Below are 144,179 nucleotides of genomic sequence, written 5' to 3'. Positions count from 1 at the left end.
CCTGGGGGCTGTGGGGAAAGGCAGAGCTCCGGCCCCTGGTGCTCGTGGCAGGAAGACAGTCCTCGCAGGGACTTGTTAGGACACTGCGAGGATGAGACCCGTTTCTTAGATCTGAGCAGAGGCCTTCCTCGCCCGCACAGCGCCTGGCACCCGTGGGCCTCCGCCGAGCCACGCCGAGGCCAAGTGAGAGAAGACGGCGGGCGCTGCCATGTGGGGCACGATCCGGGCCGAGACCCGCCGACCTCACAGCCCCGCCTGGAGGGAGCCCTTGGGGGAGTGACTTGGAGCTCCCGCTTTCCTGCCACGAGCTGGGGGACATGGGAGTGTCTTGCAAGCAAGAGGGGTGGAAACTCGGGTTTTGTCCGTGTGGTTTCTGTGACATGTCTGGAGACATCCGATGATCTCCTGCGTGTCAGGCCACTCGGCGGTACCCGCCACCAACCTCACCATCGATTTGGCATCATTTTTGATAGAAGCACATCTCTGGGGGGCGCGCAGGGGGCGGGACTCGGTGAGCAGAGCCCGGGAAGTGGTCAGGAAGCGACTCTGCCGGAGCCAACGGATGCTCTGCTTGGCTTTGCCTCCCGTCGGCGCCTTTACAGGTTATGACAGAGGAAGGAGCGGAGCAGTTCTGCAGTGAGTGTCATTACAGCAAGGCCACCAAGTCTAACCATCACCGAACGGGAGCGCACAGGTCTCCAGAGCAACGCGAGGGCGCTCACAGACGGACCCTAACTAACAAGTTGCTCTGTCCGCGCGGGAAAGGACGCCGTGAAGCTGAGTGCTTGGGGTAGGGCTCCCCAGATGGAGGCCTCTCGCCCGCCAGTGTCCCGAGCAACTCGGTAAGTATTCCAGACTGTTCTTTTGTGAAATCCCTCCATGGGAGGAATAAATGATGTATGAAATAAAGATGCCCCGGCTCCGCAGGGAGCACGGAGAGGACGCCTCAAGCTCTAATGTGTGCTTTCTGATGGGTTTTGGCTGTGACCCCTGGGCACGATTTCTATTCAGCTGTGTGGAGCCAAGCAGCCTCCCGCGACGCTGAGCACCAGAATCCGCACACCCTCCCCTTCTCCTGCCAGAGAAACACTCTCTCACCCAAGTTTGCTTGCAAATTTCTTTCATCACAGACACTTCACCACCTCAGCACCCCAGCAGCCGGCTCTCGTGGTGACGCCTCGTAATTAGAGTTCTCCAGCAAGAAGTATTGCAAAATCTGGTGATAAATCACTTGAATTCTGTGAAATTACTGTCACCAGTATAGCCAAAGCTCCTGCGTGGGAGAGAGCTGCAGGTGTGCAGGCCCGGTAGGGCATTCAAACACTATTTTTTTTTTTTTATTGTGACTCCTGTAATCCAGGTGGGACTGCAATTCTATGATAGGAAATTTGTGTCCATTCAAGCAGCATGGAAGTCAGGATAGGAAGGTTAGCGTGGTGAGCAGCAAAACGTGACCATCTCAGTGGTGGATTATTGTGAAAAATTATGAGTTCCTTTTTTTTTTTTTTTTTTTTATTTATGATAGTCACAGAGAGAGAGAGAGAGGCAGAGACACAGGCAGAGGGAGAAGCAGGCTCCATGCACCGGGAGCCCGACGTGGGAGTCGATCCAGGGTCTCCAGGATCACGCCCCGGGCCAAAGGCGGGCACCAAACCACTGCACCACCCGGGGATCCCTGAAAAATTGTGAGTTCTAAGAAGCTCTACGCCATTAGTTACCAAGCATGCTTCTGGAACGTCTCTCCCTAAAGGCACTTGATATATGTTAAGACATTAAGAATCTTAATAACAGTTTAAGTAATGAAATAATAATTTAAACGGTAACGCTTTAAGACGAAACACACAAACGCCTAGAAATACGTGGGCAACACAGTTCAAATCCATGTTACCTTTGGAATGTTCGCTTTTGGTGATCTTAAACCGTCATTGTTGCTTCTACCCACCGGTGAAAATAATTAAGCAATTAGTGCCGTGGATCTGCTGAGATAATCTAAGGACGGACACATCTGTGTGCTCGTATCTCACCTGCTACGGTCTGAATGTTTGTATCCCCCCCCCCCAGGTCACATCAAAACCTCATCCCCAACGCGATGGTACCAAGAAGTGGGGCATTTGGGAAGCAGTCGGGTCATGAGGGTGGAGCCTCCAGACTGGAATTCGTGCCCTTATGAAAAAGGCCCGAGAAGGTCCCTTCCCCTCTGCCTGGTGAGGTCATGGTGGGAAGATCCCCATCCGTGAGGAGGCAGGCTCCCACCGGACGTGGAACCTGCCGACACCATGAACTTGGACTTGCAGCCGCCAGAACCGAGGGACGTCTGTGTTTGTTGTTTGCGAGCCACCCGCTCTGTAGCATTTTCGTCCTGGCCATCTGACCAGGTTAAGAGCCGCCCCACCATTATGTCTTCCCTCGGCCACCACCGTTTCTTCCTTGGGGAGCTCCCCTCGCTAACGTTCCCGAAGGAACTCGGTTGAGCCAGGCTGATCCTGTCGTGGTCTCCAGTCCTCTCGACCGCTGCGTCCCTCCCTAGCTCCTACTGGGTCGCTCAGAGTCTTGCCCTGGATTCTTTAACTTGGAACTATCGACCATATGAATCCGATTCCACTGATGGCAAACTTTGCGGGATTAAGCTCTGAAGCTCTGAAGTTTCCTGCCATGTGGAGGAAGCAGACTGCGAGGAGGGAAGATAGCAGCGACGTGCAGCGAAAGGCAGAGGTACAAGACAGACTACCCTCTCTTTCTTGCCCTGCTCTAGATCAGGGTTGCCAAACTGAGCAAATGAAAATACAGGATACAGCTCGGTGACATTCGAGGATCAGAGAAACAGCTAGTCCTTTTTTAGTATAAGCGCATTTCTTGTTCTATTTATTATTTTCTTTCACCACAAACACTGTCTACCTCACTACCTTGACAGCGGGCTGTGATGGTGACAGATCTAATTATACCTCAAGGTTCAAACCCAGCTGGCATCCTGTGTTTCATCTGGCCGCCCAACCTCAGACGTACTGCCTCCCCGCTGTCCGTCGACACTGTTCCACTCTCCTACGTTAGAGACTGCGCCCGAGATCTTCCCTCTGCCCAGGTTAGTCTCCTCCTTAGATACCGCCCGGCCAACTCTTTAGTCCTCTTCAAGCACTTGCTCAAGTTTCGATGTTTTCTTCGTGGTGAGGGGCATACTGTCCTAAATTTCACAGTGAACAATGCCCCATCACCCTTACCCTGTTCTAAGTTTTCTTTTCCCAGGATCCCTGAAACATGCTCTCTCCTCAGTTATTATTTATCTCCCTCTGCTAGAATGAAAGCTCCATGGTGGCGGGGGTGTGGTATATCCCAAATTCCAAAAGTGCCTGACACTGAATACGTATTACCTAGATAACTGTTAAATGAATGGCAGAAAATTCACTCTCTTTCCGAGACCTAATTATATTATTTAAATTATTTGAGCCCATGACCTCCATTTTGCCTCAGCTTCCAGATTTTTGTCCCACCAAAAGACCACTGGCTTCTGTAGTGTTGAGGAGAGGCAGCGCCTCCCCCCTTAGTCTCCTCACTCATCCTCTCACTCATTCGTCAGTTCAGCTAAGCAGGCATCAAGGGTCCCTGCATTCTCAGCACTGTGCTAGGCATTGGGGACGGATAGAAGAATTAGACCCAGACTTGCTCGAAGACATCGACAATATACAAGAGGACCTTGCGCAAATGGCATATGATCTATGGGCTTCGGTTTTCCCATCCATAAACCAGAGGTAGGAATGGCGCTCATTTCCATGGCTTTGTTACACAGAAATAATGAGATGACAGAGGAGTGAGTAGTGACTGACCTATATTCCATAAAAAGCAGCTACTATTATTAATACTGGTGGTACAGGCAGAGCTGTCACACTGACGACTCTTGTATCTATGACTTGAGTGGTGTTTTCTGGAGTTGGAGAGGAAAACACTTGCAGGGCCATATGTGGCAAGCTGAGGTAGAAAAGGGACTTGTCAATCAATAACCTAAGATATACTGTGTTAGATACAATAACAAAAATATGCACAAAACGCAAAGGGAGCGCGAACGAGGAAGTGATTGACTCCCGGGAACACAAAAGGACAAATGGCTTTCCAATTAGAAGAACAACAGATGTCAAAGGCAGTAGAATGACAAGTAAGCTGTTCGATCCTGCCAGAGCAACAACTGACGGTAGAGAGAGATAACAGCCAAGGCTTGGGCAGGGAGGCAGCTCATAGGGGATATTTCATGTTACACAAAGCGTCTGGGACTTTGGAAACAGAGAGAGATGCCATCAGATTTGTGCTTTCAGAGAGTGCAGAGGCAGAGGCTTGGGAAGCGAGCGGTGAGGAGGCCATCAGGAAGGCACCTCATGAGGGCCTCATCCCGTTTCATGAGCTGAGAGCTCCCTGACGCTACCTGTTCTCTTCCGATTTGCTTCAGTTTCTCAACAAGACTCTCAAAGCATTTGTGTTGGGCCTCATCCATTGTCTCCTCTGATAAAGATGGATCAGGCTGGCCGCCCTGGGACACCTCCTTAGCTGCACAGCGACAGCACTTGGTAGTTCACCCCCCGCTGAATAGGGCTGTGAGTGCATCTAGGGCCACCTCTTGGCACAGACCAATTGAAAGCAGGGGATCTTCTACGGAGAGCAAACCCCCCACCCCTGCCCACTCCCACTCATATGGTTGACCAGCTCACTTTCGGGTTATGATTCCGGGGACTCAATAAAGCCCTGTGCATATAATTCTCTACTTTTCTTCTCTCCTTTTTGGGACCATTTTTGGACATTATGAATGGAAGTTTCCTTCAGGGCAAGAGCTGTCCCTACCAGAGATCAGCTACAGTATAACCGTGTCAAAGATAAGACTTAAGGGTAAAGTCAAAGAATGTTTAATTTGGCTTGACTTTTCCCAGAACGAAGGCAGGTACAAGACCATGAGTTTGTCTTGCTTTTGAACAAGAATTTTAAACTAATTCCCCCCCCACACCCCCACGCACAATGCGAGTCCCTCAAAATGGCTAGAAAACAATAGTTTACGAATGTTAACATGGAAAGAGAGGAGGATTACACGGAATAAAGAAGAGCAAGAAAATATCTACACTGTACTCAAGAGCTAGACAACTATAATTATTTTGTTAATCTTTGCTTTTGTAGATAACTGGGGAATTACTTTTCTAGCTCTCTTATGATTAACAATAAATAAGACAAAAAAATTAACAGAAGGACAAAACCAAAAAACTCCTTGTCAGATTTGCACTCCTCAGATTTAGGCTAATAACTGCTCTCTTTCTAAGCAACCAGGTCTTGCATCAGGTTTATAGCGGTCTTCAGTAACTTGAGACTGAAACTTTTATGTACACACGTAACAGAAGGAAACGTTTGGGGCCTTTGCTTACTCATCAAGACCATCTTCTATAGAAGAATTTAGAGCTAGAGCACGAATGCAATTGCTTGCAGTTCCGTCAAGAGACTTGGAGAATGATTTTGGTGAGCTGGGAAATCATCTTTAACGATGTACCAGGAAAGGCTGCCTTTCCTAATTTTCAGAATATTGGAAGAAAGAAACATTTGAAACTGGATATAAAAGTTTTCAGATAAGGAAATGAGCAGTCATTCATTTAAGAAATATTTAATGTGCCGGATACTTTCCCATGCTCTTCAGAAATAGAGATAAATTATAAAGGTGCCTGACCCCAAAGTGCTTAAACTTTAGTGAGCATTTAGCATGAATGCAAATTAGAATTTAAGAGGAAAAAAGAAAGAAAGCTAATACATCTCAGTGACTACATGATTTAAGCAATATATTACTTCCTTTTAGTTATGTCCTCTGTTCAGTTCTCACAAGTGTCCACAGTATAGAGGTGTAAGGGGGCATATTTTTAAAGATGAAGATGTTTATTCAGGTGACATAGGGTTTATTCACAAAGGAATATTATCAACTTGCATTTAGAAAGTGAAATTGGAGGGGGGGTAATATCATTTTTTAAGAACAGACCAAAGGTTGCACCTTCTAGGGAAATGCTTTCCCAACTCTTTCAAATATGCCACACATGGAAAATTATAGTATTTGTGTCGCATTTAGAATGAAATGAAGAGTCTTCTCTCATCCTGAAGGAATAAACCTCAACAACTTCTCTTTGCCTAACGGGCTGAGGGGATCGAAATCTTAGGAAGCCTATATTCTATGTGGAGGCGGTATATACTAGTTCAATTTGCCTAACGAGCACTCGAACAGTTAGCAGAGTTTAACTATGACTAAATAGATAAAGTAAATTCAAGAAGGGGGATTTGCAATGACCAGAAAGATGATCAGGACTGTGGGAAATAGGAGAATAAAACTATTGTTTCCAAATTCTAACGTATAAAAATGAATGAGAAGAAAGTACTGTGTCTTCCATTCCTTGTCTATGTTCTTTTCTTACATATATTTTAAAACAAAAATAAAAATATAGACAAATTTTAATATGCATTTTTTAAGAGCAAAATCTGCATCTAGAGTAGAACAAAGAAATGTTTTGCATTGTGCTGAGTTCTCACCAGCGTGGTGTCAGGGTTGTTCTTTATTGTGACTTTTCATGTTCTTCCTCCAGCATCCTCCTTCCTATTGACTGCACAGCATGAATTTAATATGATAAATTTTGCCTCCCGGAGCCATCATATTGCTTCTTCCATTTCAAAATAGGATTTCACCTTACATTTATACAACGCTATGTGTCAATTATATCTCAATAAACCTGGAGGGGAAAAAAAGGAAGTAAGAAACATAGTTTGTGAGTGTTTTAGTAAAATATTAAAAAATGAGATGCTTAAAATGACATTAAGGAAAATCTCAATATGAGGAATATTACATTTTCTGATGATTTTAATACAAAAATGGTGGTTAAAAAAAATGACCATCAATTTTCATTAAAATCCCTCCCCCAAAAGATTTCCTTCAAGATGAGCAAAGTTATGTGGACTCATTTATATGCTTGCCAATGTTGCCACGTGGTATGATAGAAAGGCCTGGATTCAGGCTGACTCCTGACCCTGCCTCTTGAGTTACTTAACTACCTTTGGCCTCCGATGTCTTGACTGTAAAGTGGAAAGCTACTTTAGAGAGTATATAATGTAGTAGTTAGTACACGGTAGATATTCAATAGATGGATGTTACTGCTCTCCAATCGGCGGTTTCAATTTCCTGGGCTCCTGAGCAGAGGAAACTAGCGCACGCCCGCAGGTGCTGACAGAGATGCCCAGGTCAATTTGCCTCAGGCAAATCCCTGTATCATCCCTTCTATCAGCAATTGGAAAACATGCTCCATCAACTCATTATTTCAGGCAACCAATTCTATATCACTCTGAGTCCCTAATTTGTCTTCTTAACATTCTGTAGTTTGGGTCCCAGTTGAGAGTTTTCCAACACATGCTTACAGTGCATTTTGTAATTTGGCAGGATCTGTGAAATATACTCTTCCCAATTCATGATAATTTCCTCTATCAAAGATGTGGCTTGAGGAGGTTAGACCTCCTGACCACCAGATAACTAACAAATGAGACATCTGGGAGAGGAACTTATACAGATTGGAATTTTTACTCAACTCAGTAGTAAAATAGCTCAATAAAAATGGATAAACGAAAACCATTCTGTAGACTTGGTTGACCAACAAATAACACAGAGTCACTAAATTCAGAAACATATTGGCAGTTGGATAATACAGAGCTAGTTTTGAGGCTAGAGAGAACGTTTTGGTAAAAATCTTACCTAATTAGAGTGAATTCCTGCTTAGAGAGCTATGGAGAATCTGCAACTTTGAAATTTGTCTTTGTTTCATTTCTAATTTGAGAGTATGGGTCTCTCTAAGATATTTGACTGTTACTCCTTAGTTTAGTCAGTATTAGCAAAACCATGCTGTGGTAATAAACAGCCCCATCATAGAAGCTCAAAAAACAGTTTATCACTCGTGCTACATGGTTGACACTGGTCCACTGGAGCGCTGCTTCACAGTCACTCAGGGAGCCTGGTGGACAGAGGCCACACTATTTTGTTGCAGGGGCCTCCTCAGTTGTGACAGGGGAAGAAAGATAAACTAAAGAAATGACCAGTGGCTCTTTACTGCCTTAGACTGGAAGTGGTAATACATCGCTTCTGTTTACATTCTATTGGGCAAAACTGGTCAAATAGCTCAGCCTAATTGTTAGAAGACTGAGAAAAGTAGAGAATTCGAATATTAAATATTGCTACATTATTTTTCTTGCACTGGCAATTTTTAAGTTAGTTCACTAAGATTCAGCATTTGTTTCCAGGGAAGCAACCTGTTTTTTCCCTCAGTCCATCAGCATTTATAATTAAACAATTAAATTTACTCTTTCCTAAAAGATACGAGGCTTTCTCATTGGCTCTGTTCTATAATACAATCCAACATTTTCTGAACTTTCCATTTGATAAGGGCTTCTTTGAATTGTATATGTTTTAAAGATTCATTCATTTATTTGACTGAAAGAGAGAGAGAGAGAGAAAGAGCACAAGCACGGGGAGCAGCAGATGGAGAGGGAGAAGCAGGCTCCCCACTGAGCAGGGAGCCCAGGACCTCAGGATCACGACCTGAGCTGAAGGCAGATGCTGAACCGGCTGAGCCACCCAGGCGGTTCAATGTATATTGAACACCAACTTACCCACTTGGTAGGATTTGCTTCTCTGAAAAAATTCAGCTTTAATTTACATAGTGACAAGTTCTTTGGCAGCCTGATTATATGGTTCACTAGGTCTGTGAAAGGGCTGTCACAAATCCCCAGATCCCAAAGCAAGGGTCTAATAATTTTGTTTCTATCCAGTACCCTCAGCAGCAGAGGGAAATGAAGAGAAACACTTTTCCTTCTGCATCCCAAAGGAATTCACAGATAATATATATTTTATATGTGTTTCCAGTTAATGGTTCACCTGAAGGAGTGGTCCAGTACTAAGAAAGTTGCCCTTATGTAAATCATCTATGAAATAAGAGTGACCAAGTTCCGGATATATACCTATAGCGTCAACATAACAGATTTTAGTTGTGGGCTTGCAAGGATATGAATGTTAAGTGTGTGTGTGTGTGTGTGTGTGTGTGTTAGAGAGCAACGAGAATCGATCTCCAGGGACCTCTATGCATCCATGTCAGGTTACTTGAAGTACTGAAATTCCCAAATCTAGTCGATTGTCAAATTTAACTACTATTCCCTTCTTTGCCTTATTCTTTCTAGCCTTCTTTCTTTTTTCTTTTTTAAGATTTTATTTATTTATTCATGAGAGACCCAGAGAGAGAGGCAGAGACACAGACAGAGAGAGAAGCAGGCTCCCCACAGGACTTGACCCCAGGACCCCGAGATCATGATCTGAGCCGAAGGCAGACCCTCAACCACGGAGCCACCCAGACACCCTCTAGCCCTCTTTCTTTTGTCCTTTTCTCTCTCTTCTCTTTTCCTCGGACATTTTATTTGCTTCCTGCCAAAGTAAATTCCACTGGAGGGATGACAGTGAGTTTGTGTGACCCAGGACCGGTATCTCCAGGTTGCATATTAGACATCTAGATAAAACAGGAAAGAGCCAGTGGCCTCTTCCGCCGCCCACTTCTAGCTTTGGCTAGAAGCAGCTTTGGCATTATTCTTGGTCAAGCCTGTATGACAGATACTGTAAATTGGCTCCTAGTGTACAAACTCCCTTTCTTCTATGACGATAGAACAGACAAATTTTGACTGGAACATGCCCAACAATCTCCCTTGCAGTTAGATTAAGGCGTGACTTTTGGCCTACGGAATATAAGAAGTGTCATGTGCGACCTTTGAGAAGTGCACTGAAGGAAATATGGATTATCTATGTTTCTTCCTCCTTTTGCTGGTTGGAATGCAGAGATGAGGGCTGGAGCTTGAGTTTTGGTTTCGGACTGGTAGGTAGATGTCACAGGTGGAAGATGGAATGATGGGACAGCATGAAAGCAGTTACTTGGCTGGTTTCCTTATGACTCCCTGATGCCATCGTGTCACCTGTGCCCTCCCACCTTCAGGCCGGGTGTATATACATCATAGAAATGTGTTTCTACCTTACTTCAGCCGTTTATATTTTACTTTTCTGTCACAGTGAACTCGGTCCCATATAGCACGTAGCAGCATTGATGGTCTTAACAGACACGAATCTTCTTTTGTCTTCACCTGTGTCCATGCTTAAACCCTGAGGTTCTTAAGCACACGGGGAAGCAGGTTGACTCTGGTGTTTGATGGCTCCTGCTCTTCTACTCATCGTGTTTCGAGTGACCGATGGCTGTTTCCAGGACTCCGTGCGCTGGGTCCCTCTTTACTCTTAAAACTCTACTCAGCTCGCCTGCCAGCTGCTCATCCTGGGGAAGAGAGCCAACCTCCTCCCCGCTCAGGCAGCTCTGTGCCGACTCACTCCAAATGCAGGTGGGAGACATCCCAGGAGAGGGGCAGCTGCCTAGAAAAGGTGGGGGAGGGCCAGGTGGCTCTACAGCTCTGACCGCTCATAGGTCTCCTCTGTGCCACTCTCAGCCGGGCCCTACCACATTACTTCTCCATAAAGCCAGCCTCCCACCCTCTGGCCCGGACTCCTGGTGGCTTGTAGATTAATCCAAGGTGAACGCAGAGTAAGCATGAGATTAGTTTCTTATTGACCGATTGGTTGGGGTTTATCTGACAGCTGCCACCCCACTGCACTGCTCAAGCCTTACTCTGGTCTGTAAACCGGCCCTTCCTCTGTTCCTAGACCGGGCTGTGCCTCAACTGCTCTTTCTGTCCTACACCTCTGGACTGTCGAGGGTTTAGAAAGCATGTTCACGTACCTCTCCTCACGTATCCACACAGCAAAGGGAATGAATTAGTTGGAGGCACAAAACTAAAACCCAGCTTTTTCAAGTCCAACAGTGCTCCACAGGCTGACGTTTGACAGGAAGTACCCTAATCCTCACAACCCCCACACAGTGTTGTTGAACAGGGGCTTCGAGTGCTCGTTCTTTGGCCTGACAACGTCGCTGAGGGAAATCCTCTGGAATCCTGGAAGAGGTTAGGCCTTGGAGCGGATAGATGCTGATTGGATTCCATCAGGATTATCTCCGTGACTTTGGCTCTGTTTTTTAACCTCTCTGAACCTCGGTTTTTGTTTTTTTGTGAAACAGGACTATCGAGACATCTATTCTGAGGCGCGTCATGACGATTAGGACTGACGTAGGGCGCGTGGAGTGACGCGCACATGTTAGGAATTCAATGTGTATTAGATGTTTACTGTGATTCGGTTGACATCTATTGATTCCCTGCTACGTTCAAGGGCCTGTGCTGGGTGCTGCCCAGCCGCTGAGTTGGCAAGCCCCAGGCATGGTGTCCTACCTACCGTCACCAGCCTCTTCGCTCCCCCTCGTCCTCCATCACTCCACTTGACTCAATGCATCAGTGGGTGCCTGGCACGGGAGTCTTCAGAGTGGAGCGGGGTCAGGTCAGGGCACTCAAATCTTTTTCACGTGTTTCTGCAGTGGGCATAGTTTCCAGAGTGAATATCTGGACACATTCTATAAAGTGGTCTCCAGGAAAAAAAAAAAAAAAAAAAAAAACACCACAAATACTTGCAGCTTTGCTCTGGGTTTTTCATTGAAACAGATGAATCCATGGTGCATGAAAAGGCTGTCAGGCAGGCTGAGGGAGGCTGAATGCTGGTGTAAAGCTGGGCATCTGTTGCTCCGTGCCCCAATGTGAGGTCCGCGCTCCTGGGGGAAGCAAGGCTTGGCCAGACAAGCAGTACCATTGTGAAGTCCTGACAATAGACAAGCAAGAGGACTTGGCTGTGATGAAGAAATCCCGCCCCCTTTGAGTTTTAAAGGCAGGGAAGCTGGGGTCCAAAGCCTGCCTTATTAGAGAGAGACAAATCACCCAAACCAATCTTTGTTATGAATGCCGAGCTATTGAATTTCCTGGGCTCTGTAAAGCCTATTGATTTTGTGACAGTCAAAGATAAGTTATGCGCATGAAAGCTTTTTTTTTCTCCTCCCTTTCCTTCACAACATATTTTTTCAGACATATTGGCATTGGGGATTGTAAGTAAAACTGTTATTGGTTTCTTTCGATTCAAGCGTAGGTCAGTGCTCAAGCGAGGCTGAGGACCGTTTTTACAGGGGTTTCCAGTGCAAAATAAATGAAGCAGGAGTCTCCAGAGCTGGGGTCACTCTGTCATGTTATTTCGGTCTCCAGCAGGAATGCTCCAGGCATCCCAGGCATTTCTGGAATTCTGACATTAGCAATGATCCGCTTATTCACTTTTGTCCTCTCTCTACCACACCACTCTCCTCTTATTGACCCCTATTCCCTTCTCACCAAGCCATACCATAAGGTCAGTGGACCAAGCACGTTAAACGCTGTGGTATGTACATGCATGAGTGTGTTCTGCGTACACGAAAGGTCTCTTCAACTGTAGGTGCTTCTTTTGAAATGTGCAAATATCATTCCCACATTTTACAAAGATAGTAGTTCCTCTCTTGGCAATTTAGTCAGAGTTCTATCATATTACCAAAATATTTTGGTGATGTGCATACAAATGTGTAGAGGAGAGGCGTGATGACTCCTACGTCTGGTGGCGTTTAAAGAAAATTGTCACAAACATACTGGATGACAGCAGCATCCATGAGAGTTCGGAGACCATTTTACACCACAAAATCAAGCTTGTAAGATATAAATATCCAATATTTCTGAATGTTCAAATGCTGAATACACACAAATGAAGAATCCCTTAACATATTTAGTGAACTCTAAGGCCTGACTCACACTCATCAATACATTCACTCACTCCCTTACTCCCTTACTCCCTCACTCATGCATTCATTCAACAAGCAGATGTTGAGCACCAACTATGTGCCAAGCACACAATAAGAATATTGTGGATCACTCTGTCTCTATTCTTAATTACAGTGAATCGTTTTTTGCAATTTGCTGGCTCAAAAACTTATATTCAGGTTAAGCAGAGAAAGATGAAGGCTGACAAGGTCATCACACTCTCTTTTCTACGTTTCTCCTGAAACCCTCTATTTCAGTGGAGTAGAGGGTCAAGGAAGATATTTTAGAAGGACTTACAAATGTAATCCTCTCTGTTTTTGTTCCTCATAGTCAATGTGCACAGATCAGGAAACTTTTTTTTCCAAATAAGAAGTATTTCATAGGAAAAAGGTCAAGAGGCATCCCAGCTAGCAACTACGTATCTATTTCCAAGCAGACATCAGGACCACTTGACAATAGACTGTGAATGAGAAAGAAGGGGGGCTTTTGCCCCCTTCATACAAATGGAATCACTCTCCATGCATATAGATTAATTGAAGTGTCTGTGCCTGACTGAGAAGTTATCAGAAAGTTCCACGACTGGAATATACTTCCTTTAGCAGTAGGTCCCGAGGTCAGAGGGCCAAATTAGAACTATGAAACCTATCATCTAAGGGTCAGGCATTACTCTCTCAGGGATCATCTTTCATAATATATACCTTCTGATTGGAACACCAATGGCCTGGAGGTTTGAGGTGGCACAGGAAAGAGGAACATTCTCCAACTTGAACATTTGTTGGGAAGCCTGGCACAAGGGAGAGGCTGCAACAAGTTGCTAACAGTAGCCAGCTTCTGGATCAGAGAGTAGGAGCCTCTAATAAAATGAGAAATGAATGAGAAGGACAGAGGTGCATGGAGAAGAAGCTTTCTCTGTAGTTTTGTTTAAGGCTGACTCTCATCACTACCTCATTCTACCCATCCTTCCAAATCGTGTCATTATAAGACTTTATAAACCCATTATAAAGAAGGTTTCTAAGACTTTTCGATATTTACACTCATTATACTAAATTAGGTTTGTATTTTAATTCTATATAGAAATTATTCCCACAGTTTCTGCTTCATGCACACATTTCCCTTTGGTAGTCTTAGGTTCTTTTAAATCTTAGACTTGTAGTCTTACTAGACAAAAGTACAATAAAAAGAACATGGATTTGAGATTCAGATAGATTGAGTTTAAACTCTTGATCCAATACTTGCCAGTCTTGGGCAAATTACTTAACTCCTCAAAGTCTCAGATTCCTTATTTATAAAGTCAGATATACTTTCTGTCTCTTAACCTTATTTTAGCAAGAGAAATTAAAAAAAAAAATAACAAAAAAACTTGACACAGGACTGAGGACTTGGGCAAGACTGTACTATTGCCTCCAACAATATTCTACCCCTGATAAGAATAATACTTCCCAACTCAACGCCGCCTGATTGTTCATGCGAAGTATAGCACCCTCACTCCATTGACGTATGGCTTGGCTGGGGCACAGACATGCTCTGGATGGTAGAGTGTATATGGCGGTTTCCAGTAGAAACTTTTTATGATATCGTAGGATTCTGCTCACTCCTCTTGAGAGTTTCCCCCCAATACCATAAAAGTCATATCCCAGTGAGGCTCCCCAAATAACAAGGCATATGGAGTCTCCCCAAGCCTCACTGAGCCCAGCAGAGCCTAACAGTCAGGGTGAACCTGTAGACTTGAGAGCAAGAAATAGATGGTTCATTGTTAAAAACAGCTGGGATCTCAGGATCATTTATTACTACAGCAAAAGCTGACTACCACCGTGTTCAAGAAGTGTTTGTACCCTACCTCCTTTCTCTTTATAGAGTTTTTGTCCAAGTTAGATGAGAAAATGTAATGAATCTGCATCCCAGTAGCTGGCACACAGTTGGTTGCCTTTCCTTACTCCTTATCCTTTGCTTAGTGTTCTTGGTTTCACAATTTCTCTGGTATTTATTTGGGATCCAGATATTAACTAGACAGAGCTGTTACTTAGATTTCCAGCCATTGTTATGGTTCCTCTAATTATCTGAGCTCATAATTGGATCACTTTCCCTCCCTCAGCTTCATCCTGCTAAATGCCCTGGTGCTGGGTTAGAAGTTCCAACACTAGATTAGTGGTTAAATGCTACCCAAATTCTGGTCCAGATGCAACAGATAGGAGCCTGGGCTTGCCAGCCCCCAAATATTTAGTTGTGCTCCATAGAAACTAGTAAGAAAGAGACAAAAATAAAGGCCTGGGCCCCAAAGGAGGGGCATTATTCACTGAGTACGTTGGCTGAATGCACTTCATCCTCAGCTGGTCTGTTGCCGCTGTTTTTACCTCCATCAAGCCCAATGGCTGGCTACAAAGAAAATCTGTCATTATACAGATCGCAGTATCAGGCATCTTGTTGAATCCATGATCGGGAAGCAAGCTTTGTGAGAATATCCAGGAGGAATGAGTGAAAGGGATCGACAATATGATTCTGAGACATATCTATAGGGGGTTAAAGATCTAAAGCTTAGAATTGGGGGAATGCCAAGTTGGGAACTGGAAAGATCTAACTGGGTAGAAATCAGAGTAAAGGCTCAGACTTGGGAGGCTCAGATAAATTCTCCAGGGTGACCGGCCTTTGAGCTGTTCTTATTGTTTTTAAGGAACTCCCTGTCTGTTAGGAGACTCTAACTCAAGATACCCTGAAAGGGATATTAAGCCTCCAACATGGGCACCAGGAGTGGTGATCCCATAGGATCAGAGGGTCAGTTTGTCCTTCTAGAATTCAATAGAAAAGTGGGATGTGAGAAAGGCAAAATACAAAGGTCTCACTACAAGCCTACCCTTTCATAGGTAAGGATTTCTTGTGCACTTGATGTTAATTAATCAGTACTGCCCATTTAATACAAAATCGAACTGGTTTCAAGAATTACTAGAAATGTGAAAGAATTCAGGAAGTGCATAGTTTTTACTTTTCTCTAACTTTTTTGGGGGAGAAAAAATGCTTAGGTTGAGTTGAGAGAAGAATACAGATCAGCCTTTCTCAAATAAAGGTGTCCATAACATGAATAAACTCCTTTGGGGAATGAAAGTTTAATTAGAGAGACTGGTAAAGTCTCTTGTGGGATAGAAGAAGATTCAGGAGGTGAGAACTTTAAGAGACAGCATGCTTTATGAATAATGCAATAGCCAGACTTCACCATCTCTTTCTGCAGATTTACATTTCTGAAAACAAAAGGTCAAAGTACATGGGAAAAGCATCTGAAGCCCTAGAAACCTCTAAGCAGCAGAACCAGCCTCCACAATTTTTGCAGCCTGCCTTCGCAGCTTAATTCCTCTTACCCAAGCTCTGGGCTACAAACTGGGCACGCGAGGTGTCCTGCAAACACCCGTGGAGCATTCTCCACCCCGCCCGCTGCACCTCCTCTTGATAGCATCCCCAGGCCGAGGACCACGCAGATGCCTCCTCCAGTGAGCCTCCTCTAGCTACAAGTGGTGTCTTCCCTGCTAACATTTTGTTCATCTCTTATGACCCTTGAGATTTTCTTTTTATGCTACTATGTGCTACAGTAAAGCATTTCCACTAGGCCACAAAACCCTGAAGGCAAGGATTGTACCCAATATCTCTGAGTACCCAAAACATAAAGAAGGTGCTCAAGACAATTACTTACTAAATAGAAGTTATGGAGGGCACCTGGGTGGCTCAGTCAGTTAGGCAACGGCTCTTGATTTCAGCTCAGGTCACCATCTCCGTGTTCTAAGACCAAGCCTGGAGCTGGGCTCTGTGCTGGGCACGCAGCCTACTTAGTATTCTCTTTCTCCCTTTCCCTCTGCCCACCCCCTCCCTGCATGCACGCAAATGTGCACACACTGTCTCTCTGTAAAAAAATAAAGAAAGAAAGAATGAGAAAAAAATTAAAAGCCAACATGGCATCAGCTTTTTTCTTTTCTTTCTTTTTTTTTTTTGCTTTTTTCTTTTCATATTCACCACCCTCTTTTGTTCAATTTTTATGAATAGTCCCATAAAAAGTGTTGATGCACGTGGCTTAAAGGTTAAACATTTCTAGGGAGCTAGTTACAAAACAATGGTATCCTGCCCAAATATCCAGAGAAATTCACTTTCAATCATTTTTGTCCTATCTCAAGACCTGGAAGGTCTGAAAAATGTGTTTGTTCTACCCTCAGGCTTGACTGGTTGTCTGGCTTTGTATAGAATGCTGATTGTAAATGATTTTCACCCAGAATTTTGAAAGGGTTTTTCCATTATCTTCAAGCTCCTACTAGTTGTTGTGGAGCAGTTCAAAGCCATTTTAATTTCTGATCTTTTGTGTATGAATATTTCTTATCTCTCTGGAAATGTGTGTGATCTTTACTTTGTCCCCAGTGGTTAGACATTTCACAGTGATATATCGCGTTGCAGGTCTATTATTATGCATCATGCTGGGTGCTCAGTACAAAGTCTAATAATCAATATTTTAAATAATAGATTTTTCAGAAGTATTGTACATATATCTCAGATTATTTTTTAAGCCACTTAGAATTTATTATTATTACAGGCTTTGAAATCGAAACAGGTAAAATTAGTATTCACGTAATTTTGTTTTTTCAACAGGAAATACCATTGATCCCTCTGTGTTTTTAGAAACTGAAAGTAAATGGTAGAGATATGTGATCGTGAAGTAATTACCTATATGAACATTTGAACCCTGTTGAAATGCCAGGTGTTTAACATCAGAGCTGGATGCTATGACAGGAGCAGCTGAAGGGCTGTTGCGGGAAGGAGCTAAAACAGTCAAACAAAACCATCAAAGATCTAAAGATCTGAGGTTGTTTGTGTCCATTCTTGTAAGTTCATGGCTGGGCCTTGACAAGGAAGTGGTGGACTGCCCAGAACAAGCAAACATATAGGATACAATTAGTCTGCAAAAGAATGCTCTTAAGGTCATCCACTGGGTTGAGGGAAGGTGCTGGAGGGGGCTCTATAAATTTAACATTTATATCAAAACTTAATAAATGATTCCTCCAAAAAACTCAACATCATATGAAGGGTGGGGGAAAATGTTGCACTGCTTTGTAAGGACAAAAAAAAAAAAAAAAAAAACACTCTACAAATCAGAGAATATGGAATTATAATTACAGAATGTTCTGATTAACTCACCCATAAAATAAGATATATGGTAAAAGTCACCAAACTTTAACCAGTGGCATAATTCAGATGTCAAAACACCTCCAATTATTCCTCAGGGAAATAAGTTGGCTAGTTACAGAGTCAGTCTCACTAATTTTAGTGGGCCAGAGCAGGACTTGGGAACGGCCATTTGGGGTGTAAGAAGCCCTTATGGTGTGGGTGACCACTGTTGCACCCTTTCATCAGAAAGTCCTCCCCAACGGCTGCTACCAATCACTGATTTCCTTCTTTCTGTAGGTCCTCCCTTCCTGTCCTGGACAAAGTGAAATTCTTGGCTCTGATCTTGAGATATTTCCATCACTTCTGTTTTCCCATCTAGGTTTTCCTTCTTCATGGCTGGTTTAAACTAACTTTCCTGGAGGCAAAAAGCTTTTCTCCTGCACCCTTGGAAAAAAAATTCCAAAACCAAGGTTAACATGCTTTGAAATGATGCACAATAAAACGATATAAGAGAAAGATGGGTGAGGTTGAGATAGTGGACGAAGTGACATTGTAGGTCATTGTACATGTTAATTTTTAACTGAAATTATTTTAGTGCCCTGAGGAAAAGATGCCTCCCAGCTCATTCCTAGTACAGCTTCCCTGATCAGAGTGTGCTATCTTCCCATTCCACACGCATGTCTGATTAAACACATGCGTTCTGTGTCAGGCATGGATGGTATAAAGGACAACAAATATTACTCATTGTTGCTCACCACGTTTATTTATATCTTTTTCTAAAAAGATTTTATTTATTTATTCATGAGAGACACGCACAGAGAAAGAGACACACACACACACACAGAGGCAGAGACACAGGCAGAGGGAGAAGCAGGCTCCATGCAGGGAGCCCGATGTGGGACTCGATCCTGGGACCCTGGGATTATGCCCTGAGCCAAAGGCAGATGCCACCCAAGTGCCCTATTTATATCTTCAGAAAATGACATGTTTCATGATTTTAAAAAGCTGGGAAACGGAAAAATATATTAAAAAAGAAGATTAAAAAATCATGCCAAATTTTATCACTAAAGACGTCTTTGAACATTGTAGTAGATTTACTTCTAATCATAAAAGAGACCAGATATATGTGAGTGTGTGTATGAGCTTAATGAAACACCGGTGGAACCAGACTGCACGTACATGTCTGGATCCTAAATATCAAGTCAGATGTGTTTTTCTAACATTGAATATATAAAAACTGATCTTTACTGAATTTTACTGAAGTATGTCTCATCCTTTGGATACTTTCTAGATTCTTTAAACAACATACTGTTTTTTGGACATTAATGTATTTCTGAAATTCTATTTATAAGATGCTGTATTTTTGGCCTTCATTACATTACTCTTTATATTTTTCTCTGATTGTTTCCTTTGGATAAATTCCAAGGAATGGAAATGCTGAGGTCACGTTATGATTGCTTCTGGTATTCCTGTTATGTATATTACCAAATGGCACTTTAGAAAGATTATACCATTTCCCACTGTTGTAGATGAGTGTGAGAATGCTTTTTCACCAAAGATCCTATTCAACAATAATTTATATAATTCGTAATACTACTATTTGGAAATAAGTTTTTAATTTATAGGAAAATTAAACATACACGTACGATTCATTCTTGCTTTAATTTAAATTAAATTTATATTTAATTTAAATTTATTTGATTATGAATGAGTTTGAACTTCTAAAAATGTGTCTCCTAACAATGTGCATATTTCTCTTTTTTGTTTGTGAATTTCCAATTTATTTCATTTGCTGGTTTTTCTACTTGGTGTGTGTCTATATATGTATATATATAATTACATATAATAAAGGTATAATATTATATAACAATATTCCTGGATATTAAATTTAATATTATATATTAAGTTTAAATATTAAATAATATGTAACACTATCATATAATAATATATAATAAATAAATAATATATACATAATTTTGTTTGTGGTTTTTAAGAGTTCTTCAGAGATAAGGATATTAACCCTTTTTTAAAAATTTTTATTTATTTATGATAGTCACACAGAGAGAGAGAGAGAGAGGCAGAGACACAGGCAGAGGGAGAAGCAGGCTCCATGCACCGGGAGCCCGATGTGGGATTCGATCCCGGGTCTCCAGGATCACGCCCCGGGCCAAAGGCAGGCGCCAAACCACTGTGCCACCCAGGGATCCCTAACCCTTTTTTTATTTCTTAGTTATATTGAGAAATGATTGATATACAGTAAACTGCACTTATTGAAAGTATGCTTTTGACCTGTAAAAGTATCACCCTAATCAAGATAGTAAACATATCTATCAACCCCAGAAGTTTCCTTGTGTCCCTTGGTCATGGTCCCCTCCCTCACACCCCTCTTTGCCCTTGCTGTGTCCCAAGGCAGCTACTGATTTCATTTCTGTCACTACAGGTTACTTTTCATTAAAAAAAAGAGAAAGTATTACATAACATGCTTTTTTTTTTCTGTCTGACTACTTTCACTCATAACTATTTGGAGACTCACCTGTAATCTCTCATATATCAATAGTTCATTTCTTTTTAATGCTGTATTTGCATTGCACTCTATTGACATAAAAGCTTGGTAGAACCAAAAATGTGGGTTGTTTCCAGTTTCTGAGCTATTACAAAGACAGTTTTTACAAATCTTGCTGTAAACATTTTTATACAAACATATGCTTTCATTTCCCTTGGGTAAATGTCGGGATCACATGATATATGCATGTTCAACTTTTCTAGACTCTTTCAACCTGTCTTCCAAAGAGGTTGTACTACTAGATGGTCTCAACATCAGGTTTTAAGAGTTCCAGTTGCTTTACATTCTCACTAACTCTTGGGATAGTCGGCCTCTTTAATTTAATCTTAACCATTTCAGTAGGTGTGGGTGGCATTTTATCACACGTTTAATTTGCATTTGCCTAATGACTAACAGTGTTGAACACACTTTCCTGCTTATTTACCATGTATATATTGTATTTGGTGAAATGTTTACTCAAATCTTTTGCCCATTTTGAAATTGAATTCAGTACTCAATGTAAAGAACAATAAATCACAACAAGTAAAGTTCATCCAGGAGCACAGGGTTAGGTTGATATCATAGTCAATCAATGTAATTCACCATATGAACAGACTAAAAAAGAAAAATCATATGATCATATCTATAGACGTAGGGAGAGTGGTTGACAGAATTTAACATCCTTTCATAACAAAGATATTGTGATAATACTAGGAATAGAAGAGAACATTCTCAACCTGTCAGAGTACCTACAAAAACCTTACAACTTCCATGATACCTGATAGTACAAGCTTGATTTCTTTCTCCCTAAAGTTAGAATCAAGACAAAGATATGTGGTCTCACTACTTTTATTCAAAATTTTGCTGGACATTCTAGCCATTGTAGTAAGTCAAGAAAAGTATATAAAAGCCATCCAGGTTGGAAAGAAAGAACTAAAACCTCTAATTCACATTTGATATGATTGACGATATACAGCATCAGTTGGAATCTTAAAAGTTACTATAATTAATAAAAGAGTTTACCCAGGATATAAGATAAATTACATAAGTCAATTATAATTCAAATGCTAGCAATAAGCAATAGGAAATCGAAATTAAAATAGAATACAATTTAAAAGAGCATAAACATTGTGAAATGCTTTGGGATAAATCTGAAAAAAAAAAACAGGATAGGCATCTAAAATCTATGAATAACTGCTAAGAGAAATAAAATACATAAAGAAATTTAATGATATACCATTTTCAATGGCCAAATACTCTATTTTTAATATATCTATTCTTCTGTATGTGATTTACAGATTCATTGTAATCCCAATCAAAATCCCAGCAGGCATGTTGTAGAGATTGACAAGCTAATTCTAAAACTCGTAGGGGAATGCAAAGGCTCTAGAATAGCCAAAACAACTTTAAAAAGGAAATATAAAGTAGGAGAACTAACACTACCTGACTTATTGCATCACTAATCTAGACAGTGTAGCACTGGTGCAACATGATAGACAAGAGGTCAATGGACTGAAATAAAAAGTTCAAAAATATTTCCACATATTTACAGACAAATCATTTTTGACAAAGCAAGGTAATTTAGTGAAGGAATATCATTTCAATAAATGATTCTGGAACACTTAGATATGTTTATACCAAAAAAAAATAGCTTCAACATACATATCACACTATATATAAAATCTAACTCAAAATGGATCATAAACCCACATGTAAAATTAAAAACTAAAACTTCTGGAAGGAAACGCAGTAGGAAATCTTTATAGATTTTAATTAAGCAAAGATTTCTTAGATAATGCTAGAAACATTATCCATAAAAGAACAAACTGATAAATCAGACTTTGTAAAATTAAAAACTTATGCTCTTTAAACACATTACTGAGAATGAAAAGAGAAGCCAAAGATGGGGAGCAAACATTTACAAATCATATGTCTGATAAAAGATTTATATTTAGGATATATAAAAAAAAACCTCTAACACAAAAACACTAATTTAAAAGGACACATGCACCTCTATGTTTATTGTAGAATTATTTACAAAAGCCAAATTATGGAAGCAGCCCAGGTGTCCACCGACAGATGAATGCATAGAGGAAATGTGATATATATATATATTCCTCAGCCATAAAAAGAATGAAATCTCACCATTTGCAACAACATGGATGGAGCTAGAGGGTATATTGCTAAACGAAATAAGTCAGTCGGAGAAAGACAGATACCATATGATCTTGCTCATATGTGGCATTTAAGAAACAAAACAAATGAGCAAAGAAAAAAGAAAAAAAGAGTGAGAGAGAGAGAGACAAACCAAAAAACAGACTCTTAACTATAGAGAAAAGCTGATGGTGACCATTGGTGGGGGGGATGGGTGAAATAGTTGATGGGGATTAAGAGTAAACTTATCTTCGTTAAAAAAAAAGAAACGATAAAAAACAATAAAATAAAAATAAAAACCTCTCAAGACTCAGTGATCATGAATTAACATCTTTCCCCCCTGTGTTTGTGAGGGAATCTTCCAAGATGATCATGTATCTCCTATTTTCTTTTTTTTTTTCTCCTATTTCCTTAATGTCTTTCTTGAACACAGAGTATTTTGAGGTCTTTACATCTTTATATTTATCGGTTAAAATTCATTTTCATAATACGTGATAGTGATTTTTGGAACATGCAGGTGTTAATTTTGTTCAATGGTGGAAGAGGGCTAAGTCCCACTGGATACTGACTTTGTGTGTGGAAAGGGATATTTAGTGTCAGTCACATGCGGTGTCCACGTGTACAAGATGTTCAGCATTATAAATTGACTGCCAGGAAAAGCTGCCCACACCTTCGACCTTGGCTTTGTAACCCCAGCAAAGCCATGTGGTGACCTAACCGCGTTAGTGACAAGCAAAGAGGGCCAGAGAAATGCCCCAGGGACACTCGCAAGCACAAGTGGGAAATCAAAAGACCTTGTAGCCAGTGGGGCCTTCGAGATGAGCTGTAAGCCATCCTGGGGAGATGGAACACGAAGGTAGCTGAGCGAACCTGCACATTGCAAGGAAAAACTAGCTACTACAGGGGAGTAGAAATATGGAAAGAATATGCATCTAAGATGCCAAATTCCCCAGATGGCGAGCAATTCTTTTAAGGCCCAGTGATGCTGAACACAGCCATGGGCAGCAGTGGCGCCCCAACTTGCTATAAAGAATAGGACAACTGCCCAAATCATTCCTAAGCACTGGGGACAATCTACTGTCTCACTCCTTTCGTGGAATTGTTGGAAGTTTGGTAACTTTTGGAATGTGGTGCATTTGTCTCTTTCTCCCCCGCTCTCCGTCCCCCCCTCCCACAGGATAACTTTGAGATGTCAGAGTTGGGGCAGGAAGCCTCATGGCACAGTTCTGCGGGTTCCGAGGAGGCCTTTAGCCCTATCAAAATTTTGAAAGTAATTTGAGCAAGGTACAGGAAATTAATAAAATCAATAGCAGACGATCGATTCAGAGAAGAGAAACTAATTTCTGGCTGCAAATGCCATCCAAACCAGCTGTCTTCAGATTTTTGTTGAAGTATCTCTTAATAAGAGTTAGGAAAAAAAAAAAAAAGACATAAAAAACCATCACATATTCTAGGTAGACATGCAACTTTTAATCTAAATTTGAGTAGTGGCAAAAAAAATGAATTTCCCTCATATTGTAAACAAGGACATTTTATTTTATTTTTTTTATTTTAATTAATTAATTAATTTATTTATGATAGTCAGAGAGAGAGAGAGAGAGAGAGAGGCAGAGACACAGGCAGAGGGAGAAGCAGGCTCCATGCACCGGGAGCCTGACGTGGGATTCGATCCCGGGTCTCCAGGATCCCGCCCTGGGCCAAAGGCGGCGCTAAACCACTGCACCAGCCAGGGATCCCAACAAGGACATTTTAAAAGAAAAAATGTTAATTCCTCTGGATTTGCATCCACAGGATCAAAAGACCTCAGTGAATTGATACCCGTTCTCATCGGTTTAAAACTAAATGAATGCCCCTGGGGCGCCTGGGTGACTCAGTCAGTAGGTGACTGACTCTTGGTTTCCTCTCTGGTCCTGATCTCAGGGCTTCTGAGAGTAAGCCGCTGCCCCCACCTCGGGCTCAAGCTCAGCAGGGAGTCTGCATGAAGAGTCTCTCCCCCTGCCCCTCGCCCACCTATGCAGGTGCCCATGTGCGCACCTGCTCGTGCACTCAAACAAATAAATAAATAAATGCAAATAAATAAATAAATAAATAAATAAATACAACTTCAAGCCCCCACCCCCCACTGCCAAAAGCCCTATGCGAATGCTCCTGCTTTAACACTGTGAAATTATATGTGGTTTCATTTTCCCTTGACTTGATATGTTTACTTGTTCTCAACATCCTATTCTAATACATTCATGTTGGAAGGTTTTTATTCATGATTTTATGATATTTATATGTTGCAAGAACATTTCCATACGTGAAATTTTAGGGAACCACAGGTCATAGCTTTTTTCTAGATTGAGTTATTAACTTATTACTGAGCTATTATTATTATTATTAGTTCTCACACACTATTGATCAAACAAAGTGAATATATTAAAATATTGAAAAGATGATTAACAATCACAAAGAGAAAGTTTTTATTGTAAGATAGCCCTTACTAAAAAGTGTGGGTCTTATTTTTCACTGGGTTTCTGGATCCATGAATGAAAATTACATACACTGGAGTATGATAGTTTTCTGCCTTAATACTCCTCCTTTTTTGTTAAAATAAACATATACACTAAGAAACGGTATTCATGGAAATAAGTAGATAAAGAAGGAAGGAAATTTTTATTTATTTTTTTATAGAAAGAGTGCGCATGTGCAAGAGCAGGGGTGGAGGGGGCAGGGGCAGAAGGAGAGGGAGAGAGAATCCTAACTAGGCTTGATGGGCAGAGTGCAGCCCCACGTCTCATGACCCCGAAAGCATGACCTGAGCCCAAATCAAGAGTCAGACGCTTAACCGACTGAACCACCCAGATGCCCCGGAAGGAATTTTTTAATAGTAATTTCACTCAATTCCCTGAAACTTTTTCCTTTTGGAAAGAGTTATGCATTTTGTTTGTTTGTTTGTTTGTCAGTTTGCAAGGTAGGAGGAGAGCAATTGCAAAGGGAGAAGTGGGAAAGTAAAGCCACTGGTGAATTCTCAAACGGATCACTTTATTAATTAGGAAAAAATAAGACAGAAATTAAGCATCTAGAAATTTGATCCCATTAAACTACCCAGTCCCCTGGACCACCGGTAAAGTTTCTGTGTATCTTGAAATGTACACACATAACTGTCTGAATATTGTTCGTCTCCACCAGGGGACCTCAAATGTGGTCCCGCACCAGTATCAGAAGCATCACTTGAGAACTCGTTAGAAATACGAATTCTTAGACCCCACCTTAGAGTCAGGCATTGATGTCTACTCAGCCAATATAGGGAAGCTACTGTAATCAGATAAGCACTAGGTTCCCCTGCTCCGCACAGAGAAAAGGACACGAGGAATTTAACCTTTTCAAGAATGGCCATTCTCCTCGCTCTTTCAAATGAGGAGAGCCTCTTCCCTCGCTGTAGACATGCATTCCCACCGAATGCCTTGGACTGTAGGATTATTTGGGATCACGCTGACAAAGAGACAGAGGACCCAAAGTTAAGGGTAGGCCCAGAGGCCATTTTCTGATAAAATGCTTGTCTTCTGCACACAAGTTGTAGGACTCCGAAGGCAGGGGCAAAGTCTTTATGTATACAGCCAGGGTACAGAGATGCTTGCTCAACTAAATTTAAATGGGGGTATTTAGATGTAATAGCAGAAGTGATACGTTGGGCACCTAAACAGTTGTCCATGAATTTCTGCTCCTAGGCCAATTTTGCCAAGACCACGAGAGGGGACTCAATGCAATAACAAACCCACTACAATGAGGAGATAGAAACCGAGGCGAAATAGTCTGAGCAAATCACTCAGAACCACAGAGGCCACCAGTTTGGGACAAGATCTCAGCATTTTATGTCCGTGTGTTTCTTAATCCATGTACTATATGCCCAGCCCATTTGGTCGAATTTGCTCTGTGTGGTTTTTATTCTGTAAGCACATGTGATTTTTGTTTTTTTTAATATAAAATTATGGAAGTGGTTTTGATTACACCCTGTTGGAGTACACACTGCCCCTGCTGCCGCTTCAGCATATCTGATCTCAAGCTGACGACCTCAGTCTCCACATGATGCACAAAGGGTTTATGCCTCTTGCCCAAGATCACACGAGACATCCACTGAGCTGGACGTGGATCGAGTCTTCCCATTGAGTGCTTTGCTGACTATAGCACACTGCCGTCAGACTTTCTAGAAGAAATCCCTACGCTCGTCGTGGAAAACTCAACAGGCTGCAATATCGGGATTCTAGTAATGACATTACCACACGATATCTGACGTACTGGGTAGATCATTTTATGTCACTAAATCTTGCCCCAAACCCTATCTGACTCTCAGATTTTATGAAGTCTGTCAACTTCAGAACATTCTTTCCGATGAAATTGAAGCTTAGAAATTCATGATATTTATGATTCGTTTATTACTTCTATTATCTTCAGTGCCCTTCCCGACTCTGCTCCATCTGACTTAGCTAATAAACCTCTTATTGTTCTGTCCCTGGGGTTCATAGAGCCTTTTGAGGATGTTTTAAAGTTTAGGCCTTGAATAAACAAAGGAAAATAAATTCTAATAAGATAGCCTTTCCCTATTTTATATAAAGAGAAAAATGGAATTTGCATTTTATTATTGTACAAAAGTATTATGAAGAGCTGGAAACTGTTTAGCTATAAAAAGACTTTTCTTGGAGGTTATCTTTTCTTATGGAGAATGTACTCCGTTACCGAGGTTCACTGCCAAGCTTGAATGATCTGATCGTAGGCAGGGCAGTTCCTGCACCAAGCTCCTCTCCCCTCTTGTCTTCTTTAACGTCTTCCCAGCCACACACACACACACCACACACACACACACACACACAGAAAGGATATTTGATCCCCGAGGAATCCACTTCCCACTCTGCCATTCATGCATTATTTTTCTGCAAGATATGCTATGGAATGACGAGGGGAGAAAACCCTCTTTCCATTGGTGGGGGTAGGGGTGAGGTTCTGGAGCTCTTTAGAAACGGTTGTATTGGAGGTCTAATAACTCCTTTGAAGGACCAAGTCTCTGCATTCTTTGTCATTGTGTTCCCATCTATGCTATTTTCAGCAGTAATTTACTTGTCAGAGAGATCACAGGAAACTAGTAATTTACTTTGTGCACAAAGCATTGTGTGGCTGTGGCTGCATTTTCTCATCGGGCTGTAATCTTTCATTTGTCTAAATGGAATGATGGATGAGCAGATTTCACCACTTGGCATGCCCAGGCTGCTATTTGTCCACGCCTCCTGTGCCTTCATGGCATGGCTCCTCTGGCTGAGACGCCCCTAACCGTGGGACCTAAGAGACAGGCTCTTGAGCAAGGATCTGCAAGGTAGGTTAATAATCACCAGAAGCCGGTTCCTCACTTTGGAGATATTTGCCTTGCTCAGTGTTTCGTACTGTCATTCCGCAAGAGCTGGATAAAATACCTTGTTTTGTTTATGCAAGAAAGTCAACGAACGCACTAAACATCCGAGAGTTGTCCACCATGAGGCAGGACAGAAAGCGCACGGCCTGCGGCCTACCCCGCTCCCGTTCCCGGCTGGAGGAAAACCAGCGACCGCGTCTGTGAAGTACTCCTGGGGTCAGTTCCTAGAGGGGTTTCGCACTGTACCCCCGTTAAGCCCAAGCGGTGTGCCGAGCGAACGGAAACAGGATTAACATCTTCATAATTTTCCCAGGCTTCATTCCCATCCACCCCTTTCCCATAAAGGACAATAACCAAAATGAAAAGTTTAAAATTTAATAAGAAGGTTTCACTTGAGATAATTATAGAGATTCTCGTAGGATTTCAGAACCCTCTTTATTATCAGAACTGGTTTGAAGATTTGATTTCCATTTTGTCTGGGCAATTTACAGCCTGAGTACGCGGTCCAGGATCCCTGCTGTCGGGGATGGGAGGAAACGTTGGGGTCACGGCGGCCTCCCGTAGGCATAGGTCGAGCCCTCAGGGTCAGCCCTGTCAAGGAACAGGGAGCAAAAGGTGAAGTCTTTAATCTGGCAAAGAGTGTCTACAAAATCCTACAGCAAAGATCATATTTAATGTCGAAGTAGGGAAAGCTTTCCTGCGGGAGCTGTGGGAAGTGGAATTCTTGGTCAAGCAGGATCATCCACTGCCTGTGCGGGGACTGTGGTGACTGTGTGCTTCCTCTCCAGGAGGCAAATTCAACGAGGATGTGTGAAGCAGCTACTCCATGCTTAGACCTTTAAAAGCTACAAAGATAAATAAGACATGGGTCTTGCCCTGGGAGAGCTGATGTGTCATTGGGTGGGGCAGGGAGACCCAAACTGAATGTAATACCTCGTGGTCAGTGTGCATCAGCAACGTGAAAGTACTCAACGCACCATGGGACCAGATCTCTCAAAATACGCATCACACACACTTAAATACATATACACAAATATATGCACACATACATATTTCTTCCTTAGAAAGTTTGGGAAATAATTATTGTATCTAGTACACGGGGTTATTGAGTAATATTCATTCATTTGTTCACTCATTCATTCATGTATTCACTTGTTTCAAACATTTATTGTGTTTTCCTGTATGCCAGGCATCATGCTAGGTCTTGGGGCTACGAAGATCATTTTGAATTGGCTCCTTTTGTCAAGGAGCTCAGTGCTGCATATTAGAAAGTAGGTTGAAGGGCTTGAACGCTAAGTAGAAATCCAAACATAATTCTGTCAACGAAAAGGCTCCGTGAAGATTTGGTTGCTTTTATTTTATAACAGGGGAGTGAATGCTATGGTAAGATCTTTGGAAAGAGGTTGTGTTGGACTGGGGGAAAGACTGATGTAAAGGAGAAGCAAGCGTCCGTGTGGATGTTCTGGGCTTGAGCTAGGGTAGGCAAATTAGATCTGGAGGGAATTTTGGAAATAAAATAAAGAGAAAATAGGGCATAGCTGAAGACTTCTTAATAGCAGCTAAAAACAAAACAAAACAAAACAAAAAACCCTAACACTGGCTATGTAAGAAGAAAAGGTGTTATTGGAGGGATTTTATCAGACTAGTCTGGATAATCATCGTGAAGCTTGAGAATCAGATTTGGAAGGTGTGGGGCAAAGGTACCTCTGGCCAGGCAGGGTAGGGAGGGCCTCCTCCATCTTTAGAAGGAAAAACGTGTCCCAAATGTAGGGGCACTACTGTTGCCGCTTGGCACGACTCCCTGTGAACCTGCTACCCCGAGTCTGTGTTCTGTGCCATCGGCGTTAAACTTATTAGGGCTCAGAATTCTGGGTGTCAAGCCTGAGGGTACAGGGAGAGGGGAGGGGAGTATGTGCCAGTAGTTCTGGTAGTTTTCCCAACTCCAAGGGGAGATTTGCACATTGAATCACCTCCTGATGACAATGGTTCATTCCAAGGATAGTAAGTCTTTATCGACAGGACTTGAAGATCAAGGGATCTAGATTTATTGACAGAGTGAACGATGATGCGATCATTGTCAGTGGGACACTGAACCCAAAGGGATGCAATAGTGAGTCGGTGTCAGATTGAGTTTGTGATTCCTTCCAGAGAGCTGAATAAAAGCCTAGAGGCTGGATTTTGTGATCTGAATATCAGGGCCAGAGGTCCGGAACTAAGGCTACAGACTGTAGGTTTCCTTATCTGGCCGTACTACCCTCCCTCTGCCGTTAAGGTCTGTCCGGAGCCAGAACCCCTTCGAAGAATTCTTCTCATCCCTACTTTGTGCTTCCATTATCTCCCCCTCCTTGGTATTCCTGTATTTCATTCCTTTCTCTGGTCTTTCAAAATGGTATTTTGTCCCAGTGGGGAGGGAGTTAATCTTCAATTGCCCAATCTCAACCCTGATAATTCAGAGGAAAGAATATGTCAGGAATGTCCCCGTATACACCCTACACTCAACACCTTTTCTCCTTGCCAAATTAATCCCTTTTGGGTGTGCTAACCAGTGATTCCACACATACTTAAGAGATCAGTGGCCACAAGGCAAGTCTGTTAAAGTTCAAGATCTTCCAGCTCTTGAGTGGATGCCAGTTGGAAGACCAGGGAGCAGGGGAGAGGCTCCCACATCTACAATCTGACCTACGGCTCTCCCATTACTCGGCCCGGCAGCGCCCTCGGCCTCATCCTCCCCTCCCACAAGGCCTGGGATGCTGCACTTCCTGCCACCCCATCCATCCATCCACGGAAGCTTGTGTGCAGAGATCTCCAGACTGAGATATAGAACAACTAACGAGGGAGTGGAGGGGAAAGGGGATAGAGGAGGGGCAAAACTGGGGTGGCTTTGGGGCCTTTTCCCCTTTTTAACCAGAACAATTCTGATTTTATCTCTTTTGTAACTTAGACTTCCATATAAAATTTCCTTTGAGGATGGAGTCTGACATTAAAAAAAGTTTACAAACCATTGCTTACAACTGGCAATTCTTAAAACTTTTGTGGTGTCAGGACACCTTTGCACTTCTAAAAATTATTGGGGACCTTGAAGGGCATTTATTCATAAAGATTTTACCTACTAATATTTACCATATTTGAAATCACAGAATATTTTATTTATTTGCTAATTTTTAAAAAATAACAATTAAAACCCATTACAGGATAACATAAATATCATATTTTTGTTAAAAATAACTATGTTCTCCAAAACCAAAATAATGAGTGAGAAGAGAGACAGTATTTTACAGTTTTGCAAATCTCTTTAATGTCTGGCTTAGTAGAAGACAGATGGGTTCTCATATCTGCTTCTGCACTAAATCTGTTATGTTGTTTGGTTGAAGTATATACTTTAAAAAAAGCAGATCTCATGGAGATATATAGTTGGAAGAAGGAGGAGTGGTTTAATCGTCTTTCTAGATAATTGTGGCTACTCCTTATTGACACTACACTGATACTCGACAATTAACAGTTTCTCAAATGTTTATTGTAACACGGAACCAAAACTCATGAATAAACATTTTTAACTCTACGACCTTAAAACATATTGATCTATCTTGCACTTGGCATGGATCTCTAACCCATGCATAACTTTGTAACACCGTGCATAAGTCACCTGAGAAATATTGGTTTGCTGAACTATGTTGTTTTTCAAATTGATAAACAGTTCATTTTACAATCTCAGAAAACTGTATTTGATAATCTTACCACCAATCTCATCAGAAAAAAAATCTCTAAATATTGGGAAGCTGTCAAACCGGCAGTGGTGGATACAAGTTTTCAAAATTCCAATTTTTGCTCAAAAGCATTAATTTTATTAACAAATCGGCTATTTTCTCTGAAGTGATAGGCTCACTTTCTGTTCCAAAAAATGTTTGCAAAATAGCCTATTTCTGGATAACCATAGTTCGCCTATCAGTTGTTGTCTCAAGGCAAAAAGGTATTTCGTGGACAAAGTATCTAGTTCAGTTTGCAGCTCAGGCAATCACACAAGTGCTTTTCCTGAGGGCAACCGTCACACTTCCGCAGGCAGCTTAGAAGTGCTTTCTGTGTATTTAACATTTCATCACATAGAATACGAAAAAAGGCATGTACTGAGGGTAGAGATTTAATACCGTGAACACACATTTTATCCCTCAAGATATTCATGAGTGAAACGGGCTTATTATTATTACTACGAGTGGCGGGCATCGAGGCATATAATGACGACGGGTTTGGTGACGTGACCTTGATCCAACTAAGGCATCACTAGTTCTACTTTTAGCATCAGTGAAAATGTCCCTAGAGTGAAAAAGGTAAATACCGTGTTAGTGTTATTACGAAAATACACACATATACATATTTACACGTGTATTACACACTCGTACGTACACAGCACACGCACATGCACACGCACACTGCCTTACAGTGTTGGTGCCACTGGTTGTTGCTTAATTAGTGTTATTCAGATACTCGTGAAAAGCGAAGAAATGATCATTCCATTTATACTTGGTCAAAAGAAGACTTTTCCTTGGCTTCTGAGGCTACAGGGGTGAAGTCGGTTTCTCCACTGAGTTCCTGGCCGCGTATACTGTGTATACAAGCAACTTGCCATTCTGGAGGCGGCCTTGGTTAGCTTCTCAGGTGCCCATGCCCATGCAGAAGAGGATGCTGGTTCTGCAGCGGCTCCTTGGCCAGGAAGTGGCCTCGGATAATCACCGGCGAGAGCTCCCACGCATCTGCATGCCCTTCAGGGCTCCCTGATGTTCCACATAGACGTGGCTCCTTCCTCTTTGGAACACGGATAATTCCATTCACTTCTAACCCCCTTGAGAAGATTTTGAAATCTCCTCCTGACAGGTGCTAAGTAAAGGAATTATTTCACTTAACTGGTTTATGGATTGGATTGAGTAATTGATTTTATGGCTTGTAGTAAATTCACTTCTTACTTTGTAAAGTAAAAGACTCTAAGCAGTTCATATAAAGCCGAATGTGGGAAAATATCCTCATAGAACTTAGTAGACATGAAATACCTTTGTGAAAAATATGAGGATTTCAGCAAGCCGCACTCCTTTGCTGCCTCAAACTTTACTTATCTCTGGTTCCTAGTGGGCTTGTCCAGGCATCACCACTAATCTTTTGTCAGAAAAGCCCCCCGGTTATGTGAAATCATTTCTCATTGATGTACTGCACTGACAACACCATCCATCACGGTTAGGTGGGAGGTGGAGAACTGAGATCTTGAACTGTGAAGAAATGAACAATTAAAACCAATGGGTGTTTTTCCTTAGCCCGCAATGAAAACCTGAAAATTGTTACTTACGATCAAATAAGACCCACTCTCGTTTTTGGCAGTGCTATTGTAGACAGGAACATCGCAAAATTGCATCCATTGTGCTATGTAGGTTTTTTTTTTTTTTTTTAATTTTTAAGTCTTTGTTTCAATTCCAGTTAGTTAACATACATTATAGTACTAGTTCCAGGTGTACAATATAGTGATTCAACACTTCGTGCAACACGGGGGCTCATCACGTCAAGAGCATTCCTTGATTCCCATCACATATTCACCCTCCCCCTGGCCCCCCTCCCCTCTGGGAACCACCAGTTTGTTCTCCATAGTTTCTTGCTTTGCTTCCCTGTCCCTTTTCCCCCCCTATGCTCCTTTGTTCTGTTTCTTAAATTCTAGAAATGAACTCACAACTTTATGGTCAATTAATCTTTGACAAAGCAGGAAAGAACATCCAATGAAAAAAAAGTCATTTCAACAAATGGTCCTGGGAAAACAGGACAGCGACATGCAGAAGAATGAAACTGGACGACTTCCTTACAGCATACACAAAGATAAATTCAAAATGGATTAAAGACCTCAATGTGAGACAGGAAACCATTAAAATCCTAGAGGAGGAGGCAGGCGGCAAGCTCTGTGACATGGGCTGTAGCAATTTCCTCCTAGATATGATAGTTTAACTTGGATTGATTCTCTGCACCAGCTTTGAGCTTTGCCTTGGAGGAGTGGGTGCACAGTCCAGGGAGAGCGGGCGTGCTGAGATAGCCAAAGCTCATTTCTTAATACTAATCATAAAACAATATTTAGTTTAAATTTCTGCCTTGAATGTAGTGTGTGGAGAGAAATGGCAGTAATCAGACCCCTTTCCCACGGTACTTCCTGAAGATGACCTTGTCAGAGATTTGGTCATTACCATGGCAGCTGAGGTCAAAGAGTAAATTCCACTTGTGCAACTTGAGACCCAGCTTGCTCTGGGATTTAAGCTACTTTGAGGCCCCAGGGGCCAGGTTTCCATAGGCTTTGAGGAAAGCTGCCTGTTTGCATAATGTTCAGGTGCCCCCTGCTTATTGAATATGCACAACTTCCATTTGTTCATGCAGATTTGGTAATTGTCTATTTAATCACCTATTTGCATGCACAATTACTCAGTTTGGGCACATCCACACACATTTGCATATGTATGTCTTGACTTGGGCTCCTGCAAAATGACTGCACCTGCAAACTGCAGCCGGATGGACGCATTTAAAACCCCTTAGGGTTCAGCCTTGTCCCAGAAGGGGAAGAGGGGCCAAATGGGCTCCAAGTCCAATTATTGAGCTCTAATTGTATGTGTAATGAAATCGATTTGTTCTTTGACGCCGCAAAAAGAAAAAAGATAGCGAGTATATTGATTGTTCTCCAATAGGAGGGAAAGCAGTAAGTTAAAAACCTTTATAAGAAAATAAAGGAAGAAGAACTGAACAATGAGTATTGTAAGATAGAAAGAACAATATCGAGTTGAATCTTCTTCCCAAACACCCTGTCAATACAACATCTGTTACCTTTGATATTTAAAAGAACAGAATTTCTGAAACTCCAGGCCTGAAGGCACAACCGAAGTAGTGGACATCTTTGATGGAAAATGAAGCAAGGGACACAGGTGCAAGGCTTTATGGAGTTCTCCTTCTTCATCCACCAATAACAAAGAAATCACCTTGAGGTCTTGTGCATGAGATTGCTTTCTCTGCTCATAGGAAAGTTCAACTCAGCTCTCTCGTGCTTATTAAATGACTTTTAACTGTCATCAGAGAACATTCCCAGGTGAATATGGGGGAAACCAATGTGGGCAGAGAATGGAGGGGAACATAACTTTCTTGCTATGATGCATAGGAACTTCTTGGCCACTATGAAAATGCAGTTTCTCCAGCTTTCGTTTGAACGTCCCATCTGGACGATTGTTTACAATTCAGATTATTAAGCCATCCTAGAGACTGATTCAATAGGTGTGGGTCTGGACCCAAGAATCTGCATTTTATCCAATATTCCGGGGGATTCTAATGCATGTGGGTTTGGAACACACTCTTGGAAACCCTGACTACTGTGGCTTTCAAGGAAACTGGTGTGTGTGTGTGTGTGTGTGTGTTTTGTCCAAAACCACAAAAAGCTCTGCTGATTATAAGAAGCCAGCGCTTGGACTGTTGGGTAACAAATGGACACTGCAGAGCTGGTTTACAGGGAGGTCTGTAGGAGTGACCAGATTTAGCTCAGTACTGCGATTTTTTTTTTTTTTCAGTACTGCGATTAATGCAAGTCTGTCGTAGCAAGCCCTACCTCCACAGGTATTAGACCCGCCTTTCTTAGGGCCCAGGAAATAGAGAAGCTCTAGTTCAGCCCCAGCAAAGGTCAACTCTCCCCAGGGACAAGTCCCAGCCACAAGGTCAGGCTAAATGCCACGTAGAGACACTCCTAGGTCTTCAGGGTTTGTTTCTGTTGTTGTTGTAAACATATTCATTAATTTTAACATATTCATTAATTTTTCCAGTGTTTCTCTAAATTTTTTTCTTAACAAGTCCAGAGTATTTTAATTCTGTCATTTACCACCTGATATTTTTCTTCAGTATTTTCCAACATCATCCAAATCCTTTCCACATAGCTTCATTTGCATAATATTCTATCTTATGAACGTGTTGTAATTTACTTTATTACTTGCTGTTTTTGATTTTAAACATACTGCTCATCTCCACTTTTTGAAAAATACAAATAGCACTACAATGCACATTGCTGTACATTTAAAAACTTTATTCTAAAATATTTCTTTAAGACAGGTTGTTCGAAGAAGGACATTGATGCAGAGGGTAAATTATTATTAATTGGTTTTTATCTTAGGAACAGCTATGCAATAAAATGAATTTTGTTCCCAAAAAGAGTCTATTTTATTTTGATTCATTTTTTGATGGTGATACATTTTAAAAGGTCCTGGGTCTGATTTGTTACAGTGGCTGTGATAACCAGGAAGCGTCATTTTTCCAGAATTTCTTTAATGCTAAGAATTGCAAAAGAGAAGGATGGCGAGGTGTTGATTCTGTTTGAGGGGTCTTCCAGATAAATTCATTGATTCAGTTTCTAGAAAGGGATGGAAGCAACTTGATCGATTATCTCATTTAATGCTCACAAAACACCTGCAAGATGGGCACTAACTTCCACGGGTATTTCCATGTTGCAGATATGGAAAATAAGGCTTAAGAGGTTAAGGCAGATGCCCAGCTTCACAGAACTAAGCTGAAAGACGCAGAATTTGAACTCCGGTCTTTCTCATCTGATTCTCAACATTGTCCTCGCTGCTTCCCAGCAGGCTGGGAAATTGACATCTTCATCCGTCCTCTCTCCTGGGGATGTTCTCCCAGAGGAAGGGCTGCCATTAGTTCCTCCTTCTACCACTGACCTTGAAAACCATCTATCTCTTCCAGTAATTACTTGGATGAAAATGGTGAACCCAGCTGCTTCCCTGGTGATTCTTTAGCTCAGCCTCATAAAAGCTGCCTTTGTAGACGCTGCTGCTTGTCTCTTTCTTTTACTTGATAATTCCCAAGGGCAAGATTACCTACGACCAGCTGCTCCTCTCTACATGCAAAGGGACTACGGAAAATCAAATGCTGATTAAATCTACACATTGTCTTTCCCATTCCCCTCCAGTGAACACCAAGAAAAATCACTGGCGTCATAAGACATTGGCTTCAAACATTCTGGGAAACCCCAACAGGATTATTAAACTGATGAAAACAAGGAACAACAGAATCGTTCCTTTTAATCTACACGGAGACTGTGTCCAATATTTCTCTACATTCTTCCTCCACCCGGGAGCTTTTTGTTTAAAATTTAGCAGTCATAGAAGCGCTCAAGAGAGACGAGGTATCCTTCGGAGTCAGGCTGCCCATTAGAAACACTTGCTCAGAAATTCTCCCCCTCCCAGGATATTAGGAGAGTTTTCAGGATCCCTTGTTTATTATATATAAATTGAGAATTCCCTGCCTAGATACCCCTTTTACTAATTAATTGTTGGCAATAGCCGCATATTACAAATGCCATACAAATAGACCTTGCTTTCCAGTTGTTTTTGAGACATATGTCTTCTTGCTCGTTGCAAAGAATCACAGGAGAGCATTTTATTTTATTTTTTCCACAGGAGAGCATTTTAAAGAGAATGCTTAACTTTCCCTAAGAGGTGCTTGTGCTGCGAATCAATCTCTATGTTATAATAAGATGTTAAAATGGGGCTCCTCCAGACTTAATATGTACAGACACGACCATGTGAGAACTATTAGATACCAAATACGCAGGACCCCAAATGCAGAATTTTTGAGGGATATTGTGGAGGACCAATTTTCTAGCTCTTCGGTCCTTGTAGGACCAAGAATACATAAATAAGAATTGGAGGGGGGTGGGGTGGGGAAAGGAATCAGAAAGGGGAGAGAAATGGTGCAACCACTTTGGAAAACAATTTGGCAGTTTCCTCGTGAGTTAAATATAAATTTGCCATATGTCCCAGCAATTCCACCCTTAGAAATCTACCAAGAAAAATGAAAACATATGTCCACACAAAGCCCTGTGCACAAATGTCGATAGCAGCTCACAGCCAAGCCTGGAGACAAGCAAAATGACCCAGGGAATGAATAAATAGACGGTGGCACATCTGTACAATAGAATACTATCTGACAATAAAAGAAAGAATACTGAAACATGCTGTAACTTGGATAAACCTCAAAAATATTACACTAAGTGAAAGAAGCAAAAGACCACATGTTGTATCATTCCATTGGTATGAAATGTCCAGAAAAAAATGAGACAGGAGGTAGATTAGTGGTTGCCGAGGCCTCCGTGTGGGAACAGGGAGTGATTGGAAAAGGATCTTTTTGGGGTGATGAAAATGACCCATTTTAACATCTTCTTAGAATATATTGATTCTCAGTACAAACACCTCTTGGGAAAAGTTAAGCACTCCTTAAAAATCTGATGGCATGTAAATGAAACTTTAATAAAGCTGCTTTTAAGAATGGAGGAAGTAGAAGAGAATTTCCATAGGCCCGCACTGTCCAGGGTGATAATCACCGGCCACGGGTGGCTGGGCCAAATCGAGGTGTGCTTATATTGTAAAATACATGCTAGGTTTCAAAGAGTTAGCATGGGGGGAAAAGATTATAAATCACCTCAGTAATAAATTGTACACATTGGGTACATATTGAAATGATAATGTATGAGATATATGGAGTTAAATAAAATATATTATTACCATTATTTCAATCCTTTTTTGTTGTTGTTGTTTATTTTATTTTACGTGTGGCTGCTAGAAAATTAAAATGATCTGTGCAGTTCCCTTTGCATTGCTGTCAAACTGTGCTGCCCTAGAAAGCTGTCGCCCCCGCCCCCCGCCCCTGTCCCCTGGCAGGAGAATGGAGTCTGCTATAGTCTCATCCCAAACCTAGGGAGGATGTTCTGCAAGTGGAACTTTCAGGTCATCGGTAGGGGGTCACTGCAGTCAAAAGAATGTGGCCCGTGGCCCCAGCCTGGATGCTAAAGCAGCCTGGATAGAAGCAGCAGACTAAGGGGCTCTGCATGTCGACTAGCGAGGGCTTGTGGGGAGCAACAAGTGTTCCAGCGCGTCTGAGCCAGATGTGGGTCACACGAGAGGAGGAACCATCCTGGAGCTGGCAAGAGCACCCCAGAGCCGACTGTGAGCAAGGAGGACCAAGGAGGGCAGGTCGAGAGACGCTAGCTGAAGGGAGATGCTCTTTGCCCACATCTTGAAAACTGAAAGCCAAGTAAGAATGAGCTGGGTTCTAATTCTAATTCTCAAATTCTGTTTATTCAATGACACTACAGTAACCATCTCTTCAAAAACAAGGCTGCTTCCGTGCAGACGTCCAGGAGATGTCGTTCACATCCGGGCCTAGTGAGGAGGCCAGCCAGCCGGAAGGCCAGAGAAGCTCACGGGTGCTCAGCAGGGTCTTCCTTTTTTTTTTTTTTTTTTTTTTTAGATTTTATTTATTTATTCATGACTGATACACAGAGAGAGAGAGAGAGAGAGGCAGAGACCCAGGCAGAGGGAGAAGCAGGCTCCATGCAGGGAGCCCGACGTGGGACTCTATCCCAGGTCTCCATGATCACGCCCCGGGCTGAAGGTGGCACTAAATCGCTGGGCCACCAGGGCTGCCCATCAGCAGGGTCCTCTTTAAGGGCGAGCCATCACCCCGGGAGTTGGAGGCCAGCTCACAAAGCCACCAGATGGCACGAGAATTCTCTGATCCCGGTGGCGCCCACAGTCTCTCCCATGGAGCGCTCAGGATAGCTAGCACGATTGGGGATGGAAGGAAAGAGAAGCTGGGAGAGAAGTAGATGCAGGGCTACTGCTGCCTCCTTTTCTCACGTCGGACTTGTAGCCTACAGCTGACCGGGGCTGGAGGTGGGAAAGGACCGGACCCTGAGTGGGCTGCTGGCCCTGGATGGATGCACTGGGCTAGAGCCTACTTTCGGATTTAAGAACTCATTTATGACCGAGAGGCCATATGATTGTGATTTAGATAAAAGGCAGGAAAAAAGTCATGGGCTTCTCTGAGTTTTCATCAATAAAATGTAAATAAATTTAAAGTGACAATGACAGAAGAGCCGAGTTCTGATTATACGTCAAGTTGGCTTGTTCAACGTAACGATTACACTGTAATAACCCGTCTCTTCAAAGGCAGGGCTGTCACAGACAGAGTTTCCGTGAATGACATCTCCTGGAATTCATAGGGAAGAACCTGTGTGCCCCGTGTGGCAGCCCAGTTCAGAACTGAGCCCCACGAGGATGGGTATGGCGGGGAGTTGCGCCAACCTGGCCTGAAATTTCTTTAAACGAGAAAATTTGTAAAGGTACCGAGTCTAAGTTTCAGTCTCAGGCTAATCCTACTTCCCAGGCATGTGCTCCTCATTCTACAAGGGGGTAGAGGGGCAAACTCAGCAAGTCTCGAAAATTATTCTCTTTTGTGAAATAGGATCCCTTGTTCCAAGGCCTGCAGGGCTTACAGTGACTTCTAAAATCAACAATGCTATCACCGTGATCAATAATGCTATCAGTGCCTCATTGATTGTTGCTAAGTGAGTGTCAGAGACCAGGAAAATGAAACGTACCCTACACACATGCCCTTTGGTACTCCGGCGCTGGGTTCCCAGTGGACGCCGCTTAAGTGAAATCGGATACAAAGTGTTAGGCCTACAGCACCAAGCAAATTAGCTGTGAGCACTGTCTAATATTTATCATGAGTCCAGGTATCTGGAAAACATAGTTTTTCGGATTTTTAATACCGTGTAGTAAGTTATTACACAACAAAGTCGTACTTGCTATTTCTGAATATTCTCTTAGGCACGACGTTAATACAAAAATACGATAAACAGGTAATACCCTGTATTAAAAATGTCCCCTAGGCATGCATATTTTTAGCTCCTCCCGTAACTTTAGATTTTCATGCCTGTGTTCTCTTAATTGATTGCTCAGCTCTGTTTTTTTTTTTTTTTTTTTTACCTTGCAAATTGTATTTGATTTTCCTTTTGAGTGCTGGCCGAGCTCTACCTTGTTCACATGTAATGCCTGAGTGATCTTATCAAGATGATAAGAATCTCTAGATGACAACATAGTGGTCATGGCTCAGATGGCAAGTCTCTGTTTTAATATTCCAATCACTCAAAGAAGAAGCAAAAGAGATGTAACACAGAGAATGCAAACCGAAGCACTCCAGCTAGCCTCCCAGAGAGGCATGCTCGGCCAGCTCCCTTCTGGATCCACTTTCCCGTGCAGCCAGCCAAAGGCGGGAGTCGCTTTCTGTCGACGACTCTATCCCACATCAGGGGCTTTGCATGTGTCCTTTTATCTTTCTAGAATGATTCTCCTTTCCTCGTCTACACATGGCCACAGCCTTTTCATCCTTAACTCCCAGCCCACATGCCATCTGAAGAGATGCCATCCTTACCTACCCAGGTAGGTTCTTCTATCACATTCTATCTAAGCCCTTTTGTTTTCTCCTTCATCGCATTAATCACATTTTGAAACTATTGTATTCGCTATTTTTTCCCCTTCCGTTTCCGACATATGCTCTATGAAGGCAGAGACTCATCTCTCTTGTAGACAGTCACATCACTGGAGCTGAACTCAGTTCCTGACTTATAATAGTTGTAGCTCGATAAACCCTTGCTGAATGAATGAATGGACAAATAACAACCATCTTGGCATCCTGATGATGAGAAAGTAGGCTTATCTGACCGGTACTTAAGAGACAATATCATACAGTGGTTGAGAACATGAGTCCTGTGGCTGTGGTTTTGCTGGTCACTCGCTGTGTGGTCTTGAGTACTTTTGAGCCTTGGTTTCCTCACTTAGAGCACAGTAAGCAACTCACTGAATTTCTGGGATAAGAGAGGAGCAATGTAGTCAGCAGGTGCTATCTACTTTTACTTAGGAGCTCTAGAGAAGGATAGTCCAAAGTCATTCCAATTGAAATAATGATATATAAATCCTCTTTGTTTGGACCACTCCACCAGCACCGCCACCAATACATACCTCTTCTTAGCTCAAGGATCCGTTCCTTCAGGAAACCTTCCCTGAACCTCCCACCTTGCATTAGAGCTCCTGATGAGCACTCCATGGTACCTACAGTCTCCCGGAGCTGTCATAACACAGACTCTGATCCAGTGTCTCCAAAATGGTCTGCTCTGGGGGTGTGCCCCACACTACACACCTGGAGTGGGAAGGAAATATTAGAAAGTCTATTTTGGAGAAAAAAAAAAAACAAGAGAGAAAAGAAAAGAAGTGTGATTCATACTCAGTACGTTGTTTGATCTTGGTATCCTCCCCTTGTTGCTTTGTCAGTGAGGTGTCCGGTGCTGCCCAAGGTGCTCCGGAAGGGAACCGGATGCCATGGTGTTGCAGGAATGTTAGTGCACCCTTGCCTGTTTGGTCTCCTGGTGGTTCATGTGGCTTGAGTGGGCTTTGCATTATATTTTCTGGGTTAAAGTCACCCTCATGAATGGACAAATGGCTTAAGAAACCTCTTAAATAGGGATGCCTGGGTGGTTTAGTGGTTGAGCATCTGCCTTCGGCTCAGGTTGTGACCCCGGGATCCTGGGATGGAGTCCCACATGGGGCTCCCCACAGGGAACCTGCTTCTCTCTCTGCCTGTGTCTCTGCCTGTCTTTCAGTGTCTCTCATGAATAAATAAAATCTTAAAAAAAAAAAAAGAAGCCTCTTAAATAGAAAACACAGATTAAAATAAATACTAGTAAAGGAAGCATACGTGAATAATAAGAAGGTGGCAAACTGACACTTTTACTATAGCTAAGGCATGAAATCAAATCTGTCAAAATTTGGGGGGAAGCAAGAAGTGAAATTTTTAAGAAGACTATTTGAAATATAGATTTACAAGTGTTATAATTTTTTTAAAAGATTTTATTTACTTATTCATGAGAGACAGAGAAAGAGAGAGAGGCAGAGACACAGGCAGAGGGAGAAGCAGACTCCATGCGAGGAGCCTGATGCGGGACTCGATCCCGGGACCCTAGGATCATGCCTTGGGCCAAAGGCAGGCACTAAACCGCTGAGCCACCCAGGGATCCCTACAAGTGTTATAATTAACAAAGAACCTCAACCACAAGTGAACTTGGTACCTCGAGTGATATTAATATACTATTATATAGCATATAATATACACTATAATTTTAAAATATATATACATACTGATAACAGTATATATAGTTCTGATAAAAATATTTAACTGAAAAAAAAAATTTAACTGGCAGAGATATGTGATCAAATAAATGTGTGTGAAGACCACTGATCCAATTAGTGGTGCCCATGACTGATTTTATTCACCATCGTGCTATGCTGTGTGTTCCCACAGCACATCTTGTGTTCTAATGACCCTACAAGTCTGCGGAGGCCAGATTTTCTTCAGCTACTTCAACCAAACATTACTCAACCGATTGAATGTGTAGAAGCAGGTATAAGAATGCAGCTAATCTTCTATTAACTAGATACTAAGAAGTTTGCAAGAGAATAAAATAATGACATTCTTTTTTACTATTTTTTGTTTATAAAATATAATGTTTTTCATAAAAACATGCTATTTATTTTAGTACATAACAACTTATAAGTGTTATTATTAGATTACTTAACAAATAGACATCTTAAAAAATAATCAAAGGCTCTTTGGTGTCCTCAGTAGTTCTTAAGTGTGTAAAGGGCTCTCGGAATCAAGGAATTTGAGAATTGCTGTCCTGATGCAGAGATCATACTCTATTTGTCTGACTCCAGCACTTCCCACAAAGCCTGGCACATCATAGGCTTCTATTAAAATTTTTGAGTGAAAAAAAATTTTTGGAGTGAATAATTGAATGGCTGAAATTTTAGAAAATTTAACCTGTTATTTGGTGAGTTCCTTGCCTTTCCTAGTAAAGCTGGCATCTCTCTTCTTACATCCCACTTGCTTGCTGTAATCACATTTCCTGTGGGCCTGGACAGGCTCTCTACACTCTCAGTCTCTACTACAGATCAGGAGGTAAAGTAAATAGGTGCTTCCGAATGTTCATGGTCGAGACGCTAGAGGAAACTAATTACAACTTCAGTATCTGGACTCTAATTCCAGACTCTGGGTTGATCGTACACTGAAAATCACCGTTTATAAAGAGATCTATTTAACTTTTCAACTTCCCTTATGTTTTATTTTAATACTTTTAAGAGGCCAGAAACCTTGGACACTGGACACCAGTAGAAAAACAAGGTGATAAAATGAAAAATACTCCTAAAAGTGTGACCCATCACCTGCAACAAAGTCGCCTGATGTGCTTGTTTTAAGTACAGAGAGCTGGATGCACTCCTGATCTCCTGGAGTTGACTGGGGCCCAGGGATCTGCATTGGCATACGCTTCTAGGGCACATTTACCGGGTAAAATACACGGTACCCCAGTTAAGTTTGAATTTCAGATAATCTAGTTGGAGCACACTTATGTTAAAAATCATACTTGGTATAACTGAGATTCAGTTCAATAGAATTTGTATTTTCATTTGTTTATCTGGCTGCTTTATCCTAGGGAGAATCCTTTTGCACAGTAGTCTAAGAATAACTGGATTTTGAACCTTCTGGGAATTTGGTGAGTGGATTAAAAGCAGTTCATTTATCAATAAATTTAGATCAGTGTTTCTGAGCCATTGGAATCACTTGGGGTGCTTTAGAAACTATTGGATCCCACCTCCAGAGATTCTGATTTAATTGATCTATGGTGGACCTTTGGCACTTGGCATTTTTCTAAGCTCTTTAGGTGATTCAATATGCAAGCAAAGTTTAGACCCAGAATCGGAAACGAGAAGTGGCGAGATTGCTGGAATTAATTATGAATGGATGGCATTAAGACTGGAATATAACAGTAAGTGGTCAGAGTGCCCATACATAAATCACTAAGGTGTCTAATAAATAAAACCTTGGGTTTGTGGTCAGTGATTCCAATTTTTTGTACGTGAGGTTGGCAGATGGGGGATTGCATGTCTTGAGGAGGATGGACAAGGGGACGTGATTGAGGCTGGATATCAGAATCTTCTAGGAATACTGTCCAAGTACTCATACCAGGCTAATCTAGTCCATCCCTTATCCAAGGGATTCTAAGGCCTCTCTCTCTAACCCTCATCCCTAACTAAAAAGTCAGAGAACTATTATTCTAGCTAAGAGATGATAGAAGCTGAAGTAGAAAGGGATAGAAGCCATGAGAATGGCTTGGGACAACCAAGAAGAGGGAAAAGGAAAATAAGCACATTATAGAATAAGCAGAGTTTGCACATAGTAGTATAAATGACCACAAAGCTTATGAATACGTAGAAAGTTTGGTCAATATTTACTCCAATTTGGTGGAAAGAAATAAATCATACAATAAGTAATTAGTAGAAAGAAATAAGTAAAATAAATAAGCATGAAGTACTCTTTTCTAATAAAACTTTTTTTTTTTAAAAAAAACACGCTCAAGTCAATGGTGGGATATATAGGATATAATTAATTAATTAATTAATTAAGTTCATTGATTAACGATAACTTGAATAAGCCTAAGTGCTGTCTCTGCCATTTACTTGGGGACCCCTTCCTGAGGAGAAGATATAAAACCTCAAACAAATTAAAAATCTTCTTTAGAGCTCTCTGAGCATCTCTCAAACCTTTTTAATGCATTTTTTTTTTTTTATAATAGTCACACACACAGAGAGAGAGAGAGAGAGGCAGAGGCACAGGCAGAGGGAGAAGCAGGCTCCATGCACCGGGAGACCGATGTGGGACCCGATCCCGGGTCTCCAGGATCGCGCCCTGGGCCAAAGGCAGGCGCCAAACCGCTGCGCCACCCAGGGATCCCTAATGCATGGTTTTTAAGCAAATTTCTTTGAGTAAAAAAATCTGTTCTTTCACATGAAAGATAATTTTCTAATTAATTTTTACTTCTTTATATTTACTTTATATCATGCCAAGGGCTGGGTGGTAAAGGCTTGACTGGTATGCAGGGATTGGACCTAGAAGTATTTTAGAGTCTAGAAGCAGACTTACTATGGGCTTTAGGGTTGCCAGGGGCCAGCCAAGTGCAAAGGTTCACTCAGGTAAGTGCCTATGAGGCCCCTGGATAACACCACCCCCATCAAACCAGAGCAGCCTCCCCTGAGCTCCAGCTAATGGTCGTTACCATGACAGTGAGGCATTTTAAAATACTTCCGCAGAAGCGGATTGTCAGCTCTGGTCTTTAAAATCACCCGAGAACCCTTAAAAATATATTGATGTTCAGGCCTTCCCTGAGCCATTAAATCATAAACTCCAGGGGTAGTGTTTGGGCATTGGAATTTTTTTAAAGCTCTCTAGGTGATTCTACTGTCCAGCCAGGGCAAAGAGCTGCTGGCCTAGACAACGGGACATGCTGTGTGTGGTAAGGTTCAACTGCAAACCAGGCGCAGCAGGCATTACGATCAGAAGGTAAGTCACAGTGCAGGGATAATCGGCCAACGGGGTGTCAAAAAGGCCATATTCCCGAAGCCACCAGTACAAGTGCTTCTATCAAATCAACATCAGAAAGTTAGTCAATAAACATATGGGGTGTCAGATCGTTTTTTTTAATCAGTGAACTAGTGCTTAGCAGAAAGGACTTTAGAAATGGGCTGTCCCGACAGAAGGAGAGTATGTTGTAGACCACTCCCCAACTTGGACAAACATTGAGTAGGAATCTAGTGACACTTGTCAGGATGGGGCCCAAAGTGTGATTCCTGTGTCCAGCCACTAGATCAGAGCACCGAGGGCTACGCTCTTCTGACACCGATGTACTAGAACCCTGCTTCTGGAATCACGTTGCATCTTCCTGGAGTGAGCCTTTTGTGTAAGCTTTGGTCCGAGCACCTAAAAGGACCGAGAGCTTGGTGGAGCTTCGTCAACCGCACAGAACAGACAGCCTGCTAGCAAATGTTGATTTAACAAATGCTGGAACAGTTGGCAGAAATTGGTTTGAGACTTACTGAGAACTCGGGAAGGATAGTTCATTCTCACCTTCCTAAAAACTCTTAGTGTTCCCTGTCTACCTGTCTGAAGGACCGGAGGGTTAGATGCGACTGACTCGGGTCAGTTTTGTAACTCACTGAAGGACAATATGACCCAGTATTGTCAAATTCTCCTAGGTATTTTTTAAGACAGAAAAATATTTTAATTGCAAATTTTAAATGTTGCGAATACATTTCAGTTTATAAGGGGAGAAAGAAAAACAAACAAACAAGCAAAAACCCCTTGAATAGAATCAACAACTTCTTTCTGAGCCAGCTTGGACCTGAAGGCCATGTACGTAATAGTGTGTGCTCTCCGGCCTTAGCCCCTTGAGAAGCCCATAGTCAACCTTGGCCCTCAGGAACCTCAGGATCTGAGAACTCAGAGATCCGTCCACGCAGGAGGGTAAAAGCCAGTCTTGATGGACAAGGGAAGGTGGTGGCAGGAATTCGGAAGGGAGAGAACAAGAGTGTCGCAGGGAGAAACCTTGGCAGGAGACTGTTGCTCGGTACATCTTCCACCTTCTGCAGGCCGGGGCCAGCTCCCAAAGGCAGGGCCAGAAAGAAGCTTGTAAATGTGCCGCGACACTCCGTGGAGAAAGCAGGAGGAGCAAGAGTTATAAACAGGGAGAAGCTTATTGACTTATTTACTTTATCAATATTAGAGTGAGCATCTGCTCTGTACTCAGTCTTGGACTAAGGCACTGGAATAAGGGAGCTGGTGGGGGTCCAGGAAAAACATTCCTGTGTTTTCCTTTACTCCCCCACACGACACTTCTGGCACCAGATGCTGGGTTTTTTCCCTCACCAGGCAGTTCTCTGAGACACCAGCTGGGTATCCTATAATTCAATTCAGTTCGACACCACCTGAGTCAACGTCAGATCTCACGGGGTAAGGGTCCACAGAGCTGCACCCACTCCAGATGCCAGTCGCAAAGTCCCGGTTTGTCACACGTGGGCTTCCGACCTACTGCCTGTAAGTCAGATGTTTCGTAATCCCTTCCTTGGGTTCAAAAATTTGCTAGAATGGCTCATAGAACTCAAGGAAACACTTAGTTTGACCACTTTATCATAAAGGACGTAATTAAAGATATAGATGAACAGCCAGATGAAGAGATGTGTAGGGCGATGTGGGTGGGAAGGGGGATGGAGCTGACCTGCCCTCTCAGCATGCCATTGTCCCAGCTCTTCCCAAAAACTCCTGGGAGTTTTTATGGAGGCTTCCTCACTTAGTCATGATCAATCATTAACTCAGTCTCCAGACTCCCTCCCCTTCAGGCAAGTGGGGTGGAAAGTTCCAAGGTTCTAATCCTGGCTTTTGAGTGACCTGTCCCCATCCTGAAGCTATCCAGGAGCTCACCGTGAGTTAGCTTATTAGAACAAAAGATACACTTATTACTCAGGAATTTCACAGGAGTTAAGAGCTTTATGCCAGGAACTAGAGTTAAAGACCAAATACTAGAACAAAAGATGAGCCTAGTGTTGTTATCACTTAAGAAACTACGAGGAGCTCTGTGCTAGGAACCAGGGCAGGCCCTAAGCAGACCTCTAAGGAAAAGTCGAGAGACGCTCTCAGAGTCCGAGATCTGCCAGCAGAACAAGCTTGGAAAGCCTCCTGGGAGCACCAGGGATCTGTGCCCTTTGGTGCCTCTTGGCCTCCATATGCAGATGCTCTTTTCTGTTCAACTGCTCATGATTTCAGGGTCTTGAAATAGAGACCATGACCTGAGCTGAAAACAAGAGTCAGATGCTTAACTGACTGAGCCACCCAGTACCCTCCTTTTTTTTTTTTTTTAATTGAAAAAGTAATGCATTAAGAAGGCCAACTACCCAACCAACACTAAAGGAAATGCAATATAACTTTAGTTTTCCTTCTATCCTAGACTCTCTATCTTGGGAAGGAGAACATTAAATATCATCCCAACTTCATGGTCTGGGACAGAGAGCACTGGGAGGCTTGGAGCTTCAAAGTTTATACATGAGGTAGCTCCAAAGTTTATACCAGGTAAAGCACCACCTGGTTTTACTGGGCTACAGAAAAGGCACAAATCCTCTGTCTTCCTATTCCTAGACCACATCACCACTATTGTAGGTGATGCAACAGGCTCCACAGATTGTGGAAGCTAGAAGGAAGCCTAGAAGTTACCGCTATTCAGCTTCATTTTACAAATGGGAAAATCAAAGTCCAGGGAGTTAATCAGCTCACATAAGATCCCATAGCAGAGCACTGGCTAGGGTCTGTCTAGACTCCTCCTGATGCTTATTCCCAACTATCCCAAAGCAGTGCTGGAGACTGGCCTTTGGTTCTCCTAAAAGAAAGTAGTGGGGATCCTGGAATGCGATATGAATTTTGCTATCATACTAGGAAAGGCTAATTAATTCCTAATAAAAAAAATCGAACCTATTAAAAAGCAAAATTAAACTTTTTTTTTTTTTTAAACAAACACATCAATGACTAAGGATATAGGGAGCATCCAATATACGAACCACCGTCCAGAACAGATTGAAAAAAATAATTCAGAATTAGGACACTACACAAAGTTAGTAGTTTATCTATTTCCAAGTGTTTAAAACTCAATTCAATTCAAAGGTATTTTTTAATACCTTCCATTCTTCAGTGTTGTACTAGGTGCTGTGGAGAGCAAAGAAAAGCCTAACCCACGTCCATGTCGTACAATACATTGAACACCACTGTGTTCACAACCACCTAGTGAAGCTACCACGTGTACAGAGGTAAGAATGGAGACTCAGAGTTTACAGGCACTTCTCAAAGTTTGTGTCTAGTAAGCAGCCAAAATTGGGGCTCTAACACGGATTTTTTAATTTAATTCCACATCAGAAATATTTTTCATTATAGCATTTTAAACAACAACTTAAAGAGTCATACAGGGGCGCCTTGGATGGCTCAGTCGGTTAAGCATCTGACTCTCGATTTTGGCTCAGGTCATGATTCAGGGTCGTGAGATGGAGTCTCTCAGCAGGCTCCGTGCTGGGTGTGGAGCCTGCCTAAGATTCTCTCTCTCCCTCTGCCTGCGTCCCATCCCCACACCCCCCTCTAAATAATAATGATAATGGAAATAATAATAATAATAATAATAATAAAAGAAGTGAAAAGTCAAACCAAGCAGAACATAACACGAGAAGAAGTGATATGGTGCCTTTTTCAGTAAATTCTGTGAAATGTAATCGAGTGGCTTAAAAGCATTGACTTTGAAGTCTGGGTTTGAATCTCAGCTGGCTAACTTAACCACGTATATGACTTTACCCTGATTGCTTAAAGCTCTCCAAGACCCTAGTCAGGGAATACGTATGCCTATCTCATACATAAATCTCATTTTGAAGATTAAACTAAAGGACATAAAGCATGTAAGAATTTCACACTTGCTGACTGCATGAATGCTTGAGAGGGTGTAGCTAAAAATAATAAAGCAAACATGGGAAGTCATCGAAGGCCTCTTAGAGGAGGGGGCATCATGCTTTGTTTCTGGTGCAGGTTTCTATTCACTGTGAGTTTCTAGAAGCATCCAAGGTACACAGGCCTCCTACCCTGAGCAATAAGAAGGCATGGGAAGCATTTCCATTTCTCTCACAGTCATCAGCCCCCACACAGCTCTTGCTACCTGTACTGTCAAGATGAAAATGGGGTGAGAAGTAGCCCAGGGCAGGGTCATAGAGGAGCTGACAAGTTTGTGCTTCTGGTTCTCTCGGAGAGCTTGGCTCTGCCTTCCCTGGCTGCGTAGTCGGGCCGTGGAGCAAGTATCAGACATGCTGCTCTGGGTGGTGGCCAGACAACACCTGGGCTTTAGGGTGACAGATGCAGCAACATTTTTGCTGCCCTAATAGGAAAATTGCTTTCTCTCTCTCCTCTCTCTGCTTCTCCTCTTCCGTCTCTCTCTCTTTTTTTTTTCTTTCTCTCCTCTTCCTCAAAATTAGTCTCCAAAGAAAAATCAGTCTTCAAAGTCTAGAAAAAAATGTAGCTTTCCATCTTGCAAGTTCTTCTCCTCTATATATTTAGTCTCCTGGAGAGAGTTCTTCCAGGAATGGAAGGAAGCAAAGAAAGAAAAATATATTGATGGACTGGTAGCGTGGAATAAAAGCAAATTTCCCGTGCTCAGATGCATGCGAGCTGACTTCATTATCGGGGTCACTGCAATAGTGTGGTAAGGCCCATTATAGTGTCAGTCCTGGTGTCCCAGAAGACACTCTTGTCTTCGAAGTCCACTGATAAGAATCCCAAGTGGCTGACATCTTTTTTCAATTTGTTGCTTTCCATATGAAACACCTGGGACATGTTTGTACCTTAAAGCCTGGACACTGGCCATTAGCTGTCGGGCCCTCATAACCTGCTGGGGTCGCATCCGATGCACAGCTTCCAAAGGGCCATGATGTCTGGACTCAGGTTGCGTGAGGGCTTGGGACGCCAGGCGCTGACTGGGCTTAAGTGCTCTACTCACTGACTCTGCTCCTTTGTGACTTCGAAAGAAATATGCCCGCGGGCAAAGGAAGCCACGGGTATATGTGTTACGCAATGAGAAATGAAGCAATAAAATCACTGCACCACCCATTTGGGAGATTGTCACACCTCAGGATACTCCTGCTGTGTTAAGCAATGTCATAAAATTCCCAACACAACATCTGGATTGAAAATAAAAACACATCATCTAACACTTGAGGGGGGTTGGCCAGAGAATAAAAATGTCAGAAAAGGACAAAAACCACTCAACGCTAAGGTGGCTAAGAATCACTCGTCTGCATGTGCGACCAGACCAATGTCAAGGCAACTGCTGAGTGTCTCTCCAAACTCCCTTCCCGCTCTCCGGCCGTCCGAGAGCCCAGCACCCCGCCGCAGCACTGTTTCTAACCACCTCTCTGCTCTGCCTGTCTTCACTGTCCAGCCGTTGAGGCATGGAATCTCCGTTCTGACCCCAGATTCCCTGCTTGTTTTTGGTCCTTTCCATACACCTTCACAGAGCCTATGCTTCAGCCATTCTCCCTGTGTAGACTCAAAATGCTCCAGAGGGACAGTGCGCTGTTGGGTGGGGAGCCTCTTCAGGACAGGCCGCTTGTGCCTTCACTGTGTCTGAAATCTTGGGAGAGCGACCTGGGCTTTCGGGATGCAGGGTTTCACATCCTGTACAAATAAGTGCATCCATCATACAAGATTGTATGAGGATCAGAGTCAATATATGGAAATGCTTAGAACACCTGGACCAGAGGAAGTCCTCAGACCTTATGGTCTAGTATTACCGCAGACTTTTATATAGCTTTGCCGTTTCCTCTAGGCATTTCCTAGAATGCCTTCGGTTTTGTTCCCCGTCCTCTGTCTCCTTGTTCCAGTTCAAATGTAACCTCGTTTCTGGCAAAACTCCCCGCTTGCGCAAGCATGCCCATGCACTCCCATGCCACGGCCCCTGAATTATCGTTAAAACGTTGCTACTGATTGTTATTGTCTAGTTGTGAGCTTCTTAAGGATAAGGTCTGTAGGGGACCCCTGGGTGGCTGAGATGTTGAGCATCTGCCTTCCGCTCAGGTCGTGATCCTGGAGTCCTGGGATCGAGTCCTGCATCAGGCTCCCCGCAGGGAGCCTGCTTCTCCCTCTGCCTGTGTCTCTGTGTCTCTCATGAATAAATAAATAAAATTAAAAAAAATAACACATTTTCCATATTTATTAGGAGTACACAGAAATGAGAAAAAAAAATGCCACAAAGTTGCAGAGGAGTCTTCAGAATAGATGTCGTGTTGTCTGCCTAGAATACTGGGCTGCTTGGAAATCATGACCTGTAAGTCTAAAAAATCACTTTGTTGGCTTGTCAGAAGGAAGTTCGAACCCTGGTATTGCTCTAATTCGTGCGATTAATATCCAGGGAATGTAAACCAAGTGCGTACTTTTAAACAATGAAAAATAAATAAAAGCTTTTAAAAAAGAAAAGGATAAGGTCTTTGTGGCTCCTTCAAGTTTGTTTCCACCCCAGTATTTCCCATGGATGATTCTCAATCGATATTTGTTGAATGAATAAACTAATTAAGCAATCCACCAAGTAATCAAATATCGTCTATTATGTGTAAATGAATAGAATTCTTAGTGGTACACGGAAAAGTTAGAATAAAAGCTTATATATATGAATGGAATGATGAATTCAGTCCCTTCTATAAACTGCCACATGGCAAGATTTGTTTTGTGTTCCAAGTCAATTCACTCGCCAGGTCTACACCAGCCTAAAGCTGTCTCTACAGTGTCAACTGACGTGGATGTTTGGAATTTATTAGTCATATAGTTACGGCTGGCAAGTCCAAATAGTGTAGACTCTAATGTATATTTTTAGAGAGTACGTATTATCCCTTTAGCCTTTCTGTGACCACCTAATTTACTAGGCCCAATTCCAAATCTGTGCGTCCTTTTTCCACATCAACATGTGGCTCGCCCTATTATGAAAAGGCCCCATTCACTGGAGCCTCCAAAGATGAACTTACTAGGGGTTCACATACTGTTACAGCTGAATATACACTGAGTTGGCCACAGTCTGCAGGATATTGACCCAAAACTGTCCTGGAGGGCAACATAACCAGAAGCCAACCCCTATACCCATCAGTGGAGTTAGAGATCAGGTTTTCTGGAAAGGGATGGCATTTTGCATGAAATTTTTTTTTTTTTTTTTATAATGAATCTGCCATAGACACCAAATGTTTTCTCCTCTCCTTGGGGATTTCTCTTTTCCCCCGTTTTTCTCAAAAGGAATTTTCTAGCATTTTAGTGATGGATCATGGGGCAGAGATTCAGGACATCTGGGTTCCAGTCAGTCCTGTTGCTGACTGAGGCGTATCTCTTCATGTATCTGGGCCTCAGTTTTACTTGGTATAGAATAGTCTCCCTCTTTGGGCCATTAATAGAGAACAGTTTGTTCTTAGAGTCGCATAACAAAGTAGATGCTCTGTTAATCCAAAACAGTTTGTCTTTGAAATATGATGACTGAAATCCCTATGGCTTATATGCAGCTGGTTTTCAGTAATTTTAAGAGGATATCTTTTCCTCTGTGCAGAAAAATAAAAGAATTGAGCCAAATGATGTCTCCAAGAGCTAGCAGTTATCTTGGACTATAGTCCGTCTCTTTGCTTACCTTGCTGTTTACTTCTAGGAGGCAAAAATTACTGTGAAAGTCACTCTTTCTACAAAACTATCATTAGTAGGATTTGTTTATTAAGAACATGCTATGGGGTTCAGGGTAATCGTAATCATTGGAGAATATGAAAGAAGCCAGGTGAAATAAAACTGCTGTGTCTCTCTGCCCCAAATACAACTGTTATTAAAGAAGCGGATTTGATAGTAGAAATATAATTTTAATTTTATTGGCTCATTTTGGTGACTTGGAAAACTTACACTCGACGAGTAAGAATAGGGTGCTTCAGTTGGAGTTGTTATAGTAGACCTGCACTGGAACATTTCAATTATTATAATAATGTCATTTACATATACAACCTATAAGACCATTATATGTGATTTAATTAATTAATCCTAATCTGTAAAATTTACCTAAAAATTGTTCTAATTTTATTAAATGTGCTCTCATCATTCATACTAAATAATTATATAACCCCATCATTGAGATTCATTTTGTGCAAACAAATGGGTTCTTTTCAAGTTAATGAATCATGAACTCATTAAATAATATACCGGTAGAATTAACATTTCTTTCATTAATTACAATTTTAATATGGCCTCTACTAGAATTCATAATAGAAAGAGAGGATATGTAAAATAAAATGCAGCCCCTTATTCTTGATTAATAATGAGTTAGTTGTTGAATTTGTTAAATTCTCCCTTCCCTGGGCAAGAAAGTGAGGAGGAAGGATTGGTGAGAGCTTAGGGTTACAGTCCTGGCCAAAGATACAAAGTGGGGGTGGAAAAGGAGAGAGTTTCCCATCGCTGTGGACATGAGGACAAGATGTGTGGGTCTCAGAAGGGAGTGTTGGAAGCTGAACTTCCTGGAGATCCTCTAGGCAATTTCTCAATGGGATGATGTTGATGTCTGGGGAGGGATGTGCTTGATCCTGTGGCATCTTGGGAGCTGCAGAACAGTTTACGTCCCTGACCTTCACTAATGAAATGACGGCTGCCCTTCCCCCACCCATCACTGTCCCACTGATTCAATAAGATAAACTACCCCCGCTCGTTTCCAAACATCCCCTGGATGACTTTTGCCTTCATTCTCTTTTAAAATAATAATAATAATAATAATAAATCAGGTAATGGCTAGAGTACTTAGTGAAATGATGGTTTTTCCACCAAATTGCCAGTCCTCCCAACATTGTGCTATATTCCAGAGTAGGGATTTTATGAAAAATCGGTCTGCCAAGGGAGCAATGCTTGTGTTCTGAGTACGGTTGAAATCCTCTGGATGCCTAGAGTATGACTGAATAACCTAGTGAAGCTCACCATTTTAGAAATACGTCTTTCTTATGTCAAGTGTGGCTTTTTTTTCCCTTTTCTTCGAGTGTAAGTTTTCCAAGTCACCAAAATGAGCCAATAAAATTAAAATTATATTTCTACTATCAAATCCGCTTCTTTGATAACAGTTGTATTTGGGGCAGAGAGACACAGCAGTTTTATTTCACCTGGGCTTCTTTCATATTCTCCAATGATTACGATTACCCTGAACCCCATAGCATGTTCTTAACAAACAAATCCTACTAATGATAGTTTTGTAGAAAGAGTGACTTTCACAGTAATTTTTGCCTCCTAGAAGTAAACAGCAAGGTAAGCAAAGAGACTGACTATAGTCCAAGATAACTGCTAGCTCTTGGAGACATCATTTGGCTCAATTCTTTTATTTTTCTGCACAGAGGAAAAGATATCCTCTTAAAATTACTGCAGCATCAAAACACTAGGCATCTTTGGGAAGGTAATGGTTTCTAGGGATGTCACAATAAACCACCATAAACTTGGTGGCTTAAAACAGCGGATATCTATTGTCTCACAGTTCTGGAGGCCAGAAGTCTGAAACCAAGGTATGGGGAGGGCCACGCTGCTCTGAACGCTTTGAGAGAGAACCCGCAATGCCCCTCTCCTAGCTTCTCGTGGCTGCCAGCAGTCCTCGCTATTGCTTGGGTTTCGACTGCCCTCCTAGCTCTGCCTCCATCCTTACACATGTCCTTTTCCTCTTTGAGTCTGACTGGGTCACATCTCCCTTTCTTTTCTCTTTTAAGGACATTAGTCATTGGATTTAGGGCTGACCCCAAACTCAGGATGAGCTCATCTCAAGATTCTGAACTTGATTACAACTGCAAGGACTATTTTCAAATAAGGTCACATTCTCAGGTACAAAGGGTTAGGACTTGGACATGACTTTTAGGGCCACTTGAAGCACAGTAAGAAGTGACTTTGAAAGTAGAGAAGAGAATTCAGATAGACAGGTGGCAAGTGCTGAGGACATACTGTCCAAATTTCCTCAGGTGACCTAAGCCGTCAGGTACACATTTACCCTTAATTTGGGTTTCCGAGTGGGTGTCCTAGATCTCCTTTGTCTTTGTCTTTTTTTTTTTCTTTCTTTCTTTCTTTCTTTTTTTTTAAGATTTTTAAAATTATTTATTTATTCATCAGAGAGAGAGAGAAAGAGAGAGGCAGAGACACAGGCAGAGGGAGAAGCAGGCTCCATGCCGGGAGCCCGACGTGGGACTCGATCCCAGGTCTCCAGGATCACGCCCTGAGCTGAAAGCGGCGCTAAACCGCTGAGCCACCAGGGCTGCCCTCCTTTGTCTTTGTATAGAAAATGTGGAAGGGAAACGTCAGAAAAGAATGATTTTGGACACAAGGGGCAGAAGATATAAATATAGTGGCTTAAACAAAAAGGCGGTTATTTTATTTCACGTAACAGAACATTTGGAAATAAGTAGCTGTTGTTGACAGTTCAGTGACCTAAACTTGTCAGGGGATCTCTGTAATTTTCTCGGATATTTCTTCATTTATGTTCTTTCATAAGACGGCCGGCTCAGTTCCGTGTTGCAGAAATGTACTCAAGGCAGAAAAAGAGAGAAAGACCATGGGCGTGCTGGGAGTGCTAGACGTCTTTTATACAAAAAGGCAAGATCTTTTCTTGAACCCCAGCAGACATTCAGTTTGCATTTTATTGGACAGAACTGTGTCAATGAGCACCTCTAACCACAAGGTACAGGGAAGGGAGGACAGGGCCAAGGTTTTCAAAGTTCACGTTATACATTGCTTCATTTTTACCAAAGATTTACATTAGTGCCTGTTTGCACTAACCAACTGAAAGGAATCTGAAGAGGATTTTCACTTTTATGAGAAAAGGAGAAAACTGAAAATAACCATTCAGCATTTTCCAGTGAGCCCTTACGGAGGCAGTGCGCACGCAAGCAGCGGGAACGGCCCGTAAGCTCCTTCCCCAGGGACTCTGCTTGGCAGCTCTACACCAAGCCACTGGATCTTTGAATTGTGTCTGTGAGCATCTGTACTGTATCTTGATTTGCTTTATGCATCCATGTGTAAGGTGTGTCTTAACCTATCAGCAAAGCCTTAGAGAGGCTATTTTTGGGGTCTGGGGATGCTCAAAAAATGTTTTCCATATAAACTAATTGTAACTGCTGTTTTGCTTTGCGCCATTTCAGTTTACAAAATATTTCATGGGGACACTCTTTTGGGTAGTGAAGCTTCACTGGCTTCTACAGTGGGGGAGGCAAGGAAGAGGGAAGTTAGATTGTCTATTGGGTTTGCTAATCAATAAAATTGCTGAGGGGAGAGAAGTGTCTTCCATTACTTTAGCAACATATCTCTTTCATGTATCTATACCAGAGAAGCAAAGGATAAGAAAAACCTTGAAATAGGAGAGCAGGATTCCAGTGCTAGTTGCACCATCATTCATCTTTGAATAGGTGATCTGAACTGACTGGACCTCAGTTTACCTCATCTGGAAGCAGGCAGTGGACCAGCTTGCTTCGTATGTTATCTCTACCTTTGAAAGTTTATGATTCTATTGATCCATTATCAACAGGGTATTTCTTTTGGCTACTCTTGTAATTCCAGGGGTGGTTTTCCACCGAATTGCCACATCGAGGAGCATAATTACCACTGAGAGTATCAGAAGGAACTATGGAGATACAACTCCCTTATTCCGTGAAGTATGGTTATACCGGTGCTAGGGAGAGAAAATGAATCTTTTTATTTTATTCTTCGTATCTATTTATATATTTGTTTTTTGTGTGTTTGTTTTTTAAGAGGGTTAGAAGAAGAGGGAGAAGCAGACTCTCCACCGAGCAGGGAGCCTGATGTGGGGCTGGATCCCAAGACCCCTGGATCACGACCTGGGCTGAAGGCAGAGGCTTAACCGAGCCACCCAGAGGCACCTATATATTTATATTTGAATTAGGGTGAGCCAACTCGTTCCGAATATAGCCAAGCTTAGGAATGACTGCAATCATTGAAAGGTTTATTTCAAAGCAATTGCAAAATTAGATGAAAGCCTAACAATTTCTGAAATGTCCTTTTTTTGGTGGCTGCCAAATGAGCCTCTGGCCTCTTTTGAAGGATGTGCCCATCCTCAGAGCACACCAGAGTCAATCACATGCACGTTGCATTGTCTCCTTGCTGGGCCCTGGTGAGGAAGACATCCTTTTGCTCAGGAAAGAGAAGCCCCACTCCCATTTTCCTCAAAGGACTGACTCATGAGGCTATTCTGATGATGCTCAATAACTATCCATAGAAGTACATGAGCTCAATCAGGCAGGAAGTGAGGCCCTTGAATTAAATCAAAGGTTGTGGCAGCATTTCTATCTGTTTTTGCAAAACTCATGAAAGGGTTTCATTTCATGTGGTATGAAAAATCAATAAGCAAGGAGTGATTTCAGTCATTTAAGTGCAGTATGACTAAAATTGGCTGTGGAGAACCCACAAATGGAATTCTGATAGTCATTAAATTTTGACAATTTAAAAAGCACACAGATAAGTGAAATATATATATTCTGCTCAAACTGTGCTTAAAGTATTTTTTTTTTTTACCTGACATGAAAACATCAAATATTTGATGTCTATATAGAGAGTGGGGGAAACATCACTTTCATTAGAAAAGTCTAGTAGGCGAGGTCTACTGCAGTGTGTAAGAGTAATGGGATGAGCTGTGTATAATCCTATCTATGCCGTTCTTGGCTCAGACCCATCCCTCCACCTCCGCTCCAGTCCTGACTCAAGTATATTGTCTCAGCTTTCAGTATAGTGCCCTCAACCACGGGCATTAAAGGATTATGTGGTTGAGACACTCCTCCAGTTTCTGTGTCCTAATTAGTCCAGAGTGTGGGTGAGTGGCACCAATCTTCTTAGTGAAAGACATAGGGAAGTGATATTCAAGCTCTTATGGTCCTATAAAAACCACCTAAAATACGTTCGATTTTCATTAACAAAAAAAAATGGACCTTCATATAGTTAAAGTTTGACATCTATAAATTTTCATCATGAGCAGTTTTAAAGAATATAATTTTTAAGTTTTTCCTAAGAATATAAATTCTGGCACGTTGGTAACACTGACATCTAAAAATGAAATGGTTACTGCAATCGTTTAAATGTATCCAATAGGGACCCCTGGGTGGCTCAGCGGTTTAGCGCTGCCTTCGGCCCAGGGCGTGATCCTGGGGTCCCGGGATCAAGTCCCACATCTGGCTCCCTGCATAGAGTCTGCTTCTCCCTCTGCCTGTGTCTCTGTGTCTTTCTCTGTGTCTCTCATTAATAAATAAATAAAATCTTTAAAAATAGAAGCATCCAATAAAATTTATATAATTTAATGATTTCATATTTACGATCATCCATTATTAAACTACAGGAACATTCTCCTCTTAATTGCATAAAATTTTATATTGTTCCTTTTTTAATGTAAACTTATATTTCCATTTCACTTTTCCATATCTTTATGTTGGAAAGTCTTTTATTGGTCATTCTATGACTTAAAAAAAAGTGTATATATGTAAATATATAATTAAAAAATGTCATAATCATGGGCTTTTTTTATTTAAAATGTCATGAATTAAGATAATTATTATTAGCATACTACTGACCAAACAGCATAAATTATTACACAGTTGGATAAGTGTGTAATACTTAATGAGAATAAAAAGCAAAATCACAGCAAAGATGTATTTCTTAATAAGATGAATTGAACTTCAGGGGCTCCTGGGTGACTCGGCTGGTTAAGCATCAGACTCTTGATTTCGTCTCAGATCATATCTCAGAGTTGTGAGATGGAGCCCATAGTTGGCTCCGGGTCAAGCCTCCTTAGGAGTCTGTCTCTCCCTCTCCTTCTGCCCCTCCTTCCCACTCATGCTCTCTCTAAATAAAGAAGAAACGATGAATTGAACTTACCTATGAACAAATATTATTTATTGTTAAACAGAGTTCATCCTTATGGTGATTCTATTTTTTTGTTTTTGTGGTTGTAAGCATTAAAAAACTTGTTTGCATAGGTAAATAGATGAGAAGGGAAGGACTTTTATTATAAAAATCCCTTTAACATTTTCTGAGTTACATAATTGCATAGGGATCTACCGTTTAAAAAGCCATTTCTAAAAAAAAAAAAAAAAAGCCATTTCTAGTGATTTGTCTTTAATAACTTGATTAGGTCTTCCTTCAATTTTGTTGATGGCAATGACTTGGAAATCACGTAAGTCACAAAAGAATGTGTTAGCGACTAGAAGGGTTATTTACTTTCTCAAAATAAACTCGATATTTCAATTTTGTCCTTGATTTATTGCTCTGGTGCTTTTTACACCCCAGAGGAAGGGCCAGCGTAAGATTCAGGAGGCCAGCATAAGGCTCACTGGGCTTAGAGCTGCCAGGGGCTTTTCTTTCTTGTGCTATGTTTGTAGAACTCTACAGGTAAGAAATTGTATGGAGCAAGAAGGTGGTGGTGCTGCTTGCACAAGGTGGACAAATCTCAAGGTTTTTGAACTGTACATTGACAACCTGGAACATACCTGGATCATAAAGAATATGAAAGAATATAAAAAGTAGGCTTTTGGAGAATGATTAAAGAAATACTTTTGTCAGAATTAGAAAAGGCATAGGAAAACATAGGTTGTCTATAACACAGTTCAGAGAAAGATTAAGACTATTCAATATTTTGGCAGGAAGCAAAACTAGGATCAATGGTCCCATCAACAGGAGGAATTTTGGACAACTCTCACTCCCACTGATGCAGTAAGAGTCCTCACTCCCTTTACTACCGGAAATAATCAAGCAGTGACTATACTATGTTTTCAAAGGATGCTGTACAGAAACGTTCTGTATCATGCAGTGGGGTGGAGCAAGAGACCTACAGGATCCCTTCTACTTTTGAGATTCTATGTATCTTAGCCTAGAGAAAACAGAGGTGTTCTAAGAGCCACAACTCCCAGTAGGAGTAAAGCAGCATCTGTGTTGAAATAGTAATATGCTTTCCATTCATAAAATGTGTTGCCCGTTACCTAATGTAGTGGAACATTATTTGAACTCTTTGTCTGGTAGTGTGGATGGATATGCACGGATTAACCACACTCCTCTGTCTAATCCCCTTTGTGGCCAAGGGCATGAAGTTCTGAGACTACTGGGTTTGGAAGTACAGTCTGTGGCTAAGGCATAGAACCAAGCCAGGCTGCCCACTTGGGGATCAAAGCAAGATATTTGTGCTCAACCAGTTCTCTGACCAATTTAGCTAACCATATGTGCTTTTCTTACAATTAACCTCAACTCAGGGGGGTTGAGATTCATTTAAACGCTATACTTGATACTAAGGCCCACTGTAGTCAAACATTTATCTATCTAGGAAGGTATTTGAATTTGAATGATTATCAATTCTGGAAGTCCCTGGGTCATTTTTTTTTTTTTTTTTTTTTTTTTTTTTAGATTTATCTATTTATTTTAGAGAGGGTGGGAGGGGCGGAAGAAGAGGAAATCCCAAGCAGACTCCAAGCTGAGTGCAAAGCCCCAGCTGGGCTCTATCTCATGACCCTGAGATCACAACCTGAGCTGAAATTAAGAGTTGGAGGTTTAACAGACTGCCACGCTGGCACACTTGGGTCAATTTTTAAAAGATTTTATTTATTTATTTGAGAGAGAGAGAGTGATTGAGTGAGGGAGAGCATGATGGGGTCAGAGGGAGAAGCAGACTCCCCACTGAGCAGGGAGCCTGATGTAGAACTTGATCCCAGAACTCTGGTATCATGACCCAAGCTGAAAGCAGATGCTTAACTGACTGGGTCACCCAGGGGCCCCTGAGTCATCTTTTTTTTAAGAATGTGTCTCTGGGCTGCCATTTGCCCACCCAATAGTGTGGTTTACTATTTATCTACATATTCTTCAGGTGTTATAATTAATACATTCATTTGTTCTGCACTTTAAAATGCTTTTATGTGCAATGATTTTACTTAACCTCATCAAATATGCCCTTTGATCAGACTTTGTTCCTGTGCATCATGCAGCTATATCTTCTCCAAACTAAAGTCTCCAAATAACAAATGGGTAACTTAGCCAATTTGTTTGAGTTTCAAAATTCATATATCGTGCTTGAATTGTGTACAAACAAGTCCTATATAAGTGAAATTATTGTTTAATTTTCAGGGTTTTATTTTATTTTTTAACATACACAAATCTTAATTTAGGTAGAGATGATAACTTCTACAAAGTAATATATGCTTATTCAAAAAATCAAAACTACTGAAGTGTATGAAAGTCCTCCTCCTCCTCTCTCCCTTGTTATAATTCCACTCCTCAGAAATAAGAATTATTAACTGTAATTAATCCTTAAAGACCTCTTAAATACATATATAAATGCACTTTTTGTATTACATGCTGTGCTATAACTTGCATTTTTAGATTTTAAGTAGTTATTTTTAACAAAATTAGATTTTAAACTCTGAGCTTGTTGAGGAAACAGCAGTCCCCAAACACTGCCCTCTCATCATTTCCTGCTCCCCAGAGTTAATCACTAACATTTTTAGCTTCTTATCTTAGTATTTACAGTTACATTTCTTGGTAGTATGCTTATAGTATATTGGTTTTTTTTTTTCAGTGTAAGCGGTATTTATTGACCCCCATGCACATACACGCACACACCTACAAACCTTCATCTTCTTTCTATCCTACGGGTACAGTCATCGAGTAGTTTGAGTATCAATATATATTATTTACATTACTATGAGTATGTACATATTATTCACATTTGAACAATGTGGGGATTCTATGATTAGTTTTCCTTTCCTGCAACCCTTCCTGTTTTCCCTAAACTTACAAGTTTTTTTTTTTTTTTTTTTGGTTTATCTGTTTGCCTGCTTGTTTTACTCTAAAGACTTATCACCTAATGCATCTTTAAACTCTCCAAAACCAGTGTAAATTTAATTTCAATAGGCACAAGGATAGGCATTTCACCAACTTCATCTTCTTACAGGAATAGCTTTGATAAATATGTTAAGGAAATATATATTTAAAAAAACAATTTGAGTCAATCTATTCTGACTTCTGTCATTTATACATACAACATATCATTCATATAGTATATAAGCCTTATATGATTCATTTATTCTGGTTGAATATGTTAAACCAAATTATGATTGCATTTTATCCATCCCTACTGCATACTTTTTACTATTTTGCATACAAACAATGCTTGATAAAATTTCCATGTAAATACTGAATGAACATGTCTAAAGGGTCAACAATAATTAGCAAAATCATCCTACTATAATTTTCCTTGACTCTGTGCTCTTCATACATCTTAAGAACAGCGAAACACCTTGAGGACACAGAATCTTCCAAAACTTGAGAAACTATTTTTATTCTGAGGAGCCCTTTGGGAAAACTCTTGTTGAGTCAGGAAGGTTAGAAATACAAACTGTAGTGACCCTAACAGAAAGAAGTCTCACTCACCTCTCTCAAACAGGTACTTAGGAGAAGCGAAATCTGGTTATCTTTCCTTGTCATCACCCCCACCCATGCCTGCTCTGATCTATATCTAGCAAACCCAGTGTGCAAATAATATATATTTTCTAGCCCGTTTTTTAAAAAAATCTTTCCAACCCCTTTCATTTCTCCTCCTGTAAATAACTAGTTCCTATTGTTGCTTTGACTTACCTCTTAAGTTGACAGCATTACTAGCCTGTAGAGCTATAGTGCCTGGGGAAAGAACGGAAATCACTTGCTCTGGCAAGAAGCTCAAGCCCAGCCACCCAATTCCCCTGAAGTGGAATATTTTTCTGGCATACAAGTTAAAACAAGATGGGGCAACTCTATGTACTTCATGAAATGATTTTTACCATGAACCACGAGGGAATTCTAACAATTGCTGGAGCAAGGATAAATGAACGTGATGTGCTACTGGCTATGCATTGGATTTTCAAATCTGGATTTCAAAACTGTCTATGAACATAATAGGTGGAATAAAAATGGGAAAAAAACGAGAAGTTTTCACATGCATCTTGATGTGATTTCATTTCATTTCAAACCACGTTTTAGATATTCCTCTGTTGCTATTATCTACACATATAGGTATGTGCTCTTTGATTCAAGCTCTCTTCTCCATTATTTCAGTTATTCACACAACATAGATGGAATAGCACAAGCTCAGTCACATCTGGTTGAGTGGGTGTAGTTGACTTTTGAGCTAATTTCATAGTTTTCTCCCCAAGACACACCCATAAGTTCTACCCGATGGCTTTTCAGCATCTGTAATGTGGTTAAAAGATTTGGATTTCCATGATGTGCAAAAAAAGTATGAATAAGTATTTGTGTAATGTAGGCTGTATAATGGCCCTTGTATTAAAAACTTCAGACAGAATTTTAACCAGCCATCTCAAAAACCCAAAGCTACAAATGTTCACATTTCCACTAATAGCCGGTGGGAAATGTCTATCAATGATGATATTCTAAGCTCTCGGGCTGTTTTGATTATCATCATACATATAGCACCCTGTACCTGCTTGGTCCTCAATAATAATTTGTTGAATGAATGAATCATCATAATTCAATATTAAGCAATGTCTTCTCAATTGTAGCACTAAAACTATATAAAGTCCTGAATATGAAATCCAATGGACACATCTAATTGGACTCCTCTGCCATATTTCAAATGTTGATTACTCCTTTGTCCTCAGTGATTTCACTTTCTTTGGCCTCTTCTATATCAGCAAGTAATTTCTGTTATCTTGTCAGTCGTCTTCTTAGGTTGCTCTTCTTTTACTCCTTAAACATTAGTGTTCTTCAGAATTTCTGCCAGCATCTGCTCTTCCCACTCTAAATTCTTTCCTGGGGCCATCTTATTCAAGATAATTATCAGTTATAGATTGCATGTGCCACATGGAAGAATGAGAAAAGAGAAGTGAGCCCAGGACAGGAGTTTATTTTTCTTTCATATGACAGATGGGCCATCCTGCGCAAGTATAGCAGCTCAAGGATGCTGGGGCTGATGTCTGCTAGCCTTTCTCTCATGGTCGTGGTCAGTCACAACATGGCTGCTGCAGCTCCAATAGTAAAATCTGCAGATATTCAGGCATCAGGAGGATAAGAAAAGGACAAGAGCTAGTTGAGTCTGTCACCCTCCTTCAGAGTATTTAAAGAATCTCTCCTCAATAACATGAACTTACTTTTCACTAGCCAAAATCCTGTCACATAGCTACATCCATCTGCAAAGAGCACTGGAAAACAGTTTACTTTATTTTTAAAATAGGGTGCTGCTAGTAAGGAAGAGGAGCTCTAACAGTACTCACATCCCGATGACCTCCAAATTATTGCTTTAAACCTGACTTCTCCTTTAGATTTAAGCTCATTCATCCAAGTGTTTACTAGATGTCTACACCAGTAGAAAAAAGTCTCAATGATCTCTCAATCCCAATATGTCTAGATCCCTAAACTTTGTCTCCATCTTATACTTGATTTCCTTCCCTTACCATACCATCTGCATTCATTGAGTCAACCACATTTATTTTATATCAACTATATGCCAGACACCATACTAGGAGGTGGCTTTACAAATATGAATGGGCCTATCAAAGGAATCTAGAAACTACCTAAAAAATCCACAAATGGGTGATGTCAAGTGCTACCCAGATCCCCGTTTGGGACTGCCTTCTTTCTTCCAGCTGTGGGGATTGTTAGAATCCCAGAATTGCTCTAAACTGAAGAAGGCTTCCTTGCCTATATGATCAAGCACACTTCCCAGAAGTAGCTGGTTGAAGTAAGAGCACAAAGCTTCTTTGCCTTAAGATGGGGCAAATGTGAAGAACTGTCCCAGCCTCAGAGCTTGCTACGAGGTCATATGAGGCTTATGAAGTGATTGCATCACAATTTGACTCTTGTTTCTATTCAGTCTTACTTCATTCATTCATGCACAGACATTGTTTCTGAGTGGGATCCTCTATGTACTTCCCAAGAGTAAATTGGGATGGCATAATGGTGTATAGGAATGAACAGGTGGGGCAGGGTCCTTGGTAGTGGAGCATTTTGAGGAAGGGGTCATTAAAGAATCATTGAATTAGAGGACTGCCACTGGAGGCAACGGAAGCACTGGAGAAAAACAGGGGCAAACTAAGGCTGATAATAATAATTCAAAGCGAATTGTGAAAACCAGAGAGTCTCCTTGTCAGCCAATAAACAAAATTTCATCTGCAACCAGAGGGCAGAGAAAAGCGAAGATCAGACTCATCACTGAATTATAAGAGTTGCAGAATTCTTGAGGTTGAATTCTCAATCTCAGCGATTCAGCTAGACAAAGTCCAGGGTGTTACTTGGGAAAGAGTGGGACCCTGAAACTGGGATGGGGGCATCTGGATCAGTGCATAAAAAGTCTTGAATCCCCAGATCCCTCTGTATTTTCTGGTTCCACAGAAATGGCCAACTCTTCTCTATGAAAGTCTCTTGTAGATAATGGTGAAGGTTCTAACTGGCAAGACTATATAAACTCCTTTCAGGATGTACCCCCACTTCTCTTCCTGGATACAGAAGAATAACTATAACTAAGTTATAATATAGATCAAGAAGACCTGAGTCTGCTAAAAGAGGAAAGGGACTGCATCACAAAGAAGCTGTAGAATCTAGCTGGGGATATGTGTATGGGACCAAAGTTGCTGATCAAGGAGGGCAGAGCATAAAGTTAGAAAAGGAAAACTTTGTCAAGATGGGAGCACTCTACCAATATATAGGATTTAAGACCCTGGCAGGGACCCAAAGAATCTGGGTAGATGTGCAGATGAGCTAGCTCTGGGAAGCTAAAAGACAATGATGGCACAAATTTAGTGAAGTAGAAAAGACGGAACTGCCATGATTGAAAGTGGAAGAAGGTATTGAAAGGCTCAGAAAACTGAGATGCAGTAGATAAGGTGGGAAATCCCAAAAGCCAACACTCTTCTGTGGGATGGCCTAGAGGATTCCCCATTTAGGACAGTGATAAAAAATACATTGGTGAAAAGACCACCTACTGAATGGAAGAAGATATTTGCAAAAGACATATCTGATAAAGGGTTAGTATCCAAAATATATAAAGAACTTAGGCAGCTCAACACCAAAAAACCAAATAATTCAATTAAAAATGGGCAGAAGATGAGTAGACATTTCTCCAAAGAAAACATACAGATGACCAACAGACACATGGAAAGATGCTCAACATCACTCATCATCAGGGAAATGCAAATCGAACCAACGATGTATCACCTCATACCTGTCAGAATGGCTAAAACAAAAAACTCAAGAAACAACAAGTGTTGACGAGGATGTGGAGAAAAAGAACTTTATGTACTGTTGGTGGGAATGCAAAGTGATGCAGCTACTGTGGAAAACAGCATGGAGGTTCCTCAAAAAATTAAAAATAGAACTATCCTTTTACTCAACAATTGCACTGCTCAGTAAAAAAATTATGAAAACACTAATTCAGAGGGATATATGCACCCCTCTGTTTTATAGCACCATTATTTACAGCAGCCAAATTATGGAAGCAGCCCAAGGGTCCATCAATAGATGAATAAATAAAGAAGATTTGGGGCAGCCTGGAGGGCTCAGCGGTTTAGCGCTGCCTTTAGCCCAGGGCCTGATTCAGGAGATCCAGTATCAAGTCCCACATTGGGCTCCCCACAAGGAGCCTGCTTCTCCCTCTGCCTGTGTCTCTGCCCCTCTCTGCCTCTGTGTCTCTCATGAATGAATAAATAAAATCTTTAAAAAAAGAAGATGTGGAGTATGTATACAATGGAATATTACTCAGACATAAAAAGTAATAAATCTTGCCATTTGTACTGACATGGAGAGTATAATGCTAAATGAAATAAGCCAGTCAGAGAAAGACAAATACCACATGATTTCATCCATATGTGGAGTTTAAGAAACACAACAAATGAACAAAGAAAGTAACAAACCAAAAAATAGACTCTTAACTATAGAGAACAAACAGAGGGTTCCAGGGGTGGGGTGTGTGAAATAAGTGAAGAAGATTAAGAATTACACTTCATGAGCACTGAGTATTATATATGGACTTGTTGAAACACAACCAAAAGTAACATAACACTGCATGTTAACTACACTGGACTTAAAATTAAAAATATATATACATATTTTTTTAAAAAAATGCATTGGTGAGAGTGGCACAACCATCATGATATGATGATGATCATTCTCTCTTGGTCTGGACTGATGCTAGGAGACACTCTTACAGAACTTAGCTTTCTGATAGCAATGGGGGTGATAGGGTCCCAGGAATAATAGGGCCAGGTGGGCATAATTTCATTATGAGTGTTGAGTTTGGAGGAGCAGCCAGGAAAGCTTCGCCTGTAGAGAGTTATGGAGATGGTTAATAGAACACAGCATCCCCAGGGGGCGAGATAGAAGGGCAGCCGACAAGGGTATTGCTCAATCTAGTTATTAAACCGAAATTGAGGATGGATAATCAGAAGGCTGAGAGCACCTGCTCGCCAAAATACTCATGATTCTTTTCCCAGTTTATAGGTTAGATCCCTAGCAGGAAGGATGCTGTTTTTGATCCAAATGTCTCATAACAGAGTTTGTCTATGAGTTGTTGCGCAAAAGACAAAATATCTCCTACTAGTACGTATACCTCAAGCGCAAACACACACATATTGCAAATTATGACCCAAAAGCAGTTCTCAGCATGAGATTTTACCTCATGCACTCATATTTGAAATTAAAAAAAAAAAAGCATAAAGGAAAGAAAGAAAATATTGGACTAGGTCTATAATTTCAGAGTGAGATAAACTGTCGGCCTCTCTCTCTCTCTCTTTTTTTTTTTTTCCATTATAACTTAGATTGGACTGGGGATTTTCAAAATTGATCTTCTAAGAGAAGCATAAGTTTGATTGGCTGAAGGGTATGAGGGAGGGCAATAAATGGGCTGGGGGGGTGAAGGGTGCTCGGACCAAAGCTTACACAAAAGGCTCACTCCGGGAAGATGCAACGTGATTCCAGAAGCAGGGTTCTAGTACATCGGTGTCAGAAGAGCGTAGCCCTCGGTGCTCTGATCTAGTGGCTGGACACAGGAATCACACTTTGGGCCCCATCCTGACAAGTGTCACTAGATTCCTACTCAATGTTTGTCCAAGGTTGAGGAGTCGTCTACAACACACTTTCCTTCTGTCGAGAGAGCCCATTTCTAAAGTCCTTTCTGCTACGCACTAATTCACAGATGAAAAAATATATATATATCTGACACCTCATATTTTTTTTTTTTGACACCTCATATGTTTATTAACTAACTTTCTGATGTTGATTTGATAGAAGCACTTGTACTGGTGGCTTCGGGAATGTGGCCTTTTTGACACCCCGTTGGCCGATTATCCCTGCACTGTGACTTACCTTCTGATTGTAATGCCTGCTGCGCCTGGTTTGCAGTTGAACCTTACCACACACAACATAGATGATATAAAATTCGTGAGTTTCGTTTAACAGTTAAAAAACACAAGACAAAACAGAAGCAGCCCCTGCTGACATTGCCAGGTAACCGCTGAGGTGGACTCTGTGTGCTGGGAAGCCGAAGAGGCCGCCGTGGGTGAGCCGGGCGGAGGCTGCAGGCACACGTGTGTGCCTACTGTGTGCATGTGTGGCCTTCTGAGACACTCATGGTGACCATTGGACATGCTCAAAGTCAAAATTCAAGGTCCTTCAGTTATGAGTTTTGAGTCCTGCTTCCTGAAAATAGGTAATACACCCTTGGGTTTTCATTTGATGCCCTTCCCTTCCCACCCACTTAGAAGTCCAGGGCCCAGGGTTCACCTTTAAAGCAGCCAGCAGTCCTGGTCTCACTTTCCTGGAGTGTTTTGGGGGGGTGGGAAGCAGAAGGTGGGGGACAACTGGGGGGGGAAGGCCGGGGAGATGTCACATCCCCTTGGGGACAGCCCTGGGTGAAGTGCCCAGTGTCTGACCACCAGATCCTTGCAGTTAATTTAAGAGTCACTCATTCTCTGAATGATTTCTTTAAGAGAGAAGCCTTACTTGTCTGCTGTGGCTGACGCCGCTAACTACGTTAACCACATAACCACAGCTCTGCCTTTCTGCTTGTGTGTGTGTGTTGGGTGGATAATCATTTTAGAAATAAGGGAGAGCTCCAGCGTGAATTAGGGCGGGGCCTGGAAGCTTCAAAAAGGGAGCAGCTCCAGAAACGAGCCCTTAGGGGACGGGAGTAGAGAGGCTTTCATGCAATTCCACTGTCGAACTGTGCCCAGTTCTTCCAGAAAGAGTGTTGCCTTAGCTTGATTGAAATAGAGATTAGGTAGTGAGCAGATGGAGCCCGTTGGAGGCGTTGGGCCGGCCGGCTGGTTAGACTGAGTCCATGGAGCCTGGGTGGGGAGCAGCCGGGCGGGAGGAGGGCAGAGTATTCCAAACAGAGCAGCTGTTTCCAAAAATCCTTCACTCTTATGAAATGGTGGAACCTGGAAGTAGATCAAAACCTGGAATTCAAAACACCAAAATCATAAAATATGTCTGGCCTGGCTCTATCACTTAAACAGAAAAAAGTAGCTCGAAGAAGGTCAAGGCCACGCGGGGTCCTAAAGGTTCAGGTGCAGAAAAACCCCTAGAAAAATCCAGCTACTTTTGACTTCTGTGGGGGAATTCAGTTGATCACGGGCCCAAGTTTCCATCCTCACCTTCCTCGAGGTTCTAGGTAGCAAAAAGGAAAATTCATATTCAAGTATACGTGTTGTTAGATTGATCCCGCCCCAAAAGAAGTTTCTGTTCTGCTTAATGCTGTACTGCCCAGTAGAGCAGCCGTCAGCCACGTGTGACAACTGAGCACTTGAAATGAGTTTTTTTTCTTTGTTGTAGTCAAATAAAAGTTTAGTAACTAGGGACGAAGAGGTTTGGGGTAGATACAAAAAAGTAGTAAATCTGCTTTCCAGTGTACTCTGTACAAGGGGAAGGAAAGCTTAGAAACTGGTGTTTCTCAATAAGGAGTTTCTATTATGACCCCACAATAAAGAAAGAGTAAAAGGCAGAAACTGGGAGAGTAATGAATATTGAGTACTGCAGAATTCAGAGTCTAGGGTCCATCTAATAGTAGTAAAGTAAAATAAATAAATAAATAAATAAAAATAAATAAATAATCAGGGCTGTAAAGATCCAAGGTTTCCCAGACCTGTTCAAAATTTATACTGGTCAGGAATAAAGTCTGAAAAACATAACTACTCAGAGAGATTTTCATAAAGCTGCGTTTAATAATTTTTCTGATGCTAATCTTTCCTGTTCTTTATGAAATCACGGCGAGAGCAGATGGATGGCACTTTTTAATATCCCTGTTTTTGCAAGACTGAAAGTTGGCAACGCTCATCCTATCTCATATGTATTTAAACTACTGTTGGACAATAGATTGTAAAAAAAATCCATGAACCACTAATTCGGTTTACTTTTTATTTTACAAACGAGAAGACGGAGTCCTGGGAATGTTGAATGACTTGCCCACACCCCACCCTCCTTCCCATGCAGCAGTGCGGTTCCAGTGGCTCCTTCTCATCTCTCGCACTGCATCCACGGTCATCCCAAGTGCCTCACAACCAAGACTAGAGCTTATAGACGGGCTCACGAGGTGAGCGCTCCATGAACACTTCCAATGTCCATTTCCACTTTTCCAACCACCTTCCATGGTTACTTGGGAAAGTCTTACGGTTAAAGATGAGTGATGCTCAGCGCACCTGGGTGGCACAGTCAGGTGAGCAAGACTCTTGGTTCCGGCTCAGGTCCTGATCTCCGTGTCTGCTGTGAGATTGCGCCCCATGTCAGGCTCCCCACTCAGCCTGGGGGTGCTTCAGATTCTCTCTCCTTCTGCCCCTCCTCCACTTTCTCTCTCAAACAAATAAATCTATCTTAAAAAAAAAAAAATGAAGGATGCTCTTCTTTTACAAATTGCAACTTCATGGACACCATGAGCCTACCCAGGCCAAAACCATCACGCCTTCAGTCTTACGTTTCGTAAAGCATCTCATTGAGATTTCAATGATACATGCCCAGGGTGGGTAAATCAACTTTCAGAATTCTATCAGAAATGCCTTTGCACTTAGATTAGATTTAGCTGGGGGGATGGACCAGTTCCATTGTATTGACATCTCAGTCCATTGTGTCACTTGGTGAGTCTCAGACATGCATTGTATTATGGCAAATTGTACTCACCAAATTTCTCTACAACACATTATTATTATTCTTATTCTTACTTTCTAAATTAACAAGGTTTCCACAGCTCCTAAATTTGCTTTTTTTAATGCACAAGCTGATTTGATTACTTTTATCAAAATAACAATCGGAACATAAATTATCCAGCTTTGACTAAATTTTTAAAATTACTGACCAAAACCAACTGATACATAAAACTATTCCCTCAACTCTGTAAAAACTCAGTTTGTTACTCATCTATTTTCTGCTGGTTAGGATTACTTAGTCATCAGGTACTAGTAGAAATCTCTTCTTGAAAAATATCAGTTTCTAGAATTTCTTTCCCCTTGGGATTGGGGTCACCAGAAGGGCAATTTCATATTTTTTCTTCTATCCAGAAATATGTTCCTCCTTTTTTTTTTTTTTTTTTTTTTTTTTTTTAACTAGCATCTTGTTTCACGAGGGGAAAAAAAGTTCATATGCAGGGTTCATTAGCCACATAGAGCTCATGACTATTGAGCTGGGCAGTGCAGATATGGAACATTTTTATCATCACAGTTAAGTTCTCCTGGATAGAACTGGCCAAAGTATTCCATGAGTAAGAATTTGTTTTTCTACCTTGAGTCACTGATTGAGGTTGAGAAAAAAGGGGAGATTCAATCTTAGAAGAGCTATAGACTGAGTTCCTAACAGAAGTAAAAATTAGCTTGATTTTGTTTACCTTTGAGAAAGAGAAATTAAAAATATTGAATTCAACTGCATTTCTATGATAGAAATTAGCTCTTCAGTAGACACTACAGCTAATTAGTGCTGAGGAGCAAAACTGAGGGAGGAGTATATACCTAGACAGCAAAGGAAGGACCCTGGGAGGGTTAAGAAGGTAAGTACTTAAAACCGAAGTGTTTAGTACTACACTAAGCCCTTTGAGGCATCCAACTGAGGTCCAGTCCTTCTGAAGGTGGCAGGAAGGAAAGAGGAGAGAAAGAAACTGTTAAGAAAGAAGCAGAACCAGGGCTCTTCGGGGTAGATACTGATTGCGAGCTTTTGAGTAAATCATTAGCTGTCTTCCCTGGCCTTTGAAATTCAAAATGCATAGGCCAAGCTCTCGTGGATGCTGGTGTATCCTCCCAGGAGAATGTTAATCTCAGGGCTTCAGTGACTCAAGCCTGAGAAATGTAATCTCCCAGAGCACTTGCTGCCAGCAAAATGAAATCAGGGGGAGACCTTGATCTATTTTGCAACTAATGTCTTCAGAGGGATTTGGAGAGACCAATGTAAATTTTGATATAGGAATATCTCATAGATTTCACACACTCCTTAGAGAATGCAGGACCATAATACAATGAATAGATTACACCACGCCATTAATAGAATCTTACCCTCTGTAAAATGTGTTATTTTGCCCCGTATTGTTTCCATTTTCATAATCTCTTCAGAATTCCAGCATGGATAGTCATCCAAATGGTTTATAGAATACACTGAGGCAAACATGTTTAATATCTGGGACACCGAGTGATTGTAGACAATTCACTCCAGACAAACACAGCCATGGAAATGTCAGCCCCCCCCCGCCCCCCAGCCCCCCAGTTATGGTTGTGAGTGGTCTACGCAGCAAGCTAGATAACCTCCTTAGCCCCTGGGATTCCCGGTGGCACTACATGGTGTCCAGTGGAGTTTGGGGGATTAATAAGTAATTTACAGACAAATGAACAAAAGCACTCGAAAGGAAAACATGGAGTAGAAAAAGGAAGCAAAAGAGAAAATAGAGAAAAAAGGAAGAAGGAAAAGAAAGAACAGCAGATAAGAAGGAAGCAGAAAATGGAAGCCTCTAAAGAGAAGGGAAAGCAGGGAAAAGGGAGGGAAGGAGGAGAGGAGAAGGGTGGGAGGAAGACAGGGACAGAGAACAGGAAAGGTAGAGAGGGTGAGAAGAAGTAGATGCCCTAATAACCACCTCGAGTGCCGCTCAGTGAAGCCATGTCTGCCTTACACATCCGTACCTGGGTGCTCATCCGAGAAGCGTTTATTGAGCATCTAATATGCAAAGTCTCTCTCCGCCATACAGACTTGTGGTGAGCCACAAGGTGCCCTAGAAACATCTCTTTATGGTTTCGGGACTGAACTATATTTATCAAAAGAAAATTGCTAACAGAGTTAAAATAAAAGTCTCAGCAGAAGAAAATAATAGTAATGTAGCCCTTTGAAAATGTTTCAAGCCTGGTATTTCTTTTCACTCATTTCTAGGTCGGGATTCTGGTTTCTCTCACAATTCCCAACATTCTTTCCACATTTTATATCAATTACTACTTGGACAGACTATAATAGGGAAGTCAATTTAGCCTTCCTTTAGCTGCTTGCTGTTTTATTATTAATCTTTTTTCTCTTATTCCATATAATATATTTCAATTTCAAGAGGACCCTCAAGATACAAAAATGCACCATTACCCAATTTGACTCGAGCCTGAAGCTGAAAATCATCATTTGTTTTCATTTTTTGCCTTTAGTTAGGAACGATAGGGTGGCCACCCATTTCTGATTGTGAATGGAGACCAAATGTTCTTCTCATTTTAAGAAAGAAACAATAACAGACTCAAAAAGCGTATGCGTAAGAGGAGCAAAAGTGAACTACAACATAACACGAAACAAAACCAGATGTAAAACAACATAAATAAACAAACAAACAAACAAAAAAACCTGTGATTCCCACACAGAAGCCTACGCACAGATGTTTATGGCGGCTTTATTCATAACTGCCCAAAGCTTGGAAGCAAGGACGATGTCCTTCAGGAGGCGAACGGGTGAACGGGTCCATGAACTGTGGTCCACGCACTCAACGGAATGTTACTCATGCTAAGAGGAAATGAACTATCAAGCCATGAAACGCCGTGGAGGACACGTAAGTGCGTGTTACAAGTGCAATAAGGCCACCTGAAAATGTACCTACTGTGTGACTCCGACCGAGCGACATTCTGGAAAAGGCAAAACTGTGGAAAAAGTGAAAAGATCCGTGGAGGTCAGGGGCTGGGGGTGGGGAGGGATGACTCGGTGGAGCACAGAGGTCTCTACGACGGCCACAACGGTGGTCTATACAATGGTCTACACGATGCCACAACGATGGCTGCACAGCAGCACGCATCTGTCCAAATCCACAGAATGCATAACCCCAAGGGTGAGCCCTGATGTTAACTGGACTTTGGGTGATAATGATGTGTCAGTGTTGGTTCATCAGCCGTAACCCGTGACAAACGTCCTGCTCTAGTGGGGCTGTCGGTAATGGGGGAGTCCCTGCCTGTGTTGGGGCAGGGGTGTGTGGGACATCTTGTGCTTCCCCCTGAGTAGTTCTGCCAACGTCAAATTGCTCTAAAAAATAGTCTAAAAAGCAAACCAAACCTCGGGATGCCTGGGTGGTTCAGTGATTGAGCATCGTCCTTTGGCCCAGGGGGTGACTCTTGGGTCCTGGGATTGAGTCCTGCATCTGCCTGTGTCTCTGCCTCTCTGTGTGTCTCTCATGAATAAATAAGTAAAATCTTAAAAACAACACACAAAACTCAAAACAAAAACCTTTCACTAACTATTAAATTAGCCCTGGTTAAATCAATGCTTTGTACATTTAACCGAGTCTACCTAAGCCGGGCACCCCCAGAACCCCACGCCATAGGAATGGCCACTCTCCTCCAGCAATCCTCACCCAAGGGCTATCTGGGCCCTTCCCCTCCCGCCAGTACCCCTTCGTGCACGTAAGAGTGACCCCACGACCATGCTTTCCTTGTAGCTTCTTGTGATGACTTGTTCTGTCTTGCCAGGGCTTGACAGCCTCCAGCCTCACCTTATCAGAGGGCAAAGCTTAGGCAGCGTATTCTCAGCCATGGGGGGGGGGTGGCTTCCTTACCATAAAATCACATCAGAACCCTGCTCCATAAGCTCAACGGGCTTCGGGGACTTCGACTCCCTTGTGTCCTCCACCACATCTCTAGGTGAAGTGACTCTTCCAGGAAGAGCGTGTGGGGGAGGCGGCAACGCGGCCTCCAGGCTCCACTGTACTTACAGACTCCTGCATCCAGCCGCCCTGGATCGGCCTTGCTGAGGGGCTTGCGGCCAATCCAGTGGCCCACCCTGGGCTGACTCACTGGTGCGAAGCAATGTGCCAAAGAGAACCGGAAGGGGCGGTGTGACCACGGCCACGGCTCGCTCTCCCCATGACAGGTGCCGTCTGCTCTTCATTCACAGGCACCGAAACCCATCGCTACATGCAGCGAGCGCACCAGGGCAGCTGACTCAACTGCGTGCAGATAGTCCTTTCTTAGCATTTATCCTCATCAACACAGACCTCCAACCTGCAGGCCGCCCCTGGATTGCAAAATCACGTGAGCCTTTACAAACAGGAATCAGAACAGTAAAGCCAAATCTTAAAATGACTTCGGGAGGAGGCTCTTGGAATTAATAAACACAGGATTGGTGAGGACAAGGAATTGAATTGCTCATTGTGCCATAAAAAAAGGAAAATCAGGAAGAAATGAATCGCTAAATATTGTTAAGTAATGAAACAAGGAAGCGTTAGACTGTGGTGGCTCTAAGGCTCTGGCAGGGGCATAAGCAAACTGAACCTTGGCCAGTCGTCCTGTAAATGCCTCAAGATTAAGAAATCGAAACTTAAGAACAACCGATAACAAACAGCGAGCTAGGCTTTCCCAAATAAGGCAACCGCTTAGGCCACATCCAATCCAGTAACTTCCCACCTTTGTACCACATCTTCTCTTTAAAAACCCTTTCCCTTAAACTCCCTCCCGCAGGGTGCTCCCGTCACTTTCCAATTTGGTGCTGCCCAGTTGGACTCGATGTTTGTTCACATAAATTCTTGCGAATCTTAACGTGCCTCAGTTTATCTTTTACTAAATTAAGACAGAAAAACCAGTGCTGAAAGGATAATACTCTTAAAATTTATATAAAGGTTAAGTTGATTGAATTGAACTTTGAGAAATCATCCCCTCCCCCAATGGACTCTTCATTTCCAGGACTTTTCTGAATCGTTTTGAAATAATTAAAAGAACGTCAATTATTTTTGCTGATAATGACGATTATCAACACAGCTCTTTCCCTTGAATTCCTTGTAGGAATAGGTCATCTCTGGTCACTGACTCTGTATCTTTACTACCTTTTTTTCATTGTATCTCCTTTGAGGCTAAGACAACTATCACTCGAAGGTATGGATGATCTCAAATTTATTTTGTTCCCCCTTTTTACTCATCCTCGTGAATTTCTGCACATGGATTTAACACCGTTGAGCATGGTCCTTAGGGTCACACAGACCTCAACTGCACACTTCCGCCTCTTAAGGGGTGTGTGATTGCGGCAAATTATCAAAATCGCCTTAGCCCTGTTTTCCTCAAGAGGACCTCATAGGATAGTTGAGAAAACTAAATAAGTTAGTGCACATGAGAGTATGGGAATGCATAGTCGCCAGGCCCAGGTGGGCAGGATCCTTCCTCACACCTTCCCTCAGCCTTGTGCCCCTGTGTCCCCATCGAGCTACGGAAGCTAGGTTTCCCTCCTTTTTTGAACACAGCTTCCAAGACTTTCTCAAATGCTGTTCCTCTTCCAAAGCAGCGTCCTCGGTGCCACCTCACCCTTGCCGACGGCTCAGGTGCTGCTGCAGGTGACGGGGTACCAAGCGCACAGCTTTGGCTTGAGCACCGCTCCCAAGCCCTCAATCATATTTCTACTTGTCTGCTCGACATCTTTCTGTGGATGCCCAAGTCTCACCTCAAACTCCATTTCACCCTTCCAAAACTCTACACTCTCCTTCCGCGGCAGCGCTCCCCTTTGGATCGCCGGGAACCATGAATTTGCTTACATCAGCTTCATCATTTAGAGAAACACTTCCACTGGCTTATGTTGCATCTAATAGTCATATCTTCACTCGTGAGGTGGTCCTATGGAGAAAACGTCTAACCACGCGTCAACCCAGTAGTGAAGATACTCATCATGTTGTTCCAAGATCTTTATCAAAGACGGTGGAAAGAAAAAAAAAAAACCCACTGAATTTGGGGATAAGACTGGGGGTTGAGTTTTAACTCTGACATTTAATGGGTTTTGCGGGGGTTTCAAATGATTATTTTGCCTCTGAACTTCAATTTCCTCAGCTGTAAAATGGGGGATGATAATCGCAGCTGTGATTCATAGTCATAGTTAGAAATGATGTCATATATGTGAAAGCCCTATGTATGTTAGGATGTGCTATAAAAATGAATCTGGTTTTGGGATTCTTTCAAAAGCTGAAACCCAGTAGGTACTCCAAGGGTCTTTTTCTAAAGGTAATTAAGATACAAAGTGCTAGCTATTGACATTCCCATGCTTGGGAATTCCTTTGAACGTTTTTCTTCTTTACAGGTAATGACATTGAGGCTACAAAGTGTTACGTGACTATGGGTAGAGATAATGGATCTTAAGTAGCTTGTTTTTAAGTCTAGTCTTTGCCCCAGTGTTTCATGCTTTCTCTTATTATGTCGTCCATATATGTTGAGCATATATATCTTAGGATAAATTATAGAGAGCAAATAGAACAGAGTTCAAGGACTTATTCCACTCTTCTCTCTTCCCATATGCTCAGACCATGTCACCTTGATGCCCCGCTCATGAGCAACTCAAACACTAAATCTGACAAATATTTCAATGTTTGACTAACTTTATTGTGAATTAACTGTTTGGTGTTATATAGACATAGGCTCCTTTTAAAACCAACCAAATAATTTTGAGATTTTTCACAAAGAAAGCTTTCAAGAGAACATTGACATCCACAGACTCAAAGTAAATTATTTGCAATTGTCCTGTTAGAAAAATAATTCCGTGTAATGGAAAATCAACGATAAAAACATTGCTTAGGCTTCCGTGTATTTCTGACTCCCATCATAAAAATACATGCAATTAAAAAAAAATACATGCAATTATTTCATTTCATTATATATATTCCTATCCAGATGACATTATCTACAAAAGACAAAAGTTTTCATTAAAGTAAGAATTTGAAATTGTCTAATATATTGAGATGCACTCAAGGAATCCAATGAGATTTTAAATGGATGGAAACACAAAGATTATATTGAATAATGGCCTTTTTAGTCTTCAAGAGACTGGTAACACACAGCCGTTAAAAATGATGATGCCTGGGGCACCCGGGTGGCTCAGTCGGTTAAGCATCTGCCTTTGGCTCAGGTCATGATCCCCGGGTCCTGGGGCCGAGCCCCACATCAGGCTCCCTGCTCAGTGGGAAGTCGCTTCCCCCTCTTCCTCTGACTCTCCCCCCTCTTCTCTCTCAATCTCTCTCTCTCACCCTCACTCTCAAGTAAAATCTTTATTTTTTTTATTCTTTTTTTACTTTTTTTGACGTAAAATCTTTAAAACATTGATGATGCCATCATATTTACTGGTTTAAACGTTTATCTCTACATATCGTCACATGAGGAACTCTGTGTGTCTTTTCACAGACATTTCTTACAATTATCCACATTAAGTAAATTTCTCTTTTTACAATGAACATTTATAATTTTTAAGACTAGGGGAAAAGGGATCCCTGGGTGGCGCAGCGCTTTGGCGCCTGCCTTTGGCCCAGGGCGCGATCCTGGAGACCCGGGATCGAATCCCACATTGGGCTCCCGGTGCATGGAGCCTGCTTCTCCCTCTGCCTATATCTCTGCCTCTCTCTCTCTCTCTCTCTCTGTGACTATCATAAATAAATAAAAATTTAAAAAAATTAAAAAAAAAAAGACTAGGGGAAAGATAAAGGAGCCAAACCTAATCATTCACACGTCCACGGTAAGCTCAAGTGAGAGCACACCTGACAGGTGGACGGAAGGGTAGTGTGCGGGGCCTATTCAAAAGCACCTTGACCCGATTGTTGTGAGGTCACTAAAGAAGCTGAAGAGAAAAATACATGCATTAAGGTTGCAAGACGTCAAAGAGAGCCGGGCCCAGCGGGTGTAATAAATGAACACATATGTGGCATCAGCAGGGTTTCTGTGGGATGACATTTGCCAGCGTCTTGTGTAAATACTGAACCCAGAGATGGGGCTGGTCTGCATCCCATGGATCAGTGAGGACTGTCCCCTCCTGGTAATCAGCTCACCGCCTCCTGGGAGGTGCCAACCTGGACGCAGACTAAGGCTTCTGGGGCCCGCACATGTGGGGCCACCAGTCTCCGTGGCCACACATGGACCCACCAGTCTCCGCGGCCACACTTGGGGCCACCAGTCTCCACGGCCACACATGGACCCACCAGTCTCCGCGGCCACACTTGGGGCCACCAGTCTCCACGGCCACACATGGACCCACCAGTCTCCACGGCCACACATGGACCCACCAGTCTCCGCGGCCACACGTGGGGCCACCAGTCTCCACGGCCACACATGGACCCACCAGTCTCCGCGGCCACACGTGGGGCCACCAGTCTCCGCGGCCACACATGGACCCACCAGTCTCCGCGGCCACACTTGGGGCCACCAGTCTCCACGGCCACACATGGACCCACCAGTTTCTGCAGCCACACTTGGGCCCACCAGTCTCCGCGGCCACACGTGGACCCGCCAGTCTCTGCGGCCTGTAGCCCACGGGGCACTGGCCAAAGGGAAGGCACCACTCACAAGCCTGTGCAGGTGCCAGCATTTACAGGGATTGCAAAAAGACGTTTGTAGAGAGCGAAATACCATTTTTTTAAACCCCATTTTGTTGGGCCTTGATTAAAGAGGCCTCGCCCCTCTTCTGCCACTGGGGCTGTGGGATCGCCGCGTCTCCTGGCTTAGGGGGCATTTCGTGGTCCCCGGGCTAATTAGGAAGGACTCACACTGTTCCCCAGCCTCCTGAAAGAGAGGAACAAAGGCTGCTGCTGGGAGATGGCAGCTCTGCCTCGAATGCAGAGGCTCAGGAGCAAAAGAAAAAGAGAAGCTTTTGAATCAAAAAGCCTTTTGATGCCGCGAAAGAAATTAAGAACTAAAACAGAGGCCCGGGCGCGGCTGCACACAGGCCCGGCCCAGAGCGGTCGTGTGGACGCGCGGGGTCGACAGAGGCCACGGGGGCCTGGGCCCCCCCCCACCCCCAGGAGGCAGCTCCCAGCCTCCCCATCAGAGCGGCCGGGCCGGGCCGGGCCGACACACACGGTAAGTGCATAACTGCCAGCGGCCTCCCGCGCTCGGCCGAACAATTGATGCGTGATTTCCTGGTTGATTGTTTGCAGATACGAGCGAATAATTGTGTTTTCTTTTTCTGAACCAAACGAAAATAAAGAAAGCTGTTGAGGAAAGACCTACACACGCCACGGCCACGGCCCGTCGTTGTTAGCATCTCACGATGGCCCACCAGAATGTAGCCAAATCCCTCTCCGTATTTTAAAATAATCGCAGTTGTCTAAGCAAACACGGTGAAAAGAATACACTTATTTTTCTCCCATAGAAGAATGGAAGTCTCGGGTGTCAGGGAATCTTCTAATAGCCTGGGCCTCTGCGTCCTGAGTTACGGAGGCTCAACCTGCCCACTTGTTCTCAACCTTGCAGTCTTCGGTCTTCCTAATTGTACGGACTTCAAAACTGCGCGTATCCTTTGCGGAGATGGCCCTCCAAATGACAAGAATCGCCCTTTCTTGAGCACTTTTACGCCAGTTACCACGCCAAGCACCCTACGTACATTATCTCTTTTAACTCTGAGGAATCTATGACTTAGGCACCGCTCTGAGCTGCAGTTTACGGACGAGGAGGCCAAGAGGCTACACGCAGGACGGAGGGCCCAGATATTGAGGCAGAGCGGGGGTTTGAAATCATGGGTTCCTGACTTCAGGGCCTAGTGTTTGAACACCGAGATACTGTGGTGCAATCGACATTTTAATGCATGAGTAATAATGTAGACTTACAGAACCGGGAATCATGGAACCTCCACTCCTCAACTTGCGGATAAGAAATTAGCTTCAGAGAAGGTAGAGGACCTGTCTCTGCTCCCCAGTTGATTAGGTAAACTGCGGTCTCCTAAGACAGCTTCTGAATAGGAAGGTTTTTAAAGTAAAGTGTGGATTCGAATGACATAGGGGGGTCCTGTGGCCCTAGCTTGATTGGGCGGGTCTGGGATAGAGCGCCAGCACCTGCTTCCTACCACATTCCCACGAGATGCTAACGCTGCTGGCCCGGGAGCCCTCGTTCTGAGAGCCGCCACCCTAGTAGGTCCTGCCACTTCTCATGTCACCGTGAGCGCAAGGCCGATAAAGCCTCGAGCAGCAAGATGAGCGTGCTTTTATTCAGTCCGATGAGCATCAGAGACGCGTCCCTGAATTTTGCGTCCTTCTCAGCCATCTGATGATCACAATCAGGAATTTTGGGGAGTCTAAAGGCCATCACCTACAGCAATGTCACTTCCAGCGCAAGGACTTCTCGGAGACTCTTCTTAGGATCTTTGGGTTCATTTTCCTCCTTAAAGGACAGCCGGAAAAGCGAGTTTTCCTGCACGCATTGAGTTCCCTCTCAAGCCATTTCCCACACGGAGATTTGGATAATACAGCCGCACAGTTTCTCTTTCAAAGGGCCCCGTGCCACCGCTTGTTGTGCCGGTGGCCCGGCCTCGAAATGTAATTCACCAAGATGATTATGATCTGGTAAATGCATTTCTTTTCTCAGGAAAATTGAAACATCCATCAGCCAAGTGCACTTTTCTTATCCTCTTTCCCCAAATAATTTTCACCTCAGTCAAGCCACCACCTGCAATTGCTCAACCTGTACAATAATCCTTATTCAAACCGGTGAGTTATCTAGAAAGGAAATGAACGACCTTGCAGGAAAATTTGGATAAACTCTGCTCTGCCCTATGAAGCTTTCCATCTGGATCATGTCCCGGGCCCGTTATCACCATCTCTTTGCTGATCGCCTGCCTGGATGGGCAAGAGAGCTGAGACTGTCACCAGGATGGACTGGTGGCCGCCACTGCCATTAATGCCAGTTGTAATTTTTATCACCCGTTATTTTGCTATCTACTTGCTTCAAAGGTGACAGATTACACAGGAGGAAGCAGAACTTCCCTAAAGTGGGTAGAACTCAGTAAGTGGCCTTCCGAGGAAGTCTGGAGAAGGCTCGAATGGAAAATAATAACAGCGAAGCAGTAGCAACGTGAACCTGGTGCCTCCTCAAAATTAACAATCCTCGGCCTTCCAAGCAGCCTTCTTTCCCCGTGGGCAGAAGGCATTTCCGAGCAAGGACACCATTACAGTGCATGCTTGGAAACATTCCAGCAGCTTCGAGGGGAATTGCATGGCAGGTCAGCTCCCATGGTTACTGTGATACTTGCATTAATGCGGGAACCAGGCAAGAACAGGAAGTACTAAAGCTATAACAACTACAAGACAGCGAATGGACTTGGAGTGGCAGAGATAACCCGTAATTTAAGGTTTTGCCCTTCCACGTGGAGAGTTTCTGCACTTGATGTTGTCGGGCTTCTAAGGCCTCGATGGCAAGAAGCAATCCCCGGAACAGACATGGGACAGAAACAGAAAGCTGGAGAGCAGAGACGGATAGTGCAGGAGCCTGGACACCACCAAAGAGATATTACCCTAGTGGGGAACGATCGACAGCTGACTCTGACTGCAAATTAGCGATTTCCTTCTTGGGTTGGTAGTTTTTTTAAAATACGCTTCTGAAACGTGATTCTAAAAGTGCAGCCAAGGTTGGCCTAGAGCAATACAGCTAACAAAGCTGCAAGGAAATTTGTACTTTTATGGATTTTAGTCAACTCTTAGTAAACCTACATAGTTTATTTCAAGGCTCCATGCTTAATTTGCCCCAATTAATCCGTTGATGGCCTTTATATAATCGAAAAATGAATAGCTTATTCAAGTGTTATTCAGGAAAGGTGTAGAAGTCAGAGAAACTCAACCAATAGGTCTAGTTACTACGATGCTTATGGAGCATAGGTGAATATCAGACGGGTCAAGCCGTTCGTTAAGATTTGTCCAGTATTTAAATACCCACCACAGGTGCTAGCAAAGTTGTGAGAAAGGTAAACTGGCTGCTGGGCTCTCCTAGTTCCCGTGTGAGTGTCCCTTCATCCTTGTTTCTCTTTTTTGCCTTCCCTATGCAGTTACTTGGCTGCTAATTTTTTATAGAGCGCTCTGTTCTGCACGCACTGGTTCTTGTGAGTGTTAATTGGTGCTCAAGGAACAAAGAGCCTCATGGTCAGGAAAACTTGGGAAATGCTGAATACCAGATTCTCTCCTAGGAAAGTCATAATACCCATTAGCATATTAAAGGCTCTGAAAGGTCCTGCAGAAAGAAAGAGACCTCTCTAATTTTGCTTAACTATTAAACAAACCTATTTGAGCCAGGAAAGACTTTTTTCTTCTTTTTTTCTTGGCACATCTATTAACACACTCCAGAATAAAATGTCCTTAACCCCAAACTGGGAAATATGAGTGTTAGCAAAACTTCAAGTGACAACCGTGTCTAGACTACTCACGTTTTAGCAGTATACTTTGTAAAGCCTTCTCAGCGCAAAGGATGTTTCCTGGGACGATTGGCAAAGTCATCAAATGTGTGTTCGTGAAGAAGAGACTGAAAAAAGTACAGCAAATTTTATGATACCAGGAGGCGGGAGCCATGATTTCATATTGATTTCAAGACAATGTGACCCATGTATCACGTTCCCTAAACCGGGCAACAAATAAACTAGAACACACACGCAATGAATAGCACAAGTGGCGCATAATTTACTGTTTGCCCTAATTTCCGTCCATCACGATGTTTCCACAGAATGCCATGGGTTTTCCAGACAAACAGAGCTCGATTTCAAATCCTGGTTGTGCTACTTAGGGCTGACTGACCTTGGGCAAAACACTGAACCTGTGGATGAACCTCTGTTTCCTCATCTGTGAAATGAAATATTTACCGAGAAATCATTGCAGGGATTCAATGAGGTCACATGAATGAAGCATCTAGCATATAATAGCCGCTCAATAAATTATAATTTCCCCGCAGCCTTCTGATTCTCCCTCCACGTTTCAGAATTAGTTGACGTCTTGAGAATGACAGACAGCATTCTTCTCACGTGCTAATGATAAACTGCTGTTGCACTGAATAAATTGTAATAAAATTGGTGTTCCTGTCTATCACCCCATTGTGAGCTCTGAGGAGCAGCGCCTGTGTTAAAGCCACCAGGCTGGGGTCTTCGACATATTGGGAGCTTGGTATGCTTGCTCAATAAATTAATAATCTCCAAAAAACAACTGTCCTTTATCTTCCACCGTCTTGTTTTTCTAGCTACTAACCATGGCTAGTCAAAGCTACTTTGACTTGATGTTCACTCTCTCTCTTCAATAATGCGTCTACTCTGAAATAACACACACATCAAAATATCAGTTTAATACATATAAATTAGTTGCTCATTGCACTGTGATATTAGTTAATTTTGAAATTGCATTATAGATTTCTAAATTAGAGAGCCTGCCTGCCTGTCACTCATGTCACATAAAATGAATGCCAACATCAGGCATCACCTTTCTCTGGCTTTGCCAGACTGAAGGTCATTATCAATTGCTGTTTAATCAGCCAAGTCATGCATATAGACAAAGGTTAACTGAGCATGGACCAATCTGACTTCCTTTGTCATGGCAAGACAATTTGCGGCTTAATAAAGCTGCTCTGATTGCACTTAACAACACCTGCTTAAAAATCCAGCCTCATTAATAGCACACTAATGAGTTAGGGATCTTCTGGCAAGGGCATGATCAAAGACAGATGATTTGCTTTCTGATTAAATGACCTAAATAACATAAAATGAAATCTCCCCATTTCCTTTAGGGAAAGTCTTTGGAAAAAGTTACAAAAGCTGTTGGCATCTTCAGATGGTTAAAAAAGAAAAGACAGGAAAGGATCATCCTTTAGCTCTTTTAAATGTAGAACCGCACTGAACAATAAACGCAATTGAGCCAAATCTAGCCCTTGACCTTTGAACTCACACCTTAACACACAATATAAAAGACGTAAAAGTCATAAAACAAAAAGCAAGTTTTTGGAATCTTTGAGGAGGCAGTATTAATAGACTTTTTTTTTTTTTTTTTAAGAAACTGCTTTGTCAATGGAATGATAAAAGTGATTTGACCGTTTTGCACACAACAGAGTTTTGGAGTTTAGTGTTGACTTACTATGTGAAGTCAGGCATGTTGTTTGTTGCTCTGAATGGAGCCATGTGCTCTGATTCAATACAAGCACCGGTTGGACTTTGAAAACTGGAAATCTTGCACCTTTCTGCACGTCTGTCACTATTCATTCTGTCCTAGGAATGTCAATCATTCTCGCTCACCTGCCCACGGTTCCTGGTAAGGGAACGGCCCTGTCATAACCTCTGCTACAAAGGCGAGTGAAGGAAGAGAACCGGTGTCAGAACCCTACCCTGGGCAGCCCACCCGGAGACTTGCCAGGGACCACAGGTCACCGTTATTGAGCGGCCAACCTGAAGTCTTCTCAGAAATGGGACGGAATTGGAAGTCCAGGGAAACTTGGAGGCCCGCAGAGAGAAGCCGAAGTAGGTAAACTTGTGAACAGACACAAGGAGGTTAGTGGAGTCACATTCACTAAGGAGGAGGAAACAAAATTGTGCTAGGTTTATTTTGATCATTTGCCTTTAATCTCCTATTTTGATCTTTTAAGCTCACAGAAAATTTGCAAGAGTAGTGGAAAGATAACCATTTTTACCAAGATTCCCCTAAAGATAACATCTTACTGCATTTACTTTGCACCTCTGTAGAGAAATATATATGTGTGTCAATATATACATTTGTGTATTTGTCTTTATATTTATGTATCCATAATTATTTTTTTCTGAATATTTAAAAGTTGCTTTCTCATGCTCCTTTACCCCCTGAATACTTTAATGTCTACTTCCTATAAAAAGGGGCATTCTTTTACATAACCACAATATAATTCTAAAGATCAGGAAATGAACATTGAGGAGATGATATTATTTAATCTACAGACCATCTGCAGATTTCACCAGTCGCCCTAATAATGTCGTTCATTGCAAGAGAGAATCCACAATGAGGTATTATGTTCCACGGGCACTGTGGAATCCCTTCTACATTTTTCCTTATATTCTATGAATTGACAGTTTTGAAGGGAATAGGGCAATTGTTTAGTAGAATGTCCCTCATTGGGACATGTCGGATGACCCCTCATGATTAGATTCAGGAGACACTGACTGAGGTGTGGAATGCACTTCCCCATCTGTGTGTTCACAGCTCAGCCCAGTTGACACACTGCTGTCGGATTCTTCATGAGTCTTTTTTATGGCTTAGTGTGCATCCTTTGAATTTTCTTGACCAATAAGCAAGAGTACGAGTATTTTTTTCCTTGAAATCTGAGAAAAGTTTAAACAACAAGCATTCCTATCTCAGAGGAAAGGCAATGAGCATATAGTTGGCAAAATGGGGTCTGAATCCTGCCTGTGGGGGTCCAAATCCTGGCTATATTACTGACTCTCTAAGAGATAATGGGCAACAGAATCTCCCCATGACTTGATTTCTTTATCCACACAACGGGAATAATAATAATTAAAAAAAAAAAAAACAACCTTCTGGGGTGTTGTGAGGATTAAATAACATTACATTAGAGTACTCGAAGGAGATTTCAATCTTGGTCGGTATGGCATGTTGGACACTCAGAAAAAAATCTCAGTAGTATATCACTCATCAAAAAGCTGAGAGAATAAATAAATAAAATAAGACAACAGATACAAATTCCCCATAGCCAGTGATGTGATAGAGCTGGCTTATGTTGGTTCACAAAAATCTTTAAAATTTTTAGAAACTGCACAGGTCAGTTTTTAAAAGGCCTGCCATTATTAAAAATAAAGCTATATAAACTTACAATTTCATAAGTTGCATTAAAAACATATTAATACTAATACTCAGGGCACCTGGGTGGCTCAGTTGGTTAAGCATCTGCCTTTAGTTCATGATCTTAGAGCCCCTGGAATGAAGCCTGGAGTGGAGTCAAGCTATATGCTCAGCAGGGAGTCTGCTCCCTCTGTGGGCGCTCTCTCTGTCTCAAATAAATAAATAAATAAATAAATAAATAAATAAATAAATAAATAAAATATTTTTTAAAAATTTAAATATTAAAACTCATAATTTCCTAATGATTTTGTTAATTGTACTACTGCCTATGCTCTCTACATTACTCATACATGTTGTCCCCTCTCAGTGGAAACACTATAAGTTGGTGTGCTGTTCACCTCTTCAACATCGTCACATTAGTACTTTGCCAGGGTGGCAAGATTTCCACTATGGAAATTGAAAACACTACAAAGCAGGGTTTTTTTGTTTTTTTTTGTTTTTTTTTTTTTTTTTTCCTGGAGAGCTGGTTGTTAAACATTTACCAGCACACTACTGCTCACAGATGAGATGTGATAAGAAAGCAGAATTCACGGAATTTAATGAGACTTGGAACTGAAATTTTTCCTGGAGATTACCTCCAAATCTCTGGTGGCTAAAATCTGTTGTAACGGCCACACCTTTGGGTAGAAAGGAAACAAGATCAATGGCTCAATCAGGGTGAAACACTGGATTGGACACTGGCTTGTAAAACTGGATTTTCTGAGGGATGACACACTCAATGGGTTTAATTTAGGAAAATAAAATTTCTTTCAAAGGAAGACTGTGGAGATTTTGTCTGGACTGGCTTTAACTTTGAAAGGAAAGAAAGAAAAAAAAAGGAAAGAAAAGAAGAGAAAAGAAAAGTCTAAATTGAGAAATTTTAATTACAGACTCCTACTCCTCTCTGTCTGGGGATAAACCCTAAATGCTCTGCTTGGTCTAAAAGTCTCTAAACTTATGTCTCTTAACGATTAGTTTACGGTGATCCAGGGTAGGTAGGGGGCCCATAGTCAACGCAAATGCAATTCCTTTCTAGCAGGAGGCAGAGAATTCCTGTAGATAGTATTCTAAGGAGTATGAGATCACAATCAAAATCACTAAATCCAAAACAATAAAAAACAGAAGGGAAAGAAATATGACATATATCTCTAATAACTTTGCAAAAGCATATAAAAAATGTTGGGGTGCCATTAACAGAGAATCCACCGCCAAACCTTAGTGACACACCATCACTACATAACCACAAAAGTGCCCAAAATTAATAAGGCCAATGATACCAAGTGTTTGTGAGAATGTGAACTCACCATATGCTCGTACAGTGTTACTGAAGGTGTGATTGGAAAAATTAAATTGGCATTAGTTCTGTAGTTGAAGATACTCATTATAGCTTGGTTTTTCTGGAAAGCAGACACTGAGAAGGTTACTGGGGAGGGACACCTGTGAGAACAGGAAGGAAACACGATAGATAAATAAGTAGTGGGACTCCCACCCTGTCAGCTCGTGCATTAGAAAACTTGGACCATTTGCCTTCTTCCCATATTATATCCTACCGCTTTCATGAACATCTTTTCCCATATAATTTAAATCTCTCAATACATTATTATTAATAATATTGCCTTATACATGCAATAGTGATTTGGAGATCCACATCGTGACCCTTCCCAATGCTTTTCAGCTTCTCTTGCATATTAAAGTTGCCATCCAAGACCATTTTTCTTCCGCCTGAAGAATCTTTATTGTTTGCCTTCAAGATGTGTGTCTGCTGATGATGAATTCTTCTACCGGTTTTTATTTATCTGAAAATATCTTCATTTTGCCTTTGCTTTTTGAAAGACATTTTCACTGATAATAGAATTCTAAGTTGAAATTACTTGCTCTCATTACTTTGAAAATATCATTCCATTGTCTTCTGGCTTCCATTGTTTATATTGAAAAATTGGCTCCTTCTCCAGACAGTATTTCTGTGTTATTTCAGAGTTCCCTTCTACTCTCTCATTTCTCCAATGCCTGTTTAAATAAATGTTTATGTTAAAATCTTTATGATAAAATCTCTAGTATGGTTTCTGTGTTCTTGATTAAACAGTGACTGATACAGTACAGTTATTTTGAAGCATCTATCTCATATCTCCAATTTCTGGGTTTACTATTGGTTGACTTTTTCTCATTTTATTGATGAATTGTGTTGCTTCTGTTATACTTGGTTATTTTGAGTGTTGAATATTATCTATGAAAAATAGTTATTGATACATATAGTTATAGATAGAATATGTGTGTGTGTATATATATATAGTATATTTATATATAGCATACTATACTATTGTTCTTGTCACTGTGATAAGCATTTTACATGAATTATCTATCAATTCTACCATGAGGCAGAAACTACTATTATTATCCTTATTTTACATATAAGGAAACTGATCAGGGTTTAAAGAAGTTAAGTAGCTAACCCAAGATTCCATGGTTAGTACACGGTAGACTTGGGCTTCAAGCTGAAGTCTAAGTGACTCCAATTGTAGAGCTCTTAACTGTAAGTTAACTGCCTAAACATAAAAATAAAAAAAAAGTGAGTTTTATTCAGAATATGAAAATCTAGCTACCATAGCAGGCTGCCTCCCCAGGAAACACATCATGTTGCAACGTGTATGCATTATGTGCTGGGGTCCATGTCCATGCAGACATGTGTAGGTGTACTGGTACGGAGTTCAGCATTTTTTTTTTAAGAGTCACATTGATATTTAAATAAACTAAATTAATGTTTCTCTGGGGAATGACTCAAAGGGATAAAATAAAAAGTCCTTAAGCCAAATATGAAGATTCAGGAGTTGGAGTTTAAGAGAGTTAGAAAAAGGAGTTGAAAGGGAGAGAAAGTGTAAAAAGCATTCGAGTATTACTCTGGTGTGATAGTTCCTTCTTTAATCTCACTAAAGCAACAGGAACATAGGATATTCATTTAGTCCACTCGTGATATCTTTTTAAAATTGAATTATTAAGTCCAACATGCTTTCATGATAAAACCTCTCAGCAAAGTAAGAATGGAGAACTTTCTCAAATTGATAAAGAAAATCTGCAAAAAACCTACAGCTAACATCTTAATAATGCAAAACTACAAGATTTTCTATTAAGATTAGGAACAAAGCAAGGATGTTCCCTCTCACCATTCCTTTTCAACATCATACTGGAAGTCTTAGGCAGTGTGTACGATCCAGCAATCGTGTTTCTTGATATTTACCTAATGAATTGAAAACTTATGTCCAAATGAAAATTTGCACATGGGTATTTATAATGGCTTCATTCATAATTGCCAAACTTGGAAGCAATCAAGTTGTCCTTCAGGAGGTGAAAGGATCAATAAATTGTGGTAGGTTCAGATGATAGAATATTATTCATTGCTAAAAAGAAATAATCCATCAAGCCATGAAAAGACATGGAGGAACTTTAAATGCATATTACTAAGTGAAAGAAGCCAATCTGAAAAGGCTACATAGTATATGATTCCAACTATATGACATTTTGGAAAATGGAAAACTGAAGACAGTAAAATAGTCCGTGATTGGCAGGGGTTAGAAGGGAAGAAGGGATGAATCGGCAGGGTTTTCAGAGCAGTAAGTGTCTTCTGTAAGACACTGTAATGATGGAAACATGCCATAATATAATAAATCCTAATGTAAACTATTAGACTACAGGTGCTAATAGTGAGTTGGTGTAGGTTCATCAATTGTAACGACTGTATTACTCTGGGGGGGGAGGGTTGGATAAGGAAGGAAGCTGTGTGTGTGTGGGGGGCAACGAGTTATAGCAACTCTGTGTCTTCTCCTCAATGTTGCTGTGAACCTAAAAGAGCACTGAAATAAATTCTGTTAAAATTGCATTCTTTCCCTACTTTAAAACATGCTTTGAGAATTTGGTTCTTTAACTATTTTTCTGGCTACATCATAGCTGGCTCTATAGGAATCAAATGCACCCAATAGTCATACTGTTCTGCTTGATTTCAAACCCTTTCCCATCTTTACCTCCATATTATATGTATGCCTGAAACCAGAGAGAGGGTGAAAACCACAGGTGATAGAACATAGGGACTTGATTCACTGTTCACATTTAAGAGATCTTCATTGGAAAATTCTCTCTATAAGGCAGAAAGAAATAGTTCCCAGCGTTAACAATGGGTGATATAGCAAAGGTGACAGCAAGTAATTCTCGTACTTGCTCATACCCACGCAACTCTTAAAGGAGTTTGTCTACACGACCACTTTGTCGTTGTTCAGAAAGACCTGTACAGTCACAAACACTGATGACTGGAAAGGTGTAGTGGGGTTATGTTCAAATGTAATCCCCCTACAGGCAGGTGTGAGAAGCAAGGAAATTAAAAAGTCCTGTGCTGTCTGTGAGACTTTCTCTCTTTTCTGGGAAGCTAACTACCCATTTCCGAAGGTCCCATTTCAAGTGGAGACATGGTAAGTGCTTAGTGAATGTTTATGAGTTGATGGTACCAGAGATACTGCGTGAAGTGTTACTCTACACTTCATCATCATGAACAGGAAGTCAACTTACTTAACTGAATCCTTACTGATGTAAGGATTAGCTTAGATAAATGTTAAATATAGATGCATCAATAATTAAATCTCCTTGTGAAAAAAGTCAACAGATTAATTTTCCTTGTTTCTAGGATGAAAGGCATGTTGATAAGACCCTGAATGGGAGTGAGACGCTAGTGCTCTGGTTGAATTTGGTGGCTCATCAGGAGGGGACAAATTGAGATTTCTGTGAATCTTGATGTCCTCATTCCTTAAAAGGGGGAAATATGCACTCTAACAACTCCACTAAAAGATTTCCAGGAGAAGAGAAGAAATTCAGCTTCCATTGAGCTTATTTTTTTCCTGTATTCTATTGTAGTCAGCATATTGTTACATATTGGAGGTAGTGACGTCCTACCTGGCCTGTATAGGCTTACAAGAACAGATTTTTATATTTTGAAGGATTTTTGTGAGCTAGTTATTAAACATACCAATATTAAAAATTAAAGTACCTAAACTTACAATAAAATAAATTACATTAAAATATGGGCAATAAATAATCAAAACTCATTACTTCCTAATTAGTTTTCTATATTTCACTATTACCTGTGATCTTGAAGTTTTTATGTCTATTTTATCTGTGTGGTAGGAATACTATATAATGGAGTGCTATTTCACACCTCTTTCCAACTCTGCATTCAATAAGTCACATTGTTAGCTTGAAATTGGACATGATGAAAGTATTTTCACCATGAAAATTAGGAAATGTTACAAATTAAGTTTTTTTTTTTTTGTTCAGATAGCCAGTTTTAAACATTTACAATACACAATGGGTATTTCCCCCACTTGATTATTGGCAATTTCAGAAAAGAGCTGGTGCCAAACCTATCTTTGTATATTCCACAGTGTGGAGTACAAGATTAAATCCAGTGCACATTAGAATCCACTGGGGAGTTTTAAAAAAGAGAAAATAATCTGATGCCTGGACAGCCCACCTCCAAGCTTTTGATTTAGCTGGTTTGACTAGGTACTAGAGTATGTTTTAAAAAGCTTCCTGTTGAGTCTAATGTACCTCAAATTGAAAACAGCTAGCCTAAATATCACCGTGAAACTATTAAGCATTAGCAAGTGATTACTGAATAAAAGAAAAAAAATGTGTTAAACTTTAAAAACTACAATGTACTCTATGTAAGATTTTGTAAGATTCTTTCAGGAAAAATACTTCCTTAAAATTAGTTTGTGATAGTTCTCAAATGCTTGCCTAATTTCCAGCAATGAACCCAGTAAAGAAAGAAACTCAGTATCTGAAGAAAGAAATAGAAGGTCAACTTACACTTCGGTAGTTACCTTTTCAACTTTGGACCATTGATAAACATAAGCCATTTAAAACACATAATTCTTTATGTTTTATGTCATAGAAATGTGTAATGAACAAATTGAGTTTAAAAAATGCAGTTTTATACTTTCTCAATCTGATTCTTGGAAATTGACTAATTAAGCCTGTTGGGGTAGAGGAAAGTAATGGAAGTAAGTTTTCTTCTTTTACAGTTAGCTGAAGTTCTAGCATAGGACCACAGGAAATGGTCAACTACTGATGACAAACCAAAGTAGATTGTTTTTAAAGTCTCTGAAGAAAGCAAGTCTGATTAAGAGTATGTAAGCCCTACCCTGACATAGATTGGCTAAATCTTTCCTTAAAAGCAATAAGAGAATGCTAGTTGTTTTAAATTTGGGTATTTTAAGTTTCGGTACATCCAAGCATTTGAGGACAATGATGATCTAAAACATCACTAAACAAAATATTTTGTAATGTTATTTTTAACACATATTATGAGATTTTACAAAATTATGTATAGGTGAAGCTATTTTATAGTAGCTATATAAGTTAAATATATAAGTTAAATGGAATTCATTATGTGAAAACTCCAATTCTAATCATCAGTCATAATATGTCGTAAGCATTATATTCTTATTTGTAATAGATGTAGAAAGCTATTTCTTCATCTGGAGAGTGGGTATATTTGTACCAAGCTCATATAGTTATTACACAGATGACTCCAGTTAACAAACATAAAATATATAGAAAATGCCTTGTGGGTAGCAAGTGTTTGAAAAATATTTGCTAACATTTATTTTAGAGAAGATAAAGTTGAGTCCCTAAAAGGCTAAATGAACAGACCTTGGTCTCGCAGGTTGTTAAGAAGAGAACTAGATGTACCGAACACACAACTCTCTCATAATCACATAATTAAAAACTCTTCAACAAATCCAATTAGCTCCATCCTAGGAAAAGACTAAAGCTTAATTTTTCTTAGGAATTTTTACTTAAATCATTTTTGCCCACTTAAAAATCTAGTATCCTCAACTGACCTGCATTTTTTATCTTAGCACTAAATTACGATTAATAAATTATATCAGGATCCAATTATACTAAAGGTTTTTCAAAGTCAATTTAGAAACCTAAGAGTTCTCGATTTTCCCATGGAAATGGAATTATTTAATTTTAAGTTTGATAGGGACTTTAGGATTAGCTGATTAATGCACATGGGAAAGTTCTGTAATAAGCGCAATTAAATGTTTAGTACAACTGGAGTCGATTGAAAATTTATTGAAAATTCTATTATCAATTTTTACCACTGCCAATTCGATCTAATGAAAGATACAATTAAATAGCATTGGTGACATTAAGATATCCCTCTGTATTTGTAACTATATTTCTTTAAAAAAATGTCCATTAACAGTACCATATACTGGGAGTTCTACTTACATAGTAATAGAGACTAGTAAACTGAAAAATAACCTGAAATAGAAGCTGGGAAAACTACACATGGGGGAGGGGAGAATAGTGTGGCCAAGACTCAGAAAAAGAAGGAAATCAAGAAAGTGGGGCCAACATTTGGGGATGTTAAACACAAGAGTTGTCATTCTGTTCAAGAGATAGCTGAAAGCTGAAAATCTGAGCAAAGCTTTCAAGGTCCATGGTACTAGTGACACCAGGAGAACAAAAATTGATGGGTCAGGTGTGACCAGCAGAGGTGCCCAGATAGCCCTGGAGGGCTGTAATCTAGGCCAGTGGTTCTAAAGTGTGGACAATTTTGGCAATCTGCAAACATTTTTAGTTATCACAACTGGGATGGCGACATGCTAATGGCACCTGGGGTTAGAGGTCAGGAATGCTGCCAAACATTCTACAGTACGTAAGATAGCTCTCCTACAACAAAGAATTATCTAGCCCAAAATAGTGTCAAGTTTGAGAAACCCTGTTCTAGACTCTAAGTATTTGGATGAACTAGATACAGACCAGCCTTTGCAAGAGCAGAAGGCCAGTTTTGAATATCTCAGTTCCTGGTTGGAATGAAGTACCATCATACTGCTAGAAGTGGTAGCTTATCCACTTATCAGGGGTAAAAGTAAATCCTCTCTGGAACAGGGGTCAGCGAACTATAGCCCTTAAGTCAAATCCACTCCACAGTCTACTCTTAAATACAGATTTATTGGAACAGAGCCAGGCTCATTCATTTATTTACATACTGTCTATGGCTGCTTTTAAACTGCAAAAGCAAAGTTGAGTGTAACAGAGACCTTACAGCCTGCAAAGCCAATAATATTTACTGTCTGGCCTTTAGAGAAAAAGCTTGTCAGTCTCATAGCTGGATGCAGGATGCAGACTCTCAAACTGTCTCTACAATTTTTCATTTACAGTATTCAACACTCAACTAAAAACAACCAGTATTTTTTTTCCCCAGGTATACAGGAAACAACACAATATATCACTAAAACAAGAGAACCAACCAACAGATGTTAGAATAATCAGATACACGCTTTAAAATAACTGCAGTATATCAGACAGACACAGTTCAGTCAGGAAAACAGATCCAACACTAAGAATTTTATCAAAGAGGCTGTAATACCAAGATTTATTTAAGTGGGTGTTGGAGAAAGAGGATGTAATGGTACCTGGAGAAAGATCAACTTTTTAATATAAACAATGGAAGCTAGAAGACAATGGAATGACATCTTCAAAGTAATGAAAGCAAGTAACGCCAACTTAGAATCACATTACTAGTGGAAATATCAGTGGAAAAACAAAGGCAGAAAGAATGGGGCAAATACAAACTGAAAGAATTTAGTGACAGCAGACACAATGGAGACCAACCATAAAGGCTACTCTTCAGGCAGACATGAAATGGTCTTGATGTCAGCTTGGATACGCTTGAAGGAAGAGCGATGGGAGTGGTCACAGGGTGAGATACTAAAGGGAAATTGAATGTATAAAGCAATAATAACAATACCAATGTATTGAGGAGTTTAAGGGACAAAGAAAATAAAAGATTCATGACAAGAACAGAGCACAATACGGGGAGATGCCGTACGGCAGAAGGGCTTTAAGGTGCTTGTAGGGTAGGACAATATCACTAAGTGATATTAGAATTTGAGGAGTTATGGGAACCTGCTGTGATTTTTAGGGTACCTGTTAAAAGAGTACTATGTAGTATGATTACTAATTATTACTAAGCTAATGGAGGGGGAAAATGGAATAATGCTTAAAATTTGAATTTAAGAAATAAATCCAGAAAGGTCAGAAGTAAGAGAAAAAAAGAACATAGAGTTAAGTCAGAGAAATGGAAAAGAAAGTAATGTAAATTTAAACAAGCGCATTACTAATTGAATGTCAATGAGCCAAAAACCTGAAAGGTATTCAGTTTTCAGACTGTATAAAAACAAAACCTAACTGTACCCAGGTTACAAGAGACATACATTAGCTATGGGGATACAGAATGGATGAAAGGAAAATACACAAACTAGATTATTATGAGACAGAGTAGAAAAGTAGTTTTTGTTTTGTTTTGTTTTTTAGAGAAGGAGTCGGGGGGGGGGGGGTGTTGCAGGGTAGAGGGAGAGAGAGAGAACCTTAAGCAGGACCCACACCCAGCACTGAGCCTGACTCAGGCAGGATCTCAGCCCCGAGATCATGACTTGAGCCAAAATCCAGAGTCAGATGCTTAACAGATGGAGCCACCCAGCTGCCCTGAGACAAAGGAGAATTTAAGACAAAAAGTGTTACTGGATATAAAGAAGGTTATTTAATTTTGATAAAAAGTTTAATTAACTGGGAAGTTAAAACAATTCTAAATTATTTTAGAATTATTTAGAAATTATTAAAGAGTACCTATTGTAATAGTTTTTAAATATGTGAAGAAAAAAATTATCTGAACAAAAATAGATAATCCACAATCACAGTAAAGGATTTTTAATACATTTCTCTTTGAATGTCATAGAATAATAAGAGAACCAGGTTAGTTAGGATATACTTGATTTGAATGATATGATTAACAAACTTGACTTAATTGACACATTAACATATGACTTAATTGCATTTAATAAGCGTATAATATGAATTCCTTTTAAGAGCACATAAAACATGTGGTAAGCAGACCGCATGTTGGGCCATAAAGCCAACTTGTCTCAACAAGTTTCAAATTGTTGAAATTATACAGAGAATCTTCTGTATACACTGTGTAATCAAGCCAGAAATAGAAAAATGTCAGTAAAATTAAGCTGGAAATCAATTTAAAAAGATAATTTGGTAATTTCATATGCTAAAAAATTAAACCATATGTTTCTAAATAACAAGTGGATCAAAAAGGAAATCATAATGGATTATTTATTTATTTATTTTATTTTTTTTTAGTAGGCTCTATGCACAACATGGTGCTTGAACTCACAACCCTCAAGTCAAGACTAGCATGTTTCATCGACTGAGTCAGACAAGTACCCCAAGGATAACATAATGGAAATCAGAAATAGTTGCATTGCATGAAAATAGACAGTATATTTCGGAAACTCTGAGATGTACCTATAACCATACTTTAGCGGGTAATGTATAGCCTTCATGTCTAAGGAAAAAAGAAAGTCTGAAAATCAATGAACTAAGCTTCCATCTCAAGAACAGAAAACTAAGCTTCAAAAAGTACAAAGAAGAAACTGCTAAATTTATAGATATTAACTTAAAAAAAAAAAAAACCTGCACAGAAAAAGATATGGTAACTGAAAAGCTGGGTTTGGAAAGGCTAATAAAATTCATAAAGCCCTGCAATACTGATCACAAAAAAGTCATTAATAACCAATGCCAGGAATGAAAAGTTATTTGGAATAGATATTAAAATGACAAGAAAATTCTATAAACCACCAAATTCTTTAAAACTTGACACCAGAAAAAATAGAAAAACTGGTTTTAAAATTGTAAAAGTAATTGAATCTGTAATAAAAAAAAATGTTTCCATAAAAAAAAACCTCCAGACCCTGCTCCAGATGGCTATGCTGATGAATTATGTCAAATATTAAGGAAGAAATAACACCATCTTACATAAGCTCTTCCAGAGACTAGAAAATGTGAAATATTAGTACTCCATTATATGAGGCTCACATCTTCTTACACTAAAACTTGATAAGGAAATTAAATTAAAGGAATAGTATGGGGCAATCCCACTCACATAGAATCAAAACGGTAAAATAATGATGATGATGATGATGATGATGATGATAGCAAATCAAAGTCAGTGATACATAAAAAATGATGATACATCACAGGACAAGTTGGCTTTATTTCAGATATTTAGAGAGTAAAGAATTAAAAACCATGTGATCAGCTCTGATATATTAAATTCATGTGATGATAAATTCAATATCCATTCATGACGAAATTTCTTATCCAACTAGGAACAGATTGTAATTTCTTTAATCTCATTAAAATTTTTCCATAAATATTCAGTAAATATCATATTTAATGATGAGATATTGAAAGATATGCCCCCTGAGATTGGAAGGACAAAGAAATGTCTACAATTTTTTCTTCACTTTAATGTTATTCTGAGGTTGTAGCCAGTACAATAATTCAAAAGAAAAACATATTAAAAAGAAGGTTCATTTTTTTTTTTTTTGCAAATGACATGATTATATATATGTAACATATAGATATTTTTCTATGTGTGTCTTAGTCTGTTCAGGCTGCTATAACAAAATACCATAGACTGGATGACCTATAAACAGGACAAATTTATTTTTCATAATTTTGGAGTCTAGAAGTCCAAGATGAGGGTGTCTGCATAGTCAAGTTCTGGTGAGTGGTCTCTTTCAGGTTGCATACTGCCCCCTTCAAGGTGTATCTTTATAAGGTGGAAGGAGCAAAGGAGCTTTCTTAGGCCTCATTTATAAGGGAGCTAACCCCATTTATGAGGGCTTGGCCTTCATGCTGTAATTCCTTCCCAAAGGTCCCACTTCCAAATACCATCACCTTGGAGTTAGGTTTCAACATATGAATTTTAGAGGAGCACAAACATTCAGACCATAGCCATACACGTAGCAAAGTTAATGGACATATGGTCAAGGTGTTAAAAAATGTATATTTCATACACCAGTAACAAACAGCAAATTATGTTTCTTAAAATATACAGAAGTACCATAAAAATCAATTTTGTGGGAACAAAACTAACAAGAGATGCACAAAATAGCCACACAGAAAGCTAAAGATAATTAAAAGATATTCATGAACGCCTAAATAAAGGGAGAGATGTGCTATGTTTATACTGTAAATATATTTTTAGATTACGGCAACCCAACTGTGAACCAAATTGGAAATTGGACAAGCTATTTCTAAAATGTACAAAGAAATGTAAGGAGATTAAAAAGAAAATAAAATGAAGAGAACTTATTCTACAAGATGTTTTAGAAGATACCCTAGAGGATATTAGATCTGGAAGTTATGTTAAGAATAGGAAAATGTTCAGAGTGTTGAAAAGACACAAAAAGAGATCGCTTCCACAGATAACAGAATCCAGAAACAGGCTTATGCATATATGGATATTTTATTTATGACAGAGGTGGCACTGCCCGGGACTAAGGAGATCATGGTCTTGTCAGTTAATGGTGCTCAGGCCACTAGCTATCCAATTGGAAGAAAGAAAATTGACCTTGATCTCACACCTTCTAAATGTAAAAGGTAAAATAATAAAGCATCTAGAAGATATAAATAGAAAAATCTTGATGTCCTAGAAGTAGATGAAGTTCTCTTAAACTGTATATACAAGTAGAAACCATAAAGAAAATATTGATAAAATGAAATACAGCAAGGCCAAGACCTTCTATTCATCTATTCATACTCTACATTGCTCACCTTCAAAAGTTTAATAAACAAATAGACATAACAAAATAAACCAAAGGAGCAGATGGGGAGAACTGATAGACTGCATAGAAATCAATGAATTTGAATACAAAATACTCCTTCAAGCCAAAGTGAATTAATTAAGAACCAGAGTGAATTAATAAATAAATCTGAACAAGATTTTTTAAATACCAACATTTTTAGAAACGTCCTCCATCTTGAAAATGAGTCTGAAAAGATGGGTTATTTGTAGACTGGTTACTAATGAACCTATCATGCAATTTCTATTTTGGAATAATTACTATGTTAGGTTGGCCACATGGTGATATGATTGATTCCTGGAGATCAGCCATTCAAACAACGAAAAAAATAAAAAACCCAAATGAGCACCATCCTGGTTGTTTCAAAGAAGTCATTTAAGCTATGTCATAGCTGTTGCCAATTTAACCAGGGGATTTGTGAGACAGAGAAGACTCATTGGCTACAGTATTAGAGTGTATAAATCAGCCAAGATAAAATATAATAAAATAAAAATAAGAGGCTACGTACAATTGTTTTTTCTAAGACCAGAGCTTGAATCGTTTCCTCTTCTGCTGGCATGCGAGTTTGTGTGTTTGGTGACGTTTTATCTGTGTATATTAAACAATGATTCCACTTAGGGGAGTGAGATGATGGTTCCTTTTATCTCTGGGAAAGCACTGGCCGTCCTTCCACTTGAGACCAAAATTCTGTTTTGGATGGAAAACCAACCACGTGTATCTTTTTAGTCTGTGTCTTTTATGTATATGAGAGTGTCATGCTGTCAATTTTGCTGCTTTGCCAAATCCCTAATGCTTTCAGCCATGTATTTCAATCAAATGGCCATTTAACTTGGGCATTTCACCAAAGGACTAAAACTTTTGGGCACTGGGTCAACCAACTGAAAACTTGATTGTGAATCCAGTTATGTTGCCTAAATAGATTTCTGTGAAAAATGGGACCAAAAAAAAAGAAACAAACTACTCATGAATATTTTCAACCTCATTAAATTATAAAAACATTAAAGGGATTGAGAACTCTACGTTAATATGATTAAGATAATACATCAAAATGAAGGAACTGATTATAAAAGTCTGAGATATTCTTCTTGTAACCAAGCAGAAGACATGGCTTAGAACTTAGCTTCACTTGTTATAAGTGAAAATAGGGCATCAATGTTTTCTTAACTATATATTTACAATTTTAGAGTTACCCATGTCATCAAAAGTAAAATATTTTCAGTAATCTGTATTGGTAAATACCAATATATTAGCAATTAACTTCAGGTTGAGCATAAATTGTCATTCAAATTATTGATTGAGAAAATGCTTATAAAGCAATAGGACTTTTAGAAGTTTTGGAGTTCTTTAAAAAGCAGGTAAGTCCAGAGTCTGTTTCTTCCACACGCTGTTATTTCATCCTCCATCCTTACGGAATACACTTAAATTGAGCTCACATTTTATAATAAGATCAAGAGTCAGTGTCTGCATACAGAGATACCCAAAATGGAAAAGACGAGTCAAATGTTATAATCTCATAATCTATTGTACTAGCAATATTTTAACGTGTAAATAAATTTGATCACACCTTTATAATTGTGGTAGATCAGACATAGCTGGGAAAATTGATCGAAGTCATTCTCTGCTTCTTATGAAATAGCCCCATTGAGAAGGGCATTTCCAAGTTCCTACTGGTTGAGGGAGGGTTCCTGTTTGAGGCAGACGCTCAGTGGAGCCTACTGAATGAGGACGGCATATTGAATTCTGTTGCCATCACTAGTTATACCCGGTTAGAATCAGAGTTTGCAGTACATAAAGTTTCTGACTCATGTACCAGGGTGAGGGAAAAGGCATTGCTACAAAAGCAATCATTGCAATGACTGTTCTGCGAATTAAGTCTTTTTCTAAGTAAATGGGATTTAGTTTTGGGGAAATAAAATTTCTTCCTTGTTAAATATCCTATTGACTGAACTCCATTCTCCTCTTCGGTTCAGGATGTTATCTCTGAGAATGTAGAGGGGAGAGGATGCTCTCTCTAGGTCTCCCTTACATTTATTATCTGTAACACCTCGTACCGTATTTTAGGAGAGCCAGGGGCAAAGTCAATGGAGCCAATACTGTTTCCCTCCTAGATCTGAAGGTCACAAAGGAACCCAGCAAGCTTCTGTAGTTTCTGCTTCCACAGTGAAATGGAAGCCTGGTTCAGAGGTGATAAAGCAAATACTGGGTGTCTTAAGTCTTTTTTGATGTCACACTCTGTTGCACAGGACAGCCATATAACAACCTTCTATCCAGGAGGTTAGCACACAGTGATGGTGGCTTTGTTTCTCTGTTACTAATGATACCACCTGTGTCTTTAGAAACACTTGTTCTCATTCCTGCAAGGTCCCTAGATGTTGCCAAGATATTTTAGGTAAGCCTTCATGCCTGCTCTCACAAGCAAGAGAACATTACATGTAGCTGGGAAGATCCCCTATCTAAAATGATCATAATAAAAACAACAATACTAATGACGGTGATGATGACAGTAATAATGATGATGCGGTGATGATAAAGCAGAGCTAAATGAGCCTCAACTGAACTGGTGTTTGCAGAAATGGTAAACTATTGACATCCTTTTATGTCTATGACCATTGGTTGCTATCCACAAGGGATTTACTTTTTGTGGCTCAAGGAAGAGTTTTATGTATGGCAATGCAAGGGACTCTAGGAAACAGAAGAGAAGGGAGCAATGATGGGAGGCTGGTTAGGATAAGGTCTATGCCTGGGCTGCCCTAGGAACTGGGTATGGACTTATATGGAAAGAGGGTTTAGGCTACAGACTGAAGAAATTTTATCCTTCAAAGACTTTGTATTGGCACAAATAGTATTCTGGCAAAGGCATTGCAAGGAACTTCCCTTCCTTCCTTTATAATTTGTGAAATCTGGGTACTCTTCTCTCTAAGTCCCAGATGCAGGAGAAGGCACATGACCCAAACTTGGGTCTCTTCTTGGTCATGTCGATTAATTCACAAGCAAGCCAAAGAGACATAGTATAAGCCTTTGGTTGGAACAAGAAGTAAATAGAAGCTTTTTTTTTTTTTTTTTTTTTTTTGACATAGGGCTTAGATGCTTTAATCCTGAAATTACGGGCCCACCATATGGAAAAGCCCAACTGAGAATGAAGTCTCCAGAGAGAAAAGTAGGGCAAGGATGTAAAGAGTCAGAGGCCTGTTGCCACTCCTTGAGTCTTCATGCACAGCTGTTTCTGAAGCCAAACACTGATCACTTCTGTTCTATGAACTAATACATTCTTTCTTTATATGAGCGATTTTGTGTGGGCTTCCTTTACTTGTGATGGGGTTCAGGATTATTCTATCCTAAAATACAGTATTTTGGCATATAAAATATCTGAAGCTGAAGGAATTTTTTTTTTTTAATGGCAGAAACAGAGAGGTCACTCTGAGCCCCCCACTCTTGGCCTTCTTTCCTGAAACAGATCATAAAACTCCCATGTGAGAGCTGCCCTCCCTGTATCAGGAGAAGGAAAGATATTCTTATCACCAGAGACAAGGAGTTTGGGGCCAAGATTCTTTACAAACAAACCTTTATTAAGCTAACCCTTATCTTCCTTGCTACTTCTTTACCATTCACTACCCCTGGCCCCAAACCTTCTGTCTTGTCAATTCTTCCTAAATTTATTGTTTCTTTGTTTGGAAGGCATAAAAACTTCTTACCCTGGTCACGTCTTCAGATCTTCATTATTGTGTGATGGCTTCATGTACATGTAGGAATTCAATGAAATTTGTATGCTTTTCTCCTATTAATCTGTTTTTATCATTTTAACTTTCAGACCAAGACAGGGAATCTGAGAGGGTCAAGGATAACCTTTTCCTCCCCTAAAGTTCCAACTCAAAAAGTCCCAACTACTACCCAATTCCCTTTCTCTATCACTCCAGCCCACATTATACTTTGGGCTCAAAACGGGTATCGGTGGAGGCTGGACTTAATGGAGTAACGTGGTGTGCCCATGGGGTCACTGGCAGCAGAAGTAGTGGTGAAGGACGTTGATGAGATGCAAGAACACCTGTGGACATGTTTCTCAGCTCAGTTGCAATGCCATCATCCTGGGGTTTTCCAGCAGTAACTGTGGTATTGAAGGAGGACACGGAGAATGTGTCCAGCAAGTAGAACTCAGGCATGAATTAATATAAATGGGACCACAGTTATTTCATAGGTTCTCTGTTGGAACTGAGAATAAATAGATGGGGATTAATCATTACTCCTACGTGCCCATTCATTTCTCTCCTACAGAAGAGGAACTAGCTCACCTTAGGGTTTAAAGCTATCTCCGCTGCACAGAAGCCAGGAGCCTATCTTTCTGATGTTTGAGGACTCCTCTACCGCTCTCTGTGACAGTGGAAGCTAAATTCACTGCAGATGCTATTATGGAGTAAAAGGAAGTATTAATGGGTTCTAGGGTTATTTATTCAGGTAACCCTGTCTCTACTGAAGTTACATGCAATAGTTCTAAATAAAATAACTTATGGAGGTCAAGATCTTGAATGGAATGAACATGCAGAGCTTCTTTCAAGGACATTTTACCTCTAGGTCAGGACTTCTGAAGATTACTTAAAAAACATCTGAAGTTTAAAAAAGATGCAATTTTAATTATGCTTAAAAGTATTTTTGATAAATAATTTGAACAAAAATCCTGCTCTGAAAAAAAAAAAAATCCTGCTCTGATAGAGGAACATCAAAATTGACGTTACTGATATTGCTACTCAAGCAATAACAAATAGAGTTAAGCCCATGATCAAAGAAATAAAGGGCAAGGCCAGGGGCCCTCCTGTCCTTGCACTGGTCCCTTCCAAGGCTCACTGAGGATCTTTAGCCACGTATTTATGTAGTCATTGGTTTTGTTATATTTGTAAATTGAGATGCTCTGTTTTTTAAAGAGGGCCTACAAACTACAGAAACTTTGGGTCCACGGAAACTGCCTCTGCCCCTCTGAGAAAGGCTGCTCTTTGGAGCACCGCTCTGATGCAGGAGGTCTGCTTGCTCAGGACAGGCACAGCCCTTGGCAGATGGCTTGGTCTTACACAACCAGTTCAGCATCCTCTTGGCTTCAGTTTTTTTCCATCTCCAAAATGGGAATGCTAGGGCAGATAATGTGTATGTTCCCTTTCAGTCCTAATATTCTATGATTTGAGGTGAGCTATTTCATATCCTCTGTGAGCTAAGAATAGTGTGAGTAAAGAGAGGGAGAAAGGAAAGTCGGTTTTTAAAAGTCTTTCTGTCTCCACTGCTCTCCTACCTCAATCTTCACTGTTCACATCATAGAAGCAGTGGTTTGAAAAATGCCTAGAGTGAGGGGAGGGAGAGTTGTTCACTAATCTCAGAGCCTGTGCTAGAGGGACAGGGATCCTTGGGAGACTTCTCCAGGAACAAAGGAGCTGGTAAGTGCCTTTCTCTCCCCATCCCACTAGTTTAGACACTGGGACATCTTCTGGAACCAGTGCAGCACCAACACTCACTAACTTACTAACAGTGCACTCCACCCCCATTTTCTACCGCAGATGTTCCCTGTCCAGCCAGGCCTCAGTTCCTGCTCCCCTCCTCCAGCAGACAAACCTTGCTAACACCATGTACCCTGTCCCCCTGTTCTTCCAAGACCTGCCCCTCCAATCTGCTCTAGGCCAGAGCCCATCCAAAGTGGTGCTGTAAGCCTGGCTGGGTACAAGTAGCCATGACAGGGGCCAGCACCACTCCACAGTTGACTCCTGCTCTGGGGAGAGGGGGAACATAACCACACATACCAGTCTGACCAAAGTCCTAGTAGTGGGCTGGGGGCAGACATCTGGTCTGACTGTAGGCCCTGTGCACCAATGAAAGCCGCTCAGGGGACCACACAGGAAAAGCACTCTGCAGTTCGGTGCTGCCCAGTCTGACAACTCAATCGCAAGGTGGCCCCCACACTGGCCCACTAACACATGGACCAAACTCTGCTCATAACAGGCAAAGAAAGCCATTGAAGATGACCAGACTGAAGGCACAAGTGGCTCAGCCACAATAGTAGGGCACATATAACACAGACAGGAGACACCCCTGAAGTGCCAGTTCTGGTGAACAGGGGACACTATAGGGCACTACAGGGCCTCTTCTTCATAAGGCCACTATTTTCAAGAGCAAGAGACATAGCTGACTTTCCTAACACGTGGAAATAGACACAAAGAGAAAAAGTGAAGAGACAGAGGAATATGTCCCAAATGAAAGAACAGGACAACTCACAGTAGGAGATGAAGAGATTCACACCAGGAATTCAAGAATAATGCAATATTAGTAAATGTACTAAAATATTTCCCCGCATTGCCATATCAAAAGAGGAAGTAGATCATATACTTGGATTATAAAAAGACACTTAATAAAATTTAACTTTCATTATTGAATTTTAAAATAAGGAATAAAATATGAATGTAATGATTACTTCGGTCCCTTCTTTAAAAGTTTGCAAACTAGAGGTGCCTGGATGGCTCAGTCAGTTAAGCATCAGACTATTGATTTTGGTTGAGGTCACCATCTCAGAGTTCTGAGCCTGAGGCCCTCTTTGGGCTCCAAGCTGGGCATGGAGCCTGCTTAGAATTCTCTCTCTCTCTCTCTCTCTGTTTGTCTCCTGCTCTCACTTTCTCTCTCTCTCTCAAACAAAAAAGAAAGTTTGCAAACTAAAATCCAACATCAGGTTGAATGGTAAAATACTAGGAAAAGTTCAACTGAGGTAAGAAACAAGTCAGAAATGTTCACTAACCTCATTTTTATCAAATTTTTTCTAGAAATGCTAAGCAACACAATTTATAAAGAGGAAAAATAAATAGTAGAGACAGGTTAAAAAGATAAAAGAATCATTTTCTGTAGCTAATGTGATAGTATGCTTGCAAAGATAAGGAAAACAATTAGAAAACTATGGTGTACAATAAACCCTTAAGTGCATGGACTTATACATTTAATAAAGCCTTAGTAATAATATTTGTGCATAATAAAAGCAATTAGTTTGAAAATTTAATGGTGGGAAATTATTTTATTTTTAAAGAGACAAAAATAATGAATACACAGGAATAAACTTAATGAATAGGCATCATCTAAAAAAACAATAATAGCAACTATGGGACTTAAGAAAATTTGAATAAGAGAACAACATTGTCTCAGGTGCTTATCTTTTTAAAATGTTATTATAAACTTGTTAGTTTCCTTAAAATTATATAGAAGTTTAATAGAATCCTATTTTATTTATTTATTTATTTATTTATTTATTTATTTATTTATTTATTTATATTTTTATTTTATTTATTTATTCATGAGACAGAGAGAGAGGCAGAGACCCAGGCAGAGGGAGAAGCAGGCTCCATGCGGGGAACCGGATGCGGGACTCGATCCCGGGACCCCAGGATCATGACCTGAGCCAAAGGCAGATGCTCAACCACTGAGCCCTGTGGGCATCCCTAGAATCCTATTTTAAACTTTACCAGATTATTTTTTGTTTCCTAGGAAATACAAATCTGAAGGTTGTTAATCGTAAAATAAACCTTCACCAGTAACTAGAAATATCTGAGGAAAAAATAAGAATAGTGAAAGGAAATAAGCCCACCCAAATTAAAACATATTATAGTATTAAAGCAATTAAAACGGTTTGCAATAATAACGAATAGACTGAGAGATCAGTGGAAATAAAACAGAAACCACAAAATACATAAAAGTTGATATAATCAAGGAAACATTTCCAATTTGTGATGGGAAAAAAGGAATATTCAATAAACAGGTAACCAATGGGGGAAAATTGTATTCTCTCCCAATTTCTTGATCCAAAATCAAGCTATAGGAATCAAAGAATTGAGCATAAGTAAATGATTTATAAAAACAATAGAATAAAATATAGGGAAAATTTTTAAATATGCAATTTGAGAGTAGGAAAAAACTTCCTCAATGTTATGTCACAAACCAGAAGCAATAATAATACAGATTGACAAAATCAAACATTTTGGATGGGAAAATATTTAATAAAGTCAAAAGACAAACCAGGAAAATTATTTGAAACACATACAATAAAAGGTTAGTTTTCTTACTATTTATTAAATTTCAGTAAATGGTGGGATGCCCAGGGGGCTCAGTGGTTGAGTGTCTGCCTTGCATGACCCCCGGGGTCCTGGGATCAAGTCCCACATCGGGCTCCCAGCAGGGAGCATGCTTCTCCCTCTGCCTGTGTCTCTGCCTCTCTCTGTATGCCTCTCATGAATGAATCAATAAAATCTTCAAAAAAAGAAAGGTAAAAAAGTAAATTTCACTAAATAGTAATATTAAAAGGGAAACAAAAAAATAAAAAAGTTAGCTAGGAACATAAATAGATATTTCACTGCCCAAATGACTTTTAAATAGATTTTTAAAAAAGGTCAACCACACTCATAATTAAGACAATGTGGAATAAAATGACAAATGAGATTTGGGAACCTGTCAGATTGACAGAGGTGAAAGCATTAGACACTGTATAGTTGATAAGACAGTTGGGAAATGGAAACACATTGTTGCTGTAAGTAGAATTTTCATGATCTCTTTGAAAGACAATTTGTTAATATTTATTAAATTAACTATTCTTATATCCTTTATCCCAGGCATTTACACACATTTTTATGAAATAATATAAAGATGCTTATTGTGGCATTTTATCTAGGAGCAAGCAAACAAACAAAAAACATGAAAGAGCCAACCAAACGAACCAAAGTAGAAAGCAATACGTCAACTCAAACATATGAAGCAAATGACTTACAGCCCGTCCACATAATGGAATATCGTGTGTGGTTAAATAAGTTAGGTGGATCTATCACATACCGATATGTAATAATTGCAAAGGGGGAAAAAGGAGCAGAAGAATGTGTATAGATTAAATATGCAAAAAAGAAAAGAAACTGTACGTACGTATGTATATATACACGCCCAACACTACACACGCACATGTATGTGCTTGTAAATGCGAAAGGAACTTACTTACACCCCTGATTGTCCCAAGAGAAGTTACTGGAGAAGCTGAAACAGAGGTTCAGGGTTGGGCAATATGATTTTTGCTGAATTTCATTCCACAGTTAGAAAGTTTGGAAATGTTCATGATTTACTTGTTCATTTGAAAGGTCAAGCGACAAATTGCCCTTAGTTACTTAGAGCCACTGTTCCTGCACAGCCTCCCATAAGTGGATGTCCCAAGTCCCCTTACATGGAGGGAGTTTTGCATTTGTAGCTGCAGAACCCAGGCTCTAGTGCGACTTAGTCAAATTAGGGCCACAGAAGACTACGTAAGCGAGCAAGTTATTATTCTCCGAGACAAATGCTAAATATAAGGACGTAAATTCTTATTGTCTGAGAAGGATGACTGCCCGATTTTCAAAACCTCGAGTTATGCCCTTCTTGGCCACTGTGCTGGATTAAACTGTGCCCCGAACAAAGGTAGGTTGAATTCCTAACTCGTGGTACCTTCTGCATGTGACCTTATCTTGGAAATAGGGTCTTTGCAGCTGTATAAGGTAGGATGAGGTCACTGGGGTCTTCTCCAATCCAATGACTGGTATCCTTATAGGAAGAGGGAACTCAACACAGTTACACACAAAAGGAAGGAGGAGGAGGATGTGAGGATGGAGGCAGAGAGTGGGGTGCGCTGCCACAAACCCAGGGATGCCCAGGATCGCTGGCCACCGCCAGCAGCTGGAAGGGGCCAGGGAGCACGCTTCCCTGCAGGGAGGGAGGGAGCACGGCCTGCTGCCACCCTGATGGCAGGCTTCTCGCCTCCAGAACCGTGAGAGAATATATTCCAGTTGCTTTAAGCCACCCACTTTGCAGAAACTCCTGATGGCAGCCTTTGGAATTGAATCCCGTCATCTTTAATAAACTGAAACACTTACACATATTTCTTCTCAGTAATTGCTGCTCTGCGTTCGCTCTGATGTGTCTTGAATGCAATGTTATAGAGTGAATCACTCTTGAGCCCATCTTATGTCTCCATGTTCTAATTGAGATTATGTTCCTCATCAAATATCTAATGAAAAATGAAAAATAAAAAATAAGTATTGTCTATATGTGATAAAATATATATACAATAATAGTAAATCTTTTTTTTCCTGTTAAAAAAAAACAAAAATTATTTAAAATACCATAAAAGGGACAGGAATGTAATAAAAATATCAACAGACAAAGAATTTTTAACAAACCACCCAGTTTATATCTGGCTTATAAAAATATAACCTAACTTTGACCTAAATTACTGTGATAAATTCGTTTCAAAATAACTAATACCTTTTCCTTTTCTCACAATTGAGAAACACTTTGAAAGGATAATTTGGATGTTTTAAATCTCAAGATAAAACTTCCCCATTTGAGGAACCAGAAACTAGTGTTTTTTTTTCATAGAAGAAAATCTTCCGTCATTTGTAAATTAAAAAAAAAAATCATTTCATTTACCTTAGTTATACAGAGGTAAAATAATTTTCCAGTGAGGCTCTTTCATTAGGGGAAAAAAATGACAGGTAGCTTAAACCTCAGGGCTGCTATTGACCAGCTGTGTGACTTTGGGCAAGTTAGTCTATACAGGTTTTCTTTTACATTTAAATTATTTTCATTAAATCTCTCTGTTGTTTCATAATATAAACAGATATGCTTTAGAAAGTCCTCCTATTGACAGTTGAATTCCTTTTTGAGAACAAGCACAGAACAATCAAGTTTTAAATATATTGTTTCAAATTACCCCAGAATAGAACACAACATATAAATGTACAAATGGGAACAGAGGGGAAATGGCTGCAGTGTGTAGACCATTAAGACCGTCCTCCATCAAAAAACACTTTCAACGAAATGGTCATGCTCCTGCTCTCTCTGCCTGGGGCAGCAAGCAGAATAGTATCTTGGCTGGACGGGGCAATGGAGCTAACAAAATCTTGGAAGAACCGATCCACAGAAATGAAGATGGTCTGGGATCTTGCACAAAGTAGGCCTGTACAATAATTATGAATGCACATAATTATTAGTTTTCTCAACTCTATTTCACAATCAACCTTAAAAAGGGCATGTTTTATTTTTCTCTCTATTTCAAATATTAGCTAAGAGACTGATTGGCTCGTGGTGGAATGGGGAGTTATCGACTTCAAATGAACCATGTACTGTTCATTGTGTATTTGCATTAGTGATTAGACCATCATATACCTATGCAGGAGCAGATGCTAAACAGTATCCCAGTGCTTCCAGTGCATTCCTGAAATGTAGGGAACTTGAAAGGGGTCTGGAGCACTTAGGTCTCTAGCTGTACTTCTTAAAAAAAGAAAGAAAGTGAGAGAGAGAAGGAAGGAAGGAAGGAAGGAAGGAAGGAAGGAAGGAAGGAAGGAAGGAAGGAAAGGAAAGGAAGGGAGGGAGAGAGGGAGGAAAAATAGTGACCAAATCCCCAACACTTTTTGAATTTTGGCAAAATTGTAGGTCAAATGGAGATTAGACTATTGAGGGCATTTCACTATATCCAGAAGAACAGGATTACGTAGACTTTAGGCTCATCGCTTTACCTGAGGTCTAGAAATTTCCCTTTACATGTCCCCCATTGGAGAACCTCCTGCATCAACTCCAGAGACAGATTTTGCTTCACCCCTCCTGTTTTATCCACTCAACACACAACCCCCACCGGCATGTGTGGGGAGGAACTAAAGGGAAAGACAGGGTGATGTATTTTACGAGACTCCTGTGGACATGCTCTGATGCGAACGCACCCCAGACCATCAGCAACACATGCTGGACAGCTGCTCTGAGCGTACACAGCCAGGGTAGGTGTTAACACGCATCGCATGGTGTAGGCATGGACTCACAGCAGTTGTAAACATGTGGGAATGGCACAGGAGCCGGGAAGGGGGCAGGCTTTCACTCTAGCGTGCACAAAGCAAAGTTTGGTTCATGACAAATGCCAAAAAACCTCCCCAAAGGTGTGCTGCTTTTCCTTGATAATCTCAGTTCCTCTCTCCTCCTTGGACAAGCCTAATTTGCTCTAGTTGTAGGTTACAGCTTTCATTTCCCTCATCTTAAATTCCATTTCCATACATCCTTGGCTGGTTTGAGATCCCAGATGTAGAGAAGTTAAGAGGGGAGAAGGGCAGGGAGGAAGGAGGAAGTTCTCTTTCCATGCAGAACGACAGGAACACAGTTTGGGTTGGGGACTGATGGGAGAGAAGGAGCACTGTTGCAGGACTTATTCTTGCTCATTTGCTTTGTACTTGCCCTTGCTCTGCTCCGGGCATTGATTCTCAACTGGCAAGTTGTCCGAGAATGGGAGCCCATGAGATCTTGTGCAAAAGCCAATATTGCTGAAAGGAAGGGAGGAGACGAGAGAAGAGCATTAAGCTCCTCAAGCATTTTAATTTTTCCACTGTGATATATTTATTAGACTATTTTGAGAAGGGATTGATTCTTCTTTTTAGGTGAACTTGTCTCTACAGATGTAAAAAGGGGATTGGTAAGACATTAGGGGCTCAGTATTAACAGCCTGGCCACTTAATCTGATTCTCATAATATGTAGCCATTTCTGTGCCTCTCACCACCATTCTGTCTTTCTTTTTCCCCAATTCTGTGCACCAGGTTTTAGAACTGTGCTGTTTCCCTGGGCCCTGTTCTGTATATCTAGTCTGATTATCTTCTTCTGAGGCTTCACGTCCTGCTCTGCCCTGGCCTGGCCCTTCCAGGTCTCGAATCCTTAACCATAGACCAGTGGCCGAAACTCTACTTTTGCACTGAAAGAAGGTAAGGCAGGCAGGAGGGCCAACCACCTTACAGATTTCTAGTATTTGCTATCTGTGCCCCGACAGCAGCAACTGCAACTGAGATAACCCATTTTGGCCTGAATATTTGTCCCTCTTCTGGGCAGACTTACAGCTGGATCAGCTCCTCTTATCCTTTCTCCCATTCCACTTTCTGTTCTGTCTCCAAACCCAGCCTTTCTGATTCCAGACCTGCTTCTGCTGTTAACATTGAAGACACAGTTCCTCACCTGAGTAACTATTGTATTAAGGGACCCAATTTTTTTTGCTTTCTAAAAGTCCTTCCTGCGTGTAAGAAACAAGAACAAAACTCAAAAAAGTGTTAATAGGACAAGCATTTGGGATGAAAATATTATGTCATAAAGATTTCACAAAGATTTGCAGACCTCAAAGAGATTGCATCCATGAAAACACAGATATTATAAATTGTATTTAGCAGATCGATTTTTGGAATGGCCACATCTGTTTCTGGAACAGAGTGAGAAACAGATGTGAGAGCATCCAGTGAAACTGAGACAGGAAGCTTGTCAAATGTGAAAACTGAGCAAGCTCTCCGAATCCAGAAATCAGAGCAACAAAAGGGTGATAAATCCAAAGAAGCTCTTGATAAAGCCGTGCAGTCATTTTAGGGGCGCATTTGGTACCAAGATATAAGAATGTTATCAATGGACATGATTTTAGCAGATGCTAAACGGGTCTCATTAAACTCTTTTAGGTTCATTATGAATGAGTAATAAAAGAGGACATTTGATTTAGGGCTCTGAAGACACATGTTTTACATAAGGAAATGTGTTCTATTCGTGCAGCTCCCAAGTTCTCCTCTTCTTGGTTGTCAGTGACCCAAGAAAATGTGGAGATAGTCTCTGTACTTAGGTGTGAGGAGTATGGTGCCATCTGTCTCCCAGGGACACTTTTGCCTGATTTCAGAGCCTCTGTCAAAGGTTTGTGGAAGGTCATGAAAGGAGTCTCTGTAGTCGACATGTAAGAAAGCACACAGGAAAGAAGCAATTCTGTGGATAAATGAGCCACATGTGTCTCCACTGAGTCACACGAAGTCTCAGGCGTCTGTCCAAGTTCAGTATCCCCAAGGACCTACTCTGAAGCTTTTCCCTGTATTTTTCTCAGAGGTTCATGGAAAACTGTCAGAATTAGTGATTATGTAAAAGTTTCTCTAGAGCCTGAAACCATGGAAGAGGCCTCGCTTCCTTTCATGCTCCAGGAGAAGAAAGGAAAAGGAGCAGAAACTGTGCACGTCACTGTATTTCTATTTTGATTCTATTCCCACAAATGGACATGGCATAGTCAGAGCTATTTTCTGGGGATGTGGTTCTAGCAAATGCTCATCTTTGCATACTGAGAAAAAGTGTGTGGATTCACTTGAACATAGACATTTACATAGGGATTTCTGGGTCCTACGGGAGTTCTATTTTTAATTTCTTGAGGAGCTTCCATACTGGTGTCCATAATGGTTGCACCAGTTGACATGCCCATCAGTAGTACACGAGGATTCTGTTTTTCTCTACGCCCACCCCAGTGAGTGTCATCTTTCTTTTTGATGGCTATTTTTAATAATAGCCATCCCAACAGGTACAAGATGATATTTCATTGCAGTTCTGATTTGCATTTCCCTGATGCTTAGTGATGGTGTATTCCTTTTCACATACATGTTAGCTGTCTGTATGTCTCCTTTGAAAAATAATCTATTGAGGCACTCTGCCCATTTTTTGATTGATTGATTGATTGATTTGCGGTTGAGTTGTATGAGTTCCTTCTATATTTTGGATATCAATCCTTCATTAGGTATAGGATTTGCAAATATTTTCTCTCATTCCATAGGTTATCTTTTTTAGTTTATTCATTTTTTCCTTTGCTGTGCACAAGCTTTTTAGATTCATTTGTTTGTTTTTGCTTTGGTTGCTTGTACTTTTGGTGTCATATCCAAAAATAATGGCCAATGCCAATGTCAGTGAATTTTTCCCCCATGTTTTTTTACAGGGGTTTTATGGTATGAGGTCTTACATTTAAGTATTTTTAATCCACTTAAAATTAATCTTTTTATTTATGGGGTACTTTCAACATGCATTCCAACCTTGATTTTTCAACACCAAGCCTAGCTAAAAGAAGAGTCTGCCTGCTGTGAAGTTGTTTAGGGCTTATAACATCCTATGTCAACATTTTAAAGACTATCATGCGGACATAAAGGAAATACACAAAGTTGATCACACTCAGTTACACCAAGGAAAGAGATTTGGAAAAAAGTTTGGAGTATTCCAATAAAACAAGAAAATCTTTATTTGGACACATATGGGTACTTTATTTCTTTACCTTTCAATTTATCTTTTAAAGAAATTAGAGAAAATACAGAGAAAAAGTTATATGAAATAGAAGCAATACATAGGAGCAATAAAATCAATAGAAGTTATTCTGATTTCAAAAAGTAAGCTGTGACAAAATATATTTTTTTCCAAATCATACCAAAAGAAGTAGCTTATTAAGAGGAAATAATGACATTTGAGAAGAAGAATTAAAGAGGTTCTTGGATTATTTGATAATTCCGTTGGAGAAGAGGAGGGAACCATATGAACACATTTTGAAAAGCTTCAAATTTTTGATTTGACAAAAAAGACATCAACAAAGATGATGTAATACTTATAACACCATAAAAATAAGGACACTCGTGACAAAGCTGATTAATGAATATTATCATTTGAAATAGTATTCATGATTAGTTACTGCACAGGAAAAGTTTTGAACTTCCTACTTGTTTCTACTTGTCCAAGATAATAATGGTGTAGAGGTTTTCCCCAAATTTGACAGCAATCTGAAAAACAACATTAACAATGTGGAGTCATGAAGCTAAAACTTATCTAAGCTATCAGTGAAAACAAAATTGACCATGTTGAAAGATAAATTGAGTTATCCATTTTATTTTTTATTTTTTTAGAAAATTAGATTGTTTTCTGGTCCTCTCTCTTACCAAGTCTGGAAGTCCTGTCCCATCTCAGGCCTCAGAAAGAGACAGTACTAGACATAGTCATACTCATCTCAGCAGAGGCCATGACAGCAGTTTGCATCAGGACATCTCAGTTTGGATTTGTTTTCCCAAGTACATCCACTTTGCATTTACCTGGCTAAGAAGACTGGCTAACATGGTGCCTCCTGGAAAGAAGGAAAGATCTACTTCATGCCAAATTTTATTTCAGCCACAGGATGCAAAATGTTATTTCTCCTGCATTTATAATTTGTAATTCTCTAACTCTACTCCATCTATGCAATAGAAAAACAATACTGGCAGCTTTAAAAGAGTAGTTTGTCCCTGGTTCACAGTCCAACTATTTTTATGAATATCAATACAAGTAAACATTGCATTCTGGGCTCAGTAGTGGGTTGGATAATGCTCTTCAGATTTCAGTTTCATTGCACTCTTGGCTAACTTCTGGCCGGGTCTACATGACTCCACCGAAGGTTTATTTCTGTCGTGGTCAGATGCTTTGCACTCACCCAATAACTGGCAAATATCTGAGTCAACAAGAGCAAAACAGAACTTGTAGAGGAGAGCTGTCTAAAAACAAAACCCCATTGAGTCACCTCAGCTAGGTCTGGGGCTCATTTTACAGACCATTTGCCCTTGGGAGAAATTCACCATGTACAGACACTGTGCAGTCCTTTGGCTTTACCTCACTTTCTATACTGAAGGAAGTGCAAAATGGCTAAGGTCTTTTGGAATGTTAGGCTTATTTCAGATATTTGCCTAAACCATTTGAACTGTTTTCATGCTTTCAAAAATAGTCACATCAGAATTTGGTTTTTCAGGGGCAAGGGAGATGCCCATTTAAGAAAATATTTATTTGGAAAAATTTCTTAATAATGTAAATAGTAATAGGTAACACACAGAGCATTCATACTGTGCCACACACTGTTACAAGCATAAGAGATGTATTAAATCACTTGACTGTTATAATAACCATGAGTAGTAACTGTTTTCTATTTTATAGATAAGACATAGAGAACTTAAGGAACTCACTCAACATCACATAGTAAGTGGCATCAAAGCATAATTTTTTAAAGGTAAAGAAACAACTCCCAAATACATATTGAGAACATATAAATGATGTATTTAGTTCATGAATAAGGAATCTGGTAAAATAGTTCAGTGGATTCAAAAAAGAATCTAATAAACAGTTTTATAGTCACTCAGGGAAAGCATGAAAAAGCTGACATAAGTTTGCTAAATTAGAGACAAACTGATTTATGCCTTATAAAACAATAAATCCATTACTTTGGGGTTGTGTTCTCTACCCCACAGAAATCATTTGCTGCTCTACTAGATCTACACTCTGACATTTAAGTCAGAAAATCTCAAACTGTGGTCCACAGACTTTTGGGGAGACTGAGCATTTTTCAGGGGCCCACAAAATCAAAACTACTTTTATAATAATAATGACATAATATTTGCCATTTTTTGGTATATTAACTTTTTCTTTGATGCGAAAACAATGGTAGGTAAAATTGATAGTACTAAATTGATGAGTAGCTATTAAGCTCTTGACCACCAGATATTCACAGACTTAAAAAAAATAACAGTTATGTGTAAGATGTCCTTGACATAACAGTAATAACCATTAAATTTATTAAATGTCAACCTTTGAGTACATATCTTTTTAATATCCTTTGTGACAAAATAGGAAGTACACATAAAGCAATTCTGCTGCCTGATAAAATGCCACGGAAGGCTTAAGGAAGCATATTTTTGCAATATATTGTGCTATTAACCAAACTAGCTAATTTTTTCATGGAGTGTCACTTTATTTGGGAAAAAAAAAAAAGAGTAAACAAATTATTGCTATTCTGACCTGAATATTTCATAGGGATTTTCTCAAATATAAATAGAGCAATGATAACTGCTCAACTAATAATATTTATTGACTTGGTAAAATTGAAGCTTTCAAAAGAAAAGCAAAGCTGGGCCCATTACAATTCCAGACTTCAGGTTATATTACAAAACAGTAGTAATCAAAATAGTATGGTACTGGCACAAAAATAGACACATGCATCAATAAAACAGAAGAGAAAACCCAGAAAGGAACCTACAACTATATGGTCAGTTAATCTTCAACAAAGCAGGAAAGAATCTCCAATGGGAAAAAGGCAGTCTCTTTAACAAAAGGTATTGGGAAAACTGGACAGGAGCGTGCAGAAGAGTAAAACTGAACCATTTTCTTACACCAAACACAAAAATAAATTCAAAATAGATTAAAGACTTAAGTGTTAGACCTGAAACCATTAAAATCCTAGAAGGGAACACAGACAATAACTTTTTTGACATCATCCATAGCAACTTCTTTCTAGATAGTTCTCCTGAGATAAGGGAACCAAAGGCAAAAATAAACTATTGGGATTACAACAAAATAAAAAGCCTCTGCACAACAAAGGAAATAATAGACAAAACTAAAAGGTAGCCTATAAAATGGGAAAAATTATTTGCAAATGACATATCAGATAAAGGGTTAGTATCCAAAATATATAAAGAACTTAAAACTCAACACCCCAAAATGAATAATCCAATTAAAAAATGGGGAGAAGACATGAATGGATATTTTCCAAAGAAGACATATAGATGGCCAACAGACACATGAAAAGATACTTGACATTACTGATCATTAGGGAAATGCAGATCAAAACTATAATGAAGTATCATGTCACACCTGTCAGAATGTCTAAAATTAATAACACAAGAAACAAGAGGTGCTGGCAAGTATGTGGAGAAAAAGGAACCCTCTTGCGCTGTTGGTAGGAATGCAAACTGAGGCAGCTACTATGGAAAAAAGTATGGAAGGTCCTCAAAAATTAAAAATAGAACTACCTTGTGACCCAGGAATCACATTACTTGTTATTTACCCAAAGAACACAAAAATATAAATTCAAAGTAATACGTGCATCCTGATATTTACAGCAACACTTGGAAACAGCCCATGTGTCCATTGATTGATGAATGGATAAAGAAGATGTAACACACACACATACACACACACACACACACACACACACACACTGGAATATTACTCAACCACAAAAAAGAATGAAATCTTGCCATTTGCAATGACATGGATGGAGCTAGGGAGTATTATGCTAAGAGAAATAAGTTGGAAAAAGACAAATATATGATTTTTACGTGTGTAATTTAAGAAACAAAATAAATAAGCAAAGGGAAAAAAGAGAGACAGAGGCAAAACAAGAAAAAGATTAACTATAGTGAACAAACTGATGGTTTCCAGAAGGGAGGTGAGTGGGGATGGGTTAAATAGGTGATGGAAATTAAGGAGTGCACTTGTCATGATGAGTACTGGGTATTGTATGGAAGTGTTGAATAACTATATTGTACACCTGAAACTAATATTGCATTATATGTTAAATAACTGTAATTTACATAAAAACTTGAAAAGAAAAAAATCAGAACTTTCAAGCTAAAATTAGAATTTTTGAAGAAGTGCATCTGCACCTGTGAGTTTGATGGTTTCCTGATATTTCAAAGCTTTTCTTATAAGATCAATGTTGATATTAATTGATGTAATTTTTTGATATCATATAAAAATGTATTAACATTTGGAATATGTACAGAATTCAGTGAACCATTATTTTTCAATGAGAATGCATCATGTTACAAACTATGCATGGAGAAATAATCCACTTAAATTACAAAATATACCAGTGCACTTTAACTTAATGGAGTACAAAAAGTTTACTGATGTGCTTTCAGATTCCACATTGCACCTAACCTTTAAAAACAACTTCTACAGAGTTTTGGTGTCCCAACAGAGGAGAATATCCATAATTGTCAGAAAATGATTTTCAAGACTTCCTTTTCCAGTTATATAGGTGTATGATGCCAAATTTTCTTTACATACTTCAAACAAAACAATAGATAGGAACAGGTTAAAGACAGAAGAAGTTATGGATTTCATTCTTCTATTTGGCCAAAAATTCAAGTACAAAAATGTAAACAATGCCATTCTTCTCACTTAACTTTTTTGTTTGGGAAAATACAGATTTTTAAGAATGTTTTTTTCTGTTAGCATGTAACCAGCTTCTTGTTCTTTTTTCTCATTCTTCTTCTTACTATTATTATCATCACTTTACATGAACTAATAAATACTTTAAAATTTTCTACTTCAAATTTATAATAAGATAAATATCCATAGATATACCTACACAAACGAAAGTTATTTGCCTCTGCCATAATTTATTAAAATGTAAAGGTCCTGGGACCCAAAGTTTGAGAGCAGCCCCTCTAAGTTGTAAATCAAAGTACATGCCCTGGTTAATTAAATAATCCTTGGTTGGGCCTTTCAGACAATGCTCCATATGACACTGAGAAATCATTGTGATTCTTTTGCCTTATTTCCTATAATTATTATATGTAATAATTACATGATTATTCATAATGGTAGTGGAGCCAAAATTAGAATTCAGGCAGTCTGGCTTTGGAGTCTGCACTCTTTGCCACTAAGTCATACTATACGTAGAGGAAACATGTAAATACCAATGAGTAGAATCATCAAACTCAAATAGAAAATGTTGCTGTCCTGGAAAACAGAGCAAACAGAAAGGTAAGTTTAAAAAATAGGACAGATCTCACCCAGAGGTTGAAACTTACCACGGAACCAATGAGTCACTTTGGACTGATTAAGTTTTGAAAGCTCTGGAATTTTAAAAATCTTATTAAGTAAATCCACTAATAGAACACTAACTGGTGATTCAACCCCAAATAAAGAAATTCTATTAACATTCAAGTTTTCTCTTTGATGGTAGCAATAGAGTTCTCAGAAATGTTCAAAGGTAGCAGAGGGCCCTGATAAGAAGCATTTTCCCACCCAAAGATCTTTATTTTAATAGCAGAGAAGAATAGATGCTTAAAGGGAGTGGTATTCACTTGAAGAAGTTTGAAAGCTTTTTTCCAGTTTTGTGGGGTTGTCCTGCGCTACGGCAATGGGATGGGGACAGATTGGTGGGAGACTAATCCTTCTTGACCTTTTCAGTGTTAAGCCTACAACCTAAAAATGATAATGAACCGCACTGAACATGTGTTAACATCTGAACATACAGATCACCAAATTTCTTGGCTTTTTAAGTGGAATTAACATATAGACAACTGTTGATCATGAAATGGTCTCCTTTTACACAAAGGCAAAGCCAGAGTATTTGACACTGAAGCCTCTACTCAGATTAGTGAATTCTACGCCCCCCTTCCTCCCAGGGGGTGTTCAAAGAAGAAAAGACTTCCTGCAGGCTGTACATTCTCAAGATTATTGAGCTTTGCTAAGAAACAAAAAGATCCAGGATGTTATCAATTTAGTCATCAAAATAAAAACAACAGATTGAAAGTGTTCAATGTGCTGTAATAGACATTGGAATTAAAGGAATACATTAGAAGACCAAGAAACAGGAACAAATACAAATACAAATAACAAATAAATTAATAAAGCATTTAAAGTATGATAATAGTGGAACTTTAAATCAGTAGGAAAAGGATCTACTGTTGAATAAGGAGTATCAGGGTCATTGGTTAATACTTTCTTGGAAAAAAAATTAGTTATATCCAGTAAACTATATCACAACAAATAATATAAATTGGTTAAGGGTTTAAATGTAAAAATAATATTTTGTATTATTATAGTATTTATATTCTTGGTATTGGGAAAGTTTTGTAAGCATGGATTCTAAAATACAACTATAAAGCAAGTGCTTATATAATTGACTGTAATACACAAAGGAAAGAAGGAAGGAAGGAAGGAAGGAAGGAAGGAAGGAAGGAAGGAAGGAAGGAAGGAAGGAAGGAAGGAAAGGGAGCAAAACAGAAAACAAAGAAATAAAATAAAGTGAAAAAGACACAAGTTTTAGACCAAACTGAAAAAGCATTGGCAAATTTTGTGTTATAACACAATTATAACAAAGTGTTACTCTTATTAATACAAAGAAAATTCTTTCAAGTCAAATGAAGTCATAAACAATAATAGAAATAGACTAAAGAGTATAAAGAGATTATTCAAAAATGATCAGTGAGCAAAGAAATGCAAATTAAAACAATGAGATATCTATTTTTTTTCTTTTACAATGGTATAGTTTTTTTATTTTGATAACGTAATCCTAAATTTTGAAAAGAGTATAAAGAAAAATCCAAGCTCTTATATGCTGGGAAGCATATAAAATTGCACAGCCATTCAACAGGGAAATTTATCAATACATACTAAAGCATTTAGAAACAACATACTGTTTACCAGAGCAAATCTACTTGCAGGATTTTAAACTATGAAAATTCATTGATATGCTTACCAGGAGTTTGGAGGAAAAATCTATAGTTTAAATGTCCTTTAATAGGCGAATCGGTTACATGAATTATATTACAAAAGTACAGTGGAAGACTTTATCACATTTAAATATTATAATAAAGATGTCTGTTTTTATAATGGATTGATATTCAAAAAATATTTTTATATAAAAATGCAGATTCAAAATGGTACATGTGGTATGGTATTGGGAAAATATGTATATAGATCTAAAAAGCCATACCCAAAAATATTAAGTAGATATTTTGAGGATTGAAATTTTACTAGTTATTTCCTTTTTGCCTATAATCATTTTACAATTTTTGTTCAATGACTAGATGCTACTTAAGTTATTTTAAAACATATTAAAGGCTGACAAATTTTAGCTTCAATAGTACTTTTTGAAAATAAACTTTAAGGAAGTTTTAGATTTACAAAACAATTATAAAGGTTATCTGTACAGAGTTCCCATGTACCTCACACTTAGTTTTCTTTACTGTTAAACATCTTACCTTACTACGGTATCTTTGTTACAGTTAATGAACCAACACTGACATGATACTACCGAAGTTCATACTTTATTCAGATTTCCTTAGTTTTAACCTTTTTCTGTTCCAGGATCCTATCACATTACATTTAGTCTTCATGTCTCCTGAGGCTCCTCTTGGCTGAGAGTCTCTCAGACTTGCCTTGTTTTTAATGACCTTGACAGTTTCGAGGAGTCGTGAAAAGAAAACTTGTAAAACATCCCTTATTTAGATTTTTGTCTGCTGTTTTTCTCATGATTCGACCAGAGGTATGAATTCTGGGGATCCACACACAGGGGTTAAATGTCTCATCCATACTATCAACATGAATCATGGTCAACATCCTCCTTGACCTCCTCCTGTCTGAGGTAGTCTTTGCTAGATTTCATCACTTGAAAGTTACCCTCTTCCTCCTTTCTGTAGTCTTTGGAAGGAAGTGGGGCTTTGTGTTCCACCTTTATGAGAGGACAATATCTACATAAATTATTTGGAATTCTTCTTAATGGGAGATTTGTCTTTCCTTTTTTCGAAGTTTATCTATTTAGTCATTTATTCATATCAGTAGTAAGTCACAGACATTTATTCTATCCTTTTGGTTATAATCCTTTAACTATCTTATTTTTTTACTCAAATTATGCCAGTTTTGGCCTTTGCGAGGTCCTTCAGTTGGCTGTTTTGTCTTCTTGACATACTGAGTGTGTGTGTGTGTGTGTGTGTGTGAACACTTTCTTACTTTCTGGCACAGCAGCATGCTCCAGGCTCATTTTGTATATTTTCTGCCACAGTTCTATAATCAGACATCTTTTAAAGGAGCCCTGACTCTTTTTATTGGAAAATGGTATTAGAAACCAAGATATAAGTGCTGGGTATGCTTGCTGCTACTGGGGTGTTACTGCCTGTAAGCCATCTCAGCTGACAGTACAAGAGAATATTGTATATACTCAGATCTATAAATATCTCTTTCTGTAACTATATATCTATCTCAATCTAAACATGAGCTCATCCTGATATCTCCAAATCTAACCAATACCACCACATGGATCATTCTAAATTCCTCCCCTTGCTAATCTGTAACATTGTAATTTCTTCAACACTGAGAAACCTGGCTCCTGCCATCCACTCTCCAACTACTGAATTGTTCAATTTCATTTTACAAGTATAGCGGTTTTAGAATTGTTAACTTGTACTTCTACAGGAAACAACTTTATTAGTTATAACACTTACATCCTTTGCCTTTATTCTAGTAGAGCCTACTCCATTTCTAAACCTACTTAGGTTAACATATTTTTCTTCAACCCCTGCCAGTGAAAACAATTCAGAACTGTTGGTAATGTAGATTCATTTCTCACCTTTCATCTAAATTATTTTTTTATTGACAAACATTAAGACTCACTTGATGTGCTGTAAAAATCTATGACTTTTGATAAATGCAACAGATAATCTGTTAACAATCTCTATATTTTGCCTTTTCCGAGTTTATTCAGGTTGTCTATTTCCTCTTGTATGAGTTTTGACCAAGGAATTGGTCCACTTCATCTAGGTTATTTGATATGTTTAAAGCTATAAAGTATCCCCTAAGCATTGTCTGTCCTGTACTCTACAAATTTTAATAACTTGTATCTTTATTTTCATTTAAGTGAAAGTATTTTAGAATTTATCTTGAGATTTCTCCTTTGAGCCATCTGCTATTTAAAAGTATATTGCTTAATTTCGAAATATTTTAGAATTCTCCATCTGTCTTATTGACTTCTTTTTAATACCATTTTTTAATGCTTTCTATTCTTTTAAATATATCAAGGTGTGTTCAATGGCTCAGAACACAGGATTGGCAGACATTCCAAGTGGACTTGAGGGAAATATGTATTCTGCTTCTACTGGATTAAGTATTCCATAAATGCCAATTACGTCGAGTTGGCTGTTTAGACAACTATAAAGTTATGGATTTTTTGCCTGCTTGATGTATCAATTACTGACAGAGGGGGGTTTAAGGTTCTATTTAAAATAGCGAATTTGTCTATTTCTCCGTTTAGTTCTATAAATTTCTGCCTCATGTATTTTGACACTCTTTTGTTAGGTGCCTACATGTTTCTATGTCTTCTTGGATATTATCATTATGTAATGTCCCTTGTTATCCCTGAAAATGCTCTTGTTCTGAAGTTAGCTTTGTATGAAAATAGTAGACTACTATTTCAGATTTCTTTTAATTACTTCATATTTCTTTTAATTATTGTTAGTATGGTATATCTTTATTCAATCCTAACTGAGTCATAGCCACTCTTTTCTTTGTATTTAAATTTTTACAGTCTATATAAGATATGCTAACATATGGCTTTATCATGCTTGTTTCTAAGATTCCTGGATGTGTGAATCTGTGGTTTAGTATCTGCTGTTAATTATGGAAAATCCTTCTCCATTAATAATTCAAATACTTCTTTTGCTCCATTATTTCTTATCCTTCTGGTATTCTGATTATGCATATTTTACCCCTTTTGTGATTTTCTACTCAAAATGAATGCTTGAATGTTTTGATTTTTTCATATTCCTTTTTTTTTTTTATTCTAGTTTGAAAAGTTCCTTTTGACCTATCTTCAAGCTTACTGATTCTTTCGTCAGCCATGTTAAGTCTAGTGATAATCCTATTAGAAGCATTTTCCATTTTTGTTACAGGGTTTTTTATTTCCAGTATGTTCTTTTGGTACTTTCTTTCTCTTTTTTTTTTTTAAAGATTTTTTTACTTATTTATTCATGAGAGACACACAGAGAGAGAGGCAGAGACACAGGTGGAGGGAGAAGCAGGCTCTATGTAGGGAGCCTGATGTGGGACTCAATCCAAGGACCCTGGGATCACGCCCTGGGCCAAAGGCTGATGCTTAACTGCTGAGCCACCCAGGCATCCCTCTTTTGGTACTTTCTTTGAGCTTCCATTCCTCTGTTTATATTACCTAACTCTTTACATGTTGTCTACTTTTTCCAGAGCCTTTAACATATTAATCATAGTTATTTTAAATTCCTTGTCTAACAATTAAAATCCTTGTTTTATATATCAGTCTGGTTCTAATGGTTACTTTGCCTCTTCAGAATGTTTTATCTTGCTTTTTGGCATACTTTGTCATCATTTGTTGAAAATTAAACATGTTATTCCAGGTAGGAGGAAATTATTAAATAGGCCTTTATTCTTTTTTTAAAAGATTTTAATTATTTATTTGAGAGACAGAATGTGTGGATGAGTGGCAGGGGGAGGGTCAAAGAGACAAGGAGGCTCCCCACTGAGCAGAGAGCCAGTCATGTGGCTCAATCCCAGGACCCTGAGATTATGACTTGAGCCAAAGTCAGATGCTTAATTGACTGAGCTACTTGGGCTCAGTGAGATTTTGTGTTAATCTGGCTAGGAGCTGGAATGGATCTGATGTTGGCTGTAGCTGTAGGTGGCAGAGGCTTCAAATTCCTCTAGGATTCTATTTTTTGTTAAGATTTTATTTATTTATTCATGAGAGATACAGAGAGAGAGAGGCAGAGACACAGGCAGAGGGAGAAGCAGGCTCCATGCAGGGAGCCTGATGCGGGACTCGATCCTGGGACTCCAGGATCACATCCTGGGCCAAAGGCAGCACTAAACCACTGAGCCACCCGGTCTGCCCTCCTCTAGGATCCTTGTATCAGTTTCCATTAAGTGTGGCCTTCCCCAAGTATTTCCCTTCAAAAAAAGTCTGTTTTACATCTCTTTCAACTATAACCCAGAGTAATTACACTGAAGTCTTGTTGATGGTGGTGGTAAGGTATGGGAAGGGAGAATGTTCTATTAGTTTTCAATTAAATGTCAGCCTTTTTAGTGGACCTGTGTCTCTGGCCTCTGACCTTCACAGTTGTTGTATAACCCTATCACCTGTATTTAGTTTCCTACTTCCTTAGCTACAGCATTCACAATCTATTTCCTTGAAAGAAAGGGTTCATGACTATATCCCACTATTTCTTGACTATATTCTATTCCTTCTTTGGTGAGACAAGATGGCTGGTATGGAATGGAGTTGGAAGAGTATGCTTCCCATGTGGGTTGGGGCTCTGAAAAAGTCTTTTCCCTGAAGAGTAAGCCTTTGTTGTGGAGAAAGCTCTGGTTGTATTTCACAATAATTACTCTTCCTCTCTGCTTGTCAGAGCCATGGGATCTTAACTCTTTACCATGAGAACCTACTATGGTTCTAGAAGTTAAAATCCTTGAAAGTATAGGGCCCCCTCAAAGGACAGCCCCAAAAAGCTTCTTACTCTCACAGTAGTCCATACTCAGCCTTCAGTAATTCATCAAAATTACCATTTGAGTGTCTTAAGAGTTCATAAAGTCTAGCTTTTTTTGTTCCTGGTCAGCTCATCTCAGCTATTAGTCTCTCCATGTGCCTATTTCTCCCGATTTCAGGGTATTGGTTCAACCTGAAACCTCAGTTTTCTAATAGGTCCAAGAAAAATTATTGATTCTTAATTTGTCCAATTTTTTCTTGCTGTAAAGGTGGGAGTGACCATTTCCATGCCCTTTACATTTCAGAACTGAAACCAGGAGGCTCTAGGAATAATTTTTAAAAATCATATTCATAGCTAGCTCTTTAGAAAGTAAATCAAACTTGAATTACAGTTTCTCATTTCCAAATAATATTTGCTATCTTTTTTTAAATAATTAGATGTCATTTCAATATGCTTAGCAATTGGTTGATGTAAACCTAAATACCTCAATATTGGAGTTATATATGATGAGGTGAAGAAGTTTCATGCTGTATTTCTGAGTTTTTATTTCCCACTTCCCACCTCTGTGTAAATTACAATGATGATGAGGATGACGATGAGGATAAAACCTAAGCCAAATAACTTGTCAATAGTCTTCTGAATAACAACTCCACCAAGCCAGTTCTATTAGGAATGCCCAGAACTAGCAGTTAGCTCCTCAAGGATCTACTGAGGACTCCACAGACACTAGAGATGTACAAAAGGCAGACTGTCTCCAAAAGATTTCCTTCTTCCTGAAGAATAGAATGGGATTAAGACTCTTGCTCAGCTTGCTTGGGAATCCAATGTCTCTCTTTTGCTGAAAACTATCAAATCAATAAATGCTTTCTCACTTCAGAGTTGGAGTAAAGATTGAATGGGGGGGGGAGTGAAGTAGAGCGCATTCTGGCATTTACCCACTCCACAAAGGGCTGTGTGGCTGGAGCTCCACATTCAGACACTAATGAGTCTTTGCAATTGAATAGCTTTGGCTGCTTTTACCCTTTCCTTTGTGTCTGTCCAGAAAGACAGTTGGAAAGCTCCCTCACAACCACCTCCACCACTCCAAAAATGACATTTCCTCTGTGAGAAAGAATAAGCAGTGTTGGCTACTAGAACTATCACCTGTGGTCTCCCATTCCACAGTCTCTGGATAAAACACAAAAATAAATATTAATTTTAGACACATAAGAATTGATTTTTTAAAAAGTATGCCATTAATTAGTTCTTCGGGTTTTATTGTAGAGTTTTTTTCTTCTTGTTTCTTTCTTTTTTCCTGCTTTTCCTCATTCTTCAACTGATACCAGAATAATCCAGAAAAATCAGGAAGTTGGTTCTCTTTTAGAGATTGAATTTATACAGTTATTTTATTTTTTTCCTATGAAACTATTGAAATAGTAAGCTGTTTCGATATCAGTATTAAAATAGATGGTATTAATAGATATATTCCTATATTGCCTAAAATGCAAATGAATTTAAGTGAAATTTAAAAGTATCTATTTCTTTCCTTGCTCTGTTGTTATGTTGTAACATTCTTTTAGGAATGTGAAATTCCTGACATTTTCAAGGGATCACATAGCCTTCAGATGTTGCTTTGGAGTCTCCACTCTGCCCACACCATTACCAATATCTTGTGCAATGAACATTGTGTATTTTCCACATTTTGGTTAGTACTCTTAACAAAAGTATCTTTAATGAGGAAATGTGGATTTTTCTCTCCCAATTTATGTGTGCGTGTGTGTATGACAGGGAAAGAAATTAGAGGTTAGACATCCCTGCCTCGAATACTTATTATAATGAAGTTACGACTGTCTATGTTTGGCACACATGAGTAGTATTCATGCTGAATAAGAGGCTATACAAATTATAGTTTTGCATAAATGAATAATTTCATATATGTTGATAATTCATGCACTGTCAAGTGATCCAAAGAACACTGATGCTTTCCAAGTTTTTTTTTTTTTTTCCACTTTGCTAAAAGGGACATGATGAGATACTTTCTTTGATAGGAGAGGCAAATAGAACAAACACCCCTCCTCACCAGCTTCCTACAACTTGACAGACTGTAGAGTTGACCTTCAATATGTGCCTGCTTCATGCGTCTCAGCAGACCAGAATGCCAACTGTTATTTCTTCTTCTCCCGAAGGAACGACTGGTAAATGTTACCCAGATGAAGGTAGACAATATTCTATTAAATGTGGTCTTTAGCTAATTGTGCCAAGCATTATGATGCTTTAGCAAGAGGCAACATTATTCATGGTTTCCTGTAGTAATTTCTCCTCCAGGGCTCATCAACTAGACCTCTCTGCAAGATGCAAACTCAGAAAGTTATCAGCTTAATCGCCATTGACTCTGAAGGAGAAGCCAATGTTTTATAACATATTAGTGTCTTCCTCTTTAAAAACTCAGTGAATATTTGGTAACAAGCTTTTTATACACAATGACAGTTCCATGGTTAATTTGTCAGAAGCTCCTATTTGAGTTGAGGCTGGTTTGGGCCAGGTCTTTGCGTGTCTGCTTAACTGCCAGCATGGACCAAACAGAAGCTGTGAGCTGAGGAGCTGTAGGATTTTCTCAGAGAATATCAGGATATTGAGGGAAGACGGAGTTAGGCACTGAGACACTGAGTGAGCTAAAAAGTCATTTTGGGGATTCTGAGCACAGAGTGATGGCTCCTCTGCAATCTGCATATAGTCTAGTACAATGGTTGCATGTGTGAGTCCCAGGAATAAACATAGGAAAACCAAACAACTCAAAGCTGAGGGAGCTGTTTCACCAAATACTATAATATAGTGGAATGCAGGTAGCACTGATATGAGTATTCAATAGAATATGACACAGAATAGGGGGCAAAAGCCATAATACATCATCACAAAGCACTGATATTCAGTTTTAGATTTTTTTTTTTTGAGGGTATTAAGAAATAGAGTATGGACTGCACTTTGGCAAGTATTCCTATTTGTGAGCATTCACAAGATTCCCTAAAGACACCAATATATATATATATACATATATATACATATATATATATATATATATATGTATATATATATGGAACTTTACAGAGGTCTAGAGTTCTCATGGCAGCAAAATAGTGCTAATTCATTTATTATTATGACTGTGATTTAATTAATTCCTACAGGATGGTGAGCACTGACAACAGGCAGGCTATATTTTTATACTTGAGCTATTCCTAATCATACCCTCCAATCTCAATGCCACCTTCAGTGTTTCCCATAGGAAAACTGTGTGCCTATGTTTGAAACAAGATTATTTCTTAGTCCTTATATATAAGCTGGAAACGCAATAACGCAGATGGTAAAAAATGAACTGAAGACAGGAAGCACAAAAGATTAGGGAAGATATAAATGTATTTTTCTTAAGTTGATCTATTTGGTTTGGAGTATCCTATGATATTTCAGAATTATGTTCACTATTTTTTTTAAAGATTTTATTTATTTATTCATGAGAAACACATAGAGAGGTAGAGACACAGGCAGAGGGAGAAGCAGGATCCCCGCAGGGAGCCCGATGTGGGACTCGATCCCAGGACCCCGAGGTCACGCCTTGAGCCAAAGGCAGATGCTCAACCGCTGAGCCACCCAGGTGTCCCTATGTTCACTATTTTTAATATAAATTGTGTCCAGACAAGCAAAATAGAGTTTCTAAAGGAGAATTTAAGCATCATTTTCAAATTCCCTAACTCTCTAAGAATTTATTCAGCTAATGAATCAATTAGCTAATAGTTATGATGTACCTTTAGAGTGTCCAGTCCTGCCTTTCCATGTTCCATTAAGTGATGATACTGGCTTCTCCATCAGTTTAGCTTTTTCTCCTTCAGCTCTGCAGTAACTTGTATAAGGTGTCTGTGCACAATGTATCCAGCTGTGATTGACTTCCTGGCCTCAGTGTTCTGTTTTTGTTGTGTTGTTTTTTTTCCCCCCAACTCAAAAATTAAAGGCAGATTCCTTTGGATGGAAATATTTAGAAAATTGCTATGAGTGTAGGTAGTTCCCAGAAGGCAAAACTTTAATATCCTACTTTTACTTAGAGTGCTAAATGTTCATAGACTCTTTCTAGGAGCACACTGGTAAATGTTATTTTTGCAACCTAATGAAATACTCGACTCCCATGAATGGATTTAATTCTTCCTGAGATTTCCAGGGAGAGGTTCTTGAAGGGCCTTCTTATAGATTAAAATGAATTATACTTGTTTTACTTACTATATTGGGCTATATTGCTACAGTGAGAGAAAAGATTGGGAAAATATAAAGTTTGTATCGTGGCCTTGGAATTTAGGGCCACCTAGAAGCACCCTGCTCCCAGTATGGAAACTGGCTTAAAAATGAGTCCAATGTTCTCTCCATTACTCCTCCACATCTAGGTGATCTTAGAGTAATGAACAAGATGAAGAGAGACAAATATGCATCGCCCCAGCCTAACCCATAGACAAGTACACTGTCCTCACATTTAACCTGCTGTGTAATTTCCAGGGCACAGTCTAGGAAGGATCTCCATCCTCCCATGGAATGGGTTACTGTATTTAAATCCATTTTCCATAAAGCATATTTTATTTTACCAGGTTTGCTGCTTGTAACTTGTTTGCTCTGAGTTGAAGGATTGAGTTTAAACACATTCAAGGTTGATCTTGGTACATTTCTTGTTCACAAAGCCAAAGAGCACACAAGAGGTAAAACAGCATTTTGGCCACGTCTCCACCACAAAAAAAAATACATAAAGGTTTATTATAGCAACTGACTCACTTGGGCCAAAGAACCAGACTTTAGTGCTAATTGTAAATGCTGTAGACATATTTTTTTTCCCCTCACTAACAATTAACACTTATTCCAATATATGCTTTCCTGGATTAAACATGTGAATGGGCATGACTGTTTCTTTTCAACTGGCAGCTGTAATGCCATTTAAAAACCTAACAAGTTTTTCTAATACCACTTCCAGTCTTACAATTACCAGCTGGATCTTTAACTGGAGCTTGAGCCCAATGTTTAATTTAAATTAGGATATCTATCAAACTTGAACTTTGGAGCGTGTATGTTCCTTTATTATGAAAAGTCCTGAGGCCTTTGGCCCCATCTGTGCTTGTAGAACTGCTGTCTGAAATGTCAATGGGATGAGATATTTGAATGGCATCTTGTCCATCATTCTTTATGGAATAATACTCTGAGTAATATACTCATATCCCTTATATCCATCAGCTTTGCCTTTTGAACCCAAAAATATTTATTTAAGTGTTGGACTGGCTGAGCAGTTGAGGCTTGGAGACTAGTTCTATTGGGATTCAACAAGCAGTGAAAGATTTCAGAGAAAACCAAAGGGAATATAAAGAGTGAAAACTGTTTTATGAGAGAGAGAGAGAGAGAGAGAGAGAGAGAGAGAGAGAGAATGGCATTAATTAGAGATCAGCCTGCTTTTAAGATGACACCCTTCTTAAAATCCATCTGTAACCTATCCTTTCTGGTATAGATCTCAGGTTGTATTGTCTATCAGGTTCGTATTTGTTGAACCTGTAGGTTTCAACCATCTATAAGTTGCTGGAAGTAACTTTTCGGTGGAATAGTATGTGGTTTGTACTTTAATCTACAACAACTCAAGATCTGAGGAAGATGGGATATATTCTTTGATTTTTAAAATACAGATGCAGTGGGGCACCCGGGTGGCTCAGCAGCTGGGCAGTTGCCTTTGGCATCCCAGGCATGGGGCCTGCTTCTCCCTCTGCTTGTGTCTCTGTCTCTCTCTCTCTCTCTCTCTGTGTCTCTCTGAGGCCACATGTACTGGCTATGGAAGCCTGAACAAGTCCCTTTATGTCCTTTTGTTTCAGTTCTGTTATGGGGAAAATAACTGCACCTACCCCAGAGTATATGTGAACACCCTAAGACTTAATAAATTAAAACCCCTAGTATAGCATCTGGTATAATATTAAGTGCTTACCAAATCTCCAATACCAAACTGGTATTGTCATTTCCAGTTATGAAATGTGATAATTCTTTCACCTTTAGGGTAACCCCTGCTGAACTGGTTAGACGTGTAGGACCCAAACATCAGCAGATGAAGGAAGGTAAGAGATAAAAATGGGCAGCCAAAACATGAAGCAATAGAAAGGAAAGTTGAGGGGCACCTGGGTGGCTCAGTCGATTAAGTGCTTGCCTTCAGCTCAGGTCATGATCTCAGGGTCCTGGAATGAGCCCCAGTTTGGGCTTCCTGCTCAGCCTCCTGCTCAGAGTCTGCTTCTTCCTCTTCCTCTGCTCCTGCTCTTTCTATCTCAAATAAATGAATAAAATCTTACCCACCCCCCCAAAAAAAAGAAAGTAGAGTTGAAAGTACATCTTGGGTGCCAAAGTAAAACAACTCATTTAGGCAAATCTCCTGATAATTAAGCTCCGTGGATCCTTTCGTTTAAACCCAAATTCATTGAACTTTAGGCAAAAGTGTAGGCAGCCCGCTTTCAATACACTCCCAGGAGCACACATATAGAATGTACAAGAGGGAGGCGTACTGGGAGTTTCCCTGCGCATCAATGCTGTGTTGCATTTCATATTTAGAGGCATAGCAGCAGATCGCCAGCAGGACCTTATAGAAGCAATAAAATATTTTCATGTGAAATAATTCAATGATGAAGCCATTGGCTCCATCCGGTACCAAATTGACTTTGGGCAAGAGTTCTAAAAGGATTATAGAAGCATTGATAAGCTAAAGAGTGTATTAACATACAGTTAATTGAGTTGGAGGGTTGTGGAGACAGTCCTGTTGTCTTTATTCCTTCCTGCTGACCACGCCTTTGTGTTTCCTTCACTGCTTCCTTTCCACTGTTTCTTTATGTGCAGGCCTTCCAGGAAGTTCCTGACCCATTTCGGCCTGTATGTTCTACTTCAGGAATCCAATCCACACTCACAGCTTCATTATCGATAATGGCTCTCCCCAAGTCTGCGTGTGAATGGGCACTGACCGGATGGATCTAGACCTTCCTTATGAAGCAATGGCACTTTATCCTCACAAAAGCTAATACCCGCATACACTAGCTTTCCTGCAAACCAGAGCCTTTGTCTCAAGAATCTATTTCTCACTGTTTAAGTGGCAACCAGGCTGGTTGCCTTAGGAACTAAATGTAACCTTTGATTGTTTATTTCTCTTCCCTTTCCTCATTTGGCCCATTATCAAACCTATATAGTTTTCCTTCATAATATCTTCTCCTCACCCCCCTTTACCATCCAAATGTTATTATTCTAATATGGTCTTTATGGATACATTTATAATAGCTGTGCCTCCTAGACAAGCTGCAGGGAGAGGGCTGATATGATATTTGATTCAATTTTGGTAGCTTCTTAATATACTACCTAGTTCCCAAATTTATCACTATCCCATTCATATTCTTGTGGCAATTACAAGAACGGCCACATTCACAGTGATTAAAATAATGACCTTTATTTGAGACCTTTAATAACTCCCTGTGGTTTAGCCTAGAAGTCCTAAATATGTTATCAAATATCACACATTGATATTGCATGTTCACTCCAGTGATATGTATGTGTGATTACAGGGAGGGAACTATAGATCCCTCCCCTTTCTTCCCCACTCAAGGAAACATGGCCAAATGCAATCAAGGGCGGGACTGCCTATGAACCCTCTCCCAGCAAAATAACAATTTAACTGATGAAAGTTAAAAAAAGAAATCATTTAAAGTCTCAAGAAATTTTCCTAAGGGCATATAGCATATGGAGAAATATTCATTCAAGAAAATCTGCTAAACCTTAGTCAGAACAACAAGAATCCATGGTATTTGAGCTGTAATTCACTCCATTACCCTCCAACAACCCCCCTGCCCTGAGTTTTGTGATAGGGAAGAAATAGGACAGTGGTCCTACTGTAGATAGTGTGGTCAAGAGGCAGAGGCTCCTTCTCCCTCTATTTCCTAGTCTACGGCTATAGTGTCACCACGGGGGGCGCAGACTGCTGATATTTCTCATCCCTTATCCCCCACCCTTCAGCCCCATTGCAGGAGCTCTATTCCTGACAGGCACAGCCAACTGAACCAAGTTTCTCTTGCCCTACCCAGCCCTGACTTTTAGATCTATCCCATGTATGGCAGACTGAGAATACTGGGCTCTGGATTGCCCCTGTCCCAACTCCCTCATTGGTTGGAAGTTCCATGCCTACGGCAAACCAGTACAATCGAGGACTGCCACCCTTTCCATGCCCAACAGCAAAGCGGGATGTCACTCTTGAAAAACCAGTCGCCATTCCCAGGTCCAGGAGAATGATGCAGGAGTTCTGTGTAAGAAGAAGTCAAGCCAAAAAAAAAAAAAAAAAAAAGAAGAAGAAGAAGAAGAAGTCAAGCCGTAAGGGCAAAGAGTTTCACAGCTCTGCCTTTAGGGAATGACTTTATTTGGGATAAACCAGAACTCCATTCTTCAGGTCATTGTCTAAAACAATGGAGATTTTGGTGGAGAAAAATTTAAAGGTTAGTCGATCTGATAAATGCAAAATATCACAGCATCCAGAGGTTAAACAGAGGGAACCAGGTGAAGAGACAGTCAAGAACAGCCATCCTAGGATCACGGATAACTCTGTACACTGTGTCCTGGCACCAGGCTGTACCCATTCAGGATATGAGGATATGAGGCCAACTTGAAAGCATCCCCCAAGCCACACATAGTCCCACCAACACAGGGGAGAAGCTTCAATGGCGCAAGTAGCCTCAAAACCGTGACTGAGCAATGACCTAGTCTCACCAGGAGTGACTCCTAGAATGTGGGCTTAAAAATACTATCATGACCTGATAAAGGCCATCTATGAAAAACCCAAAGCTGACATTATACTAAATTGTGAAACACTAAAAGCTTTCTTCTTCAGATCAGGAACAAGACAAGGATATCTAGTTCTAGCACTTCCACTTAATATCATTCTAAAAGTTCTAGTCAGGGCAATTCGGTGAAAATAAATAAGACATCCATACATCCGTATGTACGCACATACATAGTGTCTGGATTGGAAAAAAAAAAAAAGCAAATTTATTCCTATTTGCAGATGACATGAAATCCTAAAGAATCTACACCCCCTCCAGAAAACAAAAACAAAAACTGTTAAGAGCTAATAAATGAGTTCAGCAAAATTGCAGAACACAAGATCGACATACAAAACTCAATTCTATTTCTGATCACTAGCAATGACATTATGAAGACAAAATTAAGAAGATTCTTCCTGCAAGGGAAGGGCTACGAGTTGTTTCACTTTACAGAGGAGATGACCGAGGTTGAGAGAGCCTTGCTGGCTGCCACCTACACCGCTGAGGGAATTGATTTGACTGTTTAGTTGCTGTCTCTTCATGGCTCAACCCAACTTTCCCTGGAGTCATTCTTTGATTTGGTTTCCCTTTGGTCTGTGGCTTTGGCACATTTTCTCAACATGCCCCTGTTTATTTCATCCATATGGCAGTTGTCATTGGATGTCACACAGTCTGTAATCTTAGAGGATGGCTCGTGTTTGCTTTTTCGCTCTACTCTAGTAGGTCAGGGTTCTGATATCCACCACTCGGCTCTCCCGGCAGGGGAATAATCAAGGAGCCTTGGGAGAAACAGGCGTTCCTACCATTGGCTTCTGGGGCCTTGGCTGCTTCCTGCGTGATGAGGAGTGAAGGCTGGATGTGATAATAAAGAGTCTTCTTTGTGTTCTCTCATTATTTATGCCACATCTGCCTCTCAGCATTTGTGTCAATGAGTCACTATAATTACAGCCATTGGATAATTTCCTTCGTTTTGCACACATTCCCCACTGTGTCAGTGCCACATCAGAGAAAACCAACCTTCGCACCCCTGCGGCACCAGCAGCAGCAAGGTCCCCTCTTCCCGCCTACGTGGTGGTTAGCCAAGTCTGGGGACGTGTTCTACACTTCTCATCCTGACAGGAAGTGAGGTCACTGGGGACAGAAACTCCTTTCTCTATATAAAAGCCAAAACTTTCACCCAGAATGTTGCTTTAAGATGATTTACAGAAAAATCAACTAAGCTGTCCCTGGAAGTGAACTGGGTGTGAACACACTCTTGTCTCTCTTGCCCAAATGGAGACGTAATTCCCTGACCAACTAGCAGAATGTTATAAGGCAAATATTTGGTTTAGTTAAATATGAAAGGAATTCCTGAAAGAGAAAAAAGTACCCTGAAAATGAGCAAAGCTCTCTGTAGGTTTTTAGCTCCTTCATCGCAATACTGCCTAGTTACTAGGATGGGTCAGAAAAGGTGGGCCTGGAGCAAGAGCTCCACTTTGCCAGGGGACAGCATCCGTCTTGTCATCCTACATGATAATAAGAAAGAAAAAAAGAGCCCTGACCATTATGGGTTTCTTTTCTGATTAATGCTGTGGCTGTTCACTGATTGAAGCACCGCGTATAGTTTCTATGGGGACCCACTAGGTGAACATTTATTTATTTATTTAACCACATTTCATGTGCTTTTTGTTTTGTTTTAAGGAAAATACGAATTCCCATTTGTACCCAGAACACTGTATTAAAGGAAAGACTGCAAAAAACAAACAGAGATACAAAGAAATGGGAAAGGAGAAAATGTTAGATATTTTCTAAGATAACGGATACGCTTTCCTTGTTGCTACTGTGTCAGCAACGCTTGCCCTCCTGCCTCTGAGCTGGGCAGGCTGGCTGCCCATGTGATTTAAGATCACATAAAAACTAACTGACCATAAATGTCCATCCCTCACTTCCACTCTGTCTTAGATCCAAAAGGTGAAGGCATTGCCTCTAGAATGTCATTGTGGAGATTCTACACTTCCATTAGCATGGATAGCTTTTGTGATTTTCCAGCTTTTCTTTTTTCCAAAGTAGGATATTTTCTCAAAAGAAAGCTTATGGTTGAACTCTAATATTACAAAATCAAGAGAAACGGAGATGCTGGGTTTGAAAAGGAAAAATCGGACTGGACTAGAGGGCTCCCAGTAACACCGAAGAAGTAAATGCTTGCCACCAATGACCCTGAGACCTGGCCACGAACTTTACAGCTCTATGGAACTTTCTTCGGAAAGCACTCAATCAATGATCGATTCAGAAAGGACACCTGAGCCCTGTGGGAATGCAAACTGACGGGTTATCTTGTGGTAGAGTGAGAACCAGTTATGGAGGAAAGAAAGATGAGCAGTGGAAGCTGATGTCAACGGGGCAGTTCTCAGTGGGAGCTCCACTGGGGCAATTGCAGTTGGCATTCAACCATCAGTGCCAACGTGAGCAGGAGCCTTTCACTTAATGTCATGGGAGCCCTTCAAGTGTTTCCAACTCTTGATGCCATGTTCCAGTTTTGGATGTCAAAGATCTCCGGCGAACGTGCGATCATCTTCTCAGGGTTCTGTGTGGCCTTTTAGGATGTGCTATGCTTGGAGACGTTGATAAAGCGACACAAGGGCCCACGTACCGGGGAGTGCATCATAGAGCATCATATCCCCGTGTCAGGATATGCCTCACTCACCGAAAGGCGGAAAAGCAAGAGGGGTAGGAGGCTTTGGGCCACACCTCGATGACTTTATGATTGACATAAAGATAAAACCTCAGGACGAGCAGTCAAAGCCCCGAGCAACTCCTAGTGTAGGACTGAAGTCTATAGACCAAAGTCTTTATTTGTAAAGTGAAGGGTTTCAGTAAATACTTATAAATTACCAGTGAATGAAAACAGTGAACAAATAATTTTTTCTCTCTTTCAACATTGGTTTGGCTTTTCTTGTTGGAATCTGATAAATGCTTTCTTGTGATCATCCTGTTTTAGGAAGAATTATTTTTCATGGTTAAAAAACAAAAACTGTTTTAACTGGGGCAGTGTTGACAAGAATTGCTTCAAGCAATTTTGTATAATAGAATTTCACAGTAAAAAATTAACTACAAACCACTGACCTAGCCCATTGTCTTTTCTCAATACCACAATTTTGCTGCTGAAAAAGAGGGTTTGCTATTCAAGAATGCAAAAAGTGTGATTCAAGAATCAAGCCTTTTCATCTCTCATGGGATATTGTCCTTTATCAGAGCATGCTTGGTGGATAAATATGTAAATTATTATGCAAAGCAGGATGGAGTAATTCAAATTGACAGTTGCCCTATTTTTTTAAAAAAATTAAAATGTGAAAGCCTTGAAAATGTGTCTGCTGACAACAAAGGAAGTTCTTGTTAAGATCAACATTATTTGGTATCATTTTCATGTATTTTTTAAACACATGAATTCTTGCTTTACTTTCTATTTTGAATTTTTCCTCATCAATGTATTCGATAAAGGTGGTTTAAGTGAGAAAATTTAAATTATATATGTATATTTTATATCTTTACATATTATATAATTATATACATATATATGAGAGAAAATAGAGATTATTCTCTTTACTATTTTTCTATTCTCCTCTAAAGCTGCTTTATTGGACCTTTAATAAAGAACATCTACAGCTAGCAATTATTTACAAAAGAATTAATTGCTGTATTTGAGAGAGCACACCATTACAATTTGCTATTGAACTGCCACCAAGTCAGCCAATTTTCATCCTAGTACTCTTCGGCTCTGTCTTTCCTACCGTGAAAGCAGATGAGTTGACTCTCTTCTTACCTACAATAAACCTCCATTGAAGCTCTGGATTCCTTTGCCTCATAACTTCTCTTGGTCTTTACCTTGCCAGGATTCCTTTTTTTTTTTTTTTCCTTTAGTATCATTTCTTTCTCCTTACTTTCTGTATCATTCCCACCACCATGAGTCTAATATCACCTAAACATACAAAAACTACCTTTACCCCAAACCATTACCACATTTCTTTGCTTCCCTCCATAGCAAGACTCCTAGCAAGGTTCTCTATATACCTGCTGTTTCTACTTCTTTACCTCCTGTTCTCTTACTCAATCCAAATCAAGCATCCAGCAATGTGGCTCGATTTGTTGAGGTCTCATGACCCACATCCTGTTAAAACCATTGCTTAGTTTTTGTCTTCCTCTTATCTGGTTTCTTGGCAACTCTTGGCACTGTCTTTAACGTTTTCTTCTCTGGGCTTAGAGCAAGCAGTGGTTCCTTCAACTGCAAGGTCTTTCCCAACTGTCTAACTGTTGATGTCCTCATAACCTCTCTCCTTCTATTACTACACTTACCCTCTAAGCAATTTAGTCTCAGGGCTTTGCAGATCATCAAACGAGTATTACTAATTCTGACTTCTTTGATGAACACCAGACTCATAGGCAACTGAATACTTGACATCATCAGTTGGAAGTCCAGTAGTCACCAAAAACTTAACATAGCCAACAAAGAGCCTTTGGTTCCCCATCCCCTCACCCCAACACAAACCCCAGAATCCTCAGCTTACCAAGTCTTCAACATTTAAGTAAATGGTAATGTTATGGATCTAGCTCTAGGGTCAAGATCTTAACTTTAATTTGTCACTTATCTTTCCACATCTAACTCACCAATATAACCTGTTGCTCTACCAACAGTATCTATTTTTAATCTGAACTCTACTGCTACTACTAGAGTCAAAAATATTGTCTCTTATCTGGCCTTGGGTAACAGTTTTCCTAACCATAGTCTTTCCACCTCATTTTAATCAGAGTGATTTAATTTTTTTTTTTTTTTTTTTTTTTTTTTTTAACCAGGACCTACCAGACACTACATGATCTGACACTTGCCTACCTCTCAGGTCCATCCCTCTGTACTGTCTCCCATGTCTCTTACTCCTCAGCCACAGCAGCTTAGAGTATTTATTCTCCAGCATATGACTGCTACTTCTCCATATTCAAGGACCAACTTGAATGTCGCCTCCTTAGAGAATCTTCTCAGATCACCATGGCTAAATAAGAACCACTGAACCCTCCCCACCAACCCCCCACCCCCACACACAATCGCTAACTACTTTCTCTCTTTTACATTATTTTGTTTTATTTGTAGCACTTAAACATTACCATAAGGTACGTTTTTAAAAATATTTCATTTTATATTATTTTCCCATTTTCTACCTCCTCATCTATGAATACAAACTTTCTGGAAGCAGAGACTTTGCTTTGTTTCCTGAAATCTGAGCCAGTACCTAACATATAGTACGTACTCAGTGAATATTTGGTTTTGGATATTGACAGACTTAGTCATTCCCACTGGAGTTTCACCTCTGTAGTTGTGCCTTTGTACCTGAGTATGGCTCACTAAGCCAGAAACGGTAATTAGATTCTGTGTGTGTGTGTGTGTGTGTATGATTTCAGATAAAAAGAAGGGGTTTAATGGGATAGCAGTCTTTAGAAGCTGACATTAAAATGTCCTAATATACGTAAGTGAGATATTTAGACAATGTTTGTCTGTATAACGAATGAAGATGTTGAGTAAAAATCTAAAAATAGATGAATGAGTAAAATGAAGCAGCTCTTAGTAAATTTAAGAGATGCTGGATGTAGTGTCTAACTCAGTTCACCAATGTACAGTCTTCCTGTTTATATCATAACGACATGAGTCGCACGGCAGAAGTTGAATAAATACATAACTGACTAGTAGGTGATATCGTGCATTGCCCTGACCTTTTCTACTCCTACTCTTCTCAAAGGACATATGATGCACAAAGCATTTCTGATTTGCATTGTCACCTACAGTTAGAGAAGCCAGTGGGTAAAGGTAGTGTCAGGCAACATATCCTTTTCTATGAGATATGCTGTTATTGCTCAAGATACATTACAAGAAATGAAACACAGTATTCTGAGAGGATTCAGAGAAAAATAGCTACCACCTACTAAGAATGACCATAGAAAAATAGTGACAGTAAATACAGTCATGAAATTAACTGTGTCTTTATTACAGTAAAATATATAATACATATATATATATAATTTTATATAATTTTTTAAAAAACTAAGACAGTTTCTCCTATGGGAGTTTTAAATGGAAGACAAATTTTACAAAATGTTTACTGTTTCTAGAGGGAGCAAAGAATTTTGGAAGGTGAAGGATGGAGTTCCAATGTTCCTTGAACAAGTTTTTAGGGATAAAATTGGACCCATTTATCCACATGATGTTGAGATACCTCTTTCTTGTCTACTGTTTTTCTTCTTCTTCTGTCAATACTGCTGACTAATCCTGCAATTTTCTGAAAATAAGTTTTTAATTGTAGCCAAAGGCAGAGAACAGAAATGCTCACAGGAAATATGAGAGAGGGGAAATCTTACAAGGAGAGTATTTAAACCCATGTGGTTTTCTTATGTGAGTGCGACAGCAAAGGGCACACTCGGACCGCAGAGCCCAGCCAAGACCCATTATGCCCGGTGATACGAATGAATCCTAACAATCATGAAATAATGGTCATTTTGGGTTTTCTCCTCTTCTTTCATATGGATAAACTGAGGCAAATCAAGCTTGGGAACAGACTACTAAGCATGCAGGATTAGTTCCTGGGTGAACCATCTTACCTACTTTTCAAATTACAATGCCAGCCTGCTAGTCACCTTCCTGTTAAGCCCTTTGCTGTAAGTGAAAAATACACCAAATATGATATATATACACCAAATACCACTTTTGTGTTGTGTGGCCTAGAACTCTTCCGAATGCTATGTGGGACAGAGTAGGCTCTCACATGGACTTCAGGTTGGAGGACGAGGGGAGGACGGAGAAAAAGTACATATTTAAACAAGAAGATTAAATATTTATGAAGCATTTTAGAGATTTGAAAGCATTTCTACACACGTTATCTCCTAAAACATTAAGAACACAAGACATCACCCAATGAAGAACTCAACTCAGGAGTACATTTTTAAATCACCAGAGAGTTAGAAAATGGACTGAGGTTGAGAATAAGTGGAAAATGAAGTAGTTGGGGGATGAAGGTTAAGCCTTGTAGGCTGGAACCTGAGACTATGCATTTAGAGCCGAGAGAAGGATACGGGTGGTCCAAGACAGGCTCACTATGAAATAGATGTCACATGATACTCAGTGGGACTGCCAGGGGTGAAAAGTGACTTAGAAGGATCTCTCAACTCTGAAGGTGTAGAAAGCTTGAGATCAATGTTAACTGTGAGAGTGAAAATTAAGGTGTCATGCAATTGTATGGACGAGTCTATGCTAGTTTTGTTACTCAAAATACTCTGTATTCTTTTTGAAGTGTGTGGGTTTTTGGTTTTGGGTTTTGTTGTTGTTGTTGTAGTTGTTTTGTTTTTTTGTGTTTGGTTTGGTTTCGTTGTTTGTTTTCCAGAAAGGCTGCTATCAAATATTTGGTATGTCTTAAAATGGAAGACATCTTAGAATTGGGGAAATATGGACTATTTTTTTCAA

The 144,179-nt window shown here is 40.1% G+C and overlaps 1 long non-coding RNA gene across 2 annotated transcripts; it reads right to left on the bottom strand.

The window, feature by feature from the left end:
- Positions 1-28,410: 28,410 nt before the first annotated feature.
- LOC144291999 (uncharacterized) lies at positions 28,411-141,686 on the bottom strand. 2 transcript variants are annotated; one of them, XR_013359544.1, is made up of 4 exons: positions 141,567-141,686; positions 110,921-111,054; positions 84,900-84,994; positions 28,411-28,580 (listed from the first exon to the last, which is right to left on the bottom strand). It is a non-coding gene; the product is annotated as an uncharacterized LOC144291999 (long non-coding RNA). The 2 variants fall into 2 exon arrangements; XR_013359543.1 differs by lacking the exon at positions 28,411-28,580 and adding an exon at positions 65,174-65,329.
- Between the last annotated feature and the right edge of the window lie 2,493 nt (positions 141,687-144,179).

The sequence above is a fragment of the Canis aureus genome, chromosome 20 (assembly GCF_053574225.1).
Source record: "Canis aureus isolate CA01 chromosome 20, VMU_Caureus_v.1.0, whole genome shotgun sequence".
NCBI classification, from domain to species: domain Eukaryota; kingdom Metazoa; phylum Chordata; class Mammalia; order Carnivora; family Canidae; genus Canis; species Canis aureus.
This window is presented reverse-complemented; position numbering and strand designations above follow the sequence as displayed.